We start from the raw sequence: 144,179 nt of genomic DNA, 5'->3' as shown, positions 1-144,179 counted from the left end.
GTTTTGTCGACTTGACCCCACATTACGGCATCGTACTCCAGTACACTGTGACACCAAGCCACAGCGGTTGGGTGGAAGATGGAGTGTCAGCAATGGGTACTACAGGGATGTTGCGGTGAGTAACTACGTAGAACTGCGTGTTTGCACCATTGAATTTAAGGCGCCGCTTGAAGGTCCCAGGTAAGCAGGGAGCCATAGGCGAGGTGATGCTGGAGACTGTTGGCATTAATACCACGGCGAAGCTCATCAGGCTACAGCGTGAGATGTACGTGGTAGTTCATTAGTGCGTGACCAGTGTGGAGCGTATACAGGATCGGTTTTAAGTCGAGGCCTGTGGCACACCAGCACAGATACGACAAACTGAGGACAAACCAACTTCAACTCACACATGTAAGGTCCTGTCACCTAGAAAGGTTAGCTCTATCCGCTCATGTGACACCTACACCACTTGCTCCAGTATTCTGAAAAAGCTTCCCTCATACCACACATTGTATCTGGATACATCGAGGATCACAGCCCCTAAGTACTCGCAGAGATCCAGAGCGTGAAAGGCCTACTCCACTAATAGCAGCAACTGATACTCAGATGGATGACTCTTCCGAGAATCGAACTGCTTCGCAGGTAGTTTCGTCCTGTAAGTGGCTTGGCGCCGTTTTCTCGTTGTATGGCGATAGTGTATCAATCAAAACAACGATTCAGTTCGTGCTATGTGCTGTCGTAAGGTAGAACATGCGTAAATCGTAATTAAAAGTAACACCAGAACTACAGAGCACAGGAAAAACGTATCTGTGAGGAGTGTTTCGAAGATCACGCGTAGGTGAGTTAGCAGAGCGTGATGTCGTTCTAAATCTCCCGCGTTCAAACTCCATTGACGACAACTGTTTTTAACTGTTCACGCGTGAAACTGTTACATGAAAGAACATTTCTCTCTCATGTAAAAGGACTTTCCGGAGTTTAGAGCAATGTTCTTTAGGCAGTCTGCCTTCGCTTCCTTTGTTGAAAGTAGCAAACCTATACAAATGTACTCTGTAGATCTGCTACTTTCAGCAAACGAAACGAAAGCAGACTGCCGAAAGAACATTGCTTCAGATTCCTAAAAGTCCTTTTACATATGAGGAAAATGTTCTCCCACATAACACTTTCACGCGTCAATAGTAAAAAGAAAGTTGTCGTCACTGGGGTTTGAACCTGGGACATTTGGAAGGTGGGACATTCGGAAGTAAGACACCACACTCTACCAACTCACCTACGCGTCGTCTTCGAAACAACTCCTCACAGATACGTTTTCCTGTGCTCTGTAGCTCTGGTGTCACTTTTAATTACAGTTTGCGCATGTTCTACTGGATGACAGCACATAGCAAGAACTAAATCGGTGTTCTCTTTGATATTCTGTCGACATGCAACGATTGGCACCGATCTGAGTGTCTGACATCTGGAGATTTGGGTGTAATATTACTGATCACTAACTCTGCGCAAGTCACAGATATTTATCGTTCTTCGGTATAGCCACTATGTCTGCATTTTCGCATGCTGAGGGATAGTGACTGACCCTTAAGGCCTCGTTGAATATGCTGACCAGTTGAGAGCCGGCAGCTGCTGCTATCTGCTTCAATAGGGCATTATTGACATCGTGGAACCCTCTAGTGTTTCTGATTTTGAGGTTGTGGACCTCTTCAGCTATTCTTTCTTCTCGTTCCCTTTATATCTCTCTGGAAGATACGAGGGAGCTGCTTAGCCACTAATGTGTTATTCTCTACAATGATTCCCCATTCGTCTAAGTTACGCTTATACACTAAGGTGACAAAAGGCATAGGATAGGGAAGTTCACATATGCAGATGGAGGTAGCATCCCGTACACAAGATATAAAATGGCAGAGCAATGGCGGAGCTCTCATTTGCACTCAAGTGATTCATGTGAAAAGTTTTACGACGTGATTATGTCCGCACGACCGGAATTAACAGCAGGATAATGTACGACCGCATGTTGCAGGTCCTGTACGGTCCTTTCAGGATACAGAAAACGTTCAACTGCTGCCCTGGCCAGCACATTCTCCAGATTTCTCACCAACTGAAAACGTCTGGTTAATGGTGGACGAGCAACTGGCTCGTCACAATACGCCAGTCACTACTCTTGATGAACTGTGGTATCCTGTTGAAGCTGCATGGGCAGCTGTACCTGTACACGTCATCCAAGTTCTGCTTGACTCAATGCCCAGGCGTATCAAGCCCGTTATTACGGGCAGAGATGGTTGTTCTGGGTACTCATTTCTCAGGATCTATGCACCCAAACTGCGTGAAAATGTAATCACATGTCAGTTGTAGTATAATATATTTGTCCAATGAATATCCGTTTATCATCTGCATTTCTTCTTGGCGTAGCAATTTTAATGGCCAGTAGTGTATTTCTGTAACGGACTTCCAACGTCTAGTTGCTTCATTATGCCGCGCAAAAGGAGCCCCGACATGATATTTTGAGGTACCCATGACTTTTGTCTCCTCAGTTTATACTTCCCATACCGCGTCACGTGCCCTTAGTGCCACCAGGCTACAGTCAAACTCACGGTGCGCAGTGCTCATGATGTTTTGGTTGACCAGTGTAAATACCTGTATATGTGTTTTACCTTTTTCTTCTTAAACTGTGGTACCACGAAATGTCTGTTACCCTTGTAAAAATGACCCAGGAATGAATAATGTACTACTACAGCCACTAGTAGCAGAACTGCTGGTACTACTTCACGGTGAGGAGACGTCGGTAAGTAGTTCTAGAGAGGCCACAAGAAGGTTTTGTAAGAGCATTACTATTAACTATACACAAATTGCACCAGAAATAAATTGTTTATGATGTACAGCACCCACACATAAATTACGTTCGGGTCTCGTTATTTAAAAGTACCGTTACCAGTTTTGAATTTTTCACAATTCATCAAACGGTTTTTTTTCATGCTTTCTTCAGAACCACTTATATGTTGGTTTGATGAAAGCATGAAAAACACCGTCTGATGATGAACTGCGAAAAATTCGAAACCTGTAACAGTGCTTTTTAAATAAAGTAACCTTTGCTGTTCACCACCAAAATATTATTTCATATAACAGCCGAATACTCCAATCATGTCTTTATTTGATAAAATCGCATGTACCAGAAATACTTACGTAAGCTTTGAGAGGAGATTTTTCACACTAAAGGAAGAAAAAAATCCATACAAAATTATCTCGAAAATAATGAAGGTTTCTATCAGCAGTTATGAAGATAAAACCCTACGACTCAAATTTGTAAACATCAATTCAAAATTTTTTTTAGAAGGGGTGATGTTGATGAGAAAAGTACTGACGTACTCACAGTATCTTCCATGGTGGTGGGTTGCTTCACCATTTGTTTTCATTTGAGATTAGTTTGTCTCGAATGTTTCACGTGCTACGTGATAAGTGTTTTGCTTAACCATGGCAGCACTGGTGTGTCATGTGGGACCAAAACGTCTGCATCTTGAGATTTTCCAATTTTCCATTGATTAAGTTGTTCTTTATTCCGTTAACAATAAGATCAAAGGCAAAAACAGAGGCAACTACTACTCTTGTTTGAATGACACACTAATTTTAACTAGTTAAAAATATTAAAAACATACATAATATTCGGTTGAACTCTTATTTCCTACCAGCTTATTGGGATACTGATTGAAATAATTTTCCCAAATAACGTCAAGTTTTCCATTTCCTACGCTTATTCGAAAATGACTATCAATTGGCTAAACGTACAGCTAGTCTGTCTGCCGCCTCGTGGAAGAAATGAGTTAAATTTCTGGCACTAAGAAAGATATTTTCCTAGCGGGAGAATACGAATGGGATCACTTAAGAGTAAAAAAACATCCAACTACGTCATAGACAAAAGATATACAGTGGTTGGTTTGTATCGTGTAGCTCTTCGGATCGCAGGCTTCAAGATATTTTTTTTTCCTTTTTACATTTACACAATGCCGAAATAAGAGCACAAGATCGTGACCAATTGAGGAACAAAGTTGTAAACAAATGTAGCAATTCAGAGGCAAGTAATATTGTCCAGATAGAAAACTACGTTTCTCATTGTGACTGACCATCGTTTATATGCTTATGTGGATAGCATTTATTCCAGGACCAAGAAACTTATCAGCAGAGTAACCATAACACATTAAGCATTAATAGCATATGAAACTTCCTGGCAGATTAAAACTGTGTACCGGACCGAGACTACCCAAGCACGACTCACGCCCCGTCCTCACAGCTTTTCTTCTGCCAGTACCTCGTCTGGTAGAGAGCTTGCCCGCGAAAGGCAAAGGTCCCGAGTTCGAGTCTCGGTACGGCACACAGTTTTAATCTGCCAGGAAGTTTCATATCAGCGCACACCCCGATGCAGAGCGAAGATCTTATTCTGGATTAATACGATATGTTTACAGAAAATTTTACTTTCTCTCCTCAGTAATTATGTCGAATATTTTGGCAGATACAGAACATGTTGCAACTTGTATTTATCTAAGTTTTGACTAAGAAGTCATCTAAGTACATCAATATAGCGAAAAGTTTTCAAAAGAAGCTTTCAAAAATGATACAAGAGTTTGTCTAGAGATATTGCATGCCCCGTCCTTTTCTAAGTTATCAGTAATAGAAAAAAACTCCAGTAAACTAACTCATACACAGGAAGGGTAAGAAAATGGAAAATAGTAAATATGTAATAATCAAACATAATGCAATATTGTTCACATTATAAATTATACGCAAGTGTGTTTTAATATCCACAGCTCAATTTAAAACAGTGAGAACTCGAAGAAAACAAAACACATTTCATCAAATACGATTGGAGATTCACTATAATCTGAGATTAAGTTTTACAGACAGTTCATGACTTTTTCAATGTTTTTGACGACGTTCAAGAAATTAATCAGAAATACTGATAATAATAATGAAATATGACGACTTTTGGTAAGTAATTTCAGATGAGCTGCATAAAGCCATATGTAAGGTTGGATGTCAGTGACCCCTATGGTGGGTGGTGGAGCTGGGAGACTAGTGAGCAGGAAGACCTGCAGTTCACCATCCTAGGTGAGACTGCAGCAGCGTGGTGGGTAAGTATTAGGTGTGTGCCCGACATCTTGTCATGAAAACAGCATTTACATTTTATTCCATGACAAAGTACATCAATGACGGTGCTAGACAATGGTCGATTACATTTTATTCCATGACAAAGTATATCAATAGTGGTGCTAGACAATGGTCCAATTCCTGGCTGGGCTTGGTTGGTGAAACATGCTTGGGTCAGCGGGTGATCTCTTCTTACAGTGAACAAGTGGCGACTGGTTGAGGCTATATGGTAAGACCTCCAGTGATGTGGTGCTGACTCAGGCTCTTAAGAAGCAGTTGCATCGACAGCTATGAATAAACAGTCTAATGCAGGGCACACCAGAGCATATAAAATGAAACTGTGCACCCCAGCGCTAATGGCGGTAGCTCACAGCAGTGATGTGTGGCCACACAGACGATAGAGTTTGCCTGCACAAGCGACGTTGGTGGGGTGGCAAGTTGGCCCAGACACAAACCATGGACCACAAGGGTAGGCGGCCGGCAGTAGATGGAAGTTACGCAGCAGGTGGCCTGTAGGTTAGAAGGCGCCAAAACAGCAGCATGCACACTTATTGTTGGCAGCTGGCCCACAGCTAGTGAAGACAGTGTCTGGGATCAGCAGCTTGTTGACCCATGTCTAACTGCAAACTGGTGCAGGCCTCCCCTCGTAGCTGGCTGCTGGCAGCGACTGATACTGCCTGTTTAAAATGTGCAGTATGTATTAGAACTCGGTTCATTATTGTTTCCGAAACAGTGGTACTGTCCCGAAGTCAGAACAGACCCAAGGTACAAGGCATGGTGTTTGAGCAAACATTATATCACTGCTGCAGCTTTTTCATCGTGTCAGTAGTTTCACGGTCATCGCTTTGCCATATCGATGTAGCAAGTTCGCCTTGTAGGAACAGTTCTTGTAGGGCAACATAATCTGCTTACATCTTATGCAAAGACAAGTAACCGACCGCAGGTTATCAGTGCCGGTAGGTTCTCACATAAAGATCTTATCTCGAGGTCAGTTCTACTGTCATGTTACACACTTGTCTTATTTATAGTCAAGTTCACTTCTCACTCCCTCCCTCCCAGGGAACTGATCAAGGTCACTCAGAGGAACCCCTGTTCTACCCACAATGCTTACATCGCAAAGCTGTTGACAACGCCAGAATAAACAGCACTATATTCTACTCTACAGAAACCTCCAGAAATGTCGCAGGTTGGGGATGGAACTTGTTACAATCACGAGCAGCATCTCATGCAACCATCTGTACCCTGCAGGCGTAGGATGTAAATAAATAAATAAATAAAAAAACACAGTTTTAGAGATTAGACAGTACAAATTATTGAAAATCAACCATTTTATGAAAGACATATATAATCACATATGTGCGCACCATACTTTTTCCTGAGTCTCCGCATACCTGGACAACTACGATCTTCAAGGTTCCTTAGCGACACACTTTTGAAAACCTCACGAAACCACAAGCCTTTTCACGCCTTTGATTTACACTATGGCATCATTATGATCGTAGATTTGGAGTTATGTTGCCATTTCTTCATACTACAATCCGTCATCGTTCCACTGCTTTCCATGGTGATAGCGAGTGAACCAAGGAGGTGTCCGTCAAGTCTTGGTACTCTGTACTGCACTAAAATGTTAGGGTGAAGCGGCAGTAGTGGATAATATCATCAATATTCATCTAGTGTTGGCGAATACAACGAATGCAACGTCTTTAAACACAAATAGACTAGACTCATCATAAAAAAAGCCTTGCAATACGTGATGTTGTTTGCACTTTCAGGTGGCGACGTGGAATGCCTCTGGTGTGAAGCAGCACCACCACATTTATACTAATCACTGTACAATTTCTGTGACAAGCGAGTAATTAATAACATGATCATGCAACAATAATGCATACATCACAGTTCTTGATGGGAAACGCAGTTGTAGATTATATTATGGGTAATGTACTGAATTCAGGGACAGCTCTGGACTCGTTAGGTTACAGCTGTCGAATATGCTGGAATCATTCACCACATTCCCTCTCCTGTCTGTCTGCTGCGGCAGAAAAATGAAATGAGGCGTTTCTTGTCGAAGATCTGTCTTTATTGACCAGCCATGTCTTGAAGTCATTGGTAGAAGTAGGTACTCCATGATCGGAAACTTAATGGCAGGTGAACTCCATAATTTAGCACCTATAAAAGTTTTGGATGGTCTTCATCTGATTCCGATATGTGCAGTACTTTCAACACCAAGTTATGCAAAACAATTTTATTTTCTGCTGCTTGCATTTCTTAAATGTACACATTATTATCCGCAGCACTCTGAACGGGAATCGGTTCTTGTTTGGCGTTCCTAATGATGTGTTAATTTTCCGCAAACAACCCTATAAACATTTTGAGAGGGATACAAATACTAAAGCGATTACTTATCTATCTATCAATGTACCATCCTGCATTTTGTGGAATATTCAGGTCCAAATTTGATGTAGATACATAAGTTTTGAATGTTCAAGTGATGGCAATATTTCTTGTGCAGTCAACTTCGATGGAATGAACTTTGTATCATATTTCTTGAAACAGAAATGTGAGCGCCTTATCTCCAAGTCGCAATGTTTCTGTTGGATACTTTCCATCACTCTTCATAAATGTGCCTTCCACTTACAGGAAACTGCTGCTTTGCATTGTTAAATCATCTCTCTGTTGAATAAGAATTCTTATCTCATCATTATTATTGAACATCACTTAAGTAAAAGGCTTATGGGAGATGTATTTCTAATTAGTGGTTCATTTGTCGTATTGAACGTTAATTTTTATATCGAGTGACGTCATTGCGAGGTTTCAATTCTATCGACTTGAGGAACTCGCACTTGTGATATGTATTCACATTATCCTTCCCTTGCAAAGTGGAGTACTGACTGATGTGTAGGTTGGTTTTATGCTTTACGTCCATAGTGCTGCTTTAAATGAAGATGTACCACGATTTTCTCTTCTCTAAAATCAACCACATTCCTGTTCTGGTCAACTAGTTCAACTCGGAGAGTCTAATGTCTAAAGAGTCATTGGGAGTTCATTCAGGTGGCTAGGCACTCAAGAGAGTTTGTATTTTATTCTCACTGTAGGGAAAAATCTGTAGATAATATGTATTAATTGGCCATTGAGGTCTGAAATCGTTGTGACATTACTCTCAACACAGGTTGTACTAGTAGGTAAAATATTCACTTGTTGGATATCTGTAGATAATATGTATTAATTGGCCATTGAGGTATGAAATCGTTGTGACATTACTCTCAACACAGGTTGTACTGATAGGTAAAATATCCCCATGTTGATCTGACTTTAAAACGTGGCGCACCATTCCACAATGGCAGTTTTTGACAGAAATGCTGCAACATATACATTCTTCATTCTCCCATGAGTATCTACCAGTGTTTTTTAATTGACAATCAAGAAGAGAACAACAGCATGTTGGTCCCGTTTGGACACATTTGATAACACATACTCCGCATTTCTGTATTTACAGTACGAAAGTTTGAAAGAATCAAATGCCACATAAACCCCTTGCCTATATGTCAATGCTCATATACCATCATCCGAATCAATTTGTGCCGCATATACGCTGCAGCAATGGCTGCAGACGGAAACTTCTTAGTTTCCCCTTATACCAAAATGTGAGCTTTCAGCCAGATGTTTTGAGATGATAGAATGCTGAGCCATTTCACTGAAACCTTGTTCCTGTGACACCTTATGACATGCTCTATGAGAAACACATGTTGTTCAGAGCTTTTCTGTAATTCGTCTGTGTAAAATCTTCTGGCAACTTCTTCACTTTTGCTGTCTTTTGAGATGTAAGTTCTTGGGCATTTTGACTCTACAAATATCTCTGTTCAACATTTCGGAAGGGAAAACTTCTCAAATTCCCTTTCACATCTCTAAATCTGCGCCAAATCACCTACATTAGATTTCTTCATGCATGGGTCCACCATCTCAGTACAACTTTATGCTGTATTTAGAACCACACTGTGATGTATATCAAAAATCTCATCTTAATCATATGGCGTTTAACTCGATTATACCCCCCCCCCCATCCCCAGTAATTTGTGGGGACACTCCACAATACTCACTTTAATGTGAGAGAATATTGGGTAGCAGGTTATTTCATATTGTTCCATTACCAACCTGAAACACTTACTGTAAGATTTACCTCCACTGTCGGTTTGCGGGTTGTCAGGACACTTATTCATCCCAGCCTGTAGCAGTTGTTCAGGCACCTGTGCAACTTCTTCCCCAGTCTTTTTCTTCGTAGATAGAGCCCAGACGAAACTGGACTACATATCTATGATTATTAAAATATATTTGAGACCTTTATCCAATTGTGAATATTGCCTTATATCCATGGTATTGGCTTATGATAAATAATTTAATCCCCATATTATGACTCTTCTGTGCAAACATGTTTTGTGAGCAGGCCTGTGGAGTTCACATGCCACCGTCTCCATAATTCTTATCCAATGATATGTCTCTCTTGATGCCTGAAATTATTTATACTATTTCGTTTATGTGAGCTGTATTCCCTGTGGTGACTGATGCTGTCAGAAGTTTCAGTTATTCAGATTTTGTTGTCATCATAATACATACACCCCAGAGTAATTTGTTCACCTTTTTATGCTGTATGTCAATGTCTTCATCTTTACTATGTACACTGCTTAACAATAATCTACTAATGTTAATGTATTTCCTACAATTTGTGATTTTTAATCGTCCTTTTGCAGTATTGTCTCATCTATGTGCATTACTCATACGTAATATTTTAGCATATGATCTCTGTTTTGGCAAATACTTTCTGGGTTTCGAAGTTTTTACAAATATTAACTACACTAAACTGGCTGTTTGCTCAAATTCTCTTCGTCCAACATGTATAGCATCCTTCACTAAGTGCATAGGTAACTTTAAAGCGTGATCTTGACTGATCGCATATGTCATATTTAATTCACTAGCACTGTGATGGTTGATGAAATCAGTGATAGTACAGCCTTCTTCTTCTTCTTCTTTTTCTTCTACCACCATCTGATGCTGTCTCATGTGTGAGAGCTATCTAATACTTTCTGTTACAGCTATAAAAATTTAAGTGATTGACTTTACAGTCCAGCTGTCCCTGTTCTAATAGTCATAGTTTTCAATGAATAGCGTCCTATGCCTCTATAAAATAAATAAATGTCGTGTGACTAGGAGCTCCCACTGGGTAGACCGTTCGCCGGGTGCAAGTATTTCGATTTGACGCCACTTCGACGGATGGGGATGAAATGATGATGATTAGGACAACACAACAGCCATTCTCTGAGCGGAGAAAATCTCCGACCCAGCCGGGAATCGAACCCGGGCCCTTAAGATTGACGTTCTGTCGCGCTGACCACTCTTTCTTTCTTTCTTTTTGTAATCTCATTTTGTTCGTTATTGTTCGTTCCAATTGATCGTGGCGGACGTCACCTGACGCCCATTGAAGTTCTTTATTGATCCATTCCCTCAGTTTTTTTTGTTACAGGGGGCAGCTAACCTCTGCCCGAACACGCTGAGCCACCGTGCCGGCATCACTCAGCTACCAGGGGCGGGCTAATGCCTCTATGACTTTGAGTTTAGTCGACATGTTATCAAATACTGATCACACTTAGAGATTGTACACATGTTATATAATCTATACACAGTTTTCTCAATCTCCTCAATCTGTCCATTTATGACAGTGAGTTACGTCATCAGAGTTTCGCTGTCCTCTTCCACAGATTTTCGTTCTGCGATATTTACAGGAGTAGACTTTTTCTCTCTTCCAACTCCTTTTTTTTTGGAATTTTACAGTTACTGCGAGAGTCTCATTCATCTTTATATTTGTCACCTTGATTTATGACTGTATTCTATCATTTAACTGCCATACCTGAGGTTCTCCTTTCGCAGCTGCCGTTTTGATAATGTTGTCCAATTTCGTTCACCTTGTGGTGCCTGTTTGCTCACGTTGCTACTTTGACACTGCCCTCCAGTCCAGTTAATCTAGCATTGACTTTCTCAGTTTTACTGTTTGACTTATGCTTCATCCCATCGTAATGACTGCAGTGCATACGTGTGAGTTTATCTATACCCTAAAATATACTGACACAGTTTCATATTGGTACACTACCATTAATGCAGTATTCTCTACAACAGCCTTCATTCAGTATTCTCGTTTTATCGATAACGAGAAAGCCATGCTACTAGTTATTTCAGCAGTCCTCGTGTATGGCACCAGTTTCATTGAAAGGTGTATCAATTCCTACATACACTTGGTAAATGTGCTTTAGATTCATACTGTCCTCTTTGAAAGCGGTGATACGGTTAGCATTATCCCTGGCCAGCTGCATCGGAATCCTTGAGTATGACTCGCTCAAATAAAAGACATTGACTCCTATATGGCAGCCAAAGCAGATGTATTTCTGGATCTCATCCTAGTTTTCCACTGCAACATAGTCAGATATGAATACTCTGTATGGTTTTACTTTTTCTGGTGGTGGAATATCGCTGCTTTCCTTGAACGTCTGATATGTTAATCCATCAAAACTATAAAATATCCCGCAATTGCTGAAATTTTTGCTGAAACAAGATTTTTGAAGAAACATACACATTCATGAAGCAGATTCGCTCATTACCAGTTAGAAAACGATTTGCCTTCCCGCGGTCTGATAGTCCAGTAATTAAAATACGTATGTAATGGGGAAGTTATGATTCTATCTTCTCTTCTTCTATTCGTTTCCAGCACCATGGTACGATCAGTCAGTTATTACAAGACTCTTGTGACAAGGGTGCTTCATCCACTTGATTATGACGATTATTGCATGCTCATTTAGCATATATGGTACTTTGTGGACAACAACAGCTCTTTACCTTTTTTATTTACAAATACTTTCATATTGCAGAGTTTGTGATCAGCCTTAAATTAGATCATATTTCTGTGCCTATATCTGGCACATTTGGCTCATATATTTCTACTTCTATACAAGCAGAACATGAATCACAGACTTTAGCGGTGATTTACTGCGATGGGTGCAGAGTCCGGTGAGCACACTCCAATAGTTTACTCCACAATGTCTTGTAGAATCAATTGACGTGCGATTCCCATCTCAGTCAGCAGTCTACAGCATAATTTGCAGCATAACTTATGTACGTTAAATTGTTAAACATCTGTCACTCTTCATATATGTACTCATCGCTGTTAAATACGTATTTTAATTGTTCCAAGGAAGTCTCCTGGTACGACCACATGACCTCCCAGTATTACTGAAGGAGAGTGAATGTTCCTGTGGAAAAAAGTAGAATTGCACGTTGATGAATCATATAGTGAAACCTCTTCATCTGTAGATAATATCCCTGAAATATCACTAAATTGTGGATTTTCGAATACAGCTTTCAGACAGAACTCCTTGCCCGACAGCCGGCGACCACTTCAAAGTAACTGCTATGCACCTCAAAATCTTCACCCTTCGCCCATTCTCTCACGACTGGTTGAACTATTTATCGATCACTGCTAATATACATTATTTGCAACAGTGTATGCAACTTAAGAAAAAGTTATCATACTATGAAAGACTAATACACTGACCTTTACTGCCAGTTAACCATCAGAATGAATAAGCCATGATCCTCTGTTTAGTGGCGGTGCTCTTTGTTAACTAGTGTTAAGACTGCGTGTATAGTGCAAGTTATGTCCACTGATGTGCCAGATTTTACCTCGCTGTTGAGGGATATCATTGACTACACAGCTTTGGTATATTCAAGAAAACGACTTAACCCAGATGTTCTAGATATTCCTGAATGTGTTACGATGCTTCAGTTGAAAGGTATGACTTCCAAGAAGAAGACGATTATGTTATAGTCTGTTACATGTTAGAGCAGTTGAAATCATGGAATATTTCTTAATTGCGTTTGAACATTTATAGGAGACTTACTGAAGGACACAGCAGTTTGAATGCTGTGGAGTATTGTTTGCTTCCCACACAGCTTATACCTTTGCTGTGTGATATTTCACACAGGTTTCACTTTCTGCCTTAAGCGACGTGCCTCCTTCTGTGTATTAACTTTGCTATAAATATTACGATGGGAATGCACAATGCCAGATTAATGGGCCTCCTCCAGTTAAACTTCACTGTTTATTTATGAACCTCCAGCATAATGCAGGAAAAATGGATCACCAGCATATTTTTACTAGAACTTTTATTTGTTATTCTGCCAAGATTTCAATGAGAAATATCCTTTATTGTCAGTGACCAACTTCACACATGACGTCCAGTATCAAAATGTCACCTACCCATCATAAGTACTGAAACGTAATACAAGCAGCAGTCAGCAGTCTTGAGTAACATATACAACTGTACCAGGACAACTAGTGCTGTTTGGCAGGAAGCACTGTTAATATTCTGTAGACGATTTTGTACACGTTACTCATGATTGTCAAGTGTAGCTATTTGCTAATGCATGGATGTATTACATTTCAGTGGTTGCAATGGAAGTGATGGTTTGGTAATGGATGCCATGTCCGGAACTAGTCACTGAAAATTAAGAATCTTTCTCACTGAAGTCGGCCGGTGTGGCCGAGCGGTTCTAGGCGCTTCAGTCTGGAACCGCGCGACCGCTACGAACGCAGGTTCGAATCCTGCGTCGGACATGGATGTGTCTGATGTCCTTAGGTTAGTTAGGTTTAAGTAGTTCTAAGTTCTAGGGGACTGATGACCTCAGATATTAAGTCCCATAGTGCTCAGCGCCATTTGAGCCATTTTTTTTCTCACTGAAAATTCGCCAGAATCACAAGTAAAGGTTTTAAACTCTAATGTGTTGGTTGTAAAAAGGAAAATAACGGATTTCTTTACTGAATGCATTCTTTTAAAAATATGTGTAGATACTGAAGCTTGGCAAGTATATGGCAATGTTGAGAAATCGAAAACGCTACGCACAAAGCCACAGTGTGTATATCTTTTCACAAACTCTTACTTTATACAGTCATCAAGAGGAGACAGCCGCTTGTCAGTCCATCTGCCTGTTACAGGTCTCTACACCCTCTGGGTGGTGGCTGTTTTTCAGGCGCTCCAGTAACCTGCTAGCCAGCATCTCTCTCTCGAAACATGCTCGTGTTGCACAAGCATCCACATGTGCTCTACAAGGTTGGATGCAGCGTCGATGGTAGTGGTGGTGGCGGCAGTCGTAACGGTGGTTGCATCGAGGGTGACAGCGCCTGGAGCGGCTGTATGAGCACTGACTCTCGGTAACATTCTATTTTCTTTATAGGTAGTTGAATAGCACACGCGTGTGTGAAATAACAGGAACTTAAGTATATCGCAATGGATTGGTTTTATAGTTATATAACTTTGCCCACAGAGTCAATAAACTCGTAACACCCCCTCTTACGTATGGGCTCCAGCGGCAAGTTCTGTCTGTGGCAGTTGAAAATGCACGATACATATTATCTAAATTCACAACACTTGTGCGTTTAAAGTACATGTTCATGCTCCATGAAGTTAATTCTAGTACTACTTTGGCATACATATCAACTGTGGAGACTTTATGTCCGAACATTTGAATGTCTGTAGGAGTATGGGATGGATCGTATTCGATCATCATCTTATTCTTTATACATCCCATCATACTGCACAGATCTTCCTAATCGCACCTATGTATTGAACTTAGGCATCGACACAATTTGCAATTTTAAGTTCAGTCACCATACCAAAGTCACAGTCTGGTGACAGACCCATACTTACACATTTAGATCCATTCACAGTCATACTATAAGTGGGGCGAACAGTAGTACCCTTGAAGGATTTTCCAAGAGCTCTGTAAGCTGTGGTAGTTCCAACAGTGTCATTTTTTGCGGCAGTGTAGTATAGTTCAATGACATCTGGTCGAATAAATCAGAAAGACCATCTATGGTCTTTTGCTAGAGCGGCTCGGATGGTAGTATATGAGCGTCCTTGTCCAACAGCTCTACTACTGCGAGATCAGGGGCGAACTGCACTGCTGGAGAAAAAGATAAGTATAATTGAATGTTATCATTGCGGTCTTCAGTCCCCCACACTTCCCTCAAATACCAAATTGGTGATCCCTTGATATCTCAGAATGTGTCCTGTCAACCAATCACTTCTTTTGGTCAAGAAGTGCCACATATTTCTTGTCTTTGCAGTTCTGCTCAGTACTTCCTCATTAGTTACGTGATCAACACATCTAGTCTTCAGCATTCTTCTGTAGCACCACATTGCGAAAGCTACTTATTGTGAAACGTATTTCTTAATAGCAATATCAATAATTACATTATTAATAGATAGTTACTTTCAAATCTAACAGTTTTGTTTTTCTTATATCTGGGGCGCTGGATGATCCCTGCTGGCACTTCATCCTTTCGTTATGAGGATCAGACGTCGAATGAGAAGGGCTCAATCATCTGGATTCATAATATAATAAGAAGGAGTGGAGGGGAGAACTCGATTCCTGTTAGTCCTGTCTTCCCGATGGTCCAGCAGGGAGGGGAGATCAGTTCCGTAAAGAAGAGGAAGGGTTGTGTAAAAATGAATATAACTGACACAAGCGTGTAACCTGATACCGGAAGTAACCCTGAGATAACATCATTATCTGAGCTTGTATCAGTACTGATAACCTACTACTAGCTCCTGTAATTTAGCCTCTTAAGCAGCCCGCTATGACGACTCTTGCTCAGCCAATCACGAGATTTTTTCTTTTTTTTTGCTGGGAGAGGCAAATCTCAATTACAACACATATGAAAAAACTGTCAATGAACTATTGAAATTAGAAGACTTTCTGATCCATCATCGCATAAACTAGATATACAGGGTGTTCGAAATTTCCCGTTACATACTTCTAGAACTTGTACAGAGGAGTGAGTACGTAATAATTTTGGACAGGAACCAATGTCCTGAAATGTACCGTTTCCGTGCTACAGCCGTTTGAAAACATGTTTGGTAGGTAGGTATGCAAGGGGTAGTCATTGTGGGGCGGGGGGAGGGAGGTTGGTCACGTCAGAGAGCCTGATGTCATTTGACGTGTATCCTCTCCCTCACCTGGTTCGAGCCTCATTCAAGTGTCTGTGAGAGTCAGAGCAACATGGATGTGTGCACGTTTGCAGTATACACTGATATGATCTTTTGAATGGTGAAACTCATGGTAATGGAAGAGTTGCTCGTCGCCTTTATCAAAATCGTTCTCCACAAAGTCCGACTACATCGCATATCATTTACGCCACAATCACGCAACGGCTTCGAGAAAGGGTACCTCCACTGTCAGCGGGCGTGACTGTGGTGATCCAAGAAGACTTTCCGTACCGGAAGTGGTTCAAATGGTTCAAATGGCTCTGAGCAGTATGGGACTTTACATCTGAGGTCATCAGTCCCCTAGAACTTAGAACTACGTAAACCTAACTAACCTAATGACATCACACACACCCATGCCCGAGGCAGGATTCGAACCTGCGACCGTAGCGGTCGCGCGGCTCCAGATTGAAGCGCCTAGAACCGCTCGGCCACTCCGGCCGGCACCGGAAGTGGAAGAGGCTGTACTGGACCACGTTGAAGAGAGTCCGTCAACGAGCACACGAGCAATTTCTTTGGTTGTTAATGAGTGGAACTGTAAAACAGGTGATGTACTGGGCCACGACGTATCAGTTACTTGTAAAAGTGGTCACGTTACCACCATGTTTTCAGATGGCTGTAGCACGGAAACGGTAAATTCCGGACTTGGGTTCAAGTTCACAATATTATCTACTCATTCACCTCTACAGATCATAGAAGCTTGTAACGGGAATTTCTTAACACCCAGTAGAAGGGTAATGATGAACCCGACCATGTGGCTAATTTGGTATGGAATATACTGACTACAGAGAAATGTGTGGCATCCTGGAATAAAAGTGCTCAAGAAAAAAACGAAAAGTTAGTGAACTGGCAGTAGAAGGCTGTGTTTTTTTAACGTATAGAGTACACTTATTTTTTTCTGAAAAATCCACGTTTAGGTCACAGCATTTGATCTGACGTTGCTTCCTCCATCTAGTAGATAATACAGTTTTGGGAGGTCTACGAGGTAGCTATTTGTGGCTACTATAACCTCTCCCTTAAAACAAAGGATTTTCGAAACGCAATTGTCTTTAAATCCATAATATGCTAAAACAAATCGGTGTAAGCCAGATTTGGTGATTAGTATGAATGTGCTAATAATTCGTCTTGCAGATTCCTCAGATTTCCCATTGTCAGCTTTCACGGGCGAGTGCATTGTCTTCAAGAAAAATGATTTTATTGTTTTCTTAATGCAGGCCTCTTCTCGCATGTTTTTTCATCAAGTTGGTCCAAAAGACTTGCATAGTATTTATCAGTTATTATTCTAGCCTTCAAAATGTAATCGATGAGAATAACTCCTTTTACACCGAAAAAAATGTATTGGTCTTAGTACTTTCGATTGACGTAATCGTCTTCTACACTTCTAATGCAGTACTACTCTCACCAATTTGATTGCCGTATCGTTCTGGTATTAAATTAAAAACCCACATTTCGCCTACAGCAACTATTCTTTTTAAGTCAGTCTAAACGTTTGTAAGTAGGCTGTTAAGGTTACTATGTTGGTAACACCACGTAGTGCTCTGCATGAAAATCGCTGACTGGGCTGTGTGCAGTCTATGGCTGCTTGGACTCACAGTTGGAGGTGAGCGCCAACAGTGGTGGATGTGGAGAGAGAGATCCAGGTTTTGAGAGGTTGCTATAAGCGGACGATCTGGACGTGTGCCCGCCAGAAGAAGCAAATTTGTAAGGATGGATATCATGAATTGATATATATATGATGACTTTTGAACATTATTAAGGTAAATACATTATTTGTTGTCAATCAAAATCTTTCATTTGCTAACTATGCCTATCAGTAGTTAGTGCCTTCAGTAGTTAGAATATTTTATTTAGCTGGCAGTATTGGCGCTCGCTGTATTGCAGTAGTTCGAGTAACAAAGATTTTTGTGAGGTAAGTGATTCATGAAAGGTATAGGTTACTGTTAGTCAGGGCCATTCTTTTGTAGGGATGATTGAAAGTCAGACTGCGTTGCACTAAAATATTGTGTGTCAGTTTAGTGATGATCAGAATAAGCAAAGAGAGAACTGTCTGTGTACGATCAGTTTTGCTCAGCTGTTTGAAATTCAAATAACGTAGAAGTTTACTAGCACAGTCATTCATAATTTTTCAAAGGGGACGTTGCTGAGAAATTCGTTTTCACATTTGGCTCTAGTCAGAATTGTACAACTGCACAGAGCTTTCTCAAAGTTAATCATTCATGAGAAAGGTACCGTAATCTGTCTGCTAACGGTTAGCTATTTCATACAGTTTTAATCGCCGCTCCTCGTACGACACACTGCGCACTCTCTCGATATTCTCAGGGGTCCTTCACTGGGCTTATTTTCTAGAGAACTACGACCGTGTTAGAAATCAGTCGTACAGTCATTAAATAATGAAAAAGGTGAAACAGGCTCCTCATAACCCTTCACGATTGGTTAAATTTTCAGTGCCGATTAGCTGTCCTAAGTAAAGAAATTTATCAAGGTGCCATATTGTTATTTATTAATTTGTGAGAAATGACGTGACTCGTTCAAATTAAGAAACCGTCTAAAGAAAAGTATTTCGAGTTGAAGCTGACACTTGGCTTACGTTATCGTGCAAAGTATACCACTGATATGAGCGACATGTTTTTGCATGGTGAACTGGAGCTGTTAACTGGCATCGGTTCGGAACCAGATGTGACAAAGAATAGCAGTAGATTACCATCACGGTTGAGATAGTTTGGAAGGATGGGCGCCTGTGATTGGAAACAGATGAGACAGCAAAATTATACTCAGCAAAGTATCGAAGTTTTGGTTCTTACAACAATACAGTGGCGACAGTAAAGACAGAAAAATAATGAATTTCAAATTATGAGTATATACAAGGTGTATGAACTCCGCCGCTGCCGGTCCTAAGCCCGGAGTCTCATCTCACAAGTGATGAGGAAGGAGGAGGGGGAGGAGTAACACCTCGTAAAAAAAACCTGGATCCATCTGGCTCTGGATGGTAACATCTTGTGAGTGCCCCTACCTAGGGTTACAGGTGAAGCCCAAAATCCAGACGCGTCTGTGCAGTAGCCACCAGTACTCTGGTCAGAGTCTGTTGGCTCTGTGAGCTTGGCTGTGATTGAATCTCCTGGAACTTACAGCTCCAGTCTAAATTATGTGAGATTCTTCGTCATTTCACCACCAAAACCTCAACACAGACCAATAATAATGACAGAACAATGGGAAACAATTTTCTACCTTGGGCCCCATTCAGTAAGACTGGGTAAGTGATCTGATCATCAGGTTCCAGGGGATCAGGCATGTCATGAAGAGATGAATCGGAGCTTCTCAAAAGCCCAGGAGACAAAGAGAATATTGTACATGGGTACATTCAACACAAACACACTACTGAGGCCAGGTAAACTGAAACAAGTAACAAACACTATGGACAAATCCAGCATCAAAATTATGGCAATACAGGAAACACGATTCGCAGGTGAGAACCACTTTGATTCGGAAAGTTACAGAATATATAAGGGGAAACCAGCCATAACCATTCCAGGAAGTAATCTCAAACTCTTCGGAACAGGATTTGTTGTACATAAATTGATAATGGACTCTGTAATAGATTTTCCTCAAAATCAGAAAAAAAATTTCAGCACTCACGATACTATCTGGAAATAAGGCCTATACACTAATTAGTGCAAATGCCCCCACAAATAATTACAACAAAAAGAACTCAGAGATGATAGAGGAATTCTAGGAAGTTCTGAAAGAAACTACCAGAAAACTCCCCAAGAATCACGTAAAAGTGTTAATAGGGGATTTAAATACCCAGTTAGTCAAGGACAGAAAATTCCTAGACAGGACAGGGAAACACACACCCCTCATGAGAACAAACAAAAATGGAGAGAACTTGATAAATTTCTGCAGGAATTTTGAGCTGAAAATCATGTCAACCCGGTTCCAGAAACCACACAGAAAAGTAGTAACTTGGAAATCGCCCAACAATGCTGTAGGAGAATTTCAGATAGACCACATAGCAATGTCCATGAAAAACACTGCAGAAATGAAGAGTGTAAGGGCTAGGAAAAAAATTTTTGAGTCTCATCATCACCTTCTCCAAATCAAAGCAAAATTTATACTCAACAGACAAATCAAGAGAATCAACAGACCTTTCAGAACAGATCCAGAGTACCTGCAACTAAACAAGAAAGAAATAATAGAAGAAATTACGAAAATCAACAGCAAGAACTGAACAGAACTGTCGGAAAAAAATGAGAGAACTGATAAAATTGGGGCAACCACCGAGAAAAAGGAAACATCGATGGTGGAACATGACATGAGACAGATTCATAGAAAACAGAATACAAGCCTCAAAAAATTTAACGGCCATAGAAGACAAGAAAAATGGGAATAATTCAACAGGATACAGAAAAACACTTTAAATATAATTCACACAGAAAAAAGAGGTGACGAAAACAGCAAGATGAAGGAGAGAGGAGAGGACTTCACCAGAAACAACACACGGAATTTTTACAGCATATTCCAAGAAAATAGGACAGGATATCAACTTGTAAGCTGATGCTAAACCAGAACCAGGATTCATTATAGCCATTGACACAAAACGTCTTGCGATAAGCTCACGGTTGTCAGTTATAACCACATGACGGAATCGGATTGTGGAGCTGCTGCTGTGTATGACGTGTTTCTGTGCAACGCTGCTATTGTAGCAGTATGTTCAACATTCTCGTTAACTGCTTTATAGCTTACAGAGTTGGTAAATTCTCTACAAGTAATCCTAATACGTGTATATTATCGTTTTATTTAAAAAAAAAAAAAGAAAATTAACTGTTACAGCGTTCTTCCAACACTGGAATAGAGACCCTCCGTTTAATAGCTTGTTTGGCCAACTTTATTACATGGTAAAGTTACAGTTCTTGTTTTCACGAATTTTCTTAAATTTCATGGTACAAGGTCAGTATTAAGATGGTACTAGACGTCAATTATCTATCTGCACAGTTCTAGTAAATTTAGCAGTAGTTGTTCGTGGGCTGTAAGATGTTGATAATGACATCTCACATCAGATGTGTTAGATATTAAAGTGAATATGGTGGCCAGCATATGAACTGGAGTTCAACATAATTCTTCTCAAATTACTGTAGTATGATTGTTGTATTGTGTGACAATTGGTGTATATCACTGAAGAGGGTCAAACTCAGCTTGGAAATACCAGCAACGAAAGGATGCAACCGTTAGAAATAATACTGATGAAGTTCATAGATTTCACGGCGCCTTTTGAAACTAAAACTGGTGCCTTTGGGGCCCAGATGATATGATCCTTATATTTGTACTTCCACAGAGTACGCACCTAGAAAGTGTTGTTACTGAAGACAGAATATCCACACAGATAACCTATATCAGACACCGTTACCACACGATAAAATAAATTATTTTCGTTTAAGATGTTCCTAAGCTTTTCTGTCGTAAGCGACAGTCTCACTGTGTTATGAGATGCACCTACACTATGTGATCAAAAGTATCGGGACACGCCCCAAAACATACGTTTTTCACATTAGGTGCATTGTGCTGCCACCTACTGTCAGGTACTCCATATCAGCGACATCAGTAGTCATTAGACATCGTGAGAGAGCAGAAAGGGGCCCTCCACGGAACTCAGGGACTTCGAATGTAGTCAGATGATTGGGTGTCACTTGTGTCATACGTCTATACGCAAGATTTCCACTCTCCTAAACATCCCTAGTTCCACTGTTTCCGATGCGATAGTGAAGTGGAAACTTGAAGGGACACGTACAGTACAAAAGCGTATAATCGACCTCGTCTGTTGACTGACAGAGACCGCCGACAGTTAAAAAATGGTTCAAATGGCTCTGAGCACTGTGGGATTTAACATCTGAGGTCATCAGTACCATAGAACTTAGAACTACGTAAACCTAACTAACCTAAGGACATCACACACATCCATGCCCGAGGCAGGATTCTAACCTGTGACAGTAGGGGTCGCGCGGTTTCAGACTGAAGCGCCTAGAACCGCACGGCCACCACGGCCGGCGCCGGCAGTTGAAGATGGTCGTAATGTGTAATAGGCAGATATCTATCCAGACTGTCACACAGGAATTCCAAAATGCATCAGAATCCACTGCAAGTACTATGACAATTAGCCCGCCCGGTTAGTCGTGCGGTCTAACGCACTGTATTCCGGGCGTGAAGGCGTGCCGGTCCGCTGCACGAATCCGTCCGGTGGATTAGGTTCGAGGTCCGGTGTGCCGGCCAGTCTGTGGAAGGTTTTTAAGGCGGTTTTCCATCTGCCTCGGTAAATGCGGCCTGGTTCCCCTTATTCCGCCTCAGTTACGCTATGTCGGTGATTGTTGCGCAAACACTGTCTCCACGTACGCGTACATCATAATTACTCTACCACGCAAGCATTGGTGTTACACTCGTCTGGAATGACACGCTCTCTGGGATGTCCACCGCACAATAACCCTGGGTTCAGTGTGAGGCGGCGGTGGGGTGAGTGGACTGCTGTAGCCTGTTGTGGGGTTGTGTACCACTCAGGGCTACGCCGGAGACGAAGCCTCTCCGTCGTTCTAGGTCCCCAGTTCAATACACACATACATCCATACATACTTCTCACAGCAACATCCCCTGCAACACCCTTCAAGTTTTTTCGGCTGCTTCTGACCACTCTTTAGAATTACAGAAAATGTTTTATGCTCAAGTTCTAACAATATCAGCACTTGCAAAGTAGGTTAGAAATTAGATTAATAATGTTGCTCACGCAGCATGTGTTCTCTTTATCGGGCAACAACAAAGTTATTGACTGTGGATGGTATCGTCACAATGGAAATAATGAAGTTACTGTAAAAAGAGTCATTAATTTTGGCACTTATCTTGAATGGATTCCTATGTAGATTTCGTCGAAGTTGTTATGGCTCATCTTGTTGATTCTAGGGTGATTCCACTTTTACTTCTAGAAGGTCCAGATCTGTATTTTAGCAATTTTGAAGACCTAACAAATGCGTATTTCAGGAAATTCTTAATGATCAAACAACCTCAGATCAGAACAATGTTATGGTAGAAATAATTTTGACTTGGTATTCACGACTCACATCTTTATTAAACTTCTTGTAAATTCACATATACTTCTTCTTAATTGTCACATCATCAAGAAAACAGTTTTGTAACAATCTTCATATATTTAATTAACACTTTAATCAAACACAAGATTTGACAGTTCTTTTAAAAAAGCAAAATAACAACTTAACTTCTCCAAAGTGAAACGAATACTGCTCCGTGCGCATTCGCGCCAAAACGGTTACAAGTGAGTCAAAGATTATGACAGTCTCACAGAAATGAATACACACAACAATCATATCACTGAAATATATCGATACATCGGAGTACCTATTCATCAATAAAACCAAATGTGAACATTCTCACAAAAATATGTCTGTTACTTCGCAGAAAAGTAGTACGATATTACTGGTATCGAGAACTGGGGTTGGAGTGCCGTAATGGTCACGTAAATAAAGAACCATTACAACGTATTATGAAGTTTATGGAGAACGAAAATTGACACAAATTGCATTTGGCGGACCGCTTGAATCTGCGCACGCACCTGCCTGATTGGCTAACGTCAACGCTAATGAACTCGGAAACGGCGCAACGTACCGAATTTTTGCCTTAATAATTATATCTGAGCACAGCCTGTCCTGCAACATCCTTCAAGCTTTTCAGATTGTTTCTGACTACCCTGTAGAAGCAAAAAAGCTTCCAGTAAACATGGGTCCGCCAAAGAGCCTTTTGAGAGATAAATGCGAATGTGTGGTTAGAAGAAAAGAAAATGAATCCGAAAATTGTTGATTTGTAATTATATCAGATAACTTTTTTGCCATTTTTCCCCGTCTGTCTGTCTGATCGTCAGTTAAGAATACTTCTAAGTTAGTGCAATCGAAAGATGCGGAAATTTATGTCATATATTTTATTACTCACAAAATCACTCATCAAAACATATAAATGAACTATGTAAGTTCATAATTATGTTTGTGCTTAACCCTCAGAGCGGAAGTCCTGTTCGCACTTGTCCGTTTTTTTTTTTTTTTTTTTTTTTTTTTTTAATATACAGATAAGCTACGTACGAAACTAGCTACAGTGTTTCTTGGTTCTTCTGACACATGTGTGATTTGGCACTTAGAACGTTTGACATTTCCACTTTTCATTTCATAACGAAATCAGTGGCGGTTTTTGAATCACATGTTGTCCACTATCTCTGAAACGTCTCGTTTGCAGAGCCATGTTTACTGGAACGTTCCTGCTTATATCATCGTATCCTTTCACCCGTGTCAGTTTACACTGTTAAATATGATACACCGAGCATATTTGGAAAACAGATTTAAATGTAGGCCATAAAAGTCCATTTCAGTCAGCGATTGTATATGGTCTAACCAGGATTCATTTTTCAACCTTCATCTCGTGCATGCTCCATTGAGTTCTCCCATTCTTTCGCTATTGCCATGAATAATACGGCTGAATGTAAAAGAGGATAAATCAGAAGCGGAGGTCGAGCCCTGGGGTCCTGGGCAACGGAACTAGGTGGCGAAGACGGGGTGGTAAACAAAGTGGGCGTCCGTGATATATGCAGGTCGGCGCTCCCGCTGTCCATTAGGGGGAACACGCCCCTCTAAACGGAGCATTATCTTAACACTCCCGCTATTAACCCCTCCACAGCGCCTTCCGGAACCGTTCTTTAAAACCGAATTCGGGTCGAGGAAACTGCCGGCCGCGGATTCGCCTCTGGGTGCAGACTTTTGTGAATGAAAGGTTGGCGGGGCGACGGCGCGCCGGCCGCAGCCTGCGGTCGTCAGTTTCTCATCAGACCGAAATGATATCCGCAGCTTCGCGGGCCGTCATTTCCTGTCCTCGGTCGCCGTTTACTTCGGAAATTGTTTTGCGGTTTCGTCCTTCAGCTGCTCACGAAACTGAATGGTTCCGGCTTTCCATACGGCTGTCCTCGAGGTGCTTATTACGTGTAGCGCCGGCATCCAGCAGCTTGTGTCGCCGACATATGGCTAGCTCCTTCCTTTGTGCGGCAATGATGCCGTCTGACCCCAAAATTTTCGGTAAGCGCCAAGTTTACTGGGAAATTTTGAGACACATTATGTCATGGAGCACGCAAAAGTGTACTTTATGGAATCAATAGTTGTATACAGTTTCAATTTGAGGGAGGAGATTTGATGGGCTAGATTAAGTAGTTAAACGTAAACGAGGCCAACGTATTTTAATCGCCATTAATCCTAGTATAGTCTTTCGCTCAACAAGACAGCTTAATGTAGAACATAAGCTACATAAAATCTACCAGTCTACAAATGAGAGTATATGTATTTGCTGACAGATGATAGCCTACCCTTCTATAACTCTTCGAAGTCATCCCCTTGAGGAAAGAAGAAGCGTCTTGTCTTTTTCATTTTGTCTAAATAAATTGCTGTACGACTATCGATAGATTCATTAATTACCGTGAAAGGTTTGTTGCGTTTGACCCAGAGCCATGGAAATGGTCATCATTTTCATTTATGCGGAAGTTAGTCACCAACAGCGTACTCAGTTACTATCTGACGATGGCCTTGTAATCCGAAGGCAGTTTCGCGCGATAAGTACTGTAGATACGCTCTCTGAATGCCCAGTTACATGTGTATGGAATTATCTGCCTTGGTTTGTACAGCAATTCTTTTACTACAGCTTGTAATTTACAATATCTATTGTGTCTACTTGTTATTATTATTTCGTCAAGTCCAGTGCTTTTCAGAAGAGAACACAAAGGACTGAGAGTGTATGATTGAAAACCAATTAAGTGAAAGTTCCTGTTTCCGTTGGTGTGTGTGGTGGGTGTAAGATGGTAACCCACAATTGAAATGTATTGAAAGCACGTCTATAATCATTGTGTTGCTACTACCTGTTCTAATCTTGGTTGAAACAATGGAGAAACGGCGGCATATACGCGATCTTAGAGGAGCGGGTTGCAGGGGACTATGTGATACATCTAGATTCCTTGTTGAATATTGGTTCATAAAATTTTCCAATATGTTTGCAAGAGTCAGTAAGATTCTAGCCCTATAGGTCTGCCAGATGCATAGCATTTTTCTGATTGTTGTAAATCCATGTATTCGTATTGGTTTGTCTGTTTATCCGCAATGTGCCTTGCTAGTAATCCTGATAGCGGTCCCATATATTCGAGGAGCATTCTAATACAAGTCACATAATATTCTGTAAGCAAAATCCACCATAAAAAATTACAGCTCTTCAATATTGTACTTATCAGTCGAAGCCGCGACGTGTGTTACAACTGAACTCACGTTGGCATGCCACTCATTGAAAGATGAAAGCTATACCTATAGAAAAACATATCAGAATTTCCTCATAACCGCCGCATCAAAAATACGTTCTATTCCACTGTTTCTCCATCCCAAAAACGAAAGTCTCTTTTGGAAAAAAATATGCTAAAGTAAACTGTTTATGACATTAAAAGAAGCTTTCCATACGATTCGTGAAGTTCAAAGAAGGGCCCAATAGTACTAAGTTCTGTAATCTGTAGTCTTGAATTAAACCTTAAAACTGACGCTACTGTCATTCCTTCTATACATGAGTGGAAACAGAAAAAGATAGTTTGAGACCACTTCTGAAGGCGAAAGTAGAGTCTCGTCGAATAGGTGGTCATCAGTGAAGGAGCACTAGCGTGAGTTGGACAAAGACTGGACTGCCAGTCAACTTAGGGTGTGATTCATAAACCTTCGCGGCATTAGCCTCAAGCGATTTAGGAAATCAGGGGAAGAACTCAATCAGTTTCCCCGCAGGGGAATTTGAAATTCGCTTCTCCCGGAACGTTTCCATTTCTCTGTAGTTCTGATTATCGTGACTCTTTAGAAATGAGACCACTGTCACTTATACGTAAGTGTCATGGTGCCAAAGGTCTCCTAAGTGGATGCCTTTTTGTGTGATGTCAGGTAATGTGACAAAAGCTTAGAGGTACAAAACAATGCGTCAACATCATGGACACCTTTTCTGTCAGCGTGAGTCGACGGAGAAGCTTAAGACTCGGAATGCCAGTGATTATCTAGTTTCAAAAAGTACTGTACGAACGTGTCGACAGATGTCATTGATAACTTTCCAGACCTATGCTGTAGCTCAGTAACAGTTATCTGAAGGATCGCACTTAGAGTGATGCAAAATAACGCCGTCATTGTTCTGTGCAGCGGTGAAAAAATGTCTTTAGGGGTAAAGAGTCACAATACATGGTGTGTCACTCTGAAGTATCTGGATCTGGCAAAATGTGACAAAGATGAAAAGTATTTTTTAAAGTGATGCATCGTGCTTTACTACTCATTTCGCAGATAGAAATGTATGGATTTGTTGAACGGTCATTACAGATGCTAATATTGACCATGAATGAAGAAGTAATCGGCGCTGTTTTTTACAAAGGACCTGCCTCGATGTACGGATGAAGTGATACAGGGAAACCACAAAAGACCAGAATTTCGTCACCAAATGGGATTTTAAACACTGCTTCTTCCGAATACATGAACTAGCATTTCCCGAGTTGTAGGTCCAGTCCCAAGACTGTTTCTGTCCCTACCAAGAAGTATTGTTATCGCAACAGTTGTTGACAAGTGATTGAAATTTACAGGGGAGAATCATACAATACAACTCTTCTTCCTCCACGACAAAGTAGTCAAATAGATGAAATGGCTCCAAGCACTAAGGGACTTAACATGTGAGGTCATCAGCCCCTAGATTTAGAACTACTTAAACCTAACTAACCTAACGCCATCACACACATCCATTCCCGAGGCAGGATTCGAGACTAAGACCGTAGCACCAGCGCGGTTCCGGACTGAAGCGCCTAGAACCGCTCAGCCACATCAGCCGACTGACAAAGTAATCTCTTTGACACCAATACCCGGAGACTCTCTATGTTTGCTTCAATTGGTTCAAATGGCTCTGAGCACTATGCGACTTAACTTCTGAGGTCACTAGTCGCATAGAACTTAGAACTAATTAAACCTAACTAACCTAAGGACATCACACACATCCATGCCCGAGACAGGATTCGAACCTGCGACCGTATCGGTCGCGCGGTTGCAGACTGTAGCGCCTAGACCCGCTCTACCACTCCGGCCGGCTTAGACGACTACAGTTGTTGCAAATATTACGTAATTTCTTGCGCATACAAGAAAACAAATGGAAATTACCGCTCTAAAGGCAGTTCATATCGGATCCCTTTTCTCGGCGAAAAGTATTCCTACGTTATATAAACCCATTTATGATTCTATATTTTTGGAAACTGTGTTCGTAAAACTGTACCTGATTGATATTCCTTATTAAACTGAATTAATTTCCATAAATTACACCTTTGCATTTTGTATTCTTCTTATAGAACAATTTCAACTTGTTTTCCATTTTTTATTTTACCTTAAGAACTAATTTTGCCTGGCGGGGGTTCGAATGTCGTATATAGGAAAACTGGCGAAAGTATTGGATGTGAGGTCATAACAAAAACAAAACAAAAATATAGGAAGTCGAGAAGACACATCACATTCGGAGAGAATAATAGAGCTACATGTCCATATTACTCTTGTATAGGTTATAATGGAGTTTACTGACAAAATTGGTTACTTGAAATTTGAAGGACGCTTATAACACTTCAGTATAAGTTTTATGGAATTATTTAAGTCTATTTTTCTCAATCAATGCATTTTTGACTTGTGTCATTATTCTTGCCGGATGCGATATGGCTTAGGATTTTTCGTACAGGATAAAATCAAAGAAATAATTATGAAAAATCCGCCTATATTGCACAAACTACCTGGTGTTTACCTAGGTTTCAGCGTGGGTAACCACGCCTTCTTCGGAACAAATATTTGTTGTTAATTAAAGGATTTGTTTGTTAGTTAAAGGAAGTCTTCAGAACAAATATTTGTTCTGAAGAAGGCGTGGTTACCCACGCTGAAACCTAGCTAAACACCAGGTAGTTTGTGCAATCGAGGCCGATTTTTCAAAATTATTTCGATACGTACGATTGCTGACGCCCTGCAATGCTGAAAGTTCTTATAAAATCAAAGGCTGCTGTATCATTCTCGTAATACACTTGAGACTGAGCTGCGAGAAAACAGGGAATGTAATTTCTGGCGTAAGACGCCCGTCCTTTACGACGCCTGCGAGTTGTTTGGCCGGTTCGAGGTAAACTTCTTCAGTATAAGTTTTATGGAATTATTTTAGTCTATTTTTCTCAAGCAATGCATTTTTGAATTGTGTCACTGTTCTTGCCGGATGCGATATGGCTTAAGCCCGTCTCACACGGAGCAAGGTTCACTGCAAGTTTGCGAGATGGCGTGCATGCATGCCGACTTGCAGGGAAAGGAGCCGGCTATCTTCCATGCCGAAGCTCTCCCACGGTGCAAGATCGGCAGCTACTTGTGTTGTGATCGGCTGCATGTTGTATCGAACGAAGATGGCTGCTTCAGGTACAGATGTTCAGAGCAAACTGGTGTTATTAGCTGTTTTGGTGCTAAACGATGCAGAAATGCATGCTAATGAGAGAAGAAGAAAGAAAGAATGGACGAAAAACTGGATTAAGAGGAGAAACGCTGGAAAAGGCGTGCTCTCCGTGCTTCATAAAGAGTTGAGGTTAGTTCGCATAACATCTACTTTTCTTTGAAAAGTATCACCATTTCATTACCGTTTGACTTTATAAACATACCAATAATGACTGTTATATATGATGGCTCTGAGCACTATGGGACTTAACATCTATGGTCATCAGTCCCCTAGAACTTAGAACTACTTAAACCTAACTAACATAAGGACAACACACAACACCCAACACCCACCCATCACGAGGCAGAGAAAATCCCTGACCCCGCCGGGAATCGAACCCGGGAACCCGGGGGCGTGAAGCGAGAACGCTACCGCACGACCACTAGATGCGGGCTGTGTTGTTATATATAACTTTTCGATGATTTTACTTTGGCGTACTCCACTTTAAACTGACTACATAAATTGTGCATTTTGCTATAGCACTCCTTTCTCGTCGTATATGGTCGAACAAGACACACGGCACTTGCAACTCTTTCGACTGCTTCTGCGCGCAAGTGTTTATTATAATAGTTTGCGCTTTTCACGACGTACAGACACTGTTCTTCCCTATAACTACATATCACTGCTTCAATCGCTTCCTTGGACCACTGCGGCACCATTATTTAATAATTATAATAACTTCCTACCGCACTTCACAACAGCAGAAAAACGATTATCAACAAAGGTTTCCCGCTCGAGCTTTCCGCGTATGACGTCACAAACGAAACGCCTCGTGATTGGCCAACGCCGGTAGCACGCAGGGAACCTTGCAAGAAAAATAGCACCGGACCTATCCTGGAAATCTTACAAGGTTCCCAGCAAGGTAGCCCGCTAGCAGACGACAGAGCCCGCAAGGTAGCCGCCGCGAGAGCCAGCAAGGACACTTGCAGCGAATCTTGCTCCGTGTGAGACGGGCTTTAGGATTTTACGTACAGGACAGAATCACAGGCTGGTGTATCATTCTCGTAATACACTCCACTACCTGAGGCTGAGGTACGAGGAAACAGGGAATTTAATTTCTGGTGAATACCTAGATACATCCGATGTCTTGGCATAAGACGGCCGTCCTTTAGGTCGGCTGCGAGTTGTTTGGCCGGTGAGAGGTAAACAGAGGCGCGCGGCCAAGCTGCGGCTGGCGACAGAGGGACCAGACCGGCTGAATGGGCCCAGGTAGGCGCCGGCGCGGCCAGGTATCGCTAATGAAATACTAACGCCACCGCTGCTGCGCCCCGCACCCATTCATTCCCGCCGTCTCGCGCGCAAAAAAACAACTCGCCGCCCGGAGAAAAGAAGCAGGTTTTCTTCTAATCTAGAATCACTGGCAGGGGAGAGAGGGAGGCCATTAACCTGGTGAAATGCCCCATTACGTACAATTTAGTCTGTAATGTTGCGATGCTAATTGCCTCCGTAGGCGGCTTTAAGCAGGTAACCTACGTCCCAGAAATATAGGAAATATCAGGGACTTCCTCTCTGTGGGATCGGAAAAGGACACATGTGGTTGCTCACTTATATTTAAAGCAAAGGACAGGGCTTTTTGTGTCATTTGAGGGACGGCAAAGCTGGTGACATAAGAAAGTCGCCAACAGCTTTCCGCGTCTTCCACAGAGTCTATTTTACTATAATGGATTTCTCACATATTCAATAATGTTGTCAATACATTGACTTGACGTATTGTCAGTATCAGAAATATTGGCGCTACTGGTAGGGGTAACGAATATATGTTTTATAATCAAACTGACGAGTCCTCTCGAGTTGGACTGCTCCAGTTAAGGGTTATGTGGTAACCGCATATGTTTTCAGTTAGGCTGTGTGCATATCATTGCTCAGATGGAGGTTTCAACTAGTCTTTTAGCGCAAAACAGCTTTAATAGGCCTCTGCAGGAGTATTCACCATTCGAAAAAGGCTGATGGAGGATTCACTATGACACTGTTTTTTTGATTAATTTGAAAAAATGATATGAGTTTGCTGAATTACACAGCAGTGTGGAAAAACGCTTCCACTTGGAAAAAGCACGTAATTTGCACGCAGTGTCTAGTAACAGAGCTTCGAAACACATGTCAGGTTTATTAAATTATTACAATCGGCAAAAAACTTAAAAAAACGTAAAAAAATGTAATTGGAGGCCAAATATAACTGATTCACAGATTTCAATAACAGTTATACTAATTGTGTTTGCCGATATAACAGTACTGAACTTCAACCATTCATTATATTTCATTCATATTTGTTCCATACATTATGAATGCGACATTTCGTAATGATGTGGAACGTGTCAGTTTAACATAAGGATTCCATACATGACCTTTTTTTTTACAATTAATACTTCATATCTAAAAATTCGTCTACAGAGTAGAAGAAGTTGTCATTCATAAATTCTTTTAATTTGTCTTTAAATGCTAGTTGACTGTCTGTCAGACTTTTAATACTAGTTCGTAAATGACCAAAGACTTTTGTGGCAGCAAAATTCCCCCATTTTTGTACCAAAGTCAGATTTAACCCAGAATAGTGAAGCTCATCCTTCCTTCAAATGTTTTAATTATGCTGTTTCCATTATTTTTGAATTAAGTTGGGTTATTAATAACAAATTTCATAAGTGAATATATTTACTGTGACGGTAGTGTGAACATTTCTAGTTTTTTAAATAAATGTCTGAAAGGTGATCCTAGGCGGGCTCTAGCTGTTCTTCTGATGAAACGATTTTGTGCAATGAATACTTTTTCTCTTAATCATGAGTTACCCCAAAATACGATTCCAAATGAAAGCAATGAATAAAAATAATCGTAGTTGGCTAATTTACTGATATGTTTATCACTAAAATTTGCAATAAATCTGATAGCACAAGTAGCCATACTCAAACTTCTCAGCAGGTTATCAAGATGCACTCATCAATGCACACAGCTAGAAATTTTGAATGTTCTACCTTAGCAACAGACTTCTGTTCAAAGTCTATGTTTATCAATGGTGTTATGCCATTTACTGTACAGAACTGTGTATACTGTGTTTTCTCAAAATTTAGTGACAGTCCATTTGCAGATAACCACTTAATAATTTTGTGAAAGACATTAGTTACAATTTGTCAGCTAATTATTGTTTGTTGGGTGTGATTACTATACTTGTTTCATCAACAAATAGAACTTGCTTTGCATCTTCATGAATATAGAGGGGCAAGTCATTGATATTATATTAAGAACAATAGTGGACCTAAGACTGAACCCTGTGGGACACCATTCTTGACACCTTCCCAGTTAAATGACCCTACTAATTTATGCAGACTATTTGTCCCGTTCATTTAGACGTTCTGCATTCTTCCAGTTAACTATAAATTAAACCATTCGTGCACTGTTCCACTCATACCACAATACTTAAGCTTATCTAGAAGAATTTCATGAGTTATGTCAAAAGACTTTGATAAAAAATGGTTCAAATGACTCTAAGCACTATGGGACTTAACATCTGAGGTCATCAGTCCCCTAGACTTAGAACTACTTAAAGCTAACGGACCTAAGGGCATCACACACATCCAAGTCCGAGGCAGGATTCGAACCTGCGATCGTAGCAGCACCGCGGTTCCGAAGTGAAGCGCCAAGAACCGCTCGGTCACAGCGGCCGGCTAAAAGCCTTTGATAGATCACAAAAAATACCAGTGGCTGATATTCGGTTATTCAGAGCATTTAATATTGGTAAGTGGAAGCATATGTAGCATTTTCTGATGAAAAGCCTTTCTGAAAAGAAAACTGACATTTTGTTAATACTTCACTTTTACAAATATGTGAAGCTACTCTTGAATACGTTATTTTTCAAGAATTTTGACTAGGAAGTGATGCTGGTGGGTAGTTGTTGTCATCAGACCTATCCCCATTTTTATTCAATGGTTTAACAATAGCATATTTAAACCTATCTGTAAAAATACCCTGTTTCAATGAGCTACTATATAAGTGGCTGAGAATCCTGCTATCCACTGGGAACAAGTTTTTAGTGCTCTGTTGGAAATGCCATCAGTTGCATGCGTGCTTTTGCTTTTAAGTGAATTTATTATTTTCCTAATGTCAGTAGGAGTGGTGGTTTGAATTTAAATGTTATCAAACTGCATAGGTATTGCCTCTTCCATATAAAACCTTGAATTGCATACTTAAAATGCAAAAAAGAGCTACTCTTATGCGGGTTTGTCGTTGTACCAGCATACAACACATCAAAATACGTGAGTGTAGCTATTAAAGTGAACACACACATGTCGTGGTCAGCGTCTCGAAATCAAATGGAATGCTAAGTAATGAAGTTAAGTGATTATTTCATAACAAAAGGACAGGTAACGGAGGAAAATAAATTCCTTCAATAAACCAAAGTCATCCCCTACTTCTACGGTAGGACTAGGAAATAAACCGTCTAAGTCTCTTCCGCTGATTACCCTTGTCCGTAATAGTTGATAGTGATATGTATTTTCGAACTTGCTAGATCTGATGTTCTACATCTACATCTACATCTACATCCATACTCCGCAAGCCACCTGACGGTGTGTGGCGGAGGGTACCCTGAGTACCTCTATCGGTTCTCCCTTCTATTCCAGTCTCGTATTGTACGTGGAAAGAAGGATTGTCGGTATGCTTCTGTGTGGGCTCTAATCTCTCTGATTTTATCCTCATGGTCTCTTCGCGAGATATACGTAGGAGGGAGCAATATACTGCTTGACTCTTCGGTGAAGGTATGTTCTCGAAACTTTAACAAAAGCCCGTACCGAGCTACTAAATTGCTACAATCTTATTATGTTCAATCTTATTGCCTCAAGCACCCCCACCACTTGAGGAGCCTAACCTATCTTTCCCACATATGTTCCATTTGATTCTGAAAATTTCACTACTTCCAGCAGCGAATTTCATTCAGCGCTCAGTCCCTAGTGATACACCGGGCAGGCGCCAGCATTTAACAAGAATACAAATATCTTCATTCCTCATGCTTGTTATCTGACCGGTTATAATAGTTTATAAGATGCCGATTTTTGTCTCGGGATTTCTGAGCTTTGCAGAACCATAACAAAAACGACCTGTACGTATTTCACACGTGCTTTCTTAGCCGCATGAATAGTGAACGTCTGATCTATGCAGGGTACCATGTACCGCAGGTTGAGGAATCCATGGTCTAGCCTGTCAAAAACTTGACGGGACCTCTTGTTTAATCTTCCACTTCGCTCCGAACCAGAGACCTCTTATCAGATCCTGTTTCCTCTACGATGGTGGCCCTCACCATCTTCATTTAGCTCCAGTGCGCTATACCATTTAACAGCGCATTCTGCCTGGATGCGTTCATGATTGTAGCTTCCAAAACAAATAGCACTATCACGATAGTACAGATTCAGTCTAGGCTCGTTTGGAATAACTACATTTTTTCAATCAGCACTTCAGTGACGTCGTTTACGTACCCATTGCAGACTCAAGCGTGTATGCCTTACGGATAAATAAGCCGACCTACATGACCGTTTCGCACCTTCAGTGCAGACAATTACGCACATATTGTAGTGGTCCAGGGTCGACCAGCAAAGTGGTGGTCACATGGAATAACTCAGTATACACCAGTCACTATACAAGGCACACTTCGTTCTGCTGGTTCCTTATACTTATCGCTGTTGTAGCGTTTACGAGAAATTCTGGCCTTTCCATTCATTTTGCTTCTAATTATGACGGCTCTTCACCGACTGAAAATGGCTTACCATTAACCTACACGCGCACGCCTTCTCCCTTTAAAAAAAAAAAAAAAAAGGTTCAAATGCCTCTGAGCACTATGGGACTTCACATCTGAGGTCATGAGTCCCCTAGAACTTAGAACTACTTACACCTAACGAACCTAAGTAAGGACATCACACACATCCATGCCCGAGGCAGGATTCGAACCTGCGACCGTAGCGGTCGCGCGGTTCCAGACTGAAGCGCCTAGGACCGCTCGGCCACATATGCCGGCTCTCTCTTCAAGCTTAATCACTTGTTTCTGATTCACTCTTCTACACATCCCTCAATTTTGGAGACATTCGGGTTATTGTATCTGATTGTTTCAATTTTCATTATCCTTAGTGCATATTAGCTAAATAATCGGACGAGTTCTAGAATCAAATGCAGAAATAAACAAATAAAGAAATATATGTACTTTTGAGCACATAGGTGATGTCTAAATTTTCGTCGAACTGTATGTAAGCTGTTCCTTTAGACGTCAACCAGTGACTAGAGTTTTAGGGATTTAATAATTGTGTTTGCCGGCGACCGTTGTTAGACTTTCGTGTTCAAATGCATACCCAGTCCGTCAGGACCGCTGTCTATTTTCATGAAAGCCACGACATCTCGAACCACACGATAGAAAATAATTCTAAAGATCCTAGAATTTTGAAAAATGTCGTTGTTCACCACCATGAGGTGCTGATAAAAACTTGTTTATTACACAGACAGTTTTGATCCACAGACATTCATAAAGTATCTTGTGTCATAGAAGTATATAGAAGCTCATTAAATCTTTCCTGAATCTGCAGTTTGTGAATGGAGTGCCTATCAGTCGACGCGTATCAACTCAAGATAAAGTCTGTTATGAAAGCTAAATGTCCTTGGATACAGAATGACGAAACATACAGAGCAATTAAGATCGAAATTGCTATGTGAAGCACATAGAGACCTTGACTAATTTTTCTCATATGATATCCAGCGATACTCATCTGTTGCTTCATGTAATTGCGCAATAAGGGGAGTTTGAACTGGCCAACTGACTCGTAAACGATATTGCTTTCGCAGTGGTCTATCAGCTTACAGAGACACAAATGGTCTAAATGTATTTGTTTTTAGGATCTAGTCAGTATTTCGTGCCGTTATTCTCCATACTCCCTCTGTTTCGAAAATGGTAAATGTACCAAGGAATATGAAAAATGTTATTCTCGGTAAAGAAGCGACCAGTGCTGCTGCATACAACAATAATTTATTTGACTGTAGCACGATTATCCGACTATCGCTCGTAATCAGTGAACCTCATTATAGAGGCAAACAGAGTGCAGATATAATCACACGTAAGTTTTCGTACTTTAGCTTCCATAATGCATCACACCTACATATATATTCTTCACGATGTGATGCGCCTGTGCTCTCTACATACATAAGTTTAACTGTTTAGTTCTTCGATGATGGTGTGGTACAAATTAATAACGGGATTCTGAAGTACCATTACATCAGCTTGTTAAGTGGCACGTAATGTGTTGACCATACGTTTCAACGAGATGATGATATGACAGTTAGGGACACTAACTTGTAATTATTTTTGTACATCTATATTATTCCCTTTTGTATTTTTCGATAATTACGAAGTATTACACTTATCTGAAATTGTTTCTAAAATATGTTTGTCTTCGGGAAATACGGTTGCTGATTATGGGCGTTATAGCGATACCTTTCTAGAAATGAAATGAATCGTCATGTATAGCAGCTTCTATCGATACTCTATATAAAATAGTGTTTTTCAAACATATGAAGGCTAATTTACGTACAACCGTTTGCGTTAGGAAATACTGACATTACTCCTATTCTTACCTGATACAACTTTACCTTCATGCATTCTTCTGTACTTAGAAAAATTTTCGTAGATCACACTGCCGCATGACATACCATCTACGACAAGAAAGAAACCCACAGTGATTCCAGAAATTCCGTTACGAATTACCACCTTATCAAGGCTGCTGGCTTTTGAAAAACGACGAAGACTAGGGCATTGACAGTAAAGTCATCAAAACTCATTTTGAATAGCTATAATTGAAACCATCGATTATTACGTTCAAACACCATTTTTGATATCATTAGTCGGCTTTTAGTGTTAATTCCAAATGTAATTTGGGAAACCTCTACAACTTTTTCATTATTTGCTTTTACATTTCCATATTTTCTTAACTGCTCTTCACACCCATGTAAATGTAAATGAGTATTTTGTAACTCACACTAAAGTGTTTCGCAGAGGGATCATATAACAACTTTCAGACTATTTCTCGGCCTTCCTGCTATCAAATAACACATGGAAAAAATGAGCACTTAAATATCTCCGTCAGAGCTCTGATTTTGTTATGGTCATGATTTCTCCATTTGTGGGTGGAATTCAATATAATATTTTGACACTCGGTGAAAAAGTTGATGATTGAAATTTCGTGGAAAGATCTGGCCGCAACAAGAAAATACCTCTGTTTTAATAATTGCCATCCCCACTCGGTTATTGTAACCCCGGCATTCTCTTTCCTATTTGCTCCTTAATCTTATCTACTGAGAACGCCGTACTACGCAGCACCACCCAAAAGCGGGCGGACAAACGTATCTTTGGTAAATTTTGTTGCACCTGCTAAAGTGGTCTGCCAGTAAACATTAGCGTCCGTAAGGAGGAACAAGGGGGCACTTGCCACCCCCCCCCTCCCCCCCCCTCTCCCCCCACGCTCCTTCCCCGACATCTGGAGTATAAGTTTTTTAATTCATTACAGAATTCTTAGACATTTCTAAAAGTGATTCCGCTATACCTCTTTTTTAACCAACTGTAGCATTTTGTGGCTTGTGGCACCACACGTCTCGAAACTGACCCAGTCTTTTATATCGAAAATAGCAATTTTAGAGTCTTGCCCTCTCCATCCCCGCTCGGATACATTTACGCGGACGTCCATGCACTAAAACACAGCCTGCTCCTCTACAATCTCTATATAATGGTTCCAAGAGGCTTAGACATAGCTTTGGTAAAATGCGTCTAAATGAAAACGAAGTGCCTTAACAAAATACCTACGAGATGGCGGACAGATGAAAAACAACAGAGTTGCTAGCTATATAAACGGTGCAGGAATTTTGCACCATATCATTTGCTTAAATGTAAGGTAAGAACAATATAATAATGAATAAATACCTAATTATGTGTCCATTAGAATGTAAACACCACTTACACGATCAGAATGAACAAATTTAAATTAATCTGTTACATACGCTGTGATACGAATCTCTAAATCATGGACTTCACCCTTATTTTGGGTTCACTTCCGGTATATAACAAGTTACAGGCTGTATTTCCTATTTATCTGTGCTCAGCACACTGGACTCGCATTCGAGAGGACGACGGTTCAAACCCGCGTCCGGCCATCCTGATGTAGGTTTCCCGTGATTTCCCTAAATCGCTTCAGACAAATGCCGGGATGGTTCCTTTGAAAGGGAACGGTCGACTTCCTACCCTATGCTTCCCTAATCCGATGGGAGCCATGACCTCGCTGTTTGGTCCTCTCCCCTAAATCAACCAACCAATCCTGTTTATCTTTGGCAAACACTGTATATATAGGTGGTGACGTAAGTAATAGTACAACTCACACATCCTATAGTCCACGAGGATACTACTATTTGCTAACGAAAGTATTAATCGAAATATTTTCATACGTTCTCCATAAAACGCACATTCATTTTGTAAGTCATCTACTGTCATTTACAAACACGGAACGTAGTGTCCTCATGCGGTGATAGGTAAAAAGAAAAACTAGAAGAATGTGCAAATGTAGAAACAAATGTTTTAATAGGAGTAAGAAATACACTCCTGGAAATGGAAAAAAGAACACATTGACACCGGTGTGTCAGACCAACCATACTTGCTCCGGACACTGCGAGAGGGCTGTACAAGCAATGATCACAAGCACGGCACAGCGGACACACCAGGAACCGCGGTGTTGGCCGTCGAATGGCGCTAGCTGCGCAGCATTTGTGCACCGCCGCCGTCAATGTCAGCCAGTTTGCTGTGGCATACGGAGCTCCATCGCAGTCTTTAACACTGGTAGCATGCCGCGACAGCGTGGACGTGAACCGTATGTGCAGTTGACGGACTTTAAGCGAGGGCGTATAGTGGGCATGCGGGATGCCAGGTGGACGTACCACCGAATTGCTCAACACGTGGGGCGTGAGGTCTCCACAGTACATCGATGTTGTCGCCAGTGGTCGGCGGAAGGTGCACGTGCACGTCGACCTGAGACCGGACCGCAGCGACGCACGGATGCACGCCAAGACCGTAGGATCCTACGCAGTGCCGTAGGGGACCGCACCGCCACTTCCCTGCAAATTAGGGACACTGTTGCTCCTGGGGTATCGGCGAGGACCATTCGCAACCGTCTCCATGAAGCTGGGCTACGGTCCCGCACACCGTTAGGCCGTCTTCCGTTCACGCCCCAACATCGTGCAGCCCGCCTCCAGTGGTGTCGCGACAGGCGTGAATGGAGGGACGAATGGAGACGTGTCGTCTTCAGCGATGAGAGTCGCTTCTGCCTTGGTGCCAATGATGGTCGTATGCGTGTTTGGCGCCGTGCAGGTGAGCGCCACAATCAGGACTGCATACGACCGAGGAACACAGGGCCAACACCCGGCATCATGGTGTGGGGAGCGATCTCCTACACTGGCCGTACACCTCTGGTGATCGTCGAGGGGACACTGAATAGTGCACGGTACATCCAAACCGTCATCGAACCCATAGTTCTACCATTCCTAGACCGGCAAGGGAACTTGCTGTTCCAACAGGACAATGCACGTCCGCAAGTACCCGTGCCATCCTACGTGCTGTAGAAGGTGTAAGTCAGCTACCCTGGCCAGCAAGATCTCCGGATCAGTCCCCCATTGAGCATCTTTGGGACTGGATGAAGCGTCGTCTCACGCGGTCTGCACGTCCAGCACGAACGCTGGTCCAACTGAGGCGCCAGGTGGAAATGGCATGGCAAGCCGTTCCACAGGACTACATCCAGCATCTCTACGATCGTCTCCATGGGAGAATAGCAGCCTACATTGCTGCGAAAGGTGGATATACACTGTACTAGTGCCGACATTGTGCATGCTGTGTTGCCTGTGTCTATGTGCCTGTGGTTCTGTCAGTGTGATCATGTGATGTATCTGACCCCAGGAATGTGTCAATAAAGTTTCCCCTTCCCGGGACAATGAATTCACGGTGTTCTTATTTCAATTTCCAGGAGTGTACTAATATTACTGGCAGGTTAAGAAGCAACATTCTTTTGGGAATGCCACAGTAGTGGCGAGAAATGTTTATTTGAAAATGAAAGAAAATCTGTGTTTTTAATCAAGTGAATCCAAGATATTGGAATGAAATATTCTCTGCCCTTCTTCGTGTTTGTGGTTGAGGACAGCATCCTGCAATGCGGTCACTGGACTCAGTGTATGTCGTCGGACCCCCAGTATTTTTCGGACGATAAATAGCCCCCCTTATCCAGTTGGGGCCAACGAGAAAAACGTAGTCGGGAACGTTCGGCTCCGTGTGAGTTCACGGAAAATCAGTGTGTCAACGAATAGGTGCCCACTATAGGTCTTCAATTTGCCGTTTGCTATTGAGAGATTGCATGTGTTTAAAGGCGCAGTTAAGATTTACTGAACTCGTCTGTCACAGATACTCGCTCTCCACCGGTGACGACTGCTGGCACTCGCAAGACCTGGCGTGTCAAGTGCTCTGAAGTATCTGCAGCGGCCCGAATTTCCCGTGGGCATTGATCTGGTATATTATTTCGTTAACATTGTGAGATCACCATTGCCGCATCTTGATCAATATGAGAGCAAATAAAGCCTCTGTGAGGTGCGATAACGCTCTGTTAAACGTCTCTAGGCTCAACAACGAGTTTTTACGGTTCCCAAACTTTGAGTTCACGACTGCTGTCAAAGAAGAGTCATCAGATACGGTCGGTCGTGAAAATTCGATGGGAGAAATTAATCGAATTGTAGCCAAATGGCGTACTGAATTTTTCGGTAGCATGTCAGAAGAATATTGAATAGTAATCTACAAATAGGGAATCTCTTCCAAGAGTGAAGCGTTCCTGAAGGTTAAAGTTTTATTTTAATGTCATGGCATGATTTCGTTACCATAATTCAGTAATATCTTGGAACAAAGAAAAAATAATAGCGGCATCTCAGTCCATCGTGCTTTATGAACTCCATACAAATAATCATCATATAGTGGTAACTAAGAGACAACCTATAAACGGCACGGAAAGGAGTAATTATTTTATGAGCTTTCTTGGATGATTTAGATGTTTTCGGTCGTAGTTTTGTTCGGGCTTTCTTACCTTGCATTTTTCAATCGCGTGAGAATCCAAGGGTGAAAATTTGAGTTCTTGAGTTGTGAGGTCATCGTTTCCGCATATCGATTGATGTGGGAGCTAAAACAGGCCTTAATGAGGAGTCTGCACATATGGTCGGATGTGAAAGTCAGTCAGACGACGTATTCGAAAAGTAGCCAAGTAACATTCTAAATTTTACGGTCGTATGTAAGGATACTGAACAGCAATCCGCAAATGGAGAGATGTATATAAAGAAGAGTGTTCATTTTTTTGTTTGTTACCATGAAAATTTACAGTTTTATTCCAATCTTGATGAAATTTCGCACACTTTACCTTCAAGGTAAGAGAAGGATAACTGTATACATAATATTTCGTAGTCTGACGTTAAACATATATGTATAAATGTGATATATAAAGGGGAAAGATTGTTACCAGAAATCTCTAAAAGTTCTTGGTCGATTTGCTTCAAATTTCTACACGATCAGCTAAATGAACATTTGAGCTGATATATATATGAGAGAGAGAGAGAGAGAGAGAGAGAGAGAGAGAGAGAAACGTTGTAACCACAGCTAGTAATAAAATAACAGTGACATCGCAATCCATCGCACTTAATGAATTCCACTCAACCAGTAACCATATACAGGGTAAGTCAAGGGGAAAGGTGCAAACTTTGATGCGTGATAGTATTAGTGTTTCTGAACAAAAAACATCATTTGGACATATGCCCTTTTCCGAACTGTTTCTGAGATATAACACATTTAATGTACATTGTGTTTTATTTCCTATATTTTCAAACATAGTAATTGTTTACAATGTAACGCAGTACTGTACAGTACGTTGAGTCGTACAATTTGATAGGGACATTTGTGGTCTAATAAATAGGGAAACTACCTCTAATTGGCCTAGAAAATCTACCTAAGTTACAGCGCACGTGCGTTGGGCGAGATTTTGAATATTTGCGCGCTCTCTTAGCAAAAACTATGAGTCCTAGAGAACAAAAATTAAAAGGTCCTTTTTTGTAGGAAATCTGACATAGTTTAATCTTGTGCTGCGACACATTATCGTTGGAGGGAATGGCTTTCGAGTTACTCAAGATAAAATGTACAAAAGTGATATTAAAAGTGTTCTATCTCGGAAACTATTCAGAATAAGGCATATATCCATGTAAAGATTTTTGTTCAGAATTACTATCACCCCTCAAAGCATGTACCTTTCCTCCTGACGCGCCCTGTGTAATGGCATCATTGAGAAACAACCCAGAGCCTACAGGGAGAGGAGCATTATACGTCTTTTAGGAGTTACATGTCGTAGACGTAGTGCTCACGATTGGATTAAATGTGTTTCAAAATGTACCGATACTAACTTAATGTCTCCAAGTTCGTGTCGTAGAGATAAAGTACTGAAGTTTGTAATAATAATAATAACCTTGTGCACATACTCGGATGAATTACAATTGTTATGCCTTCTTGAATACGTACAGTGACGAAAATGGAATTAATAAGGATTGCAGTCCATGTATGAAGATTACACGAACGTTGCGGATCTTTTGTACACGTATACGGCTAAGCGGCCACCGAAATCTGGGTCTCATCGGAAATCTGTAAGGTCTAACATGACAACAGATCAACAGAGCAGCATAATGATCAGAGATGTACTAACAGCTCATAGTACTTTGGATATATTAGAAGGCAAGGAGAAAATAATGTGCACCAGAGATACGTTAGAAGGAACTCTGGAAATGAGAGGTTTACATTAGAATCTTCATACAACTTCGTCCAGCCCCGATAGATACGAATGAATTTACTGTTCTTAATCATTAAAACAAAAACTATGCTCTTTTTAGTAAAACACCACACAAGAACGAAAATAATCAGAAATAAGATAATAAAAGAACAGATGTGCCATTTTCATTATCTGGGATGTAACGTAACGTTTGAAGGAGAGAAAGACATAAACAGTAAAATTAACAGCCATTATAATGTGTTCATTAATATTAACACTAATCAGACACACATAGCCTGTAAACTGACTCGTTACACATAATTTCTACAAAAGAATCGTTAAAAAGATCTATGAAACATGTAAATAACTAACTATGTGGCGCGAAAAGAACATTAAATGGTAAAACGAGAAGAGAATCGCCAATGAAATGTTATAAAGTCTTAGCAGCACCCACAGTACTACATGGAGCGAAAGTTGTACATTAAGATCAAAAGACTTAAGATAATTTAAAACAGTAGAAATGAAGTACTTTAGATCTGTGAAAGGCTACACGAGAGAGAACAAAATAAGAAATGCAGAACTATTGAAAAACCTGGGGGTACAGTCATTAACTGGAAAAGTAATCGAAGGGAAGTAGGATTGGAGAAAGCATGTATTGCTAATGTCACCTCAGAGAATCCCTCGAAAAGCGGTGGAATACAATGTGGGGAAGCTGAGTAAGAGGTGGTGAGGCCGGAACAGCCCATAAGGCCTGATCCTGGGTTGGCAGAAGAAGAACAGTACACCGCAGATGTGCTGGAGACTGGGCGAAAGCCGATCAGTGTTAGGTTGCGAAACTGTCACAAGCATGCGGATGGGCCACGTCCTCCTTACTTACTGACGCACAGCACGCATCTATCGCCACGTGTAAGGCTCCGTTATCTTATCTCTGGGCGAGATGCCGGCTGCGATGAGCTGCTTCAGAAGCCGAGACGCCGTCCCTGGAAGATGCAGCGCTCACTCGCGGCCCTCATTGCTTTCGCCGCACTCGCCACAGCACAGGTAACTGCTCCACGACGCCTTGTGTCCAAAACTCTCTGCAGACGCGGTCTGCCTAAACAACCCTATACCGCATCTGTTCTATATTTTAGTGATCGTAACAGTGTTGTGATATTTTCCGGTAAGAATACAACTGACTTGTATGGATATAATTCAAACGTTTTGGGAAAAAAGCAACTAATCTGTGTACAACAATCTCACGGTGGGAATGAAGTGCGTGACACCACCCCGTGTTATCTCAAATTGTGCACATTTTAAAAATATAATAACTGTGAAAGTCACAGTGTAAAGATAACTGGAATTGTTTGTTGGATAGGAGTGGACAATCACTGTGTGCCGTTCAACGGTGCACACAAGTAGAAAGACGTCAACGCCTCCCCCATCCCTGGTAAAGGCAGAAGAACGGATATCGCCACAGAGATGTAGAGATGCTCTAATTATTTAAGTCATGAGCGGTCACTAACGTACAAACGCAGAAATCATCAGAATGAAACGAATTGTATGGATTCTAAAACACTAATAATTTTGAACAAATTATCAGGTATAATAAAGTGAATTTCTGTCTTGTTCAGCTAACATTAAATGAGGAAATTGAAAACACGAAAAAACTGACCTGTGAGAACGTAGTGCTTGATATGTTTTTATAGTGTTGAGTAATTCTTTGTTATTTATTCAAATAATAATCGTATTTTTTGTCTGGGTCTTTGCAGTGTATATCGACTGCTAACCAGAATAAACAATACACAAAATAATACTGTCAATTTATGAAGAGTGGAATTATTCCATTGGAATTTCCATCATACGTTTAGCTTGCAGTATGTAAAACAAAATTCTTCAAGGAAGATATTAAGCTTTAGAACTACATAACACTTTGCTTAAGAAAAAACTATAACATAGCTGCAAAATTTGTCAAGGCCTTAATTTTTTCTCCATTTAGTAGCTCTTGCCGTTCCGGCTACTGTTACCAAAGCGATATTATTCTTCAAACACCTCATGTCATTACAGCTGCGTGATTCTAGAACAACAATTTTCCAGTTTTTCGCACACAAATTGAAACTAGGTCACTGGTATTCTAATGCAACTAGACAACCAATACTTCCCACCATAAATTTAATTGGTGTTTTTACCGCAGGCTGCGGTATAGAAGACCAGTGCTTCATGTATCGCTCTCCCCTCTAATATCTGATGCAACTCGCCTTCCATACGCCATACATGTTCCTACTTCAGAGCTATCGATGCCATACTCCATAATTTATTTTATGTAATGGTAACGTCTGTATGTATGTATCGTAGGAATTATTTAATTTCTACTTATCCTGAAGGACTAAGTAGAGGAACCCACAATGACTACACCATTTCTCTTAATCTCTATTGCTTTTTCAATAAATATTTTTCATTTGATAAAGGTGTACAAAATACTTTACATTTATAGATGAATAAACTAACAGAGCTTGTAAAAACAATAATAAACTTGCAGCGAGACAAAACAACAAATACACTGTCTTGTGCATTTGTTAAGGGATATTCAAGATTCATGAAAAAAAAATATCCCACCCTGACGAAAAAGTACAGACAAATCACTAAAAATGCTACACAGAATCACTTAACATCCATAACCAGTCACTTCGGGACACCTTGGTATACCCACAAAAGTCCGTGTTTGTGTATGTATTTCGTACACAGTATTCTAGTCATAAGGAGCAGTGTCAGAGAAATCACATCTGAACGACAGATTCAGCATAGTTCTCACAATAAATGTTCCATTTACGACGTGCGTAAACGTGCTGTTTAGCAGATTTTCTACTATACAGTAAAGGATAAAATGAGATATTACCTAGGATTCTTAGTTCAACATAACTAGACCCCAAAATTGGTGAATAAATTCTAAGAAATGTTATTTCGTGCAAGGGATTCACTATTTAAAGATGCCAGATTAAACAAATAATCACCTAGAAACGACAAAACATAGTTGCCAACGGGGCATAGTAAATAAGATTCTTACGAAAAAATGTAGGATCTGAGTTCACATGGCGAGTGATTTATTTATACGAGACGTGTTCACACACAAAGCAAATGTTTGTTACGGAGTGTGTAAGGATTACCGTTCTGAACAAAACTGCGGATCAGCCTTCAGTTGTTGCTTCACGTTTAGCGCTCTGCCAGAAAGAAAATCACAACATACACTGTTGCTGCTTCGTAATTACGATTACTACGACCGTACTTGCAACCCTGACTGAGGTTAAGTTCACTTTGTCAGGTAACGCGATGTGCGTTTCTATCATGAAAACCGCTTGTTCATAAAAAAAAAAACCACATACACAAAACGCTGATTACATTTTTTGTGGTATCAAAGCACACGTATGAGAGAAAATCCATAAGTATTAAACAGTTCATAGTGAACTGTCATTTTCCATTGAGAAATTAAAAAAACGAATAAATAAAAGACCGACGCTATTGTTTATTTTCGCGTTCACAATATGAGACTGCAGTAACAGTATGTGTAACTGTACATCAGCTCTCACAAAGAAGCATATAGCTGAAAATGTAATATTCTTTAGTCGGCGGCTCGAGATATTCAGAAGCGCTTCATGAATCATACACGTGGTTTTTGTATTTATTTTTTATTTCTTGATCATCAATCTTCTGACTGGCCTGGCGCGGCCCGCCATGATTTCGTCTCCTGTGCCAATCTTTTCATCTCAGAGTAGCACTTGCAACCTACGTCTTCAATTGTTTGCTGGATGTATTCCAATCTTTGTCCTTCCCTAGAGTTTTTATCCTCTATGGCTCCCTCTAGTACAATGGAGCATTTTCCCTGATGTCGTAAAACGTGTCCTATAGCCCTGTTCCTTCCTCGTGGCAGTGTTTTCCATATATTCCTTTCCTCGCCTTTTCTGCGGAGAACCTCGTCATTCCTTACCTTTCAGTCCACCTACACGTGGCACGCCCAATATAAAATGGAGCTATAGCCTCACAAAGCAAACTTTGTCACGTGCTATGTTGCGCTCACAAAAGATTAACCTAGGAAATACTCTGCACACTGCTTTCCCAGTAGTCCTAAAACGCACTGCACTTCTCTCAGGGTATACTTCGTTTATCCGACTATAGAATTTTCTTACACGGTTGCACTAAACTTCTCAGTAAAAATTTAATTTCGTGGTATATTATTTCGCGGTATTATAAAAATTAAAAATTTATCTGTCCACATCAGCACTCTCCCGGACTTGCGTAGCACCTCGCCTCAGCCGAATGGAAGCAGTGATGGTAAGGTCCTCACGCACAAGAGATAAGGTAGGCTACAAGTACACCGAGATTTATTTGTAAATGCAGGTGCTTCAATTCAGAAAATGGAATACTGGGTCGAGCATGTTGGAGCACTGGTTACCGCACTGAACTCGTATTCGGAACGAATGGTGTTCAAATACCCGTCTTCTCATCCATTCTTGAGTTTTCGGTAATTTACTTAAGTAGTTGAAGGCGAATTTCGGGATCATTCCAGTGAAAAGTAAATAAACAAATACAGCTGATTTCCTTTCTTACTCGAGCTTTCTTACTCCAATCCGTTCTGGCTGACGCCACGTTAAATCCTAATCGTCGTTCGACCTTCCTCATTAAAGTGGCCCCACATCACATACTGAACAAATTCAGAGACAATCTGCTACGATTGTAATGGTTGGTAGATGTGGACGCAGTAGAATTGTTTATTGTTACCTCTGTGGAATCATCACTTACTGTTTACACCACGTGTAGAAAGTGAAGTATGTTAGTACTCATAACATCAACAGTTTCTGTGAAACTAGAATAAGGCGTTGGAAGTGTCATGCATTTACATACCTTATCGTATCGAGATCTTTAGTGTGATATGTCTAGCCTATTTCTCTTACAGCACAAAGCATTTCGCTTCATGTAGGTACAAATACTGTAAATCTGAGTTATGTAAAACCACAATTTTTTTTTGTGCTACTACTAACGCTTTCTTACCTTCGTTTTCAGCAAACACTTATCTATAATTATTGTGTGGTGTGATATGCAGCCAATGAAGTCTTGTTTTGCCTTAATATTGTTTATCTCTCCTTCCCTCTCTCTCTATGTGTGCGTGCATGAGTGTGGTGGTGTGGGGGTGGTCGCGGTAAAAGGCCGAGGAGGAGGGAAGGAGGGAGAGAGAGAGAGAGAGAGAGAGAGAGAGAGAGAGAGAGAGAGAGAGAGACTTTTCTTGCACCAATTGTGTGAATGAGCCGGGAATGTAGAATTTGTCATCTAAATGATTAGAGACGAGTCCGCATTAGTGTTTAACGTTACGTCGACGACAAGGTTATTAGAGATGGAGCATCAGTGCGGATTGAAGTGGGACGGTGATCGAAATAAGTCGTTCTCTTTTGGAAGCACCCACCTGGATTTTGTCCTAAGTTTTTTAGAAAAACCAGTGTAAACATAAATTTGGGTAGATGGTCGAGGTTTTGAACCATTATTGTCTTGAACAGTCACAATGCCTTAACAACTTCACCAAGTCTTTCGGTTGCGATACCAGAGAAATTTTGCTGGGGAGAAACATTGTGCCTCTGCGAACGAAAGAAAGGTACTACGTTTAACTAAAAAATATGCACGTTTTAAACTAAATAACGCAAGAATGGTATGAAGTATGTTGAATTGCTTTATTCTTAGTTTGTGATGAGGTTTACTGGTACCTTAGACAGTCGCGTATCTACTCAATGGATTGTGTCTCATTTTTAAAGAGCCATGGAAGAAATTGGTCGTTGCCCTCAATCTCCACAAGATACTGTAGATCGCTCAGGATAACGTGAATTAAAATTAGTACCGGTCCGAAATTCGAAGCAGTTGCTACGATGTTTTTACTGTAAATTATGTGTGGCAGCTTAGTGCCCATTTTCACAATTGTACAGGTTAACATACCTTAGTCATAACTCAGTAGTATACAGTATAGCATGGGAAAACGGAAAACGGAATGTCAAGTATACGTTAAATTACAGTACTATAGCTTTTGTTGCTCCCACTTCTTTCTGTTGGCCGGCCGATGTGGCCGTGCGGTTCTGGGCGCTTCAGACCGTTACGGTCGCGGGTTCGAATCGTGCCTCGGGCATGGATGTGTGTGATGTCCTTAGGTTAGTTAGGTTTAAGTAGTTCTAAGTTCTAGGGGACTGATGACCACAGATGTTAAGTCCCATAGTGCTCAGAGCCATTTGAACCATTTTTCTTTCTGTTGTTGCTGAACACCCGTTCGACAGCGAAGGTACTGGTCATACGATAACGGCTTAGTGTTTACACGGGTATGCCAAGGATATGGCCTGAAATGACACCGGGATAAGTTCAGATGAGAACTGGCACATTGCTTTATAACCATGCTCCCCATAATCGAGCCTTTTATTAGCCACCACGATCAGGAAAGCTGTAGACTCACAGACTCCAAACTAAAGGTCGGATATGTTCTTCTGCTTAAAAAATGCTTTCATATTATAGAATATCTTTTCAATCCAAAATTCATCTTGGACAGTTTAGCAGAGCTTTCAGTTTGATATTCCAGTTTCTTGCTCCTATGCTTCTCGTGATACGTTTGTGGCATCGTAAGTTTCTAACACCATATTAATCGACAACTTATTTCGTAAGCCACAGTTTTCAGGTAGAAAGATTCTTCTGTTCTATAAACTAATTAAAAAACACATGATCTAGCAGAAGCATGTGGTCACATGAGTTTTTGAAAATGATCAAAATCTGGAAAAATGGTGCATAATAATTAGATGAAGGTCCGAAGTACATTCATCGCAAGTGGTCAAGATGTGGAAACAAGTCTGAAATTAGAGATCTGAAAAACAATCAAAGTCGCGCGATTCAGAAACGTTCCTTGTATGTCATAATACATAATTATGAGAAACTATGCTTATTATATGGAAGAACTTATCACTCACCCAACAGCTACTAAACAAATACCTGTGAAGCAACTGAAAGTTATATAGGACTGGAAAATTGTACATGTGAACCCTGTTTCTTAGGGGTTAAAGGACAAATACACATAATTGCAAAGCTACAAGAAGTGAATTTATTGTAGGGCTATGGAGCACACGCTATGGTCTCGTGTATTACGCTCACTGGAGACCGAACAACAGTTCTGTAGGAATCAACACAGATTATACAAGCACCTATTATATGTTCACTGCATGTAAAATGTTCTGGATTCAGAAAAAGAATTTTGATACCGTGCTTCTTGATCTTAGCGAAAAACATTCGTTGTCACGAAAACAGTTGTTGCCGTGTGACAGTAATAAATACACAGCTGAAATGGCGGTTTCTATGCGATTAGACATATAATTCTTCTAGTGCAGAATAATATTGGAAGCGGAAGTAATGTCGGAGGTACTACAAGCAAGTCGGCTGTTCCCGGCGGAGGTTGGAGTCCTCCCTCGGGCATTGGTGTGTGTGTTTGGGTTAGGTTGAGTAGTGTGTTAGGTTAGGTAGTGTGTAAGCTTGGGGACTGATGACCTTAGCAGTTAAGTCCCGTAAGATTTCACACACATATGCATTTTTACGAGCAAGTGTGAGGGGACTATTACCATGTACAGACTATAGCTGCACATAACGATGCAAAAGGAATCACAGTCTCAATTTAACTGTAACGAATAGTTTAATATTCGGTCACAGAAACATTGTCTTGTGACATTAATGTGACCATCGCCTGAGTTCAACGTCAAAGCGCAATAACCACTCTAAAACAGCAGGTGGCAGCATTAGCAGTCGAGGGTATATAAAGCGTGTTTAGGGGACGCCGAAAAAAAATTGCAGTCGTTGTGGTAATGAGGGAACGGATCAACTTCTCTGACATCCAAAAGGGCATGATCATTGGTTTTCTGGCCAAGGGTGGAAGAACTTCAGAAACGAATGAGTCTGTAAATTGTTCGCGTGGCGCCGTGGTTGAAGTTTTCCGTGCATGGCCAACTGGCGCTATCCAAAACGGCCGTCGAGGCAAGGGTGGTGCAGCACAGGCCATAGATGACAGGGTTGAACGACGGCTGCGGAGATGTGTACGAGCGAATACATGTGAAACTGTTTAGTAACTGACCGCCCAGATGAACCAAGGGACTAGCAACAGTGTCTTTTCAACAACCGTTCAGCGAAAGTTGTTGCGTATGGGTCTCCACATTAGGCGCCTGGTTCATGCACCCATGCTGACTGCTGTTCAACACTGGACTCGCATTCGGGAGGACGACGGTTCAATACCGCGCCCGGCCATCCTGATGTTTTCCGTGATTTCCCTAAATCGCTCCAGGCAAATGTCGGGATAGTTCCTTTCAAAGGGCACGGCCGACTTCCTTCCCCCGTCCTTCCCTAATCCGATGAGACCGATGACATCGCTGTCTGGTCTCCTTCCCCAAATAACTCAACTGCTGTTCATCGGAGACAAACGCTGCTATTCGCACGCCGATACAGCCACTGGACGTCAACTGAGGGGTGACAGGTGGCCTTTTCAGGTGAATCAAGCCTTATACTCCATCGGGCAGCTGGCGGTTGGAGCGTACGGCGTGAACTGTCTGAAAACAGACACCTTGCAACAATCGTCGAATCGTTATGGTCTGGGAAATGATTTAGTGGCATTCCCTGGGTGATATCATCATTCTGGTAGGCAAAATGGATCAACGCAAGCATGCATCTATCCTCTGGAGCCATGTCGACCCCTACATGTAGTTTATTTTCCTCGGCACGATGGTATCCACCAGGAGGACAATGCAACGTGTCACACGGCTCACAGTGTATGTGCGTGGTTCGAAGAGCACCAAGATGAGTAGGAACACCAAAACTTCTGTAAATCTATATAGCAAATCAGAAAATCAAAAATATTGTTTATCCACTCACCTTCCGCAAAATTTTATCAATTTGCTCCAATAAAAATACTGGATTTCTACAACGAATTATAGTTTATAGCGTCCATACAAGCAATAATTTTCTTTATATATGTAGAGATAAATAAATATACACAGGCAGGACAACGTCTACAGTTTTCTCTGGTTGTTCATAAAAACGTGGCCGTAACAAAGTGAGGCTGACGTAAGAGAAGAAGAATTATTAAAGGACAGTTGTGTGAACCACCACGGGCTGATTTATTCATGGTGAGAATGTCAAAGAAATTCTCGAGAAATTTCAATTGTAAACGTTAGTAGAAAGTCGCTGTACGTCACAGGAAAATATTCCAAAAACATACATGTTAAGTGACCTATTAATTAGTTTCACATGCATCTTTTATAATGATTATGCCAATGAATTCAGGGAAATCTCGATTTACTTTTCGCTTGTGCGTAAAGGGAGTATGAGAGAAGAAAAATGATGATATTACACAGTGTACTTCCCGCCACACATGGCACATCAAATTGTGAATTTGGGATGTAAGTTCGAGTTTATCTATCAGCTTCTCCATAGAACTTTACAGCTTTGAGAGGTCTGGAACATTGGTCACTCGACCTCGTTAGGCGCTCTGAAGCTCTAACTTAGCACAATGATCCAACAGGTGAATACAGATTTTATGATATGTTCTTAGCAAATGACTATGAAGCAGCATTTTGTCGATCGAAATGAATCATCGGGATTTATCACTCTGTGTGCGTTTGTGATGTGTGTGTGTGTGTGTGTGTGTGTGTGTGTGTGTGTGTGTGTGTCTAAGTGAGAAGGAGAGAGAGAGAGAGAGAGAGAGAGAGAGAGAGAGAGAGAGAGAGAGAGAGAGAGAGAGAAACACCATATTGATATCCAACAGCGACATAAATCATGGAACTCACGCATGAAATCACTGCAAGTACAGAACTGATGTGTACAGTATTTACTAAACCTAGAATTTGTACGTAACTCGTTTTTGTTACAGTCCAGCCTTTACACAAGGTAGCCACCAGCAACGTTCGAACGATAATATGAATCCCCTTCCTCCCACAGCACTTAAGCAGCCCGCTTCCTAAGCTTCACTCTGTCTCCTTCCTTCACTTCAGTTCCATATTATATTACATTATGCTTTACTGTATTTGTTACTTTAAACTTAAATAATAAATGTAAGATTACTTTACACTATAAAGAAATATAGAGGGTAAGTGCTTACGACAGTAACTAGTCTGTTGTAAGTGTGAATTTTAGTGACGTGATCTGTTAATAAAAATGACAAATTTCAAGTGTGAGTGTGATTGCGTAAGATTTTCACCTATGAATACGACAAATATCTCGTGCCAGAAGAAAAATGGGACTTAACATCTGAGGTCATCATTCCCCTAGACTTAGAACGATTTAAACCTAACTAACCTAAGGCCATCACACACATCCATGCCCGAGGCAGGATTCGAACCTGCGATCGTAGCAGCAGCGCGGTTCCGGACTGAAGTGCATAGAACCGCTCGGTCACAGCGGCTGGCAAAAATGCAATCACCTTACATTAATTATTTATAAACCAAATGTCATCTGAGGCCCTCCTGTCGTCAAACTAAAAACTGTGTAATTAATTTGTTTGTAGGTGGCGAACTGATGCACATATAATTCTCAAAAACATAAATATAGACTTTGAAAGTAGTACTCATAAACGGACAGAACGTAAATTTAAAAATAACATATAGCGATGAAGGTAGTGTATTAATATTTTTGTACTTTTGTCCAAGCTATACTGGCGCTTTTTCTCTTTGTTTGGTAGGAAAACAGACCAGCAATTCATCAAAATGCGTACAGTCTAAATATTTATGTTTATGAAAAATTTAGCTTATGTTATTCTTCCGTTTTTTATTGTTGCAAGCGATGGGTCTACTAATAGCTAAAGATGAAGTTCCTCTCATTATGAACTCATATTTAACGTTTATCTACACCCCGAAGACCAATCGAGCCGCAACAGAATTATAGGGTATAAGATGTCCATTAAGGCGTCTAAAGTTACCATGCCTGCCCAGGTTGAAATTGACTGTTTTGTGACGCAAGAGAACATTTTTGTTCGGCATTCGTCGCAAAGCGTCGGCTCATGCCAATGCACAGAGTGTAGTGGTATTCCGTGGAAGCGTCCACGACTGCTGTCGATGGTCTACATGTCAATGCAATATTTCACATGGTGGCAAGAGGAGCAGGTAGATTACGTCAGGAAAGCTTGCGCTATGCCGCCATCGCCAGAGTTCCAACCGCATAGTGACAGCTACTTGTCTTCAGTTTTGGAGTGGTAGCCTGAACACTGCTTTGAAAACCACGACAATATATAAGGTGAAGATTCCAATTTTTCCCGGAGCAGGACTCGTAATTCTACACTGAATGAAATGGAAAATACAATGCTATCAGCAGTTTGATCGGACGCTACCAGACTGATGCTTCCATGGCTATGGGAGATGTTGAATAAATTTTCATCATTACGCGAGCTTTTTATTAGTACAGAAAAAGGCTGTTCCACAGATGAAAAATGATGTGATTACATGATGAGAACTGAATGTATGGAATGTAACTGGAAATTCGTAGATAGTGATAGAAACACTACGTGTCGAAAGGACGTGAATGAGCAGCTTATCGCCAGGTTTTGGACTTAGAAATAAGTAGAATCATTGGCATGAGCGACATGGGAGCGTCATACCAACAGATCGTGCAGAGTGTAGGGTTCAGTGCAATGACTGCAGAACGGGTGATTACGAGACGTGACAAGAACAACACTGTAGCAAGAAGAATAGACAAAGATCCTTCCAGAAACACTACACCACAGGAAGATCGTAGTATTTTTCGATGGACCCTGACGAACAATAGAAAAGCTTCTGCAATTTGGTCAGAGATTACAAGAAGTATTACCACGGTGGGAACACATTATTGTAGTTCGGATTATTATCTCGAGTTGACTGACACCATACCACGTACAGAATACCAGCAAGATGCAGAACTTGAGACAACTAGGACACAAAGTGACATTCTATGGCGTTAAGCGATGAGAATCGCTTTTTTAAATGCCCGTCGGATACAACGTCAGTGTGTCTGCATACGACCTTCGGGAGGTCACAGAATCAGCATTTCTCGATACACATAAACCTTCAACTACTCAAGTCGTGTTGTGGGCAAATTTTGAATGTGGTAAGTGCACTGATTTGGCAATTATTGAAAAGAGGCTGAATCAGCAGCAGAATGGCAAACCCTGTTGTCATACCCTTCATGATAAAGGTACCAAACGTCGTATTTCATCGAGACAATGCACTATCTCACACTGCAGATTACACCACAAACGCCGTGAGGGATGTACGGGTCTTTAACTGTCCTGTCCCCATATAGAGCATGTCTAGGATGGAATGGGAAGACGTATTCTTCCGTACCAGCCTCCAGCCAGCAATCTTCATGGACCGATTCAACACGTGTTTGAAACATGGTGCGAAATTCTTCAAGATGACATTCGGTAGCTGTTTAATTCCAGGCCGCAACGGATTCCAGAGCGTTTTCGTGTCTGGGGAGCCACAGGTAGAACTGATGTCAACATCAGTTTCGAATGGAGTTAAAGTTCCATCATTTGATGAACATCTCTAGAAATTCTGATGTAGGAGGGGCGTTCAGTAAGTAATGCAACATTTTTTTTTCTCGGCTAAATACCGTTGAAAAAAATGCAGAATTTGCTGTTGGTCATCGTGGAATATTCCCGCTTTAGCCCCTACAGTTTTTTGAAATTCCGATAGGTGGTGGCCCTCTACGTAGCCTTCAAAATTGCGGCCGTAACGGAGGTGCATTCCAAGCAGACAGCTGTCGTTGCGTTTCTTATGGCGGAAAGTCAGAGCATCGCAGATGTTCATAGGCGCTTACAGAATGTCTACTGAGACCTTGAAGTCAACAATCAGCACTGTGAGTCGTTGGGTGAGACATCTGTCATCATCGTAACAAGGTCGTGCAGACCCGTTCGATATCCCGTCTGCCGGCCGGTAGCACGCAGGGGTGATTCCTTCAATGTTGGAACGTGCGGACTCTCTCATTCGTGGTGATCGACGGATCACAAACATAAAACTTGCTGCTCAATTGGACGTCTCTGTTGGTAGTGGTGGCACATTCGTCCACCAGCTGGGATACTCAAAGCTATGTGCCCGCTGGTTTCGTCACCGCCTAATACAACACCACAAAGGGCAACGAATGACCACTTGTGTTGAATTGCTTTCGCCTTACGAGGCAGATCGTGGCAATTTTATGTCAAATATCGTCACAGGTGATGAAACATAGGTTCATCTCTTCGAACCGTAAACAAAACGGCAATCCATGGAGTACCATGATACCAGTTCTCTTCCGGAGAAAAAGCTCGAAACCTCACCCTCAGCCAGCAATGTCACGGCGACGGTCTTCTGGGACTCTGAAGGGGTTATTCTGTTTTATGTCCTCAGTCATGGTGCAAAGATCAAGTCTGAAGTATATTGCCCTACCTAGGAAATTGAGCGTGTTCAGCGTGTTCTTCGCTACAAAAATGCAAATGAATGTCCCCTTCCCCATGACAACTCACGGCCTCACACAAGTCTGCGTACTTGAGAGGAGCTCACAAAACTTCATTGGACCGTTCTTCCCCATCTAACCTACAGCCCGGATCTCGCACCTTGTGATTTCCATCTATTTGGGCCAATGAAGGATGCAGTCCGCGGGAAGCAGTACGTGTATGTTGGGGAGGTTACTGATGCAGCAAGATGTTGACTCAAACGTCGACCACTAAATGGTACAATGCCAGCATGTAGGTCCTCCCAGTAAGGTGCGTAAGGCTGTAATATTGAACGGAGATTATGTTGGAAATTATGGTTTTGTAGCCAAAAGGGTGGGAAACAACATGATATATTGGAATCCTGAATAATACCAACCTGCTTTCAGCAAAAAAGTGTTGCATTACTTGTTGAACGCCCCTCGCCCAATAGACTTGTGATTCGTGATGAAACCTTTACATATTTCGTGGTGAAAAACTTCCCATTTCCGTAAGTGTATGTGGATGGTGTTTTAAAACAAACAAAGAGTAGTTATACGTATATCAGCGTTCATGGAAGCTCTGTGTAAAAAAGGAATGGAGATGTTTTTCTGTTATCACTGTATTTTGTTCTCAGTACTACCCTTGTAAAATTCGGAACAGATAACAGGTGTATTGCAGCTATATTGGCTGACAGCATTCCTTTCTTTGTCCGCATAAAGATGTTAAATTAATATTGATACTTCATGTCAATGTTGCAGAACCCAGAATGCAACCCACTGGGTGACATGAGGGGGTGCAGTTCGCCGGAACGCTGCGAGGAAGTGTTCGTAGCGGGCCCGATCGGAGAAAAGATAACGCGGGTCAACGCTTCCTGCCACAACATGCTGGACGTCGCCGAGAACCGATCCCGAGACGCGAAGATGGTAACTCAGCATCGCAGTAGCCTGCAGCAGTTACGCTGCTGTTTTCCTTTGTAATTTAGTTTGTGAGAAGACTGCAGTTCTGACACCCTTAGAGGCCTTTCAGACCTTCTTGGCTCCACTGATGATTTCCAGTTTTTATGAAATCCTTATGTGTGTTAGGCTGCGTCATCGTGAAATCTTCTTCAGGGCAACTAACCATGGCACCTCCCATGAATTTAACACGTCTTTAATTCTTACTGCTGTTTTCAAGCTAAGGGAATTGTCCTAAAGATTCTGGATCTTAAAAAAGTAAATTATTTTGTAGCGAAACGTGCTGGAAACATGTTGGGAGATACAGGGGGTGAATCTTTTATGGATTTTACCGGCTAGGGAAGAGTGTTGTACCGTCCTAGAGGAGAGAGTACGTAGTATAACATGACGTTTTCTGTTCGGTACTTCAATCTAGTGACTGAGTTTATAATCGCACGAAGGAATGCGTATTAGATGCCGCCAAAACCAGTTTCCTACATCTTCTACTGTTTTTAGCGTTGCTAGAAATGAGGTTGTGTTTGTACAGCATTTTTAAATATTTTGAGCTCTACATATTTAAGCGCTGCATAATTACCTAAAGCTATTTAGAATATATTGTTAAGTTTTCAGTTACAGAATTTTATCATGTACATTTCTGTATATTCTTAAAACTTGTCATACATGGTCCAGTCACATTAATGTGACCACCGCCAGTGCTCTAAGTCAGTGTGCAATAGCCACCCTCAGACGGCATGTGTCAACACAAGCCGTGGGGGTATATAAAGCGTGTCTAGGGGTCGCACGAAAGAATGCAGTCGTTATCTTAAAGCTGAAACGGAGCGACTTATCTGACGTCGAAAAGGGCTTGATCATTGGGTTTCGGGCCAAGACTCGCAGCGTTTACGAAACGGCTAAGTTTCTAAACTATTCGTGTGCCGCAATTGTTAAGCACAAAATGGTGCTATTCAAAACCAGCACCAAGGCAACTGTGGTGCAGCACAGGCCACAAATGACACGGGTGAAGAACGGCTGCGGAGACATTTACGGGCGGATGGATATGCAACTCTTGAACAACTGACCACCAACATGAACAAAAGGGCTATCAACAGTGTCTTGTCAACCACTGTTCAGCGAACTTTGGGCCTCCACAGCAGGCGCCTAGTCCATGAACTCATGCTGACTACTGTTCATTGGCGACGAGGGGCTGGACTTTGCACGCCAATACCTCAGCTGGACATCCATTGAGTCGCGACAGGTGGTCTTTTCAGATGAATGGCGTTTGATGCCCCATCACACAGCTGGCCGTTGGTGTGTATGGCCACTCAACAATAGTAGGAAGAGGCCAGGCCCGAGGAGAGTGCGATGCGGTCTGGAGAATGCTTTTGTGGAATTCCCTGGATGATCTTGTCATTCTGGAAAACACAAAGGACCAACAAAAGTATCCTTGGGAACCATGTTCACTCCTACATGCAGTTTTTCCTCGGCACGATGGTATCTACCAGCAGGACATCGCAACGTGTCACACAACTGGCAGTGTTCGTACCAGGTTCGAAGACCACCACGATGAGTTTGCCGTACTCCCTTTGCCACGAAAGTCCCTGGATTTGAACAAAATCGAGAATATGTGGGAGCGGTTCGATCGGGCTGTTCGCGCCATGGATCCCCCAACCGAGAAACATGGCGCAGCTGGCCACGGCATTGGAGTCAGCATGACTCCACATCCTTGTCGGTACTTTTAAAGACTTCACTGATTCTCTTCTCGCACGTCTCATTGCCGTCCGTGCTGCGAAAGGTGGTTATTCGGGTTTTTGACAGGTGATCATATTAATGTTACTGGACAATGTATAACGTATGGACAGTTAAACCACAGTTCGGTTGTCATGCACCATTTTGTACTTTGAAACAAAAGTGAGGGGCAGTCCGTGGTGGTGTTCTTGCTTCTCGGCAACGTCCCAGCTTATTCTGTGCTTCTTTTACCTATCAAATTTAGCCTTACTCTCCCTATTCTCGTGAAATTATACCCAGGGACATCTGCCTCTTTCCTCGGATGAAGAAACTATTGCGTAATAGACATTTCCAGAATGCGAGTGAAGGGACTTTCGAAGTGGAACTCCTGAAAAGCGAATATGCAGTCCTCCGCAACCAAGGTCTTCGTCAAGTGTTCCACCGTTAGGAAAAATCTGTCGTACTGAAGGGTGAATATGTAGAGAAAGACTAAGGTCCCATATGCACATTTGTGTAATCACTGTGTTCGTAGTTGCTTTCCAATTATTAAAGACATTAAAATTCGTCTGTAGAACTACTATAATATGCGTATTTATATCACCGTATGCATTTCGTTTTACTGATATAAGACTACGTCAGTCGTAAAGAATCATATTTACAATTTTGATTTGCTTTGAAGAGTTAAAAACAATTCATTAAAAAAGTAAAATAAAATACTGAGGTGTAATTTTTTACTTACTTTACTTAGTGTTCGAGTTTCGTTTACACCAGGAATTATCGGTTACTTGTACATTTTTGATGCATTCCTTCGTTTGGCACTGATGTTTTATGCATAATCTACGTTTCTTTGCAGCACTACACATTTACTGAAATACGACACGATGTATCACCAGTAGTGTATGTCTGAAAACTCCTGGACAAACATACTCATTTGCGTACCTTTTTTTTGTAGTGTTGCCAACTTGGCAACTAGTTTTGGTTTTTAGTTTATCTAAAAATGTTCTTTTCATCTATGGTTTGTCATATATGCATTATGTCGCTTTAATGATGTTGATGTGTTTTATTTAACATCTAAGTGAAATGACAGAGCAGTGTGGGAGACCTAAATGAGTGTAGGTGGAAAGGGGAGAGGGATGGGAGGGCAAAGATGAGTAAAAGTAGTGAAAGTAGGGGAAGAAAGAGTAAGTTCGTAATGAGATCGAGGAAAGAGGGGAGGAAGTAGAGGTGAAATGGAGAGGAAGGTAGGAAGGAATCACTTGCTCGCTTCCGTCTTTATATGCAGGCAAGTCACAAGTATTTCTGTACTGATTTTGTCTGGTTATGAATAATAGATATACTGATTCATAAGGAAGGTTTTGTATATAATTTATAAATATTTCGTACACACTGTCTGAATGGAAGTGACGCCAGTACAACCTGGCGAACAGCCGTCATAATTCGAGTGAGTTGGTGTGTTTTTTTGAGAAGCTTGGTGTAATTCCCACCTAATGTGTTGGAGCGTGTGGGTGTGGGAACGAATCCTGGCTGGGTCACTTTCTTTCACCCTGCCTTTTACCCTGATGTTGATATACAGATTTAGAAATATGACGAGAATTTCAGACTGCCACTTTCTGCTTTCCTCAGATTAGCAACAGCAGTTCGCCCTTTTAATTCACTGTAAATTCTTTCAACAACGGACACTGAATTACTCACCTTTGAAGTATCATAATAAATATGACCAATAACGAACAGATAACGAGACATCAACAGGCTGTGACGTGAGACTTACAATTTGAAACAACCAAATGTATTTTACCAATAGTTTCCCTACGATCATTTGAGAACAATTATATCGCGAAAAAAATGCGAAACCAAAATACGAGTGTGTAGTGTTTTATTTTTTGAGCAAAAATTACAACGTTTTCTGAAAAACTAAATTAGCAACTTTGCTTCGTCCACATACGTTCATGAGCAGAGCAGCTAACTGTCTCCTTCCTGCCTTCCTTGGATCAAACCTAGAGGTGGACCCAATTCTTTGCGTAGCACGGTGAAGAAATCTGCTGTAAAGAGGCCACGGGAAAGAATTACGTTGATTAGTCTCATCAGTGCGCCACAGTGCTTAATAAGCTTTAGAAGAAGAGTGCTATCACACTAGCTAAACATGTCCATCATGAGTGTATTTTATAATTTTTCTTTTATTTGTGCCACCTTAACCAGCCTCAAATACATATTGATTCACTCACATGCACAACACACATGATTTGCAGACAACAAGTACTGGTGGAAATGAATCTGTGAGGACGGGTCGTGAGTTGTGGTTGGGTAGCTCAGATGGTGCCGGCACGGTAGCTCAGCGTGTTCGGTTCAAATGGCTCTGAGCACTGTGCTTCTGAAGTCATCAGTAGACTAGAACTTAGAACTAATTAAACCTAACTAACCTAGGGACATCACACACATCCATGCCCGAGGCAGGATTCGAACCTGCGACCGTAGAGCGTGTTCGGTCAGAAGGTTGGTTGCCCCCTTTAGTAAAGGAATCAAAGATCAACTTTAACGGATGTCATGTGACGTCCGCCCGCCGGCAGACAGTTTTAATCTGCAAGGAAGTTTCATATAAGCGCACACTCAGCTGCAGAGTGAAAATTTCATTCTTGAATAAGTAAACTGGTTGCAAACATACGCTGATCAAAAGAATTAAGGGAACACGTGAATTAACTTCCGGTATGTTTAATCTATTTTTTTGAGACAGGCGGCATGTGCAGTCTTATTGCATAGCTTGAGACCTTCGCTTTCAATTTATGCAACAATTAAAATCATTCGTCATCTATTGGCTGTGTCATGCGTTACAGTGTCAGGGGCCCACAGAAGGAAGTGTGGCCGAGCGGTTCTAGGCGCTTAAGACTGGAACCGCGCGACCGCTACGGTCGCAGGTTCGAATGCTGCCTCGGGCATGAATGTGTGTTATGTCCTTAGGTTAGTTACGTTTAAGTAATTCTAAGTTCTAGGGGACTGATTACCTCAGCAATTAAGTCCCATAGTGCTCAGAGCCATTTGAACCATTTTTGAGTATCAGTGTCCCACTGCTTTCTACTAAGGTACAAAGATGTCAGTAGTTTTTTGCGGACGTTCTGTTCAACTAAACATATGGAAAGCGACATGTTAATGCAATCCAAGTTGCAAGGGCAGCCTGTTTCATAAAAATGGATGGCCTTTCCTTCTTGTTGCAGCAGATGCCAATGTCTCTCCATCTGTCGTCCATAGGTTGTGGATACACTACAGGTAGGCAGGTCAGTACACAAGGCGATATGAACAAGGTCGCCAACGCAGTACAACCCCACGTGAAGACTTATATCCGGCCATCTCTGCGTTTCGGCGTCGCACGGACGCCGCCACAGCACTGCAAGACGATCTCAGAAGGGCCACTGGAGCCACTGCATCTGATCAGACGGAAGTACCCTTCTTGAAACGACAACATCTTGCAGGTCGCTATCGGTTCTGCCGTTCATTTCAACTAACAACTTAGTCACTGTCGAAACGTTTTACTCACAGTCGAGTCCAGATGTTCTCTGACTCTAGGTGATGGCCATATTCGTGTGTGGAGACCCGTACCTTCTAGATGTTCAGGAAATCGACAGATTTCGAAGGTTCTGTAATGGTGAGGTGAGGCTTTAGTGTTCACAGTCATACGGATCTTGTCTTTGTTCACGGTTGCTGTAGTGCCAGGCAGTACATCGAACAGATACTGTTGGACCATGCGCTGGATTCTGCATACGGTGGTGGCTCTTAGTCTCTTCTAATGCTAGGGACCACATGGAGAGCGTTAGCACTGATATCTTGCGAAGCCTGGACATTGAAGTAATGGAATAGTGGGCGGTGAGTCCCGGTCTAAGCCCCATCGTGCATTTGTGGGACATGCTTGACAGACATGTTTGTGGTCGTCGTGTCCCACCACAGACTCTCCAAGAACTCTCATCGGATCTCACTGAAGAGTGCGATCGTGTTCCACACAGTGACCTCCGTAGACTTATAAAGAGCATGCCACGTAGCTGTCAAGCAGTGATAAACACTCACTGCGGGCATACAGGTTATTGAAGCTCTCAAAGTCCAAGTCCAACGAAAAAGCACCCAGGGTGACGAGATGAAAGATTGTTTCCACTTTGTTTTCTACACCTGTCGGACATTTCAATTCCTTTTATGTAAAAGATCGAGGATGTAATGGTGTTTTGTTGCGTAATTAATTTGAAAGATAAAGGTATAATGTAGTAACCGACCCAGTCGTCAATCATTGCGCAGTGGAGTATGAGAGACGCCCAGTCATGTTGCCCTAACTCTTCTGAGTAGGGCATTAGTGAAACCACGATGTCTTCTCATCACCGCCATAAGATGTCACTCCAAACGGCAATTCAATGCGGGACATACACTGAAGACCGAAAGAAACAGGTACACTAACCTAATGTCGTGAAGGGCCCCGCGAGCACACAGAAGTGCTGCAACACGACGTGGCATGGACTCAACTAATCCCTGGAGTAGTGCTAGAGGGAAATGACACCATGAATCCTGCAGGGCTGACCATAAATCCGTAAGAGTACGAGGAGTGTAGATGTCTCCTGGAAAGCACGTTGCAAGTCATTCAAGATATGCTCAATAATGTTCATATCTGTGGAGTCTGGTGGCCAGCGGAAATGTTAAAACTCATAAGAGTGTTCCTGAACCACTCTGTAGCAATTCTGGACGTGTGGGGTATCGCATTGTCCTGTTGGAATTTTCCAAGTCCGTCGGAATGCACAACTAGACTGGATGCTTACGTACGAGTCACCAGTCAGAGTCGTATCTAGACGTACTAGGGGTCCCATATCACTCCAACGGCACACGTGCCACACCATTACAGAGCATCCACCAGCTTGAACAATCCCCTGCTGACATACAGGGCCCACGGATTCATGAGGTTGTCTCCATACCCGTAAACGCCCATCCGCTCGATATAATTTGAAAGGAGACTCGTCCGAACAGGCAACATGTTTCCTGTCATCAACAGTCCAATGTCGGTGTTGATGGACCCAGGCGAGGCGTAAAGCTTTGTGTCGTGCAGTCACCAAGGGTACACGAGTTGGTCTTCGGCTCCGAAATCCCATTTCGGTGATGTTTCGTTGAATGGTTCGCACACTGACACTTATTGTGGGCTCAGCATTAAAATCTGCAGTAGTTCGCTAAAGGGTTGCACTTCTGTCACTTTGAACGATTCTCTTCAATCGTCGCTGGTCCCGTTCTTGCAGGAACTCTTTCCGGCCGCACAAATGTCGGAGATGTTTTACCGGATTCATGATATTCGCGGTATATTCGTGAAATGATCATGCGGGAAAATCCCCACTTCATCGCTACCTCTGAGATACTGAGACCCATCGCTCCTACGTCAATCATAACACCACGTTCAAACTCACTTAAATCTTGATAGCCTGCCATTTTAGCAGCAGTAACCGATCTAACAACTGTGCGAGACACTTTTCGTCTTACATGGGCGCTGCCGACTGCAGCGTTATATTCTGCCTGTTTACATATATCCGTATTTGAATACGCATACCTATACCAGTTTCTTTGGCGCTTCAGTGTGTGACACCCATACCTCCAGACAACTTTCCTACCATGCGCTGCTTACAATGCGTAAATGAAAGTGATCATATTCAGTGTCTGGCTTCCAACGTTAATGTGGTCGGTAAGAAGTCGTTAATTGTGTGTTATTGTTTTGTGAATGTGGTAGTTTTTTTTGAAAAATAAGGAGATTGCAGGTTTTACTGATTTTTCATGCTACTAATATCCGGTTCTATTGTGCGTGTACTGTGTTAATGCTGTTTAAGGTGGTCTGCAAATTTTGAGTGGGTTGTACTTGATAATTAAATGTTTATGACTGCTGCTCCTGTGTGAACTTTCTCGTCTTTTTTATGTCGTGTATGCTCTGATGTGGAGGGTGTTCGTATTATTTTGTGCAACCACTATACGCGAACATTTTCTGAAGTATTATTTCTGTTTCCCCCATATCAGAAACAACGTAGGGACATTTAAGAGACCCCTGTAACTGATCTGCTACGCCTGAGTCTGGACGCGTGTGTTGCAGCAAGCGGCGATGACGAGCAAGGAGATGTGGAAGCGCATGGTGGAGCTGTACCCGCAGGTGTGCCGGCTGCGGCAGAACACGACGGAGATGCAGGAGGCGGCGAGGCGAGTGCTGGACACCAAGGGAGACACTATAGCTCCTGCTGTCGCCAGCGCCTGCCGAGAAGTGCTCGAATTCCCTGCCGGCACCTATGACGTGCTGGCGGAGCGAGTGCTCACCTGCTTCAGGTAGGACGCCAGGCAAAATACTGTCCTACAAAAGCGATATGTTTCACAATTAAATGCCAGGTGGTGGCGGTGGTGGAAGTTATAGTAATGGTTGTAGCAGTAGCAGCAGAGGTGACGGTGGTGGTGGTGTTGCTGGTGGTGGTAGTGGTAGTGGTGACTTGTACGAAAGCAAGATGGTGATGGTTTTTTTCATATAAAATGTATCAGGTAGCGGTAGAAAGTTTTAGAAATATGTTATATCACATAGTCTATAGAAATATTTATGTTTTGAAATGCCCCATATTATTCAGAAGATAGTAACATCATATCATGGAGTAAGACCAGATCGTTGAACGTGAGATCAAAATCATGCAAAAGATTTTCATGTCGCCAGCCTAACAACAGTGTAGTTTCGAAGGAAGTTTATAACGTTCTTTCTACCCATCATCTACAACTGAAGTGTGGCGTTCCTACGAAAAATAATCATTTGTGGACTTTGGTCCACGCCCCTCCTCCCAGCAATTGATCGAATCGCCTGCCACCTGAAGTGGGGGGAGGGGGATATGATAACTATGTAACTAGACGTCGTGTCCTGGTAGCTCCAGTCGATATTTTCGGATGCCATACAACATCTAAAGTGGGAGAATTCTTATCAAATTTGCGATACGCACTATCGCAAGTGGTGCTTGAGTGGAAGCCGCTGTACTGTTTGACAAAATTGTCCTCAGCTTTATTTCCACTGCCTCTTTGATCACAGAGTCCCGGAGCTATACGAGGGCGTGCTGAAAACTAATGCCTCATAATTTCTTACGTGAAAACTTTTAGAGCTTTTTAAATAAAACAGTCCTTGTGCATCTTTATTCATCATATCTACATCTTTCTTTGTCAACATAGTCAGTCTGATGACGATCACATTTCTCCCGACGAGAGACTAGCTTGTTAATACTGTCTGTAGCCTGATTGACTTCGTTGACGAAGCCGCAGCCTCACCTCTGCTTGCGCCGCTTCATCACTATCAAAGTGAATCCCTTGAAGGTCTTGTTTAAGTTCTGGAAACAGATGAAAATCGATTGAGGCCAAGGCATCGGATTGTTGCAGATGTCGCAGCGCTCGTGAGTAGTCTAACATTGTCATGCTGAAGGAGAAGGTACTCCATATGTGGACGAACTTTTCGAATTCGACACTCGATTACAGCACGACATAGTTACTTTACACACCGCTATTTTACAGGACACAATTCGGAGCTCTTTAGCAACAGAGGGCGTAAAGTTCGATAAGATATGGGCGTCGACTTTGCGTCAACGATGGGATATTACATTACCTTCAATCGAGACTAATGGCATTAGTCAGAGATTACAGTCATCTCCACGTGACGTATGGTGGTGTCCGCTGTGCGCTCTATGTAAACGGGACCTCCACGGCCTGGCAGACAGTCGTTGACTCACCACGGAAGATATTACCCACATTTGGCAACGAAACATTAGGAAGAAGAAGTTTTACAAATCGACAACGGCCTCTCAGCCCGGAAGTTTTAACTAATGAAGACGCCGACCGTAAAAACCTACACGTTAGTACTGAAATCAGTTTTAACAAATGCTACATCAGCTAAGAACTGAGGCACTCCTTTAGGCAACAATCCGTATTTTAGACAAATTCCGTGCACATATCGTCAGGAATGCGTAAGTTCAAAAAATGGCTCTGAGCACTATGGGACTTAACATCTATGGTCATGAGTCCCCTAGAACTTAGAACTACTTAAACCTAAATAACCTAAGGACACCACACAACACCCAGTCATCACGGAATGTGTAAGTCTTCTTCGCGGAACGCCAGATACTACTGTGTCTCTGACCTGCACAGTCGATGGATTGTCATTCGAGGTCTGCCGCCAATCACTACTGATGCTTTTCGAAGTCACTTACTAATCAAACGGATGAACATTCATTAGGAAAATATCCACATCCTCTTTGAATCTGCGTCCACCACGATTACAGGCTCTGGCTATAACACGTGGTCATTGGACATCTTGTCGGCTCAAAGTCACAGAACATTTTCAGGCTTGTGGCATGAATCTTTTGTTTATTGTCATGTACCTAATTTAAAGTACGCGTTCTGACAAAACTGCAGGACGAAGAAGGGAAATAACACTAAAAAAACTATCAGTAGTACCGTTAACATATTATGTCTATGTTAACATTCAACGCTTGTAAAGTAATGGCAGTAACCTACAGACACTGAAATGTTATAGTTCACAACAGCCATGCCGGTCATCGGACACTTAGTACGGCGCCTTAGTCACATGATTCACCTTTCAGAAGCATATATTTTCACCCACGGAAAGCATTTTGAACGTAGATTGTAAATTAATGCATTTACATTCAGTGTTTGGCATTGTAGTGAGCTATGCTGTTGTGGTTGTAACAATATTGAGATTTTAATTGTGTCATATCTTTCTGTGCTTTTTGTGCCATGAATGGAGAGCGACAGATACACTGAAGAGCCAAAGAACCCCCCCCCCCCCCCCAGTCCTCCGTCCCCCGTCCCAACAAACTATAATATGGTCGCCCTTGGAGCCACGCATAGCCTTCACGAGATGTGAGATAAGCATAAACCACTCTATTTCCAAAAATGTTGCCATATTGTGCATTTTATTAGTGCGTTTTTCCCAGACGATAAACATATGACATTTGCGTCAATTTCGAGACACCCTGTACGCGGTAGTAATATAATAATAATAATAATAATAATAATAATACATGAACTTGAAGGTGGAGCTGATGGAGACAGCCGGCCGTGGTGGTCTCGCGGTTCTAGGCGCGCAGTCCGGAACCGTGCGACTGCTACGGTCGCAGGTTCGAATCCTGCCTCGGGCATGGATGTGTGTGATGTCCTTAGGTTAGTTAGGTTTAAGTAGTTGTAAGTTCTAGGGGACTAATGATCACAGCAGTTGAGTCCCATAGTGCTTAGAGCTATTTGAACCATTTGATGGAGACAGACCGACAAGCTGCTGCAAATACTTTCGGTATTTTGCATTGTAGTGAGCTGTTTTAGCATTTGTAATCTACCAAAATATGTGCAAAAGCAATAGCTTCGTAACAATTACTTTGTGTGTGAATAGCATGGCGCAAAACCCATGTTTTAACACCACACGCTAGAAACTGAATAGGAACTGTTAAAACAATAACAGTAACGTTTTATATTTATAAATTAACACTCATTTTCGGTGCAGTAACTTCAAGTAACTCAACACTAACTGCTTCATGTTTTTTGTTTTATGTCTGTGTGGAGCAAGACACGCATAGTTAATGCCAAAAATCGAAGTCAAATAACAAGTTTCTCAAGCCAGCTGCCTCCCACTCACACACTCCGTGACTTCTGCCACTGACACATTTTTGTTTTCCCAATGGTCAGTCGATAAGCTTTCATTTTTATAAAACTGATTACATTTCGTATTGTTAGTTCATAAAACGTTTTTCAAACTACATCTTATTACATTTTATTTGACTTGTTCTTTCACCTTGTTTACTGTCACAAAATAGGCATGTTTTGCCCACATTCAGAGTTACATATCGTTTCGGTTATTAATGGTTGGTTGATTGTTTGACTTGAGAAATGGACCAAACAGTGAGGTCATTGGGTTCATCGGATTAAGGAAGGATGGCGAAGAAAATCGGCCGTGCCCTTTCAAAGGAACTATCTCGGCATTTGCGTGAAGCGAATTAGGGAAATCACAGAAAACCGAAATCAGAATGGCCGGACACGGGTTTGAACCATCGTCCTCCCGAATGCGAGTCCAGTGTGCTATAATCACTGCGCCACCTCACTCGGTGATTAATAATGTCGTGTTTAGTTTTATATGACTAATATTCAACTTCAACAGTCACCTACATGAATGCAATGATTTGACATGGAGATAAATTAATAATCAATGTTAGTTTTTATAAAACAGCTAAACTTTTTACAAAATTTTTAAATTTACATTTTGGAAACAATGTAGTACTCCATATCCGTATTTTTTTGTCTGTCATTTTTAACTGTTGCATTTACGAAAAAAATTCGGGGAGACTGATAAATATATACTCAAAACCACACAATAGTCAAAGCCCGAAAAGACAAGCTATAAATCCAAGCTGTAAATCGAAAATTATGCAACAGTAATTTAGGTTATCGATATCTAAATTAAGAAATAGCTGGAGTACTTTTATTTCACTGTTTTATTTCGGCTGCAAATAATACTGAAATTTGAGTTTTGTTTTATATTTATTGTTCACTGTTATAGCACCATTTCATGAGTAGTAGAATACAGAATAATTGTAAGTAGTCTTCCATAAATCGAAAAATACGCTACAATAATTTAGGATACAGGTATCTATATTAAAACGCAGCTGAGACTGTTTTATTTCACAATTCTGTTGTGGCTGCAGTAATAATGAAATTTGAATTGTGTCTTTGCTATATTGTTCACGAATAAACTGTGGTGAACAGTAAACTAAAGTTCACTGTCAGCACCACTTCATATGTACTGAAAGGCATAATCATTGGGAGTAGTCTTCTTTCCATGAGCATTTACCCCATCCTGTACGGGCTCTATTGTACTCAAGCTTTGATAAATGTATTTTTATTTAACTTTGCTGTCCGAATGCCCTTCCAGTTACGGCAAGCATCAGTTAACTAAGGAGAGGAATTCGGATGCGTTACCGGCCTGTTAATTATTTAAACTTTATTCTGTGTATGGTGTTACTTGTATTTTAAATGTTTGTGTATCGCATTTTCTGAGGCGGAAGGTGGGAGTCATCCAAGCATTTGCCTAAATGAACGTGGGAAACAGCGCTCAGGCTAGTCGTTGCTCTTACAGTAAGTTCCTGCCTCCTGCTTTCGCAGAAATGGTAGACAAACTTTAATCTTATAATCTTATTTATGAATTCTTCCGTCTCTTCTTCCATATTGAGGGTTGAATAACACTTAGACGATTTTTCGTTCTACTGATTTTTATTTGTATCAACTAGTTTTCAGTTTATTAGGCCATCTTCAGATAACTACTGGCTATTATTTACAAGGAGCTTGTGTTCTTACGAACCAAACATTTTGGACTAAAATACAACGCACTTACATACGATTTTTAGTTGTGGTATTATCTTTGGAATTGTCAAACGGGGCTTTTGACTTTTTGTTCTGTAAAACTGTTCTTAAACATAAAACATCACATTTTATGGTTTGTCAGTACCATGTATAACAACAATTAGAATTATTTAGGATACACATTATTACAAATTTACAATTTTTTGGTATTTGTTGTGAACAGTTGCACTTTTACAGGACTTGGTTAAGTTTTTAATTTCTTCATTAAAGGTACTGCTCTCGTAAAAAATAAATAATTCTAATTGTTGTCATACATGGTCCTGACAAACCACAAAATGTGATTTTTTATGTTAAAGAACAGTTTTACAGAACAAAAAGTCAAAAGACCCGTTTGACAATTCCAAAGACAATACCACATCTAAAGATCGTATGTAAGTGCGTTTTATCTTAGTCCAATAGGTTTGGTTCGTAAGAACACAAGCTCCTTGTAAACAACAGCTAGTAGTTATCTGAAGATGGCCTAATAAGACGAAAACTAGTTCATAAAAATAAAAATCAGTAGAACAAAAAACCGCCTAAGTGTTATTCAACCCTCAATAATTAATCTTTTAAAGCAAGTGAAACATTGCACGTTACTCTGACGTCAGAGGGAAACTGCCGTATAGTCTTACACACTGCATATACACGCGTACCTTAAGCCACGACAAACTGCAACAGAGACATCATTATGTCAGCAGTACTGTACCAATTCTTACGCAAAGTGTTTGTTGCTCGTTTTTATCGGCATTGTTGCTGAAATAGCACTGATTACCTTTCGCATTTTCTACAATAACGCAATATTCCAAACCAATGCATAATTTACGAATAAAAACTAGTCTTTTTTTTTAAACGTATGTTTAAAAACGAAACATTTTAGCACTGCTGCTACGGCTAATTGATATTTCGTTTTCTTTTTACGCGGTTGTTAGTAAAAAGAAGCACCTATTATAAGTGAGCCCAAACAAATACCGAAACATACCGGTTATTCAGAAATAAAATCCCGGTATCAGTTTTAACCGAACGGTTTTTCCCATGTGATTCTTCAATTTCTCCAGGCGTATTTTATGGCGAAATAAATCTCGGGTGAGGAGCCTGGTATGAGTGTGCATAGGACACAATATTTCGCAATAGACGACGTTGTCATCATCAGGTGCGCTGATGTATTAACCGGCGGTGGGCGGACGCAATGTATATATAGGACAGACCCTCCTGAACGAGAAGACCTAGCACGCAGCGCCCAGACGGCGGGAAAACGGACGCTGTACCTGGACCGCGCGCGGGGCGCGGACCGCACCGACTCATAGGAAGCGCCTGAGGGAGGAGCGGGAGGGGGATCTTCCTATATATACATGGCGCCGGCCCACCTGATGATGGAAACATGGTCGATTGCCGAAATATTGTGTCCTATGCACACTCATACCAGGCTGTTCACCTGAGATTTATTTCGTCCGTTTTTCCCATTTTTCCCATTCCTACTTCCTGTCTCGCAAGTTAACACGGCGCGTGTTACGCAATACGAGCAGGTAATAATAATAATGAGTAGTAGAAAAAATAATAATGTTGCAGGAACTTCACGGTGGAGGTGATGGAATCGGCGAGGCGCCTGGAGGAGCAGCTGATCTCGGGCAGCATGGAGCGCATCGAACAGACGGCGCAGTTACTGGAGGAGTGCATCCCGGACGTGGAGTCGTGCGATCTGCCCGAGGAGGACGTGACGGCGATGGTGGAGTGCGTGGCCCGCCGGGAGGCGGAGAAGTCGCTGGACGAGCGCGAGAAGGAGCTGGGCATCTTCGCCACGCACCTCGTCACCTTCGCCGGCGCCAACTACACCATGCTGGTGCAGCGCATGAGCCGCTGCTTCGCGTACACCTTGGACTCGTACTCAAACGCGACCGAGGCCTTGTGGGACAATAACAGCCAGTGCACTGGCGTGCCGCGCGTCAAGGACGAGCTGTAGGGACTCGAGCGTCGAGCGAATGTGTGCGAGTCCTTAAAGGACTATTCTTGGGCGCGAGAGAGGGAGAGAGAAGGAAATGTTGAAGAGAAGTCGAGAGGCAGGGAGTAGTTGAGTATATGAGCTCGCGCCATACAAAGAATGAATGAGAGGACATTTTCGTGAGGAGACTTCATGTCATGACAGTACTTGAGTGTCACAAAGGAGATAAACTATTACGTTTTTTTGTAATAACAAAAATATACTGGTCTTCCATGATCTACTGTAGTACGTAATTTGTGAGCTAAAGCACATTACATTTTTAATTCTTAAGATTTTCCTTAGACGGCCGGTGTGGCCGAGCAGTTCTAGGCACTTCAGTCTGGAACCGCGCGCCCGCTACGGTCGCAGGTTCGAATCCTGCCTCGGGCATGGACGTGTGATGCCCTTAGGTTCAAATAGTTCTAAGTTCTAGGGGACTGATGACCTCAGATGTTAAGTCCCATAGTGCTTAGAGCCTTTTGAACCATTTTTGATTTTCCTTGTCTTTAGAGGAAGCCCTGTCTTCTTGTTCGCAAAGGAAGCGGCGAAAACGCTGTATAGTTAGTTTCATGCTCCATAGACAGTTCGAACGACTATTTATCGAAATGATGTGGGATGAGTCAGGAATGCATCGCTACTTTTAATGCAAATAAACATATTATTTTTCAGTCCTAGTTCTGCAGCTATGCTTAAAACTAGTTTTTGTATCAGGCTACCAGTTTTAAATAACAATGCGTCTGTGAAATGGAAGTAGTGGTTCAGAAGAAATTATTTTACCTTTGTTGGTGTGGAAGTTTTCTGAGTATCGTACCGCGTCGCAGCGTAAAAAAATATACCGGAGAAACCAACGTTCCGGTCACAACAGTGGCCTTCTTCAGGGTCTACTGATGTACTTGAGCTGTGCAGAGTCGCTTATATTTTGTCACTGCTGCTCACTATGCGTGAGTTACGTCATAATTTTAAAAGATCGTTGTTATTGTTGATCACCTGAGGCGAAAGGAATGGGAACTTCCTTACAATAGGTTGCAACCCCGGAGGAAGTGGGAATTTGGTCTTGTCTGTTGCTTCTTTCATTGTTTGTGTGTGTGTGAAATCTTATAGGACTTAACTGCTAAGGTCATCAGTTCCTAAGCGTACACACTACTTAACCTAAATTGTCCTAAAGACAAACACACACACCCATTCCCGAGGGAGGACTCGAACCTCCGCCGGGACCAGCCGCTCAGTCCATGACTGCAGAGCCCGAGACCGCTCGGCTAATCCCGCGCGGCTTCTTTCATTGTTTGCTATGACTGATGTTCATCGGCGAATTAGGCGTGGGCTCCTGGTTTCCTCCTGCTCGACGAAGTCCATGCGGCGGCAATTATTCATCGGTAGCGTTCGCGTCTCGCGTTGTTGGTGTGGCCCTTAGAGGCTGACAGCCAGGATGCATCAAGCCTGAATCCATCGTCTCTGATCATGTTGTAAGGGTGTTTTATTGTTTCTAGGGTTTCTCTGTTCTTGCGTTTTGTCGAAGCCGGCTACTTAACCAGTGCGCGAGTTTCGTTAAATCTGATTTCCTTGCTACAGCTTTTCCGGCGCTCCGCCACAGCAGACTCGTAGTGCTGCCCAGGACGAATATAACGCAAACTCCCCATTCTCCCCACCGCTGCAGCCTGTTATAATAACGTCCCCGCTCCTTCCCCCCACAACTGAAAAGTCATGCTCAGTGAACAGCACTAAATGTCGTGTGACTAGGACCCCCCGTCGGGTAGACCGTTCGGCGGGTGCAAGTCTTTTGACTTGACTTCACTTCGGCGACTTTCGTGTCGATGGGGATGAAATGACGATGATTAGGACAACACAACATCCAGTCCCTGAACGGAGAAAATCTCCGACCCAGCCGGGAATCGAACCCGGCTCCTTAGGATTGACGTTCTGTCGCGCTGACCACTTTTTTTTAAAAAAAAAATCTTATTTTGTTCGTTTTATGTGCTCTGGGCGGACGTCGCAAGACACCAGTTTCAGTTCGTCGTTGATCCATTAACTCAGTTTTTTATTACAGAGGGTAGCTAGCCCTCTGACCGAACATGCTGAGCTACCGTGCAGGCGACCACTCAGCTACCGGGACGGACAGTGAACATCACTGGCAAAATATAGGCGACTCCACACAGCTAAAGCATATCAGAAGACCCAGAAGAAGGTCACTGTAACCATGGGCGAAACATTGGTTTCTCGAGTTTAATTTTTGACATTATGATGCGGCACTATTCTCAGACAACTTTTATGTCAACTGTCCCTAGCCGCGGAATCCTACGAAATTATATTTCAGGTTTGATTTACAACGTGCTTTGCCACCTGTCAAACATTTTATGTTACTGATCAAATTTTTTGTTGACACATAAAGAACTCATTTCGAAGCCACTGACAACTTTAAGAATGAGTAATGGTCATTTTTCATGTAGTGTTGTAGGTATGTGCGTTAGTATTCTTCTCAAATTGAGATGGATTATTTACGACGAATTTCATTTCTGAATGTACAGGGTAATTCACAGTTCCTGTTACAGGCTTCTGTTAGTCGTAGAGGGAAGGGACTTAGTAGATAAACTTCTGATGAGAACTCATGTTCGGAAATGTACCGTGTCGAAGTAAAATAAGATTGAATATCGAAATACTTTTAAATCTGCTTCACGGTACGCACATAGCGAGACAGCTCTGACCTGCGTCCTTTACGAGAGTTGCTCCACGTGGCGACGTTGGTGTTCGTTGCACGAGCTGTCTCTGCTACGGGACTCATGCTTTCAAGTACACTGGACTGAGGAGATCTGGAAAACAATCTCGATACATGCATTGTGCAGCTCTACCATTACGTAACGTACAGTGAAACGGGAGATTTTAAACTGATCCGTATCCAAACGGTACATTTCCGTACAAGAGTAAACTTAATCTAGTACTAAAAAGAATTAAAAATACAACAAAAAAGGAGCCTGTATGTATTGTGAAAGTGCAATTAAAATGCTCAACTGCTTAAAGAGATATCTATCTGAAACGTGACTACAGTTAACATTACATTTTTTATTCTTACCGCTCGCAACTTCTGTGTCACTATTAAAAATCTTCAACGTAAATCAAATTGTATTTAACTATTTCTGTAATGTAACATGCTCTTTATCCTCGGTAAACATTGGTGTGTGATTCCAAATATAATAAGTAAAGACTGCCTAAATGTGGTATGACACACTTAATGGTGTAAAGCAGGACGTAACTCTGTACATCCTTGGTTGTGGTTTTATTTGCGAAAGGATCAGTAACTGCATAAGTAGGTGAGTGCAGTAAATCGTACAACGAATTCTTCCATATGCGCCACCTCAAACTTTCCTTCTACAAGGTGTCAAAATTGTACCTACTGGTCCTTTCATATGAGCAAAACTGTGTGCAACAAAAGGAAAGATTGCAAAGATTGAGATTCAGACACAATATAAGAAAAATGTTTTCACGAGATAGTATGAATTTCAGTATCGCTATGTCATTTATAAAGTATGTTTCACTTTCACTAGCCAGATTAGACAGTTCTTGAGACTGTGGTCTTGTGCCCGGAGTAACGAAACTCAAATTCTCGTCCGACCATCCTGCTTTGAATTGTCTGTCCACTTCCTGAACAATTTCATGCAAATACAAGAACGATTCCTACAAAAAGACCACGTCCAATACTCACCTCATTCATTTTTACAACTCACCACTCTAAGCCTCGATGCAGATCGGACGTTACATTTTAATTATACGTAGTTGCTAGTTTAGCATATTATTCGACATAGTCTTTACATAATTTACCATCTAGGTCCTGACTTTTTCAATATTTAAAATACGTATGTGAACTTTATCTTCTATTGTTAATAAATTATTATCATAATTATCACTTGTCCGTCTTCTACATTTCAAGTATTACGTCATTTCCTCTAACGGTGCCCATCTCTTCCTTGTTCTTATTGGACTTCTTCTGCATACTGGTTTATATTTTCCGAATTTTTAAGATAATCTGACTTTGTAAAGTAGTACACTATCTAAATGATTACTTCACTGCCTACTGTTGTCTTCAATTGAATTTCTTACGTTAAATATATTTAGTTAATTCCTAACGTCGCTGTTTCTTAATCTGTCTGCTTTGGTACAGTGTTTCACAGCCCTAAGGAACCTCGTTTCCGCTGCCTGGATCTTATTTTCCGGTCGTTTGCAAATGACCCACGATTTGATTCCTTAGAGTAGTGTGGCGGCGGCTGTTTCTTTATAAAATGTCATCCATGTTAATTTTTGTGTCTTGTTTCTAGAGTTGTTGCTCCACGTAAGTTTCCAAATTTTGCTACTTTCTTGTCTGTATTTTTGTGTGATATCACATCACAGATTATTAAAATGGCTGATCTGTTCTACTTCTGAATTTTTACCACTATTTATTCTTATGGGGTCCTTGCAGTTAGCGTACTTTTCTTTTTTGCAGGTCATTCTTCTTCTCTATTGCAATTGTCACAAAGTCTGTATACGAGTATAAACTCAATTCAGAGCAGTCTCCTTGGCTTCACTTCACACAGTATTTTTTGTGTGTTTATTAAGTGGAATGTGTACCCTCTTTTCTCCTTTCTGCTCCCCTGTTTGCCTCCATTAACTTTACAGAGAGGTTTTTATCCAATTCAACATATCCTAAGTGTTTCTCTCAATTAACTTCTGCGTGTTTTTGAATGGCCAGTTTCATTACAAATTATTCGTGAGTTGTCGAGCTTCCTTTATGAAAACCGATTTATTCTTCACGTAATAAACTCTCTAATATTACAGTTAATCTGTTGTCCAACTTAGCCAGTGACAGTTTAATACTATAATTTCTTCAAATATTTCTGATGTGCAACGTCATAATGTCAAGGATCTGTCGCTAGACCTTTCGATTTCATGCTTTAGCGACATTATTGTCCTGCTTCGACAGGTAGCCCTATATTTACCAAACGTTAGTAAAACGAACATTATGTGAACTATTATGCCAACATTTCAATTATGCCAACATTTCATTTGCAAACCTGTTGCAAATTAACTAGGTTCACGTCTCCCTCAGCAGTTTGGTCCCGTAAGACCTTACCACAAATTTCCATTTTATGGAATGCAGCATGCCCTCCTACTCTCCTGCTGTGCAGAGATGGGAGACTGCGACTTCTATGTCCTACACCAACTCATGGCTGGCTTTCAGCTCTGAACAAGCTTATAACACTCTGTTCCTTCTAGCCTCAAGCTGTGCTCACCACTGGATACCTCCAGTTCCGACCCCCACTGCTATTGGCAACCAATGTTGTGGATGTATGGTAGACAATATGTGGGGTGACGAATGCCGCAAACATCATTGGCCACTTGAGGCCTCGCACTCAGGGGGTTCCTTGTAAGTTAACTTCCTTGTCATGACCCAGCTAAAGTAAGCTCCCAGGGCTGCAAAAGATAACAAGTTCCCATCACTATACTAAAGGGAAAGGGGAGGAAGAAGAAGTAATTAGCTGTACAGTCGTTGGCAGTAGCGAATACTATCTGCACTTTTCATGCATCGCTGAAGAATCGAATATACTGACTATTGCAATGTGCATATTACATTATAAAATAGGTTACGTGACAGTTTTGTCATAATCTGCCACGTAACAATGGCCCTACAGTGACAGAGCATATGCCAACTATAAACATTCTGGTCACACATAAGACATCATTTCTGGACCTTTAGAGTACTATACATTTTTAATCCTAATAGATTGTTGCTACTTTGCTATTCTACAAATCTTCAGAGCATTAGTTTAATTGATCTGGCTGTCTTTATTTCTACAAAAGTTAGTGTATTTTATAAAGTATTTTTTTGCCTTCTCACTTTCCTGCTTGTTGAAAATCCATAAAAGACAGCGTATTATAGAAGTATAGTACCACCATTACTTAACTGCTGCCGGCCGAAGTGGCCATGCGGTTCTAAGCACTGCGGTCTGGAACTGCGAGACAGCTACGGTCGCAGGTTAGAGTCCTGCCTCGGGTATGGATGTGTGTGATGTCCTTAGGTTAGTTAGGTTTAACTAGTTCTAAGTTCTAGGGGACTAGTGACCTCAGCAGTGCTCAGAGCCATTTGAACCATTTGAACTTAACTGCTTTCGTTATTGATGTAAAGAAAATCATAGGAATATCGATAATTCTCTTTTGCCTGACAAGAACCATGTTAATCACTTTCTTTCAACCGACTGGTAACAGGGCAAAGCACTCACAGTTCCTGTAAGGAGCTAAAGGTGCTGACAGATCTCTGTGAAACATTCTTGGTATTATAAGCTTTCAAGGCATCTGGTTCACGTTTCTGCACTGATCATCCAGAAAATTATGACCAGCTACTATCTATATAAACCCGTCCAGGCGATATCACCGCCACCTGGGGGTGCAATGACTGGTAGTTAAACACAGGCGTGGTGCAAGTAGTATCAGTGAGCGTGCAGCCCGTCTGTAGAATGGGGAAGGCTCGCGATCTGTCTGAGTTTGAGCGAGGGTAGACCGTGAGGGCCCGGAGGCTCGGCACGAACATTTCAGAGACTACACGATTTATCGGGCGTTCGAGGAGTGCTATGGTGACTGTCTTCAAACCGTGGCAAAACCAAGGTGAAAGCACGGCATTGGCAACTAGGACCTAAATGGGCACATGACCATCGACACTGGTCGTTGGGGCAGTGGCAGAGCGTTGCGTGGTCTGAAGAATTCCATTACTTTCATCACACCGATGGGAGGGCGTGAATCCGTCGTCTTCCAAGGGAAAAGCTCATTGACACCTCTACTGCACAAGGGAGACGAGCTGGCAGCGGCTCCATTATGCTCTGGAGAACATTCACGTGGACATCCACGGCTCCAGTGGCGCTCGTGCAAGGCACCACGACGGCCAAGAAGTATTGTACACTGGTAGCAGACCACGTACACCACCTCATGACGAACATGTTTCCCGACGGCAGTGGCGTTTTTCAGCAAGATGGGCCTGCCGGAGTGGCCGAGCGGTTCTAGGCTCTACAGTCTGGAACTGCGCGACCACTACGGTCGCAGGTTCGAATCCTGCCTCGGGCATGGATGTGTGTGATGTCCTTACGTTAGTTAGGTTTAATTAGTTCTAAGTTCTAGGGGACTGATGACCTCAGAAGTTAAGTTCAAAATGGTTCTGAGCACTATGGGACTTAAACCTAACTAACCTAAGGACATCGCACAACACCCAGCCATCACGAGGCAGAGAAAATCCCTGACCCCACCGGGAATTGAACCCGGGAACCCGTGTGTGGGAAGCGAGAACGCTACCGAACGACTACGAGATGCGGGCAGAAGTTAAGTCCCATAGTGCTCAGAGCCAATTGAACCATTTGAACCAGCAAGATGATGCGCCCCGCCACAACGCCAGCAGTGTGAGGGAGTGGTTCAAGAAACACAGTGGCGGGTTCTATGTGATGTGCTGGCCCCACAGCTCGCCAGATCTGAACCCTATCGAAGCAGCTGGGGTGTGACTGAAAGTGACGTAAAAGTTCATCGCCGGCTCCCCAGGATTTATGGGAATTAGGTGACCTGTGTACGCAGATATGGTGCCAACAGCCTCCAGTGACCTACCAAAGCTTCACTACTTCCATGCCACGACCCGTCGCCGCTGTTATCCGTGCCAAAGGTGAACATATCGGTTATTAGGTAGGTGGTCATAGTGTTCTGGCTGATCAGTGTATAGCGCTAAGAAAAGAATGCCGGCCGCGGTGGCCGAGCGGTTCTAGGCGCTCATTCCGAAACCGCGCGACTGCTACGGTCGCAGGTTCGAGTCCTGCCTCGGGCATGGATGTGTGCAATGTACTTAGGTTAGTTAGGTTTAAGTAGTTCCGAGTTCTAGGGCACTAATGACCACAGATGTTAAGTCCCATAGTGCTCAGAGGCAATTGAACCATTTGAACGAAAAGAAGTTCGTCCGATGGAGGAATTACTTACTCATTTGCACAACCCATGTCCGTTAGTACTTTAGAGGAAAATTTTGGGATTTAATCCAAAATGCTGTTACGTAGATTTGAGAAGAGACGTCATGTTAAAATCTTCTTGTACCTTGCCGAACAAATAACAATTACAAAAAAATGGTTCAAATGGCTCTTAGCACTATGGGACTAAACTGCTGTGGTCATCAGTCCCCTAGAACTTAGAACTACTTAAACCTGACTAACCTAAGGACATCACACACATCAATGCCCGAGGCAGGATTCGAACCTGCGACAATAGCAGTCGCACGGTTTCGGACTGCGCGCCTAGAACCGCGACACCACAACAATTAGAAAAATTCTTTCTGTCTGACAGGTTCTTGCTACGCAATGTAGTTTTGTGGACGTTCAGATTAACTAACAACGATGTGTATAGAATTTATTGGTATCTCTTAGTTTCTCAGAAATGCCGAGAACACAGATTTCAAATTAGTGGACGGTGATGGAATCACTCACAGACTGCAACAAGTCAATTATTTTAGAGATCGAAGTTGAAAATACAGTATATAGTCCAGTTATAGAACGAGAAGAAAACAAAGCTTCAGAGATTTATAGTTCAATATTTGTGATAGTTAACTTGTATACTGCGAGAAAATATTATGTTACCTATGCCGCATGGACTTGTCTATTTATGATAAACGAAACCACTGCAAATTATTTGTATGTCGTTGTACAGCACCTACATTTCTTATTAGCTGAGGAAGTAAAAACTGAACAATTTAAGTGTTACGTTGACACACAATCTTCTGATAATGACAGTAAACTGCGCTTAACTACATTCTGTGACTTGAATGTATGCAGAGTGATGTGTGATGTTTTTCATGGCTGTCTTATCTTTCACGATTTTTCGTTGTTTACACACACTGGTCAAAAAACCTGGGGAATCAGTCAAGATACCTTGATGCAACTGGAGGAGAACATTCTGACCAGGGAAGCTTGGAGTAAACCAACGCAGCATTGCCGCAAAAGTTCAAAATTCCCTTCCTCTCACCTGAATAGATCAACTATGGACCTATGGAGCAATGTTTAAATGTTAGGGACGTCAGTACTGGTGCTAATGTTTAATTATAATTAATAAATCCTTGTTTTGTTCTTTTTTTGGTTCGCTAAAAATAGTTGCACATAACTAATGATCAAATATAAATCTTGAGAGATAGTAGGTATCGGCTTTTTTTAAATATCTGCGCTCTACTTTCAAATTGTGGAAAGGACTCTGTGGATTTCATATCTCGTGTTTGCTAAAATACGCTTTGTATTATGAATCATATCTTCTGAGCTTAAAAAGTAAATTTGTGTGTATGATCGATTTTTAACACACAAAGTAAAATGTGTTTTAATCTCCTAAAGGTACTACCGTCTCAATTAAGAAAACTCGAATATTTTATTTTCGTCTTTTAGAGACGCGCAGTAAAAGTGCCATGACTGAATGGCATCCTAAAAATAGAATTTGTTATATTCCTATTTGATTTGAAATTTGGGAGCTATAGTATACTTGCAGCGTCGCTGACTTATTTATATATTGTGGAAACGTGGTTGCACCTTGAGTAAATACAAATCTGAACCATATCCTCCCGAATGCGAATCCAGTGCGCTAATCAAAAGTCGGAGGACACTGTGAATATTGGCATACCGAAGTGGGTGCAACGGCATTAGAAAGATTCAGATCCATGTCCCGCCATCCATAATTAGATTTTCGTTTATTTTCCTAAATGGCACCAGTGGCCTAAATGGCAATGGGTCCTTTAACATGGCTGTGGGCAGTTTTCCCATTCCACTGTCCAGGTGAGTTAGTGTTCCATCTGCAGTGACCTCAAGTCGACGGGACATTACTTTTAGCGTCTTTCCTTCTGAACTGAGCAGTACTTTTTTCCTTGTTGGTATCGGTTTAGTGTCGAGCCTAAAAATCTACACATTTTTACTATATGTACAGAACATGAAATCGGAGCAAGTCCAAATTTTTGGCAAGACTCGTCTTAATATCATGTGGGATGGATCAGCATTGGTGACCGTGCGAAACATGTATTTTAAAGATTCCATGGAGAGAGCGGACCCTTCGTGTTCTGCCGTATGTTGCTCTGTTTGGCAACTTTTTGTATTTTTTGTTTCGTTTTCTCGTCCTAATTGAACTGAGTTGGTCGGAGACGTGCAGGGAGGTGAGCATATCATACCACTGTTACGCCATCGTCACTACACTCCACAGACTGGGATTGAATCCTACTGAATACTTGTGAAATTGTTTTATGAGCCTTATGTCTGCTTCTCCTATAACTGTTATAGGCTTAGAGAGTGCACCTCTTACGAACTTCTCATCAGAAAATAATCAAAAGGGAACGACAATGAGTTGCTACTTCGCAGTAGATGTGCAACATAAATGAGTAAAATGATTGTAGTTAGTTGTTATTCACTCTCTTATGAGCTACGCTACTTTTGTTAAATTTATCGTCTTGTGTGTGAACCATACAGACTAGAGATAAAGTGAACTACAGGACTGTATCATAGTACACCTTAGTACATTTGAAAGTAAAACTTTCTATGAATTAATTTTCTCTTTGTAAACGTACTTTCTTAATGTATTCTATCCACAGTCACCTTTAAGTGCTGAAAGTTAGGGCGCTTGCAAATCGTTTTCGGAAGCAATCTTGCTCAACTATTTTGTTGTCCGCAATGGTTTATAACGGTTCCTGCTAGAAACGTGAAGTAACGAACTGAGAATTATTCAATACTCGGAATGCCGCGTCCGTATGGGGAACATTGTCACGGTCCCATATAACTCTTTGAATTTACAGCTTCCTTCTACATATATTCGTAAATAATTTAAATCTGCCTCTAAAGGACGAAATCAAGTAAATAGAATCGACCTGTATATTTTCATTTTGTCAAATAATATTCACTTAGTGGACAATTGATTTGGTAATAGTACTGAGGGTTACCGGCATGGTCAGTTAACTTGTTCAGTATAGATTAGTCTAACTAGTACCTCTCCTATAGAAAAGATCCAACGAAGAGCAGTACGTATCGTTACACGTTTATTTAGTAAGCGTGAAAGTGTCAGGGATGCACTTATTCAAACGTTACAAGAGAGCCGTTTTACATCACATTGTGGTTTACTGTTAAAATTTCGCCGGCCGGGGTGGCCTAGCGGTTCTAGGGTTCTAGGCGCTACAGTCTGGAACCGCCCGATCGCTAAGGTCGCAGGTTCGAATCCTGCCTCGGGTATGGATGTGTGTGATGTCCTTAGGTTAGTTAGATTGAAGTAGTTTTAAGTTCTAGGGGACTGATGACCTCAGAAGATAAGCCCCATAGTGCTCAGAGCCATTTTAACCATATTTTTTGTTAAAATTTCGACAGCGTGCGTTCCTAGAAGAGCCAACCAGTATACTGCTCCCTCCTACGTATCCCTCGCGAAAAGACCATGAACGTAAAATTAGAGACTTTAGAGCTCACACGGAGGCTTACCAGCAATCGTTCGTCCCGGAGACCATTCGCGACTGGAACAGAAAAGGAGGTAAGCAACAGTAGCACGATCAGAGCGTGAAACATGTCAGTCGCACAACAGTTTTCCAAATGTTACTGCGCCATCAGATAGACCACCAGTGTATCTACATGTTATTTCCTGCTGTTTACCTGCTACGGTCGCAGGTTCGAATCCTGCCTCGGGCATGGATGTGTGTGATGTCCTTAGGTTAGTTAGGTTTAAGTAGTTCTAAGTTCTAGGGGACTGATGACCACAGCAGTTGAGTCCCATAGTGCTCAGAGCCATTTGAACCATTTTTGAACCTGCTGTTTACCTAGTAAAAAAATTGTAGACAGTACGTTCTTATATGTATTACTTCTAGATCTACGACCATCTTCCATTGCTAAAATATGGCAGAGTGGATGAAACGGAAACTATAAATCCTCCTAGCAGTCACTTAGGTAAAAAGGAAAACTATCTCAGATGTCAAAAAGCTCCCTAATTTCAGCACTTGGTACAACCAAAGTTATCATTGCTTCTAAATCAAGAAATTGTACTTACATAAGGTAAGCATTTAAACCCATCTGTAACACGCTGAGCTGAGTACACTTAACCGTAGACTGGAAAAGGGCGAAAATGAAGAGACGTCAGCAATCCATCAGCATTATGGTCACAGACGCCAGAATAAAAGCATAAAATCTTCTGCGTCTGTGTTTGATACTCGCGATTTCTCACTTTAGTGGCTCGCTGAGTGTTCACGTATTTTTGTTGTGAGGTGCAGGGATAACGTATACTCTGGTGTTATGGGAAACGTCACATTATGTTAATAGTGGACCGCCGTTATTTGGATGACCGTGATTAATATTTTTCAATGAATTGTTTTGTTTGTGTTGTTGTGGAAGTTTATAGTAATGAAAGGAAGGTAGAGGAAGGAAACTGATGCCTACTCTCGAATAGGACCAGTCGGGTCACGGAGCTGAACATTCCCATCCAACAGACGAATCCTCATCATCAGTGTGTTATTTGACAAAGTAAACAGAATTCCCAACTATAGCGGAAAATTAGTTGACTATGTCAGTAGGAATAATCCTATTCTAGCACATAACAGAGCATACTGTACAAAAATGGAAAGTTTTAGCGGAAAATATTGTCTTAAAATTAACACCATTCAATAAATTGGAAATGAGTATCTTAAAGCTGAGTAAATTGGTAGTGAGAAAATTACGGAAGGAGGAATAGGATGCTGATGGGAACCGGAGTTTGAGTATATAGCTTTCGAAAACAAGCATAAATGTATTGTTAGGGGGAAATTTGAGAAGTAAAAAGAAGAATGACAACTTAACACCATTTATCTCACCGCAGATCTGAACTACAAGGTTAGTAATGAAACTGAAAATGTCTGTTTAGATGATTTCACTTTAATAGGTAAAATGTTAAGCAAATGGTTGTACCCAAACGGTGAACCACTGTTATGAACAAATGATGCGCTGGACTACAAATGCCCTAGCCATTTGTGTAAACGATACATGGATTCACACGTACTATATTGTGAACAAACGGAAGGTGGAAGCGTATCAAGAATTATGTCAAGCAAAAGTACCGATCAGACTTTAATTTCTGCTGAGCATTTAGCGTAGAGCGTGACAGGGATCTATTTGTAATTAAACAAAATTGAAAAAGAAAAGCTGTCAATTGTTTTGTGGAATGGTTCGTATAAAAGTAAGAAATAAAATATTTGACGCGCCACATTTTCTGTACATGATTTCGAGTATCATTTAAAGGCATGTCAAATGTTTCTCTAATCTATTTTATTTCTTACTTTTAAGCAAGTCATTTTACAAAATATTTGACTCTCTTTATTGCCGGCAGCGGTGGTCTCGCGGTTCTAGGCGCGCAGTCCGGAACCGTGCGTCTGCTACGGTCGCAGGTTCGAATCCTGCCTCGGGCATGGATGTGTGTGATGACCTTATGTTAGTTAGGTTTAATTAGTTCTAAGTTCTAGGGGACTGATGACCACAGCAGTTGAGTCCCATAGTGCTCAGAGCCATTTGAACTCTCTTTATTTTTAACTTTTGTTCAGAAACCAGCAAACAATATATCTCAGTATTGGTCGATATTCTATTATTAAGTGCATGTCCATCAAGAAAATCAGAGAAGCTTCCGTTTATACTGTAATTTGATATTTAATTTATTTTTTCACCATGAAAGAAAAAAATCCGCAATTTCAGCTGCAGTGTAACTTTTTATTCGCAAAGTAGCTAGTTCCTGAAGAGATGAACTTCTTGAATATTCATTTACAAAGCTCGCAGCAGCTGTTCGTAAAATATTTCAATTTTCCCTTGTATCGCGTATTAAATTTTTCTTAATTTCTATGGTTCTTTCAAGAAATTAAATCTTTTATTTGCAGAGCTACCTCTCACGCTAATCATTGTGATATCCCAAATGTTCATTTGTTGATTGGTTGTTTTGGGGGGAGGAGACCAGACAGCGAGGTCATCGGTCTCATCGGATTAGGGAAGGATGGGGAAGGAAGTCGCCCGTGCCCTTTGAGAGGAACCATCCCGGCATTTGCTTGGAGCGATTTGGGGTGTTCATTTGTCTTCCTTCGTTAGGCTATGAAAATTCCTACAAAAATCCATTGTGTGATTGCTAGAGGGTCTCGTTTTCACATCGCTTAAAAATTTGATAAAAAAGTCAGACTGTATGCAGTTGGTGTCTCCGTTTTCTTCCGACCCTGAGGCGTTAACACGACGGTGCTGCCATTCTGGCTCCTCTTTCCGGCTAATAAAACGTCCTTGCTCCTTCGAAACATTGCAACGACATTTTGTATTTAACACAGAGCATTGGCATATGCAATCGTTTCCCCTTCTCTCGGAAGCTAATTTCTGACGGTAAAAAATTCTTGCAACACCAGGATTCGAACGAGGTACCTCCGCGGGGGTTAACACAACACTGACGTCGTTTCAGCCACTGTTAGCAGGGAGGCTTGCGGTATCTTGAATAGAGCACGGGTGACGTGTCGCTGTGCGCCGGAGCCACGACATACAGCTGGCGGCAGATAGCGGGACTTGATGGCAAGCGATTAGTAGCACTCTCGCCGTGCCAGCGTTCTCCTATCAGCACATGTTACGTGGACTTCTGGAGCAGAGCCTGCGTCTTATCTGCTCGCGCTTCTCTTTACGGGCGTCTTCGGTCGGCGTAGTGTACACGGCATGTTTGTAAAGGTGTTCGCTCTCGTCCTCATCTCTGCGCTGCTCGTTACTTCGCAGGTAAGTTCTCTCGAATAACATGTCAACATTCCATTTGACCTTTCCGCTGTATCTATGGAGCGTCACGACAGTAGCAGAAAACATATATTACGGGGTATGAGGTTAAGCGTGATTTTCCTCAGCATTATAAGCTACAATTACAGCAAGTACCTATTTTCAGTTTGTATCGAACATTCAATGCAAAGGTGAAATGGTAACTAAAATGTTGCTGGTACTGAGGAGACAAAAATAACTACTTGCATGATGGACCAGCGTGTTGTTGCTGTTGTTCATGCTACTGCGTAAAAGGAACGATTTTTTTCTTAACCATAATTATCTCACCAGTGATTAGTCACAACTATATACACGCGCTGTTATTTGGAGCTCAGGGTGATTTGTCAGCATGATATATCACGATCTACACATTGGACCCGTAGAACCTTGTATTTTCTGTGTGTTTCACCCATATAAAAAATAATATAACACAAGGAAGCCCTTATGTTCGCATGATACTTCATTTTCACCACAAGTTAAAATCTATCATCTCGATGTCTATTTAAACTGTAGTGAGATAATTAGCTACAATACAAAAAAACGTAATTATGTGAAATTTTCGTGTTTGTTCGCCTAAAGGATAGTTTGAAGTTTTTGATTACCAGTTGATAGCTACGATGACTGTTTTATTCGACTACGTTCTAATCGGTACAATAGATGGATGGTACTCATTCTGCGGCCAGTAAGTTTTTGGAGACGTATGTGGGTTACGTCCGAATGAAAAAGCTTTCTTCAGTCTTAATAACGTACAAAATACTCATTTATGTGATCACAGTTAAGTGTGAATGTGATACTGATAATAGTAATACTTATCTGAAGCTTTTAATGCACATCAGTGAGTCTCCAAAGTAAATTATTCCCGAGCGGTTCCAATCAATTTTTAAAGAAATGTTTAGTGAAAGTGCCGTACAATAACAAGAGGAAGATAATTCTCGTAACAAAGAGAGAGAAACGTGTAGTACCCTGTCCGATGACAAGATTAGTGACGAACCTCCGAAACCGTCAATCGTATAAATGTTTCCCGGGTTCGATTCCCGGAGGGGTCAGGGATTTTCTCTACCTCATGATGGCTGGGTGTTGTGTGATGTCCTTAGGTTAGTTAGGTTTAAGTAGATCTAAGTTCTAGGGGACTGATGACCACAGATGGTAAGTCCCATAGTGCTCAGAGCCATTTGAACCATTTTTTGTACAAATGTTTTGGTGTAATACTAACAAGCGATATGAAATGGGAGGAATCAAAAAATCGTTGTTACGGAGGTGAATGGAAGATTTAGATTTGTTGTAAGTTTTCTGGTGGAGAGTTGGACGAATGTGTTAAGAAATCACATAAAAGACGTTAGAAGTTATGAAGTGGCTTAGTAGCCCTAAATTGAACGAGTTCAGTTGGCCGTTGTAGCCCACTCGAAAGTTTAACAGAAATGCCCATGTAATTTAAAGGTGAATCCTTGGAAGAAACACTACGCTTCACTCGAGAAACTCGGTTGTGCATAGAGTAAACTACGGAAATTCTACCTCTAAAACTGTATACCTCAAGTAGAAACCTTAATAATCTGAGAGATTAAGGCTTATCCAAAGGAGTGTAGGCAGTCATTTTTCTGTCGTTGAATGTGCGAATGTGATAGGACTTACTGCTGGTAAGAAATGTCCTCTGCTTCACACAGTCCAGTTGGTTGTTGAATATGTTCGTAGATGTACATATTCAGTGCAATATTTATGAATAAATCTTAACTGCTAATACCGGAGGGTCGACATATTTATTCCTTCCTGTTGGCTCTTGAAGTATAGTTACTGCAGCACAAGTTTCAGAAGCAACGACTACACAGTCCTGTTATAGTTGACCTTACCTGATGCACTGTTGAACTTCTAAATCATAGTGATTACTTTTGACTGTTTAAAATTGCCCGTTCGGCCATGCAGTGGGAGGGGGGTGGAGGGAACTTTCAAAAAGCTTCGAAAGAGACCTCCAACGCTGGTAAATACTGAAGAAATTCTTTGCATTTCGGATCTATGTTAAATGTCCTGCATAATATAGTCCATACTTGATTTAATCTAGTTGTCAGGAAGACAACCTTCAGTTCAAACACATCGCCCTTCTTGAAATATTAGAGGAAAGCATCAGCGGATATACCGTTGCCCTAGATTCGCTAGGCACATGCTTTATCGTATGACCTCCTAGAATTTTGATCGAAAGTAGCAAGGTTTGCGCAAAACGGAGGAAAACAAATGCTACATAACAGTGAAACTTTAATGAACTTTAGCTGTGAGCATAGCACTGAATGTCCCCTAAATTCATGGTACCTCTAAAGCTATATTTAGCAATTTTTTTACAAATAATTATTAATGTTATAATTCGTCATAGGATACTTAATACGTTTGGCGTGTAAACTGTAGATTTACGTCAGAGACCTCGTGAAAACTTGCACGGAATGACAGTACGTCGCATGTGGAGGCCCTCGATATAAGGAAATGTTTCCACAGCTGTTCCTTGTTTGCTTCGGCTGTGCGGCGCTCACATGAGTGCCGCAGTTCAGCTACAGGGAACTATTTGAGTGTAAAACGGCACTAGTCATCAGTAACAGTGTGTCACGGTAGGCATAGTGCATTACAGGTACGAATTCCTAATATGTGAACACTAGCTGATATAACAGCCAGAAACTGTTAGTGAGGGTGCTAGACAAGTACACTTTGAGAACGACTGTTACCCCCTTTACGTAACTGAGGCCGCTAAGACACAATTGTGACGGCGCTCGAGTCGGAAGTAACTGGTTCGAATCTTCATATCAGAAGGATTTTTCAAGGTCAATATTTGATCTGAGTTAAATACAGATGGTGTCGTAGCGTTCTTGATCAGACTTTCCAGATACGTCCCGCATTAAGTTCTAAATCACTCTGTAGCGCCTGTGGAGTGAGGGCCTGTGGTATTTTGTAGGTGATCCGTTCATCAGAGGTGGCCTTGAAGCGCGTTGGTCCCCTCAGTGGCGTTACTACTGACCAAAACATGAAACAGGAAGAACTGTAATGTTGTGCAAGGCTTTGCCTCATTTTGAGAAAACATACATGTTCTGCAGTGTGCAGAGCAGCGGGATTGAGAGAAAGGTAAGGGCTAGTAGGTATTTGGATGGTAGCTAATGCAGTCCCTGATGTTGAGGTTTTGTTGAACCTTTATGTAGCTTACATGTTTCATCTAAGGGCTACTGGTGGAAAATCTCCTTCATGCAGTGATAACAGTGATTGTGCAGCAGAATTTGGTTGGCTGCAGCCATGGCATTTCCATTTTGAACAGTGTGATTAGTGAGTTTCTTGGTGTATTCCTTGAACTGTGTATTTGCTGTGCAAATGTGACAGATAATACAGTGTGATAGTTTAAATGGGATGGTGAGCTTAATGATGGTCTAGTGTGCTATGAGAATGTATTGCATGTTGAATACTGAAGAGAGGGAACCAATGCTTGTGGGGTAAATTTTGTGGCTGTATCTGTGAATATAAATCAAAGAATGCAATGAAAAACACAGTGGTAGAGCAAGTGTAGGTGAGAATTTTAGCAGGAGCCGTGCATTTTTTGAGAGCAGAAGCAGTTGGCTTGTGATGATTCATTCTTTCTGTCTGTCTTCATTTGAGAATATGACTCTTCCTATATGCAAGGTGAGCAAAATTTGCTGCCTACTATAGCAGAAATGGACCCATAGAAAATGGCTTATTGTTTGGATCTGTTACGAAAAAAAACAACGCAGCGCATTATTTAGCGCACTGAACTCGTATTCGGGTGGATGGCGGTTCAAAATCCCGTTCAGCCGTCCACAATTACATTTTTCGTGGTTTCCCTAAATCACTGAAGGCAGACCTGAGACGGACACGGCCTATCTCCTCACTCAATCTGAGCTTGTGCTTCATCTGTGATAATTCGTTGTCGACGGGACATTTAACGTTAATCTTCCTTCCTTAGAGAGTAGTAAGCTAACTGCTGGCGCCGCGTTTCACACACGTCTCATCTATAATTATCGGCAAAGGGAACACTCCACGCTCATTCATCGTCACCTACACTAAAGAAAGCCTTTCCGATTTAGGATGCCGAACCCTGGAGGATATCGTCTGCAACAGTGTCATTTGCATTTACTGTGTTTGGCGCAGTAGCTACAACGTCCGCTTTTATGTAGGGAGGCGTAATGTTCAGTAATAAAAAATTGATAAGTTACTATATGTGTGTTAGCGATTTTATGTAACGTGCTCAGATTTACAAAATGGCACATGAAATGATGATTCTGTACTGATACTGCAGAAATAATACGTCTACGAGTATCGATTTTCTGTGTGAGCTGGGTGAGTAGATCGTGGATATCTATGGTACTACAGTACCTATAAAGAGATACGCAATACACATGGCAATATGCAGACCAATTTCTTACAGATTCCTACAAATGTATCAGCTCTCACATTGTTGTTGTTGTTGTTTTTGTTGTGGTCTTCAGTCCTGAGACTGGTTTGATGCAGCTCTCCATGCTACTCTATCCTGTGCAAGCTCCTTCATCTCGCCGTACCTACTGCAACCTACAGCCTTCTGAATCTGCTTAGTGTATTCATCTCTTGGTCTCCCTCTACGTTTTTTACCCTCCATGCTGCCCTCCAATGCTAAATTTGTGATCCCTTGATGCATCAGGACATGTCCTACCAACCGATTCCTTCCTCTAGTCAAGTTGTGCCACAAACTTCTCTTCTCCCCAATCCTATTCAATACCTCCTCATTAGTTACGTGATCTACCCACCTAATCTTCAACATTCTTCTGTAGCACCACATTTCGAAAGCTTCTATTCTCTTCTTGTCCAAACTATTTATCGTCCATGTTTCACTTCCATACATGGCTACACTCCATACAAATACTTTCAGAAACGACTTCCTGACACTTAAATCTATACTCGATGTTAACAAATTTCTCTTTTTCAGAAACGCTTTCCTTGCCATTGGCAGTCTACATTTATATCTTCTCTACTTCGACCATCATCAGTTATTTTGCTTCCCAAATAGCAAAACTCCTTTAGTACTTTAAGTGCTTCATTTCCTAATCTAATTCCCTCAGCACCACTCGACTTAATTCCATTATCTTCGTTTTGCTTTTGTTGTTCATCTTATATCCTCCTATCAAGGCACTGTCCATTCCGTTTAACTGCTCTTTCAAGTCCTTTGCTGTCTCTGACAGAATTACAGTGTCATTGGCGAACCTCAAAGTTTTATTTCTTTTCCATGGATTTTAATACCTACTCTGAATTTTTCTTTTCTTTCCTTTACTGCTTGCTCAGTATACAGATTGAATAGCATCGGGGAGAGGCTACAACCCTATGTCACTCCCTTCCCAACCACAGCTTCCCTTTCATGCCCCTCGACTCTTACAACTGCTATCTGGTTTCTGTACAAATTGTAAATATCCTTTCGCTCTCTGTATTTTACCCCTGCCACCTTTAGAATTTGAAAGAGAGTGTTCCAGTCAAGCTCTTACATTAGCATTATCAATTTCAAAGTACAGGTACAGACTATCCTGCCATATATAGAAAAACATATTTTAATAGTTATTCATCGTAACACCGCCAACAGTACAACACGACTAGAGCGTGGAACAGGCACTAATCTGATAACAGTTTTTCGAATGTTGCTGCACCATCATATACACTATCATTATATCCAGGTGTCATCCGGTAGAAAATTTGTAGACGGTACAGTCGCATATTACTCCATCACGATTGTTTGTAAGCAAAGAATGGTACCCATATTTGTGGACAAACGACTTTCTGTAGTGGTACTTGAAAAATTACCATAAATGGCAATTTTCCGCCAGTGCACGGGCATGACTTGCTTTGAAAATCATTAGGCATGCCACAGCATGCGCTAGATAGTATGTTCCAAAACGCCACACATAAGAAGCAGATTTTTCGGGGGATCATATCTAGGGTTCTGCTGGTGACAGAAAGGGAAGGTCAAGTGTTCTGGATAGCTTTGGGCTAGAGACAATTTGTATACACAACGGAAAGATCATCTTACTGTAAGTGTCCTACAGTACACTGTTGACTTTTGAATATTACATACTACCTTCAGCTTAGGCAAATTTTGCATTAGATGTAATCTATAATGTGCCTTAAGGGGCTTATCGAGGAACCATTTAGTTCATGGGTACCAAAACCGACCCGTGGATTCGAAGACGGCGACGCACAGCAACTGTCTGAATTTTTACGACAATGATAGCGAACAAACTTGAAAATTTACCTGATAGCCCAGTCAACGAAGACCAAAAAAGATCAAATTGGCGAAAACCTCGTGCAGTGGCAAATTTTTGTACATTTGTGGGAGGGAGTGTTACATACAGCATACTAAATATCCCGACCTGTGGGGTGTGAGCATGAGGTGGGAGGGGGGCACTTAAAGGTTAACTTTTTTATGTTTTTCTTTAGTAATTAGAAAATCGCAGCTTCTAGAGAAAATGTTTTCCAGTAGTGACTTCAGGAAGGCATTTGATACCGTCCCGCACTGTCGTTTAGTGAGAAAAATACACTAAAAAACGAAGGATTTATCCGAGTGGATGGCACGGAAATTGGTAGACGTGATTTACATGTGCAGGCAAACAAACGATTACTGTTTCAGAAAAATTGGATGATTTATTCAGGAGAAAAAGCTTCACAAATTGAGCAAGTCAATAACGTGTTGGTCCACCTCTGGCCCTTACGCAAGCTGGTTAATTGACATGGTTACTGGATGTCCTACTGCGGCAGTAAGACAGGAGACAGTGACGGTTAAAAGTTGCGCTGAATTAGTGAGTGACAATGGGCAAATGGGAGTGGATGAGTCTGAGTGATTTAAGAGTGCAGCGTTGGGCTAGTGGATGCGAGCGAGTTAACAGTTTGGGGAGATGGTGGGAGTATCTCCTGTCTCACAGCTAGCCTCCTTCGTTCTGTCCTACTACTACACTCTGTCACTATTTCCCACTTGGTCTCTCTTACTGCTTCTATCTCATTCATTCCTTCCCACTGTTTCTGTCTCTTGTCAGTGTCACTACCTCTCTTCTTCGTTCTCATTGTCGTAGACTCCATCTCTCATTATCATTAGCTCTCACTCTACTCTACTTTCTCACTCTCATTATTCCTTTGCCATTAGCACTGTCACCTTCCCTCTTTTCCCAGCACTGTTCTGTCACGGTGAACTATGTTCCACTGTCACTACGCCCCTTTCTTTCTATCACACTGCCATTGTCTCCTTCGCTCTTCCTATGCCACAACCACTGCCTACTGTCTTCTAGTGTTTATTACTTTTCCTTCTCTTTCCCATTGCCACTGTCTTCTTCTCTCTCAGCATAAAAAGCGCCAAATACCATAATTTCAGGAAAAATTTTTAAATGTGCTGAGGACGGTAGAATGAGGCAGCTGATACCCCATTTTTCATTCGGTCTTTTAAAACAGGTGCATATAAGCATTTTTTGTGCTCCGATAGGACCATCTTTCCTCTGGTGAAAATATTGCACAAAAAGTATGGTGTAGGGCGATGACTCGTATTCGAAACAGTTGGGATTTTCCTCGGGATGTATGCATGTATTTTCTTGATACCTGTCTTTGGGATTGTACCACTTTTCGCAAACTCTTCAAATTGGGGTTAGCAATCTCTGTATTGTTCAGTGTCTGTATTGTGTAATGCAATGTCCTTCAGCCATTCATGCATGTATGTCTGAAGGAACACACTGCCGACGATCTACAGTCATATTAAATTAAAGAAATTTAATCGTAAATTGCTAAAACGATTCTACACCAGCTGTACAGATGATTAGCGACGTATGAAAAACTGTACCAGAGCGGAACTAGAGCCCGGATTCTCCCTTTAACGCGAGTTGTCAACTTAACCACTTTGGCTATCCATGTTCGCTTCCGGCACTGACGCAAAGTTCCGTTTGCCGCTGTGTCTATGTACCATACTGGCACGTATTCTGCTGATTCCCGCACAGGGAGAAACATTGTTACTCTCATTGTTTTGCCTTGCCGCAGTCTGAAATACAGGTTGATAATGTCTGTATTGAAGTTAAAATCTTCTGGGCTATTAGGCCACGTCATGTTTCTTCTAAAATGATCGGCGTTTCGACCCCTCTGCTGGGATCTTCTTCAGGATCTTCTGGTGTCCATTACCACTAGAACAGCTAGTGTTCTAGAAGTAGTGGACACCAGAAGATCCTGAGGAAGATCCCAGCAGAGGGGTTGAAACGTCGTTCATTTTAGAAGAAACATGACGCGGCCTGATAACCCAGAAGATTTTAACTGCAGTGACAACGGCCACGAAAGCCTGCAGACTTACATAATGTCTGTATTGTTCACTGTCTGTATAGTCTAAAGTAACGTCCTTCAGACGTGAAATATGGGTCGCTCTGCGAAGCGTGCACGGATAGCCAAAGTGTTTTAGGTGACCGCTCGCATCGCATTAAGCGGGAGGTCCGGGTCTCACTCCATCTCCAACACAGATATGCATCTGTCGCTAATCATTTGTACAGCTGGTGTATAATAATATTTGCAGTTTGGGAATACATTTCGTTATTGAAATTCAGTTACAGATCCTGCAGAAGACACATCGCACAGGAATTTTTTGTTGACTCCCTGTAGCACGAAACGAAACCGTAAGAGCTGTATGATAAACATATTCAATCACTGATGATAAAATGATGTTACAAATCGTCTTAGAAGAACAGCTACGTTATGTATGTTTCATTTTTGCGGTTTAGGATTTCGTAACAGCAATGCTGTCAAATATTTCGATGTTTTTAAGTGTATGTAGCCAGATAACAAAAATAATACACATCTTTTACTGACGCACCCATCGACATATCAACAGAGAAGTCAGCAGGACGAATCTTTATTCTTTAGGCTCAAGGTTTACCTGTTATGGAGTTGGTGACAGAGACATACAAATATTAGTACAGCATGTTATCCTAATGAGAGGAGCCATCGACTGTGCCGCCTGTTTCTTAAATAAAAAAATACTTTATAAGGAATAGGAATGTTGGACACGTGTGCTTGAGAGAAAAGCCATTCATGTTGCACCTACGGGTCATATGTAGATCTGAATGATGGATCACTACACTTTTCTGGTTTTTTAACCTACAGTTTAAAGTACATAACGCATCCTGAGATTTCGTGGGATTTGTTGAATATTCAAAGACAATTGCATTGGATTTAAATAGTGCTCTTTAGTGCAAAGCAAATTTTAAAGTTATTTGCACGTAAAGTAGCTTAAGTTCTATTTTCCTTTCTTTATGTTGCTTCATGTAGGCTATGCCGTGTATGCAGTTTAATTAACGTAGACAGATATATGAGTTTCGGAAGCAGCCATACGACATGAATCAATGCAAATGTTTGCCTCTATGGACTGAAGGGGACTGTACTTAATGTAACGAGTTTCTGCGTCATTAAATCTTTGTCTCATTTTTCCTTTCAGGATGTGGAGACTGAATCTGAAGAAGGAGAGCAGACAAAAAATAAGATATCAAAAGAGGTTATACTGCAGAAGATAAATGAAGAGAAACGTTTCTTGATCAATAACTTTGAACATGTCCGCGCCATGACGGAGAGCTTCGTGGAACAGATGAAAGAGTCCGTTCAAGTCTCGTTGCTGAAGGAACTTAATCAACTGGTAAGCAACAGACCTTCTGCAAGTCTAATGCAACTGATAGATAAGTCACTCTTGTCTTTCAAATTAAGTCACTATGTGACAAATTGTGGCACATATCCTTCCTAACGGGAGTATCTTTGAAGAAACGCCAATTTCTTCAAATGCTGTGTACGTCGGATGTCTATCGTAGGAATATACGCCATTTTTTGTGTTTATATAGTTTTTCACATCATTATTTTTTGATGTGTCGGTGCAGTCAGTACAGGACTATTCGTGGGGTCTCTCATACCACGTCCAATGTCAACTATAGCTGATTTTTAATTTTGTTTTAATCTTACGATGGTGCGATAGTCTGACACAGCCAATACGTGCCACAACCAAAATAAAGCTTTCGATAATGCTCTATCAAGCCCAATTTGAGTACCTGGTTCTACGTGAATAGACATCAACCGTGGGACGGATAACTCTGTGTTTGCATTTTTCCACAATAAGTAGCTACGTTGACGGCTTAATCTATAGTGCTAACGATTCTTGTTTTATACGCAATACATAATTACGCAGCATAGTCTCCTTTCATTTACGTGTCCTTCTAAATAAGCGTCATACATTGAGCAACCAGTAATGGGTTCGAATACCAATATCTGAAGGAATTCTTTGCTCCTGAAATGCTTATGGCAACACATTTTACCCTCCTACATTATTTACTATTTTAGTTCCGTAAATACCCGAAACACAAAAAGTACTGCAACGCTAGAGGACAGTACCGATTTGCAGAATGACCTGCAGAGGACTGATGAATGGCTGCTGACAATGATCATCAGTAAATGTAACATATTGCGCAAAGATAGGAAAAGGAAGCTACTGATGTACAACTACACTGTTGATGAGAAACTGCTGGAGATAGTATCTACAGCAAAATATCTCGGAATAACTATCCAGAGTAACCTTAATTGGAGTGGCCACGTGAAACGAATGGTGGGAAAAGCAGATGCCAGACGAAATTCATAGGAGGAACCTTAAGGAAATGTAACTCATCCACGAAAGAAATGTCCTACAAGGCAATTGTTGGACCCATTCTTGAGTATTGTTCATCAATATAGGACCCTTACCAGGTAGGACTGATAGAAGAGATAGAGAAGATCCAAAGAATAGTGGCGAGTTTCGTCACGGGATAGTTTGGTCGGCGCGAGAGCGTTACAATGGTGCTCAACTCCAGTGGGAGACGCTACGAGAGATGAGTTATGCATCACGAATAGGTTTATATTGAAATTTCAAGAGAGTACTTTTCCGGGAACAGTCGGACAACATATAACTTCCTCCATCATGCATCTCGCAAAATGACCACGACAAGAAAATTCGAGAAATTAAAGATAATAGACATGTTTACCGACAATCATTTTTCCGACGCGCCATTCTCGAGTGCAACAGGGAATGGGGTATCAGTTAGTGATACCAGAAGAACCCTTCACCACACACCATCAGTTGGCTTGCGGAGTATGAATGTGTTTGATTTGTTCACTGGTTTGGATTATTCTCCGAATAGCTACTGCAACGTAAATCCATTTTAAACACTTTACTGTATTCATCACTTGGCCTCCCTCTACAATTTTACACCCGTCTCTCTCTCTCTCTCTCTCTCTCTCTCTCTCTCTCTCTCTCTCTCTCTCTCTCTCTCTTCCCTTCATTACTAAATTGACGATTCCATCCTGTCTAACGATGTGTCCTATCAAACAATCCCTTTTTTACTCAAGTAGTGTGTTAAATTTATTTTCTTCCTCTTTTCGATTCAGTACCACATTTCAAAAGGTTCTGTTCTCTTCTTGTCTGACCTGCTTATAGCCCACGTTTCACTTCGGTACATGCCAACACAAATTCAGCTTCAGAAATGCTTTTCGTGCTATAGTCAGTCTGCGTTTTATATCTTCTCTACCTCGTCCATCATCAATTATTTTGCTGTCCATATAGTAAATCTCATCTGTTACTCCAGCATCGCCTGACTAAATTTGATTACATTCCACTAGCCTTGTTTTACTTTTGTTGTTTGTCTTACAACCTTTCTTCAAGACATCCATTCCATAGAGCTGCCCTTCCAAGTCTTTTGCTCTTCTGAGACAATTACAGTATCATTGCAATCTTCAAAGTTTTTGTTTTTTCTCCCTGAACTTTCATCCCTTCTCCATATTCGTCTTTGGTTTCGTTCAGTGCTTGCTGAAAGTACAGATTGAATAACATTGGGGATGGGTTACAACACTGTCTCACTCCCTTCTCAATCACTGCTATCTTTCCATTTGCTCTGACTCTTATAACTGCAGTCTGGTTACTTGTAAAGATAACCCTTTGCTCCGAATACTTGATCTCTGCTACCTCCAGAATCAAGAAGTGTATTCTAGTCAACACTGTCAAAACCATTCTCTAAATGTACAAATTTTGTAAACGTAAATGTGCTTTTTTCACGCTACCTTCTAGGATAAACCTTAGGTTCAGTATTGCCTCGGATGTTCCTACATTTCTCCAGAACCCAAACTGATCTTCCCCGAGATCGGCCTGCATTACTTTTTCCATTCTTATTTAAATATTCTACATCTATACACATACTCCGCAAACCATCGTATTTGCATGGCTTATGATACTTTGTTCTGTCCTGTTCTACTAGTAAATGGTGCAGGGTCAAAACGATTGTAAGTGTGTCTCCGTACGAGTCCTAATTTCTCTTAACTTGTCTTCGCAGTCCCTAGGCGAAATGTACGTTGGAGGCAGTAGAATCGTTCTGCAGTCAGCGTGTTTCACGAAAAGAATTCATGATTTCTGAGGTAATTTGTCTGTCTCACATATCTTGCACACCAAGTGGAATAGCTCAGGATATTCCATGTGACATAAAATTCATCTTGCCGTATCACCATATCCTCTTCGCTTTCTATAATATTACCTTCAAGTTCATTTCCTCAGTATAGTCCTTCTATATACTCCTTCCAGCCTCCACCTTTCAGCTTTCCCTTCTTCCCTAAGTACTGATTTTCCATCTGATCTCTTGATATTCATACAGCTGCTTCCCTTTTCTCCAAAGGCTTGGTCGATTGTTTGATTTGCGGGAAGGGGTCAAAAAGAGAGGTACCATCAGATTAGGGAAGGATGGGGAAGGAAATCGACCGTGCCCTTTCAAAGGAACCATCCCGGCATTTACCTGAACCTCCAAAGGTCTGCCTAATAATTCTACAGGCGGTATCTATCTTTCCTCTAGTTATATATGCTTCTATAGCCTTGCTTGTCCTCGAACCATTCGTGCTTAGCTATTTTGCACTTTGTCAGTCTCATTTTTTTGACGTCTGTGATACTGTTCACCTGCTTCATTTACCACATTTTTATATTTTCTCCTGTTATCAATTAAATTCAACATCTCCTCTGATTCTGTGATCTCCAAGGGTTTCTACTAGGTCTTGTCATTTTACCTATGTGATCCTCTGCCTCTTTCAGTATTTCATCTCTCAAAGCCACCAATCCAGTTACTGTTGTATTTATTTCCACTGATTCAGACAATCATTGCCTAATGCCACTGTGGCATCCTCAACAGCTTATGATTCTTTTAGTTTATCTAGCCCCCATGTCCTTAATAATGTTCAGTACATAAAACAAAAAAAAAAAAAATTGCGAGAAGTCGAACATTCTGAATAGTTAGCCCATTGGATTCTCATGCGAGTGGTTGATGGATCAAATCTCACTCTGCCCATACACTTCGGTTATTCCGAGGTTTGCCTAGATCATCAGGCAAAGCAAATACCGGGATGGTTTCTTAGAAACGACACTCACGATTTCTGTCCCCATCGCTTGCAAAGTTCGTCTTCGTCCTCTGTCCCTCAAAATCTTGTCGGGACGCTGCTCTCCCAATCCTCCTCCCTCCTACTCTTGTACAAAGAGTTTTCTGCTACGAATTTATGATATAAATTCTATTCTATTCTATCGCTTGAGACTTGTCCCACAGTAACGCAGGGTCAGCCATCGTTAATCCGGATTTGGATACAAATTCCACGTCTTACTTTAAAATCAGCAACACCTGACTCTCTTCGTTTTGTAAACAAAAACCTGCGTTTCTTGCTAAAATGTATTTTATTTATTCCAGACACGTTTCGCCCTTTACTTTAAGGTATCTTCAGTCGAATCTAGAATGATACAGTTTTGTATTGACATGCGGTATCTGTGGATTATTATTCATGTTTTACGTAATAAGTGGTTACCTATAGTTTTCCGCGTTTTTAGTTGGCATCTGCGTTTCCTCTCATCTGGTCAGACGCTGGAGATCGCTTTGTAACTTTACTTACGAAACATAAGCAGGTTCTTACGTTAAGAACTTTTTTCTTTGCAATTTTCATATTTTTTGCCCTCATTGCTGTGGAGCACTATTAGTGGCCGGATGCCCTTCCTGCCGCCACCCCGTACACCCTGGGACGGAATTAGTGTACCCCAACTGAGTGCGTCGAATGTAATCCATGGAATAGTGCGAAAGTGTTGAAATGCCCGCGAGCCGTGTAACTGAGGCGGAACATGGTGACCAACCCGGTATTCATTTAGCGGGATGTGGAAAACCGCCTAAAAACCACACCCAGGCTCGCCGGTACATCGGCCCTCGTAGTTAATCCGCAGGGCGGATTCGATCCGGGGCCGGAGCGCCTACCCGAGTCCTGGAAGCAGCGCGTTAGCGCTTCTCGGCTACCCTGGCGGGTCGAAATTATGATATGTAATAATCAGGGAATATTCACCTATTTCTGTGAAATACGTTTCTTTGATTTTCTATCCAAATAGGTTTGTTTTTCTGTGCCTCCGTCACTGGCTTTATTTTAAGTCTTAAGAGTTAAATAAAAAACTGAGCAACAACATATACTATTGTTTGCAAAATAGAATTATACATATGTTATTATTAATGTAATTATTGTTTTGCTTTTTCCCATAATAGCTATTTGCATTTGGTTGTACAACATTCATTCATGAGTAATCGGCAGCCGGTTATCTGTAATGGTATGATTGGATAGATGCAAATTAAGAAAATTGTTTTGTACAATGTGTTTCGCGTGAGAAACTATACGAAAAAATTATCACTGCGAAAATTTTGTTTGAAATGCTGGGTTTGAAGATGCGAAGAGTTCCAGACGGCAAGATTGTAGCTGGACCCTTCTGCAGTATTATTAAGGGAAGCTATAATGGTTGTACCTCGCCTCTAATGGTACCACCATCGTCGATACGTAAAGCATCAACGAACCCACCGTCACATCAAACCATTTATCGATTTGTCTAGGGAGCAAAGTTGCCATTAGTATGGCAAATTAATGACATTTCATGGGAGACTGTATAAGATTATGCAGAAATGGACCGGTTGGTGGAAAGCAGAACTATTAAGAAAAAATTGAAAGTATTTTGAATGAAACAGGTGGTGTATGATTGATCAATAGGATTATTCAATTAATTAAAGAATTAAAATGGAACTTAACTTCCTGGATAAAAAATTAATTGTATTCTGATTCATGAGAAAATGCAATAAGCTTTGAGAATATGTAAAAACAATTGCTTAGTCAAAGCGAGCTGCATTTTCCAAAAGCTGGGAAAAACTGAGCCTGAAGTGGATATTATCAGGAGGATGAGAAAATAACACACTCGGTGTAATACATTCTTTTGAATCATGAACAGACTGTATACGAAAGAACATGTCAAGGGCACAGTCTGTACTTGGCCGAATAATTTGTGGATAATGAACTTGGCACATACGCTCCAAAGTGAACTGATAGTGAGAGGAAAGTTAGCTCTTTATATGGAGACTAACAGTCAAGCTCCTATAATGGACTAATCATTATTACGAAATTTTATGTCTTCAGTGTTATCTGAAATTCGGACTGATGGGATGAAGTACGTGCATCATTATAGGTTTCATAGCGTGATGTTGCATGGTCGTTTCGTAAGTAACTGTTATTAGAAAATTCGCTATTTTAATTACTATAATAACCCTGTTTTAGTTACCTGATCGCTATTGTACAAAATTTTTGAAAGCCACGAAGAATGTTACTGTTACTATCCAGACGGGCAATCGAAACACAGTGTTCTCGATTGTAAGTTTTATTGCTGCGCAGAATCTTTCGCTGTTCTGATAAGGATAGGTAAGCAATAGAAAATTTACATTTCAATCATCGCTTCATTTCTTACACGACTTATCCATTTTAAGATTAGAGGAGCGGTTGTGAAGATAATGATCAACATTATTTAGCATACAATACACAAATGTGGGAAATGTAATCCACAGCCATGCGTTTCTGGAGTCAAGCTCCCATTATCTGGCTGCATGCCGTCATGTTTCCATACATACGTACTTAAAAAGCACCAATTAGTCATACAATAAATGAATAATAAAAGTATTTGGATATAAATTCCACGTCTTACTTTAAAATGAGCAACACCTGACTCTCTTCGTTTTGTAAACAAAAACCTGCGTTTCTTGCTAAAATGTATTTTATTTATTCCAGACATAAGCAGGTTCTCACGTTACGAACTTTTTTATTCTCAAGTTTCATATCTTTTTCCCTCATTGCTGTGGAGCACTATTAGTCTTCTGTTACTAGTTGTAGATATTTTACCAACAACTGTGATTTAAGGTCGTAACTACTGTGTGCTTATTTTATGTCTCATCCCGTTTGGTTTGTTTACAAACAAGTTGCCTATCTAACGAAATATATTCGGAGAACTAACATCTATACATTTCCTCTCTCTCTCTCTCTCTCTCTCTCTCTCTCTCTCTCTCTCTGTGTGTGTGTGTGTGTGTGTGTGTGTGTGTGTGTGTGCATGCATGCATGCATGTGTATCAGTGGTCATTCACGATGAGTTGTCGAGAGTTGAATATGATTGTACTGTCTGTCAGAGTGGTTGAAAGTTTTGGTGTTCAGCTGATCTGAGATATGGCTTAAACGTTTTGTGGAGGGGTTTATGGACAAGTGAGTGGAAAGAGGCTGGGTGGTATTATTACGATAATAATTCTTTGTTGTAGTGTCACTTTATTATTTTACCTATTATTGCAAACAATATTATGTGTACTTGATCATTAAACAGGGTTTCCTTTTCTGCTTTGGTTTTCTGCATGTGGCATTTTTCTTTCAGGGTTAGGAGTTTTTTTTAAATTGTGGATTCTAATTATTATCATCTCTTCTTCTCTAGAGGCTGGTTTTTGATTGTGTTCTTTTACGTGTTCTACAACTGTGGAGTGGTTTGTCCCATCCTTCCACACTTCCATGTGTTTTCTGTATCTGACACCAAATGTGCTACCTGTTTGTCCTCTGTATCTGCCATCACAGACGTTACACTGTAATTGATGTATACATGTTTTCTGGCATACATCTATTCCTTTTGTTAGCTTTGGGATGTATTTTCAAATATAACTATCTGTTTGTATGTTATGTTTACGCCTTGTCTTTTGAAAATGTTGGTGTTTTTATGTGTGGGTTGGTATTTGTACGTCATTGTTTACCATCATACGTTTTCTCTTATATTTTCCTGATTATTCTGTGTAGTTTTTATTGCACTGAATGTTTGTGATTGTGTTTGGTCCTGTTGTATTGTTGTCTGTGGTTTGTGGTATATGGTTTTATTGTATTTTTAATTATGTTGTTTACATTTGTAACCATTGATTTTGGTTATTAGCATTATTATGTCATATTCTTTTTGGTAGTTTTCTTTGTTGAGTGGCACTGTGTTGAGTCTATGGAGCATGTGTCGAACTGATGCTTGCTCTTGTATGTGTGGGTGGTTTGATGGCTGGGGAATGGTAATGTCAGTCATTGCGAGTTCACGGTAAGTTTCAAACGTATATTTATTGTTTTGTTCTTTGAAAGTTAATTTGGATATTCTGTTCTCTTTCAATTATGAATTTTATATTTTTATGTATTTTGTTGCTCTCAGTTTGTAATTTTCCTATTTTTGTGGTTTGTGGTTCATCTATTAAGCAGAGGATGTCATACATACACGTGAACCAATGTAATATGTTGTATTATTTTGCTACTATTTTTTTGAAAATGATATGTTTAATGTAGTTCATAAAGGTATTTGCTAAGGCTCCTGCAACTGGGAAACCCACTGGTAATTCATCTTCTTGCAAATAAAATTCATTACTGAATTGGAAGTAATTTTGTTCTGTTATGAGCTATATTAATGTGAGTATTTCATTAATCTGTTCATTGAGTTGACTATGTGTTTACAAATTTTTGTCTATGATGTCTATTGTTTATGCTACTGGTATGTTGGAATACATGCTTTCTACATCAGGTGATATGAGTATTGCTGTGTCTTGGGTTTTTATATCTTTTATTTGTTGCATTAGCTGTGCGACGTTTTTAATGGTTCTGTCTTCTTGTACTTAAAATTTTTCAGACATTAAGTTTAAGATGTATCCTGAGAGCCTGTAAGTGGGAGATTTGTGAAATCTAGTATCAGCCTCGCAGGGAAATCCAGATTTTAAATGTTTGGTTGGCTTCTGAGGACAGGAACAGTGAGATTAATTTGTGTCAGATTTCCTTCATTCGTATTATTCAGTATGGTATCTATATTTTTCAGAACGTTTTTTATTTTTGCCTGGAATCTGTTTGGTGGGTTTGATTTTAATTTTGTAACGTTAGTTTTTGAGATAAATTCTTGTGGTTTTTCAATGTATTGTTATTTGTCTATATGTACTACTGTTTTCCGCTAGTCTACTTTCCAAATGGTGACATATTCATTTTGAAGTTTTTTCCTAAATTTTCTGAGTGTTACAGATTCTGTGTTTGTGTTGTTTTTGTGACGTTATGTTTTTGTGTTGGCTGTGATATTATGGATTTCTTCATTTACTAGTTGTTTAGTTAATACGAAGGTACTACTGTTGTTTCTCACCTATGTTCCCTTGTCAACACACTTTTTGCTTCTATAATGAAATTCCTTATCTAATCTTCAGCTATTTCTGAACTTCCATTGTATTTTAATCCTTTCTCCAACAGATGTCTTTCTTTCCTGTTTATTTGTGTATCTGTAAGGCTTACTAATCTTCGGTAGAATTTGTGTTTATTCGTTTTGTGGTTGTGTTTAGGGTTATTGTGCTGTGTCTGGAGTTTCTTGAGTTAACTAATCTATCTTCGGTTAACTGTTTCCATTCTTTGTACAGCAATGTTTGTGTGACTTTCGTGTAGATCAGATTGGAGAAAACAGCCATATTGTTATTGGTGTTTCCAAGTTGCAAATGTGTCTTATGTAACTCGTAATTTAGCTCTTATTTTGTAGAGTATATGAATTTGATTTCGATTATCATCCGCAATTTCTGGGTAGCACGCATTACTTTTTAAGTGTTGGGTGAACGGTTTCACTTACTAATAGTAACGTCCATTCTCCAGTATGCTCCTTTCTTGTAGTGATAACATCCGCCACATCTGCTTCAAACCATAATAGCTGTCTTACAATGTACTGGCTAATTCTGAAAACAATCCAGCTCACGGTAAGGTAGCTATTGTGTTTTGAAACAGATGTGGCCGGTAGTATCACTACAGGAAAGGTGCACCCTGTTGAATGGAGAACTCCGATGGTGCCCCATATGTCGTCTACTGGAGACAATCTGGTGATCCAGCAGATCTGGGCCATATGTCGACACTCTGTAGAGCCTGTTGAGTTACAACATAGGTACTTGGACGAGCGTTATCTTGTAGGAAAACACCCCTTGGAATTCCGTTCATGAATGGCAGCACAACAGGTCGAATCACTAAACAGACATACAAGTTTGCAGTCGGGGTGCTTGAGATAACCACAAGAGTGCTGCTACTGTCATACGAAATCTCACCCCTGACCATAACTCCAGGTGTAGGTCTAGTGTGTCTAACACGAAGACAGGTTGGTTGCAGGTCTCCTTGAAACCAACACACAACCATCACTGGCACTGAGGCAGTACCAGCTTTCATCAGGAAACGCAAACATCCAGTGAGCTCTCGCTTGACGCCACTGAATTCGCAAATGGTGGTGAGGAATGTACGCTAAAGGGCGCCTGGATCGAAGCTGTCCTGGAAGTAATCGATTTCTAACAGTTCGTTGCGTCACTGTGGTTCCAACTGCTGCTCTACAATGCGCCAGAGCCATACGCCTAACACGATGGTCTTCTGCGTCGGTAGTGCCACGTGGACGTCTGGAGCCCCGTCTTCTTGCGGCCTTACATTTTCGTGAAGACGGCTGCCGGCAGTCATATATAGTGGAACCATTACTGTCAAATTTTTCTGCAGTATCGAAGACGGAACATCCAGCTTCTCGTAGCCCTATTACATTGCCTTGTTCAAACACAGTGAGGCGCTGATGAGGGCGTCTTTGTTGCCAGATATAGAAACACGCCACCAATTTTCGTTCGTTTCACACAACTCCTTCTTGGTGTTGAGATTTTAGAGATTTTAGAGTTTTGTGTATCCACCTAAATACACCCCACACAGACAGTCTCTTCAGAACGCGCAACTTTCACTGATGGTAGATATATGGTAACGAGTTCTGGTTTCTCGGAAGATCAAAACACATTTGCTGTCATTGTTCCCTATAAAAGAGATCTCTTTCTTGAAAGGAAACTGCCTTACATTGACCACAAGTCAAGGTGACATGCCACTTGTAATGCTTCTCTTAGATTCGGGTGGTGTGCGGTAGTCATGTAGCTAGGCACCTTGGATACAGCCACATGCATTAAACCTTTTGTGTGCGGTGCTCAACGCTGTCACACCCTTTGTGATTATACAAAATGTAGACTGTAGTTGTGCTGAAGTCGGTGTCCTTCCATCATAACGCTTAAGAGCAAACATGGTTCATCACCGCATATCTTTGGCTGTGCATCATTAAATCTGTGATCGGAAGTTGCTGTCAAAATCTGTGAACGAACGTTCAACTATTCAGCAGCTTATGTATTGAATTAGACCACCCTGAAAACTACGAAACAACCGTCCAAGCTGTTAGTTTGGCAAATGATTCATTATAGCCATTCACACAAAACGTCTTGCGATAAGCTCACGGTTGTCTGTTATGTATACATGACGAAATCGGATTATGGAGATGCTGCTACGTATGACGTATTTCCGTGCAACGCTGCTGTTGTAACAGTATGTTCACATTCTCGTTAACTGCTTTACAACTTAAAGAGTTGGTAAATTCTCTATATGTAGTCCTAATACGTGTATATTATGTTTTTCTTTTTTTAAAAAAAGAAAATTAACTGTTGGAGCGTTCGTCCAGTACTGTAATAGAGACCCTCCATTTAATAACTTGTTTGACCAGCTTTATTACATGGTAAAGCTACAGTTATTATTTTTAGGAATTTCTTAAATTTCATGACACAATGTCAGTATTAAGATAGCACTAGACGTCAAATATCTATTTGCACAGTTCTCGTAAATTTAGCTGTAGTTGTTCGTGGGCTGTGAGATGTTGATAATGACATCTCACATCAGATATGTTAGATATTAAGTGAATCTGGTGGCCAGCATGTGAACTGGAATTGAACATAATTCTTCTCAAATTACTGTTGTACGACTGTTATATTGTGTAGACAATTGCTGTATATCAATGGAGAGAGTCAAAATGAGGTAGGAAATACCAGCAACGAAAGGATGCAACCGTTAGAAATAATACTGGTGTAGATCATAGAATTCACAACGCCTTTTGAAACTAAAACTAGTGCTTTTGCGAATCCAGATGATTATGATCCTTACATTTGTACGTTCCACAATGCACGTGCCTAGAAATTGTTGTTATTGAAGACAGAATATCCACACAGAATAACCTATATCAGGTAACCACTTCATAAAATACACTATTTTAGTTGAAGATGTTGCTATGCTTTTCAGACAAAAGCGACAGTGTCACTGTGTTATGAAATGCACCTGTACTATGTGATCAAAAGTATCCGGACCCCCCTCCCCCCCCCCCCAAAAAAACATCGTTTTTCATATTAAGTGCATTGTGATGCCACCTACTGCCAGGTACTCCATATTCAGCGACCTCAGTAGTCATTAGACATCGTGAGATAGCAGAATGGGGCGCTCCGCGGAACTCACGGACTTCGAATGTAGTCAGATGATTGGGTGTCATTTGTGTCATACGTCTCTATACGAGATTTCCACATTCCTAAACATCTCTAGTTGCACTGTTACCGATGTGATAATGACGTGGAAACGTGAAGTGACACGTACAGCACAGAAGCGAACAATCGATCTCGTCTGTTGACTGACAGAGACCGCCGACAGTTGAAGAGGGTCGTAATGTGTAATATGCAGACATCTATCCAGACTATCACACAGGAATTCCAAACTGCACCAGGATCCATTGCAAGTATTGTGACAGTTAGCCCGCCCGGTTAGTCGTTCGGTCTAACGCACTGTTTTCTGGGCGTGAAGGCGTGCCAGTCCCCGGCACGAATCCGCCCGGTGAATTAGGGTAAGGTCCGGTGTGCGACCAGTCTGTGGATGGCTTTTAAGGCGGTTTTCCATCTGCCTCGGTGAATGTGGCCTGGTTCCCCCTATTCCGCGTCAGTTGCACTATGTCGGCGATTGCTGCGCAAACAGTTTCTCCACGTACGCGTACACCATAATTACTCGACCACGCAAACATTGGGGTTACACTCGTCTGGTGTGAAACGTTCCCGAGAGGGATCCACTGGGGGCTGAACCGCACAATACCCCTGGCTGCTATGAGGTGAGTTGACTACTGTATCCTGTTGTGCTGTTGTGTACCACTGCGAGCTACGGCGAGGACGAAACTTGGATTTCAAGGTCGAGCGGCTGCTCGTAAGCCACACACCAGGCCGGTAAATGCCAAACGACGCTTCGCTTGGTGTAAGGAGCATAAACAATGGACGATTGAACAGTGGAAAAACGTTGTGTGGAATGTCGAATCACGGTACACAATGTGGCGATCCGATGGCAGGGTGTGGGTATGGCGAATGCCCGGTGAGAATCATCTGCCAGCGCGTGTAATGCCAACAGTAAAATTCGGAGGCGGTGGTGTTGTGGTGTGGTCGTTCAACACGATCGAGCACCTGTTCATAATGCACGGCCTCTGGCGGAGTGGTTACACGACAATAACATCCCTGTAATGGACTGGCCTGCACAGAGTCCTGACCTGAATCGAATAGAACACATTTGAGATATTTTGGAACGCCGACTTCGTGCCAGGCCTCACCGACCGACATCGATACCTGTCGTCTGTGCAGCACTCCGTGAAGAATGGGCTGCCATTCCCCAAGAAACCTTCCAGCACCTGATCGGACGTACGCCTGCCAGAGTGGAAGCTGTTATGAAGGCTAAGGGTGGGCCAACACCATATTGAATTTCAGCCTGTTGTCCGAACAATTTTGGTCACATAGGGTACCTGCCGTCAAGCTCCAGTTATACGAGTAACAAATTGCGGCGAACAGCGTGCTCCAGAGCGCTTGCTTTCATAAGCATTCGGTTTCACTGGCAGGTGCTCCAGTGACTACCACCTACACTGCTCTACAAACGAGTAAACCTCCGCTACCATATTGCTGAATAAGGCATATCCCCCGTATTTTGTAGTCTATTAGTTGTTCCATCATTATGTATCGTATTTCAGTAGATAATAATGATGGCACCTGTAGACAATCAGAAAATCTCGCCGTCTGGCCTTACTTGTCAGCTCATCCAGTATAACATGCCAATCGTTAGGGACCCTTAAACCTAGAACTATTTTCCATTTTCTGCACGCCGAGTCAGAACGATTTCTGTATAATCCTGACATCTACAGGATGGGTCCTCGTCCGGACTGACCAGAGCCGAGAAGTGCCAAGAGGCGAATGGTGATCACTTTCAGCATCTACTATAGTAAGGTTAGTCACGTATTTCCTTTCGTCTGATGTGTTATTTTTACCCTGGAACTCTGTTCTCTCGGCCACTCTTATTTGCCCCACTCTGTATTATGTTTCTATTAGACTGTGTCCAGCAATACTCAGTTCCACCGTTGACAGATATTCATCATGTTTTGGACAAGCGTTATTGTTTCTGACTCATACAGTAGAATATCAGTAACTTCTCATCTAGAATATTCTCAACATTCAAAATGTGTAAATAAATTGCCTCGGGCAGCTACACTTATTCTTACCACGTGTCAGTCTACAAGTGTGAAAATACGTCTAAAGCAGTGTCACGGTTGATACTCTTTGATAAAAATAGTGTAGATTTTCCGGGGGTCGCTGGATATTTCGGGACCTCACTGAATAACTTGGCGGAATGATAAGTCACACACAGATTATTTTTGGCTAAGAGACGTATTCCTCTTAAAGACTACAGCATCTGTCCAGACCAGCCCCAGCGCAATGGAAGAGAGAGTAATTTTATTATGATCACAGACACGATCACCCAATAAAACTGTGAGTGAATTGAGACCAAACAGAGCCCAGTCGGTCAATTGATGAACAAGTCGTGAGTCTTAAATACTCAATTATTACTATTACGCTGCAGAGCTATTGTCTACATGGAGGATCATCGGTTGCAGGGGACAGGATAATTTTGGCATTCCCCGTTTATTTAATATAGGGGACACTCAAGATGGCGAAACCTAGCTCGTTGCCCTGGCCGTTATTTCGAATGTTCCTTGAAGCCACATGGTGGCGGAGACCTGAAGATTCTCCTGCCATCTGGGAATCCGCGCCTTTTCGGAACACCCAACTTGAAGGCAAGAACTCGGTCGTTCCAGACGGCCAGGACAGCGGAAACGTTAACAAATCCAACTATTGTTAGGGTGGCCAAAATGATCTTTTCGTATACTGCGAATGTGCAATGCAGCTCGTCGAACGAGTCTTCAAATAACTCGGAGAGCAGCTCACTACGGCTTTCCGTTGCAGTTACTAACAGTGTCGACGTAGCGAGGTTCATCGCGCAGCAGTTACCGCCATTTTGTGTCAAGTGTTATGTTCCATTTCTTTGAGAGCAGCCTTGTGTTACGCAGGTTGATTGTGTTGTTTGCATTTACGAAGCTGGCTGCAAGTACAACTGTTGCGTCTGTGCTGTCGTATATCTGCGCCGCCAGGTACCGGCGCTGCAAATTGACATTTATCGTGGTTAGATCTATTGTCCGACTGCTGTTACTGTGACCGCATTCTTGACCCATAGCTTGCTTCTTTGTTATAATGATTCATGTTAATTCACTTTGCGCTCTCTGTAGGGAATGGTCTTTACAATGAAGGCATTATTATTTGTGTGAACTTTTATTCTTTTGACTTCTCCTACAGCAAGTCCATTGCTCGTCTAGTGGCTGCTTTATTGTGAGTGATACGTTAGGAAACTTGTGACAGGGGTACCTCTCATTTATGTATACATTCCTGAATAGATGCATTGCTAGATGATACTGAATTTCATTGGGTTCTAGCTTCCGTGTTGTCCCTTTAATCAATGTTTTTCTATGCGGTGAAATACTTGCTGTAACAAAGTCCGACGTCTGCGACAGGAGATCACCAGTCGTGTGGTTTGCTACTGAACAATGATAGTTGGTACAATTAATTCAGATACTTAAGAGGAGAGATAACAGAGACCCCATCCATAGCTACAACCCACACGGTACAAATAAAAAAAATGTTACAAATTAAATTTACTCAACTCATACTATAATAGATTTGAATGTTCAGAATGGTTAAAATGGCTCTGAGCACTATGGTACTTTACGTGTGAGGTCATCAGTCCCCTAGACTTAGAATTACTTAAACCTAACTAACCTAAAGACGTCACAAACATCCAAGCCCGAGGCAGGATTCGAACCTGCGACCGTAGCGGTAGCGCGGTTCCAGACTGAAGCGCCTAGAACCGCTCGGCCACACAAGCCGGCAGATTTGAATGTTTTCAGACACTCTGTTCTGAGCCTCCTTATAAGCTTGGTACCTTCGCGTAAATGATACTGCCTCACCCTCTGTAGCTGGCACATGTGTGCATTATTCTCTTCCATAATTTCCAAGCGGCTACCTAATCTACGCCTTACTACGGGCCACAGAATTCGTACAGACGGTAAAAACTCTGTGAGCATCCTATTCTCACTACTCAGAGTCGAACCCGTGTTCCGAATCTTGATATCTCGAGAGTATCGTTAATTGCGCTTCACCACATAATAACACATGTTCAAGTCGGTGAGCTCGAACAATCTGTAGCCTATGCTCGATCTAAAAGGTCAAACGAAAAGAACTCGTAAGACAAAAGGATCAAAACAGTTAAAAGTTAATGTGTTCCATTGCACGAACAACTTGCTTCTCTCCTATATATTCTCGTAAGTGACGAGCTAGAAAGGATATGTTCATTGATAAAAATAATTCTTCATGTGTACCCTATCGCCCTTAACGCTTGTAGGTGAGGTCGAAGACACCCTGCAGGAGCCGACAGACATTTTTCGAGTATAGTGGTGTACATAAATTAACGCCAACCAATTCGTGGACGACATGGTGAAACGCTACTGGAGGTAGCGATTCTCGAGACCAAGACGTTTTCAATTCCTGGAATTAAAACGCGGGGAGCTATTGGAAAGGGCAACAGGACTGATTTCTTATTTTAGTAAATATAGCAAACACCCACTTCGATACATATTTTTATTTAAGATAATACATGTTTCGGGCTTTCACGCATCTTCCATTATCATAATTCATAAACTATCGCTCAAAGGTTTTCGAACGCCCTGAGAGGAAGACAAAAAAGGTAGTTTCCTCAATGTCATGCTCAACATAACGTTTAAGAGAAATGTTCCACGTTTTTAAAAATGGAATCGTTCAAAACATAACTTTCCGTCGGTATGCTGTTCAGGTTCCAAGCATAGCATGCCACTAATTTTGTATTTTGGTGGCATAATATAATTTTTCCTCACTAGGAGGCGTTGATGGGACGTCAACAAATCTGTAAACAGGGTTACAGGTTAGAAAGAGGTATGTAGTTATGCACGAGATATAAAAGAATGAACTTGTGTGAGTGCTCAGTGTAAACATCGAAAATTTGGCGAAGAAAGGAGATTCCAACAGAGGAACGTTCTGCAATTGTGTCTTCACGTTGAGCCGGTCTTACTATGAGACAAACAGCACGTCAAGAACGTATTTCGTCCATTATACCTCGCAGAGGCATGCGGATACGGGCCAGAATATGGGCCGACCTCGAAAGAGTAGGCCAAATGTCACATCAAAAAGTGATTACAAATATATAGTAGTCACAACTAAACGTAATCACTTCAAAACAGTGCCAGGTTTGGAAGCACAATTCAAACATAATAAGGAAAAGCCGGTGAGTGTAAGTATAGTGAAAAGACGTTTTCAGGCAGTGAACCTTAACGGGCGTATGGCGGATAAGAAACCATTACTGACGCTATTAATAGGCAGATGAGGCTACACTGGGCAAGATGATATGTAAATTTGGGCAGTAAATTAGTGGAAAAAGGTATTTTTCGTTGACGAAACCAAATTTGAGGTCTCTGGCTCATCCAAATTTGAGGTCTTTGGCACAAAGCTACGCAAGTTTGTTCGGCTTTTGGCAGGATAACGAATGTTACACCAATGTGTATCTCCAACATTACAGCATGGAGGGGTTTCCCTCATGGTCTGGGGACGTTTTGGAAGTGGTAAGACTGTTGATGTTGAGCAAATAAGCGGAACAATAAAGAAAGAGGATTACCATCGCATTCTACAGTACCATGCAAATCCTCGTGGAAGACGTTTGATTAGCAAGAGATTCGTCCTAAAGCAAGATAACGATCCTAACCACATTAAAAAACTGTATAAAGCGTATTTGGCAACTTTAGAAAAGAATAAGGAACTGAAAAATATGATACAGTCGCCTCATCCTATTGAAATGCTTTGGGATCACTTTGATAGAATAGTTAAACCAAGACCTATTGCCAACGTTCATCACCTCTCGACCACACTACAAGACAAATGGTGGTATATCACCCAGGGAACTCTGTTGATGTCGACAGCGAGAATGCCTCGCGTATGCAGAGTATTGATTAAAGCCAAAGGAGACTACTTTGAGGAAAGTAAAATTTGACTGCATGTATTTGGTTTCAATAAAAGATTATTCCAAAATTGACTTATGAGTATTTCTAACATTTCTGGTTTCATTTGAATTTGCATTTTTCCCTCAAATTCACTAATGGTTAAAGACTTTTGAGAGATAGTCTATTTGAGTCTTCAGTCAGTACATGGTTCAAACAACAGCAAACTGGACGCTGCAACTGCCTTGTGCAAAATAAAAACTTTATTTAACTACTACACTTTGCGAGTGGTATATTTACGATGTATTGCTGTACTTACTTTCTACTCTGCATTTTGTTGTTCAATATAAAATATACTATATTTTTCTTTTTTATGGTATAATATATAACGCACTCTTTTAATAACCATATAAAATTCTTAGCACATTCATGTTAAACAGTGTCAGATCTTTTTGGTCATACGGAAACCGTAAGCAAGATATAACTTTGACCATAGCTGACCTGTAAGTAAAATGTAGTCTTTGACCATAGGTGTATTTTCGGATGTAAACAAAGAATGGCGAATACAAGACTGTTTTAGTCCTAAACGGAAGTACAAAAGAGTTTGTGCCACATCCATAAGGGTGAGGATCGGAATAACAACAGGCAGAGAAGAATGTAAGTACACCTCGACAGCAATACATCGTAAATAAACTACTCGCGAAGCGTAGCAGGTAAGCCAAGTTGTTATTTTGCACAGGGCAGTTATAGCGTCCAATTTGCTGTAGATGTTATAACTACGTTCTGCACGAAGACTCAAATCTACACTCCTGGAAATGGAAAAAAGAACACATTGACACCGGTGTGTTAGACCCACCATACTTGCTCCGGACACTGCGAGAGGGCTGTACAAGCAATGATCACACGCACGGCACAGCGGACACACCAGGAACCGCGGTGTTGGCCGTCGAATGGCGCTAGCTGCGCAGCATTTGTGCACCGCCGCCGTCAGTGTCAGCCAGTTTGCCGTGGCATACGGAGCTCCATCGCAGTCTTTAACACTGGTAGCATGCCGCGACAGCGTGGACGTGAACCGTATGTGCAGTTGACGGACTTTGAGCGAGGGCGTATAGTGGGCATGCGGGAGGCCGGGTGCACGTACCGCCGAATTGCTCAACACGTGGGGCGTGAGGTCTCCACAGTACATCGATGTTGTCGCCAGTGGTCGGTGGAAGGTGCACGTGCCCGTCGACCTGGGACCGGACCGCAGCGACGCACGGATGCACGCCATGACCGTAGGATCCTACACAGTGCCGTAGGGGACCGCACCGCCACTTCCCAGCAAATTAGGGACACTGTTGCTCCTGGGGTATTGGCGAGGACCATTCGCAACCATCTCCATGAAGCTGGGCTACGGTCCCGCACACCGTTAGGCCGTCTTCCGCTCACGCCCCAACATCGTGCAGCCCGCCTCCAGTGGTGTCGCGACAGGCGTGAATGGAGGGACGAATGGAGACGTGTCGTCTTCAGCGATGAGAGTCGCTTCTGCCTTGGTGCCAATGATGGTCTTATGCGTGTTTGGCGCCGTGCAGGTGAGCGACACAATCAGGACTGCATACGACCAAGGCACACAGGGCCAACACCCGGCATCATGGTGTGGGGAGCGATCTCCTACACTGGCCGTACACCTCTGGTGATCGTCGAGGGGACACTGAATAGTGCATGGTACATCCAAACCGTCATCGAACCCATCGTTCCACCATTCCTAGACCGGCAAGGGAACTTGCTGTTCCAACAGGACAATGCACGTCCGCATGTATCCCGTGCCACCCAACGTGCTCTAGAAGGTGTAAGTCAACTACCCTGGCCAGCAAGATCTCCGTCCGGATCTGTCCCCCATTGAGCATGTTTGGGACTGGTTGAAGCGTCGTCTCACGCGGTCTGCACGTCCAGCACGAACGCTGGTCCAACTGAGGCGCCAGGTGGAAATGGCATGGCAAGCCGTTCCACAGGACTACATCCAGCATCTCTACGATCGTCTCCATGGGAGAATAGCAGCCTGCATTGCTGCGAAAGGTGGATATACACTGTACTAGTGCCGACATTGTGCATGCTCTGCTACCTGTGTCTATGTGCCTGTGGTTCTGTCAGTGTGATCATGTGATGTATCTGACCTCAGGAATGTGTCAATAAAGTTTCCCCTTCCTGGGACAATGAATTCACGGTGTTGTTATTTCAATTTCCAGGAGTGTATATTACGCTAACTGAAGAGATGTGAAAGCCCGAAACTCTATTAACTCAAATAAGAATACATAACAATATGGCGGCAGCTGTATTTATTTAAGTAATATATTACACAGCCACGGAGCTTAGCTGAGACTAAAATGGATAAATTCTTGAGAACTGTCTTGGTAGTTGTTGATGGGATATTGAATACTCCTTGGTATGTAGCAAGAATCCACTTCATGACCAGGGTACTAAACGACATTTTCCGGAAAGATTAAGCAAAACCCAACATTGCAGTTCACACCATAAACGCCTTGTGGAATGTACGGATCCTCGACTGGCCTTGCCTTTCCATTCATTTGTCACTCACAGAGCATGTCTGGAATACCACCTTTCAGCCAGCAGTCTTCGTGAGGTGAAGTGGGACTGACATGGCTCTGAGCACTATGGGACTCAACATCTGAGGTTATCAGTCCCCTAGAACGTAGAACTACTTAAACCTAAATAACCTAAGGACATCACACACATCCATGCTCGAGGCAGGATTCGAACCCAAGATAATATTCGGAAGCTGTTCGAGTCCCTGGATCAACCAGTACATGAGTGTATTCGTTTCTGTTGGTGGCCACAACCCATGCTGATGTTGACGATAGATATAAATTCAGAATATAACGGAAATTTAACCGTTTAATACTCGTTACGTGATTAAAATTACCGCATAGTTTAACAAATATGGGACTAGTGCTTTACGGTGTAACATTTTTTTCCTGTCAATGTAGATTTGTATTTTGAAAACGTCTAGATATACAGTGAGAACCAAAATTCACGCACGCGGTTGCAACAGAGCGATTCCTAGTACAGAACAGTGCAGAAAGGACGCTAACAAAATTTCGTCCCGTCCATGTTTTCGGTAGAAAAGTCTAAAGGCAATTTAACAACATTATAACCTCATGTACGGCGAGTATCTTCATTCAGTTCAAATGGCTCTGAGCACTATGGGACTTAACATCTATGGTCATCAGTCCCCTAGAACTTAGAACTACTTAAACCTAACTAACCAAAGGACAACACACAACACCCAGCCATTACGAGGCAGAGAAAATCCCTGACCCCGCCGGGAATCGAACCCGGGAACCCGGGTGCGGGAAGCGAGAACGCTACCGCACGACCACGAAATGCGGGCCTTCATTCAGTTCAGTTTGGTTGTGTTGCACTGTTAATGCAATGGGTACTGTTTCCCGACGGAATTCTAAGAGTTCGAGAATTCGATTCCAGGTGTAAGTAGATTTTTTCCTAATTTTAAACTGCCGCACGACTTGCTATACAACTACAGCAATCGCTACACGAAACAGTATCGGTTACTTAATACTAACACAATAATGCGAGTACAATGCTTTTTATTATTCCACTTTTAAAGATATGTTTTGCCTTTAAACGTTTACTGTGTTCTAGTCCTTGCATTGCACCTTCCATGTCTTCCACCCGTACTGAATATAGTACGTTCGTTTAAGCTGTCCGCATAGATTTTATAGTTGTGATTATCCTTCGACAGGTAATTTATTAATAATTAACTATGAATGTCTCTGTCACGTTCAGCCAATAATTATAGTGTAGTTCATCATTATTTGGCAGAACAAAGTTAGAAAAAGAACTGAATATTGACCTGGAATCGAGCTCTCGAACTTCAGTATTATAAAGCAAAACTAGCCACTGCACGAACGAGGCAGGACAGCTTCAGAATATTGAATGAAGACACTTGTCACACTTGCGATTGCCTTTCTTTGACGTCCATTTTCTATCGAAAGTATGCAAGGAATGAAATTTCAACATTTTAAAGAACATAGTTCTGATATAGAGAAACAGCGATCTGTAATTATTACAAATAAATTGGAGGCAGTCTTGATCGCTTAACTTTTTTAATGGTGGCCGGTTTCGTACACAAACCACAAACAAAAGGATTGCCACCGCCTCCAGCCGACATTCTTGGTCCGAAGATGATCTGATAAAAAAATCGAAACCGGCCACCATTAGAAAAGTTAAGCGATCAAGACTGCCTCCAGTTTATTTACAATGAAATTTCGTTTAAGACATTTTGGTATTGCTATTATACAACGAGTCGTGCTGAGAAGTTAGAGTGCCCGAATGTGTTCGCCCTTAATATATATATATATATATATATATATATATAGAGAGAGAGAGAGAGAGAGAGAGAGAGAGAGAGAGAAAGAGAGAGAATATGCTTGAACAACGAATGAGACACATGTGTTGGGGCCGCAGCTGTACAAGACGCAGGAGCTGGCGGAGGACACGCTGATCGAGGCGGAGGACGCGGGCGTGCTGGCGTACGAGTGCGTCACCAAGCTGGAGGAGAAGGCGCGCGCGCTGTCCCCCGACGGCGTGGAGCGCATGCGGCTCTGCGTCGAGGACGAGGCGCAGGAAGGCTTCCGCCTGAGAGAGGACGTGCGCGTCGCCGTCGACACTGTAGCGCCGCTGCTGCTCAACCTGCAACGCAAGCTGCTCGACTGCATCGAGGAGTACGTACGCATGCCTGTGGCTTTGTGCAATATAGCGGAGGCGGTCTGTGTATCGCGAGTGAGCGATTTTTATTTTCCTTCTTTCATTTTGCTGTAGAAGAACAAGCGAACTTGTGGAAAGCCCAACGTCCTTCGAAGCCTTGTAATAATTAACGGATTCTCGGCTAAGTGTAATTTCTTGGACGCATTTGGATCATTTTTATTAATTACTAGCTCAGCACCTGTCTTTGCCCAGGTATATACTTATTCCAGTCTTCTGTTAGTCCATCTCCTCCTGCCCTCGCTCTCTGTCCACCTGCTGCTCCACACTTCCACCCCATCACCATGTTAAAACCCCTACCCCCACCTCCAAAGGAGACTGCTGATTCGTACATCCACAGCATTCCTTTCCTGAGAATATGTAATACGTGCACCAAGTTTGGTTGAAATCGATGCATAGTGTAGGAGATATGATACATATACAGGATGAACGTTAATAAAGCCAACAAACTGCAGCCGGCGGCGGTGGCCGAGCGGTTCTACGCGCTTCAGTCCGGAACCGCGAGACTGCTATGATCACAGGTTCGAATCCTGCCTCGGGCAGGGATGTGTCTGATATTCTTAGGTTAGTTTAAGTAGTTCTAAATTCTAGGGGACTGATGACCTCAGTGCTCAGAGCCACTTGAACCATTTGACAAACTGCAGGGACAGATTCCTGACTGGAAACGGCAGAAAAAAATTCCTATGAACATGTGTCTGGAAATGGACGGTGTGCGTGCATTGACAGCAAATCGTCCTGTAACACAGTACAGAGCTGTATCGCATCCACGTCGCAACAAATGTTCAGAGTGGCCTTCATGGGATTGTAGGTGATAGCGATTGTAGCGGTTGCCATGCAGGATGCACATAATTTTAGTTTGGCTTACACCATGTTGATGGGCCACTTGCCTGGAGCTTGTACTAGGGTTTGTCTCATGATCAGGTAGAACCTGGTCGTCCAAATCTGGTCTACGCACAGTCCGCTGCCTCCTGCACTTTCGTTTATCTGAAAGGATCCATTATCGCAGAAATGTGGTATAGCCGACCTGCCTATCTTCCGTTTCCATCTGCTTGGTTGTATACAAACACCATCTCGGCTTGTTCCTGGCATGAATGCCGGACTATCCTGCTGCTTACAGTACACTGCGTCAATCACACAGCCAGCAACACACAAGGAACAGTCGGCACATGGTCAGAGGAACTGTCATTCGCCAGTGCCATCTACCGTGGCAATGATGTATTTCCGGACACATGTTTGTAGGACCTTTTTTCCTCCATTCAATTAGGTTCAAATGGCTCTGAGCACTATGGGACTTAACATTTATGATCATCAGCCCCTAGAACTTAGAACTACTTAAACCTAACAAACCTATGGACATCACACAACACCCAGCCATCACGAGGCAGAGAAAATCCCTGACCCGGGAATCGAACCCGGGAACCCGGGCGTGGGATTTCAATTACGAAACCATCCGTGCAGTTTGTCGGTTTTATTTATGTTCACCTTGTATACATACATACAATTTTATGATATATACGGATTTTGTTTCGTATTTCGCATGTATTTAGGGTAGGATAAGTATCACAGCTGTGGAAGTTCCATTAACGGTGATGACAGACTCCCCTAAAATATCAGTAATCATACGGTATCCATTTACATATATGTGGTGTCTGTTCTTTCAGACATGTCCGAAAGAATAGCCGCTATTTTGATTATGCAGAAATACTGAATCAAGACACAAATATATTAAAGATATTAGCTGCCAGTATCATTGGGGATAGCTGAAAATTTGTGCCGAAGCTTCAAAGAACACACACACACACACACACACTGAGCAGGGGCTCTACATCAGTAGTGTGTGGTGTAAGTTGAGAATATGGCTCTGACGGGAGATGGCTAGGGTAGTCCGTGTGGGTGTTCTGACTACTGTGTGCAGATGGCGTAGTGGTCAGTGCATCTACTTAATAAGCAGGAAACGTGGGTTCGATTCTAGCACAAATTTTTAAGTTGCCCCATAGATATAAATCAGTGCCCAGTGGCAGCAAATGTCTTTAATTCGCTTGTGTCTTGTTCCTTGTGTTTGGATCTTGACGATCTGGATTCTTCTGCACTGATTAACTTCAGCTCCTTCTTCACAAGTGCGGATCCAAGGGGTGAGGGGTTGTTATTAAGTTTATGATACACTTTAAGATAGTGGCTGTAATGCTTCATGTGTTCTACATGCTCTCCGCTTACAATGCAATAGCGTGAAACAGTATGGAAAGTCCTTCTTTGGGATGCTGTTAAACGCACGTGTCACTTTGGCTTGAATGCTGGTTATGCGGTTGACAGACTACGGCTGAATGTCCACTACTTAACACTGCCGCTCACTTACGCACATTGTTGTTTACAATTGTTAGTACAAACTTCCAAATATTCAAATGTGTGTGAAATCTTATGGGACTTAACTGCTAAGGTCATCAGTCCCTAAGCTTACACACTACTTGACTTAAATTATCCTTTGAACAAACACAGACACCCATGCCCAAGGGAGGACTCGAACCTCCGCCGGGACCAGCCGCACAGTCCATGACTGCAGCGCCCTAGACCGCTCGGCTAATCCCGCGCGGCTACAAACTTCCACCATAGCAGCAGCACTCACACCGGTTATATGTCATGAAAGAAGTAAGCCTGGCAACTTTTTGGATGGACTGTCTATATTAATTTACAAAATTTTCAATCACCTTTTGGAGACTACAGTGTCATGAGAACTAACTCTTGCAAATGGCAAGGGATTATAAATACACTCCTGGAAATTGAAATAAGAACACCGTGAATTCATTGTCCCAGGAAGGGGAAACTTTATTGACACATTCCTGGGGTCAGATACATCACATGATCACACTGACAGAACCACAGGCACATAGACACAGGCAACAGAGCATGCACAATGTCGACACTAGTACAGTGTATATCCACCTTTCGCACCAATGCAGGCTGCTATTCTCCCATGGAGACGATCGTAGAGATGCTGGCTGTAGTCCTGTGGAACGGCTTGCCATGCCATTTCCACCTGGCGCCTCAGTTGGAACAGCGTTCGTGCTGGACGTGCAGACCGCGTGAGACGACGCTTCATCCAGTCCCAAACATGCTCAATGGGGGACAGATCCGGAGATCTTGCTGGCCAGGGTAGTTGATTTACACCTTCTAGAGCACGTTGGGTGGCACGGGATACATGCGGACGTGCATTGTCCTGTTGGAACAGCAAGTTCCCTTGCCGGTCTAGGAATGGTAGAACGATGGGTTCGATGACGGTTTGGATGTACCGTGCACTATTCACTGTCCCCTCGACGATCACCAGAGGTGTACGGCCAGTGTAGGAGATCGCTCCCCACACCATGATGCCGGGTGTTGGCCCTGTGTGCCTCGGTCGTATGCAGTCCTGATTGTGGCGCTCACCTGCACGGCGCCAAACACGCATACGACCATCATTGGCACCAAGGCAGAAGCGACTCTCATCGCTGAAGACGACACGTCTCCATTCGTCCCTCCATTCACGCCTAACGGTCGCAGGTTCGAATCCTGCCTCGGGCATGGATGTGTGTGATGTCCTTAGGTTAGATAGGTTTAAATAGTTCTAAGTTCTAGGGGACTGATGACCTCAGAAGTTAAGTCCCATATTGCTCAGAGCCATTTGAACCAATCGTTGAAAAACTTAGCGTCCTCCGTAGCCGGCGTAGCTCTGTGATGGGACCGCGGGAAGACAGTCGAATTTATATCGATGCGGCAAGTTTTCACCACGGGGGGCGCGCGGTGCAGCAGAATCGAACGCGCTCAAGTAGCTGCGGCCTTAAATACTAGATCTCAGTGCGTTTTCGCCAGTGTCACCTGAAGATGGCCAGAGGACACTGTGCGGCAATATTGTGGCACGAAGTTACAAACATCTGGCAGTTCGCCCGAAATTTTGTGGAAAAATGCAGTGATTGCTTCGTTTATCGTTGTCATTGCTCTGCTTCGTATCAACACCACTATCACTGTAGTGCCGTTGCGAGTTAATCGTCGACTAAGCAGTTCAGCTACGCTCCTCTGTTGCCATTAGCAGTGAATATTATGTTTGCATGATAGACAATATGTGGGACATCGTAGGCCGTAACGTCCCTGCCTTGTGCAACCGCGCACTCGAGTAGTTCCATGTCAGTATGGTTGGCTCATTGTTTGTTTTCGATTTTCTGTACAAGTGACTCCGCTTTGTTCGCCATATTTCGACATCTGGATTAGTTCTCTTCTTAAAGTGCTCTGATGTGTGGTCTAACATGTGCCACTTCAAGTTAGCATTTCAAAGATCTAGTGCACATACATGGTCTGCAAAACCTTCATGCAGTGCGTAGTGTAGGCCGCCCTGAATCACAGATAATTATTCCCTCTTTATTCTAGTCTCAAATGGAGCGATTTAATAACGGCTATATGCTTCTGTACGAGTTCTGATTTTTCCTATATTCTGTCCTAACGTGAGATGTGAATCATTCCACTGTCTATCGCAGATGTAAGTTCTGTAAACTTTTGCATTACTGTTTTGCAAAAAGAATGTCCACACATCTCCGAATTGCTTCTATATCTTGCTTTCGTCCGTTTATCGTGGTGCCCAGTTCATCACGTCATATTTACAAGGCAGTATGTGTAGAAGTTGTTGTCCTGATCGTCACATTTTCCACGAACTCTCGTTGCAAACGAACATTAACAACAATTAACACAGCATTGCCAGAAGTGTATATGGGCCGTAGCTATTAGTGAGGTCATGTTCGTTGTGGGGCAGTTTTAATTTATTCAAGATGGTGGCCCTCCACCCACGCCTGCCTCTACCCCATGGTGTAGGTGTGGCAACATCACACTGATGAGGTCATGAAATGACGTCGTGAGTTTTTCCTGCTTCCCACCTCCCCCCCCCCCCCCCATCATTTTCCCAACCCACCCTACTCCCACCCCCCCCTCCACTTCCCCACCTGGGAAAAGGGGGAAAAATCACTATCTGTCCTGAGCTGAGGAATATGAAGGACATAGGATATTTTTTTGCTAATTTTGGGTGTTAGCCTGTTGGAAAACTACATTGCATTGCAGAGGACATGATAACACTAATAGCAATAACAATAATAATGATAATAATACATTCATTATTTTAAAAATTCTGTTTGCATATCGCTAGTGTCGAAGGATGTAAGGTACTCTCTTTATTTAATGTAGGTGAGAAATGAAGGTCACTATATATTCAACTACCTAGTTTCCACTACTTTCCAAAGTTATCATCTTCCTATAAACCGCTCCCCCCCCCCCTTCCAAATCCAAAAGTCACACACATCTATCACTGTAAATTGCATACTCCTTCAGAATGTTTGACTGGGTAGAGAATATGACAGCAAATATTCTTGTACAAAAACAGAGCCCCGGAAACAACACATACGCCGGGAATGTCTCCGATCCCATAACTTTTATTAATTTTTGCGTATACATTTCCACACAAAAACAATTATTTCTTTATTTTTGTTTGGTGCTGTTTTAATAACATCCAATTCAATTTGTAACTTTTAATTTAAGTCTACATCTGAAATATAAATTTCATATCCAACCAGTAATTTGAAAAGTAGAAAGACGATATGTTCTCGAATTCTAATACAGATCTAGTGTTTTCTCTGTAAACTATCTCCTTTATGGCCTTAACAGTTATTTCTGTTCCTTCTTGCAGTTCTTCTAGCCGAGAGCATTCTAGAATTTCAATTTTTCCTCTTGGTTCCTACATAACACATTTGTTAAAACACTCCACGTAGCTCTGGGTGTATGTTGACAAATCATCAGCTCCACATTCTTGCGGAATTTCCGTATAGAACTTTAATTCACAATTTTGCGAACTAATTACCATTAAATGTTACTCTATCAGTTTTAAACTCTCCAAAAAGTTGCTCTGCTGCTAAGTGTGCAACATTGAGTCCACAACATTTAGAAACAATTTGACCATCCTTTTTAAGCAGATTCAGATGGGAATGAAGCTTTATAAACATATTTTTCGAGTGTCCTTTAATATAGTAAACGTTTTCGTTACTGACATTTTCGGCCAGTACTCCAACATATGACCACTTACCACTGCTATTTACAGTAAATGCTAATATCTTGTATTTTACACTTGTGCCCATACTTTTCCAAATGCTGTGTTTAAAGTAATATGTTAGTCTTGCCTTTACATCTGCCATTGCTTCATCTTTTTCCATTAGCAGTCTGTATCCGTCCTTTGTGGTAGTCGTTTTCGTCATATACTTCAATTTTCATTTTTTGCCTGAACCTCTTCTGTTTCCAATTTTCTTTCTCCTACACTCAATAGTTACCTGCACCTGAAGAAGTAATTTCTGTAATAGGGAATGGCTTAAGTCTATTTGACACAATGATTATTTCTCTTACGACTTGTGGTATGACATTAGTTACAGGAAACACTGTCAATTCGTAAATAGCTATATCTGATGGTATTCTGGAGAACAATGCCTTGGATTGTTTCTCCTGATTAAATATAGCGTTTCCGTACAATAATTATATCGTCTTTGTTGGGGCCTGTGTTAAGAATCTTTACGTAGTTTACAGGTAGATAATTAAAATTGTATGCAGACAGAACATAATTTATATGATTTTCTCGGTCTTGAAATCCTGGGAGGTTTATTTGTACACTACTCAATTTTCGGGTGTTCTTGTTATCCCAGCAGACAAGCTGCAGAACGTTGTTATACACCACACTTCAACTGTTTTGTAAGTTACTAGTTAGCCATCACCAAATGAATGTGACTGGCACAGAGTACAATGGAGACAAAGAAATTACTGTTTGTTAGAGTTTAAAATACTTTAACAAGCTTCAACAGGGTCAAACACACGATCCAGTCTGTAGTTGTACAATATAGCCTCCAGTCTGTTAATACCATGCTCTTTACCCATAGAGGACGTAGACGTTTCTCGTAGTTGAATGTCTGGACAGTTTATAAAATCTATGAAATGGTGACGAGTAACTTTGTTCACACCTGGTCTTGTGATTTGACGTATAAAGTTATTATACATATTTAGTGTACAATTAGAGACCATCCACATTAAGCAGTCTATTCTAGCTGTCTTATAATTGTCCACAATCATGTTCTTGCTTCACTGGTCATCTTATTCCATACGGAATTTGTGGTTCGATGTAAAGTAGTCGCAAATCTCGATTTTATTAAAAATACTGGCAAAGTCTTGCGCTATGTTGGAATCTAGAAGGTAGTCGATTACACGTAGCGGCTAGAATATTCGAGGCAGCGCTTTCATTAGAACATTCATTTTAACATCAGCTAATTCCACTTCGTAAAGATTGATAAAGAATGAACAATCTTTACCTTTTGTATTTGGCAGGTCTGAAAAATCCGATCCGTCGAAGAGCGAAATAGAACACATAACGAAGTGCGTGAAGTCGGAAGAGGTGTCGGCGGCGTCCAAGGAGAAGGAAGTGGCGGACAAAAAGCTGGAGAAGCAACTGCAGCGAGCCCGCGAGAAGCAGAAGCGGGGTAACCGCTGCCTGGCCGATGTCATGGACCAGATGCGCCTCGAGTACGACGCAGTCCGCGAGGAGATCCGCGCCTGCGCGCAACCCGCGCCTAAGGAGGAGCTCTGACCCGCAGATGCTCCGTCTATATTATGCTCTCTCTGATTTACAATAAATCCAAACATTTTACATTAAAATTTTTGCGTCATCGATATGCTGATTAATAAAGTGTGAAATTTTTTGTAGTTTCTTTGCTACATTCTATTGCATTTTGTCACGTGCGAGTGCCTGAAGAATTTTATTCTAGATCAGCGCGTTATATACGTTGCTCAGCCAGAACATTACGGCCACTGACCTACTATCGATATAAACCCGAGCCGGCCGGAGTGGCCGTGCGGTTCTGGGCGCTACAGTCTGGAACCGAGCGACCGCTACGGTCACAGGTTCGAATCCTGCCTCTGGCATGGATGTGTGTGATGTCCTTAGGTTAGTTAGGTTTAATTAGTTCTAAGTTCTAGGCGACTGATGACCTCAGAAGTTAAGTCGCATAGTGCTCAGTGCCATTTGAACCATTTTTTTATGAACCCGACCAGGCGATGGCAGAGTCACCAGGCGAGAAATGACTGCTAGACAGACACAAACATTCAGTATCAGTGAGGGTGGTAACCATGTGTAGAGTTGGGAGGTGGAACTATTTGTCTGAGTTTGATCGAGGGGATTTTGTGATGGCCCAGAGGCTCGGCACGAGTATTTCGGAAATCGCACGACTTGTCGGGAGTTCGAGAAGTGCTGTGATGAGCGTCTTCAACACGTGGCGAGACCAAGGTGAAACCACATCTCCAAGTTGTGGGATTGGGCGGTCAACCATCATTACACATGTCGAACGTCGTAGGCTGGGCAGAGTGGTAAAACATGGCAGGAACCAAACTGTGGCGGAACTAACATCATACTTTAATGCTGGGCAGAGTACACATTTGTCTGAACGCACAGTGCACCGAACACCACGACATCGACAGCTAAGACTTAGTCGAGCACGCGACCATCGGTACTGGACGTTGGGGCAGTGCCAGAGCGTTGCATAGTGTAATGAATCCTGATACCTTCTTTATGATGCCGATGGGAGGGCGCGAATCCGTCGTCTTCCAGCCGAACGACTCCTTGGTACCTGTACTGCGGGACAGAAACAAGCTGGCGGCGGCTCCATTATACTCTGAGGAACGTTCATGTGGGTATTCATTGATCCAGTGGAGCTGGTGCAAGGCACCATGGCGGCCAAGAAGTATCGTACGCTGGTTGCAACCACGTACACCCCTTCATGACGACCATGTTTCCCGACGGCTGTGGCGTTTTTCAGCAAGGTGATGGGCCACTCCACAAGGCTAGGGTTCGAGGAACACAGTGTCAAGTTGCTATCGATGTGTTGGCCCCAAACTTGCCAGTTCTGAACCCGATCGAACACATCTGGGATGTTCTTGAACGTGGGGTCAGAGCTCTTCCCTCCTTCCCCAGAATGGACGGGAATTAGGTATCCTGTGTGAGCAGATGTGGTGTCAACTCCCTTCAGTGTCCTATCAAGGCGTCATTGCTTCCATACCATTATGCGTCGCAATGGTTATCCTAGCCTATTAGCTAGGTAGTCGTAATGTTCTGGCTGACCTGTGTTCTTCATATTCTTGTCAATATACCGGTAGCCCCCTGATGTAAAATAGATAAATATATATCCATCCTGAAATACTGATTGCAAGATTAAACACGATTTTGTTACATTCAGATATACATGAATGAGCTGCCACTTGAATTTGATAATATGCAAATTATACCCCTTTTGCAAATGATAGTAATGAAATGTAGTCGCAGTTAACTTACTGTATTAAAATAAATTAGTTGGAGGACTGACTTGAAAAGTCGTCGCAATAGGTATATAGAAAATTAATTCAAAAGCAATATGTATGGATACATTCACGTTTATTATCGTCGTTCACAGATCAACAATAAAAATATAATCTCAAGCCTGATTTGAGTGGGCATAGACAAGTCGCAGTAATTGGGTAGTAGGACGGCGGAGGGGCAGCGGTGACCGACAAAGGTAGACAGGAAACAGATAATACTACTGTCTTTACACAAAATGGAGGAAATATCTACTTTAAGGTTACCCATTAAGGATGGTTAAGAACATGTGACTGTTTATTCATTTTAAATGCTGAAAACTGCAATCAGTCAGATTTTTCTAATAGTTATTTACTCCATGAACCGGTTTTCGAACCTTTTCATGAAAACCAGTAACTTTTTAAAAATAGTTATTTAGCCTATGAAGCGGTTTTCGAAACTTTTATTGGCCATGAATTCTTCATAAGTCATCGGTTTAGTCGTACATTTTCAAAAAATTGTTCAAATGGATCTGAGCACTATGGGACTAACATCTGAGGTCATCAGTCCCCTAGACTTAGAACTACTTAAACCCAACGAACCTAAGCACATCACACACATCCATGCCCGAGGCAGGATTCGAACCTGCGACAGTAGCGGTCGTGCGGTTCCAGACTGAAGCGCCTAGAACCGCTCGGACACATCGGCCGGCTCATTATCAAAACAGGAGAATAACTCGATTACAGCACTCGAACTCGTACGAGAAACTGGAAGAAATCAGAATGAAGAAGACACTAACTTGTTATCATTCGAGTGTTGGTAGAAGCATCACTACTCACTTTTGCACAAATGCAGACAAAATCGATTCATGTAGCACTTCCGTATTTATTAGCAGGAATAGAAGTTGAACTCTGCAGTATACTTTCCAAAGAGTAGATAAGCAATACAAATTTTTTACTTCCATGTGTTCTTTTTTGCAATTATTAAAAATCATCATCGAAAGAGAGCAGTGTGTGCCACACTGACAATGCTATGCTGATCAACAAACATTATCACGTCTTCAGCTCATTAGCACATTCTAGTGGTAGATTCTTTTCAGGTACTTTCATAAAGGAACACTGCCAATGTGCACTGCATATTCTTGTGTTAAACTCCTGGGACGATGAAAACATAGTTCAAATTATACTTTGGACATCTGCAAAACACCGCAGTAAGGGATTATAAAGACATGTTAGTTCAATTTTGTGCGAGCAAAAAAGAATATTGAGATGAAAGTTTAAACGTAAAGCACAATTGCACAAAATCAACAAAGGTGGCACTGCAGTCATTGTATGAGTTACGGTTGCTAGTTGCCAAAAATAAATCACCTTATACTGTAGCTGAATCTCTTGTTATTCCTGGTTCTTTGATTACAGCGAATAAAATGCTACACAAAAATCCAGCTTAAAATAATCAAAACAATTACGAATTCTGACACAGATTTAAGACGTAGAGTTCAAGGCAAGGGCCAATGTATTGCTGACAAATCAGTGAAAATATTGAAATCGACAAAAGATTAGCGATTCAAATCGATTAAATTGTGATGTTTCTGAGGATGCTGAGCTACTTGTATACACTCATGTTCAGAAACAACAGAACACTTTGAACGACTAGAGATAGGACATTCATATTCACAAGACATATACGTTAGTATGTTCTGCGGATATGATTAGCATTTGAACCATGTCGGCACACGGGGACAAGGTCGACATCGATATCGCGGGGCAACACCACCTACTGGTAAAATGTGTCTGCGGCTCTCGTTGTCGCTATAAACCGAAGATAATGGATCAGTGTGAATTGAGTAGACTTGCAGGACGGCTCACAGACATATGCGTGAACCGTACCGTCAAATCAGTGAGTTTCAAAGAGGGCGCGTTAGTGAAATGAGAGGGTGTGATGCATCTATACGGGAAATTGCTGCTCCTGTAGGACCAAGTGTTTCGGCACTGCAGCGGGTGTGTGCAGAATATGTGACTGAAGGCCGTAGAACATGACGAGATACCCAGGTCGTACCACCCAGTCCGCCTTCAAGAAGATCGACACCTCATCCCAGTGGTATTGCACGGCAGATCTGCGTCGTCGTCGGCTCTGGCACAATAGTGGTAACAGTGCAACACATCTTGCACTGTCAAGGGTGACAGCCCGTCACTGTTTATTACGGCCTGGGTTACATGTGCGTCGTCCACTTCCCCGCTATTATTGACGAATGTGCAGAAACATGCTAAACGGCAATAATGTGAAGAACGATGTTAGTGAGGATAGGGGTGGCATCAGATACTGTTATCGGACGAATCCAGGTTCTGTTTGAAAACGATGGCTGTATTTTGGTTCACCGCAGACAGGGGGAGCGGCATTACAGTGCTGCATTCGCCCAAGACATACAGCGCCAACTCAAGGCCTTATGGTGTGGGGTGCTATTGGGTACAACCATAAATCACAGTTGATGCGTGTCCAGGCCACTGTGACTAGTGTGACCTGGCGCCATTTTTCAGCTGGGCAATGCACGACTACATGTTGCTGCACAAACACGTGCCTTTTTGGTGTCCCTGTCCCGCCAGATCAGCTGACTGCTCGCCAATCGAAAACGTGTTGGATATAGTGAAACAAAAGGTGAAGTGCTGTAATACAACGCCAACCATCCCATGTGAGCTTTGGAACCAGGTGAATGCAGCATAGATGGCTATACCACAGGAAGCCATTCGCGTCTTATGCACGTTGATGCTGTCACACATGAAAAAACCTTGTGGGGGACCATGGCAGACCCTGTGCCTACTAGGCAACAGGACACATTCTGAAGCGAGGTGAATGGGATGCTAATCCTTTCTGCAGAACATACCAGTGTGCATGTCCTGTGAATACGAACGTCCTAATGTCTAGTCTTTCAAGATGTCCTGTTTTTTTCTGAACATGAGTGTACGTTCGGCATTTTCACGTTGGAAAAGGTGCTATTGCTGATGAAATTGTAGGATTTAAAGAATTACCAGAACATACAGCGCGAAAGGATATTTTTTTAAAATCTTGATAATCTTATACAATTAAAATTAAATTTGCTGTGGAACTTGCGTGTATGTTTGTCCACAGATGTCCACAGGTAAAAGAAAGGGGTCCTGTTACTCGTATTGGTGAAATTTCACAAAAAGTGTGAGCAGATGGGAGCTCCGTAAACTCAACTGTTTTTGCACACTGAGGTGCGCAAGTTATCACGGGGACGCGTATTGACTCGTCATTTTAACTAAAAACAAAATGAGATAAAATGTTTCTTACATAAGTAAAATCCGATTTGGTGAAGCATTTTGAAGATGAAGAGTGGATATGCCACTTATTTGGGAGATACATTCAACAAATTTAACGATCCAAATCTGCAACTCCAAGGTTTTCACAGAAATATTTTTAAAGCTCGTGGAAAAATAAAGAGGTTTTATAAGGAAGTTTTATTTAGATTGATTGCGTCACTAAAAGGACTATTGCAGTTTTCCAACTGTGTTGGGACGTAGTGAATAAAATGAAGTTAGTATTATTGGTGGACGTTAGAAAATAATCAAATTCTATGCACAAAAACTCAGGTTACAGTCTTTAAAATACTTTGCAAACAATGAGATAGACAATAATACACAATACGGATTACAGATCCGTTTTGCACCACCGCCATCAATTCCTCTGATCGTCCGGTAAAATAAAAGAAAGTCTTTTGGAAACGTATGTTGAAAATAAAAACTGAAAACGTGTCAGTTTGTCATTTATGGTGATACGAATCCAAACAGTACTCTGAACTGCCATTAACGCCCTCTTCCATTCCCCTCTACCAATTTGAGTGAGCAGTGTCTCTTTGGACTGAAAGCAATCAAAGCGAAACAAAGAAATTGCTTTATACTTGCATTAACATGGATTCAGCCACAAACAGAGGAGACGGTGTCCAGAAAACAAGTTCAGCCATTTTAGTAATGGCTCAAAAACATATTCAAAGTCACATAATTTTTGTGTGTGTTATGTATAATGTAATTCCTGTATTTGTTTTATGCATTTATAACATAATATTCCTTTTTGTAGTATTTAATAAGTTAATTTTACAATGTATTTTAGATATGGTTGTGCATAATTTGAATGAAGGATAACTCTAGGGATATACTTAGTGCCTATACCTAGGGGTAAAGGATGGAATGGAAAATTGTCTTTGGGGTAAGTGGAGGAAAACAGGTTGAATATCACTATTGTATACTTAATTACTTTTGCATACATTATAGGAGTGACAGTGAGCAATGTGCTACAAATATTTACTATCAAAAACAGTATTGATCACAATTTATTATTGTGACCGGTTTCGACCACTACTGTGGTCATCTTCAGACCAATGAGTAAGAACCTCCTTCTGCATCACTACTTCAGCAGAAGGAGGTTCTTACTCATTGGTCTGAAGATGACCACAGCAGTGGTCGAAACCGGTCACCATAATAAATAAATTGTGATCAAGACTGTTTTTGATAGTAACGATTGTATACGACCTGTTATGACAAGAAATGTAATTCATCCGACTGGATGACACATATCCATTGAACCTCAATCCTATCCCGATCATCTCATGCTCACTGTATCACTCCAGACATAACAGACGATGTCGTTGTATCAACATGGAAATACATAGGGGTTATCTGCTGCGGAGCTCAATGTTCAACAACCTATGCTGGACAGCGTGCTTTGAAACACTTGTACCTGAACCAGCGTAGTACCCTGTCGTCAGATCAGCCACGTATCAGCGCTCATCCTGCTTTACAGATGAGGCAAGCCTACGGCCTCCATGTTTTTTGATGAGATATGAACGTTGTCTGTATCCAGCCCGCTCTAACTTTGCACTTGACGATGCGCTTTAAGTTTTCAGCGTAACGGTTTAACAAATGAAGAACGAGAGGTGCCAGACGCTAAGTGTGGGTCGCACACCTATCGCATTCCCGGCTTCGTTCTGCGTGTACGTAAACATGGTCTGTGTTTGATTTCTACCATTCGCTTGAGATGGACTGTACTATTTCGCTGTGATTTAGAAGTTCCGACAGTTGGGATATGTCACCGAAAAGACTTCGTTCGCTCAGAGTATTTTGTCTCTAGGTGTGGCGCTAAACATCCAGTCACTGGAGTTACTACGGAGAACTCGTGAATTTTACGAGTGGGAGAAAGAATACGTAAGTATTCATGGACAGCTATCAGTTCGTGCCGAAGAAGTTATGGAATGAACATCATAAACTCTTGGATTAGTGTAAGAACAGTAGTAAGTCAGAGAGTGTTATTACAAAAGTTAAAAGATGTAGACGAGAGACGTAACTATTCCGAGCCATCTGTTTCAAATAACATATATTTAGCGATCCCTGAAAAAAATGAAAGGCAGCCTCCTTCTGTCACTGACTCAAATTCTTTTCAGACTGGTAGTATTCACAGGCATGTTTCAGCTTACTACAGCAGGAAAGAGTATCCTGTATCCTACTATAGTGAAGTTACTAGTGTCGTTAGAAGAAAGTGAAGGGTGGGAAAACGTGACTAAAAATTGTGCTGAAAATATGTGTTGCCGTTACAAAACGGTAGACGCAGCATTTTCTTGCACAAAACTGTGGGCAAAGACGTTCATTTCATAACGTGGAACTAGGCTAACACGGGGAAGCTGTCAGTAAATGCTGGACGGGTTAAACTGCAAGCAATAGCGGTCTTTAACCAACGGGAAGAGGAGCTATTCGTAGATTAATTGTTGTCCACGCAGGCTCTTTCAGTGGTTTTGTCCCTGATGCACTTCTAGTTTTTCGGCCCAAGAACCAGTTGATTACCATGAGGACATGGACACCATGCAGTTTGTTTAGTGGTTCAGGAACCTTTTAAACCAGTTTCCTGCCCCTACACAAATGTAATGGATTGTGCCTCATATCATTCAGAGATAATGACAAACGCCCGAATCACAAACGAACGGAAGGATGTTATAATGCAGCGGTTACAAGCGCCAAATATTACTGCTGATATAAGTATGATGAAGCTGCTTTTATACTCTAGTGTTAAAAGAAAATAAGTCTACGCCGCCTACACATGTAATAAATGAAATCGCAAAGGAGCAGCATCATACTGTAACAAGACTGCCACCATATCACTGCCATTTCAACCCCACTGATTTGGAGTGATCTTGAAGACGACCATAAAAGTCCTTTACGCGGGTGGAAAGATTGTTGGGTGACGTTCTTGCGACTGTGGTTGCAGCCTCGTGGAGGAAAAAGATCGAACACGTCGAAAAACGTATTCGGGCAGCACAGACAATGGAAGGTGTCATCAGTGATCATGAACAGCTAATGATTTGTCTTGGCGATGACGACAATGAAGACGGTTTTGACGTTGATTGCGACAGGAGTGACGACAGGGAGCAGGATGGAATTGCACCGCTGTCGCCGTAAACTGGTGAATGAGAAGCTACGAATATCGGTTATTTATTGCTTCACTGTCGTTATAAGACGATGAGAAGTTTCAATATCGACTATTATTTCGTTTCTAAACTATGTACCCTATTGAACTGAAGACATCGGCCATCGTCAAATCCTTATTCTGTGTATCTCTCTCCTACATTATCGAAAATGCCCGCTTTGTTACACTTATATCTCCATTATTATGTGGTTGTTTATTTGCTAGTATTGTAGTATCAGTTCAAAAACGAATTCTTATATACATTGTTTACTGCTCAATAACTTACATTTACGAGAGGGAACGGAACACCGTATCGACTGTTACGTGTATAGAGGCTGCTGTTGCAACATTGGTATTGGAGTATAACCCATCTAACTAGAAGTAACGCGAACTGTCAGGTGCAACATTTCTTCGGCGTAAGTTGTACTCGTGATTTCACCGTTCTACAATCACACTCCGTGGATAATCACGGGAGAAGCGCGCGAACTGTTGACCAGTGTCGCAGTTTCCGAGATGATCGTTCCCAGGTGCCAGGCCACAATAATTCACCCGCTACAATAAATTTATGTATTCCCGTCAGCTATCACAAAACGATTGGTCCTTAGACAACCGGTTTCGGTCAGCAATTATCACCTTCACATCTGCAGCGAAAATGGGAAACGATGTACAACTACTGGACAGATATTTTAAAACAATAAAATACGCCATAACGGAAAGTGATTGCTTTCGTGGATTTGGAAACATACCCAGACGTGGCATATCCTAATACAATAAAGCCACAGTGACATCGTCACTAAATATGCACAAAATGAGCTTAGCATCGTGTCAAATATTTAAAATACAGTCTACACTAGGCTTCAGCGCCGGCAGATTCATCTTGTCAATAGCGTTACTCTTCATAACACAGTGCAGAATTGTAGCCACAACATAACGGTAGTGCCGTAAGCTAGTTAGATGTCGCTACCTTAAGTCTATACATATTTCACTGTTAGAAAATTGTACGGAATGCAGTAAATGAAGATTCCAATAGATAAAGTCTATAGTGGGCTTTCCAAACGTACAAGTTATTACAGTGATAAAAATAAATTGAGCGTATGGCATCGTTGGCCGGGAGTCCCCGTCCGAGAAAGTTCGGCCGACGAGTGCAAATCTTATTTCAGGCGACGCCACTTTGGACGACTTCCGCGCCTGTGATGGGGATGAAATGATGATGAGGACAACACACACTCAGTCCAAGAGCGGAGAAAATCTCCCACCCCGCCGGGAATCGAACCCGGACCCGGATTGCATGGGAGGAAAGCACGTTACTACCCAGCTAAGCAGGCAGAGATTACAGTGATGAAATGGAATAACTAAAAGCAGAGATAAAGTTAAACTTAAACATGTTGAAAGGAAATGGTTAAGTGATAGCGTTTGATTCTGAGACACTGCTGTGTGAAATGAAAAGAAATGCGTGGCGAAGAAATTCTGGTCGTATGTAAAGTACACAAGCGGCAAGACGCAGTCAATACCTTCACTGCGCAGTGCCGATGGTACTGTTATCGACGACTGTGCCGCTAAAGCGGAGTTTTGAACGCAGTTATCCGAAATTCCTTCACCAGGGAAGACGAATGGAATATTCCAGAATTTGAAACACGAACATCTGCTAGCATGAGTTTCTTAGAAGTAGATACCTTAGGGGTTGCGAAGCAACTCAAATCGCTTGATACGGGCAAGTCTTCAGGTCCAGATTGTATACCGATTAGGTTCCTTTCAGATTACGCTGACACTATAGCTCCCTACTTAGCACTCATATACAACCGCTCGCTCACCGATAGATCTGTACCTACAGATTGGAAAATTGCGCAGGTCGCACAAGTGTTCAAGAGTAATCCATTTAACTACAGACCTATATCATTGACGTCGGTTTGCAGTAGGGTTTTGGAGCATATACTGTATTCAAACATTATGAATCACCTCGAAGGGAACGATCTATTGATACGTAATCAGCATGGCTTCAGAAAACATCGCTCTTGTGCAACGCAGCTAGCTCTTTATTCGCACGAAGTAATGGCCGCTATCGACAGGGGATATCAAGTTGATTCCGTATTTCTAGATTTCCGGAAAGCTTTTGACACCGTTCCTCACAAGCGACTTCTAATCAAGCTGCAGAGCTATGGGGTATCGTCTCAGTTGTGCGACTGGATTCGTGATTTCCTGTCAGGAAGGTCGCAGTTCGTAGTAATAGACGGCAAATCATCGAGTAAAACTGAAGTGATATCAGGTGTTCCCCAGGGAAGCGTCCTGGGACCTCTACTGTTCCTGATCTATATAAATGACCTGGGTGACAATCTGAGCAGTTCTCTTAGACTGTTCGCAGATGATGCTGTAATTTACCGTCTAGTAAGGTCATCCGAAGACCAGTATCAGCTGCAAAGCGATTTGGAAAAGATTGCTGTATGGTGTGTCAGGTGGCAGTTGACGCTAAATAACGAAAAGTGTGAGATGATCCACATGAGTTCCAAAAGAAATCCGTTGGAATTCGATTACTCGATAAATAGTACAATTCTCAAGGCTGTCAAGTCAACTATGTACCTGGGTGTTAAAATTACGAACAACTTCAGTTGGAAGGACCACATAGATAATATTGTCGGGAAGGCGAGCCAAAGGATGCGTTTCATTGGCAGGACACTTAGAAGATGCAACAAGTCCACTAAAGAGACAGCTTACACTACACTCGTTCGTCCTCTGTTAGAATATTGCTGCGCGGTGTGGGATCCTTACCAGGTGGGATTGACGGAGGACATCGAGAGGGTGCAAAAAAGGGCAGCTCGTTTTGTATTATCGCGTTATAGGGGAGAGAGTGTGGCAGATATGATACACGAGTTGGGATGGAAGTCATTACAGCATAGACGTTTTTCGTCGCGGCGAGACCCTCTTTACGAAATTTCAGTCACCAACTTTCTCTTCCGAATGCGAAAATATTTTGTTGAGCCCAACCTACATAGGTAGGAATGATCATCAAAATAAAATAAGAGAAATCAGAGCTCGAACAGAAAGGTTTAGGTGTTCGTTTTTCCCGCTCGCTGTTCGGGAGTGGAATAGTAGAGAGATAGTATGATTGTGGTTCGATGAACCCTCTGCCAAGCACTTAAATGTGAATTGCAGAGTAGTCATGTAGATGTAGATGTAGATGAAGGCCTCCCGGTGGGTAGACCTGGTCGCTTCGTGCAGGTCTTTTGAGGTGACTCCACTTCGGCGGCTTGCGCGACGATGACGATGAAATAATGCTGGTGAAGACGACACAGAAACCCAGTACCTGAGAGAAAAAAAGTCTCCAACCCAGCCGGGAATCGAACCCGGCCCACATTTCAGTCATAGTTGTCGACATCGTGGTGTTAACATTGGCACATGCAAGGGTCGTCAGCTGCGGAGGCCCATCGCTAGGAGTGTTCGGTCCACCATGTGTTCAAACACACTTGTACTCTGCCTAGCATTAAAGTCTGATGTCAGTTTCGCAACTGTTTGCCACCTGTCCAGTTTTATCTGTCTCCCCAGCCTACGACGTCCAAAATCTGTGATAAGGGGTGGCCGTCCAACCCCACGACGTCTGGACGTGGTTCCACCTTGGTTTCGCCACATGTTGAAGACACTCACCACAGAACTCCTCGAACACTCGACAAGTTTCCGAAAAGTTCGTGCCAGACCTTTGGGTCCTCACAGTCTACCTTCGGTCCAAATGAGATAGGTCGCGCGCCTTCCCCGTTCTGCACACGGACATCACGCTCACTGATACTGCACTGAAGCGCCAAAGAAACTGGTATAGGCATGCATATTCAAATAGATAGATATGTAATTAGGCAGAATACGGCGCTAAGGTCGGCAACGCCTATATAAGACAACAAGCGTCTGGCACAGTTGTTAGATTGGTTACTACTGCTACAATGGCAGGTTATCAAGATTTAAGTGAGTTTGAATGTGGTGTTATAGTCGGCGCACGACCGGTGGGACACAGGATCTCCGAGGTAGCGATGAGGTGAGGATTTTCCCGTACGACCATTTCACGAGTGTGCCATGAATATCAGGAATCCGGTGAAACATCAAATTTCTGACATCGCTACGGACGGTAAAAGATCCTGCAAGAACGGGAACAACGCCGACTGAAGAGAATCTTTAAACGTGACAGAAGTGCAGCCCTTCCGCAAATTGCTGTAGATTTCAATGCTGGGCCATCAACAAGTGTCAGATTGCGAACCATTCAACGGAACATCATTGATATGGGCTTTCGGAGCCGAAGGCCCGCTACTATACCCTTGATGACGTCTCGCCTGAACCCTTCAACACCGACATTGTATTGCTGATGACTGGAAACAGGTTGTCTGGTCGGATAAGTCTCGTTTCGAATTGTATCGAGCGGATGGACGTGATGTGTATGAAGATAACCTCATGAATCCATGGAACCTGCATGTCAGCTGGTGACTCTTCAAGCTGGTGGAGGCTCTTTATAGGTATAGGGTGTGTGCCGTTGGAGTGATATGGGACTCCTGATACGTCTAGATACGTCTCTGACAGGTGACACGTAAGTAAGCATCCTTTCTGATCATCTGCTTCCACTCATGTCCATTGTGCGTTACCACGGGTTTGGGCAATTCGAGCAGCACTATGCGACATTCCACACGTCCAGAATTGCTACAGAGTGGTTCCAGGAGCAGTCTTCAGAGTTTAAACACTTCCACTGGCCATCAAACCCTCCATCCCCCCCTCCCCCCCCCCCCCCCGCCCCCCCCCCCACACTAGTACGTAATTGAGAATATCAGGTACGCATTGTAACGTGCTGCTCAGAAGAGATTTCCTACCCCTCGTACTCTTACGGATTTGTGGACAGCCCTGTTGGATTCATGGTGTCAATCTCCTCCACAGACATTAGTCGAGTCCATGGCACGTCATGGTGCTGCACTTCCGCGTGCTCGCGTTTTCCCTACGCGATATTAGGGAGCTGTACAAGTATCTTTGGCTCTTCAGTGTAAATGCACTGTCCATGTGTATGACTAGCAGTCATTCCTCGCCAGGTGACGCTGCTATTGCCTGGACGGGCTTATGTCGATATTAGGTAGGTGGCCATGATGTTGTGGCTGTTCAGTGTTTCTTCTTTGCCGCTTCACGTGCCCGGAAAGCCACCAGCTGACATGCGATCTCGCGGTTGGCAGTGCCGATAATGTTTTGCCACATCAGAGTATCATGTAAAAATCAGTGATCACTGAACGGTTACTGTTTTAGAAGAATGTCCGCTAAAAAAATTGGGATATGGTGCACAATATTCCAACCGCTGGATTCATGCCCTATGGTAGTGAGATTCGAATATTCGTCCGGCCACAAAGAATGGGATTTAGATGGTTCCGTAGATCATCTAAGTTGAACTTCAAAATGATATCTGTGAAAAGGAGACGGCCGATATCCCTCCCTATCCATTTCCACTCCGAGCCAGTTTCCGATGTGACGTTAAACGCTAATTTTCCTCTCCTTCTCCGTGGACGGAAGGACCACTGCAAAAAGATGTTCAGGAGTTTCAGCTCTTTTGCTGGAATTCAGTTTACGTTATTAAACGTAAAGAGGAAAAGTAGTCCCTTTTACATCGCTTAAAACTTTGTGAACAAGTGGTTTCTGCATAAAAAACCGCATTTTATTTATTGAAGTTCTAGTGCCTTTCACATGAAACCACCGATCAAATTGCAAGACAGAGACAGCTTAGTGGTACACTGAGGTACTTCTAGGAACTTAGTACATAGCAGCTGTCACTTTTAGCAATGAAAGCAACAGTCGGTGCGGAGATTATGTTAAGCGATTCTAGGAAATTGAGATATCTGTTTTTATTTTCTTTTTATTGCATAGTGATATTGTTGAGGAGATCATTGACAGTGAAGGTAATTATATCTGAAGTTATTGCAACGTAAATTTGAGTTTGCACTACCACTGTTACGAATGTTTCGAAATGATACCTGTGAAGCAGTATGCGCTTTTGAAATAAAGTTATTAAATTTTAGGCCCATTTTTCTTATTATTTAGGACTGCTGTTTGTTGTAGGCACTACGAGTTCACGAAAGTTTTGAGTCTGGGATTTCGTGTAGGAAGAAATACGAAATTGCTTTCATATATATATCTCATGAAATGATAGGTGTTTGAAAACTGAACTTCCCACAACTTTAAAACAATTGATTGTTTATTATTTTCCTATTTGTTCTCGTATTACTATAACAATAAAGGTAATTTTTTAAAAATAAAAGAAGTCTCAGTTGCAAAATTGTTTTTATTAATACCAGTAACACCTTTCGCCCTTGTGAAGTATCATCAGATTATGAAAAAAATGCAGCAAAGGGATTTCATTCGCCAGCTGGCACAGCAGGGCATAAAATAAGAATAAAAATCATCTGGGTAAGGCATCTGCTCGTCAAAAGTCTTATCGGAACGTAAAAGAATCTTTTGCGTTTATTCAAAAATAAATCCTAGTTGGCTCCTGTACTAGACAGCCAGTGTTGGGATTAAATAAAGTACTATAGAAAGGGTAATTGTGTGAAAAACTTTAACATTATAGTCCAGGGGGAAACCACCTCTTTAAAATAATTGATTGTTTACTTTTTGACAATTTCTTCTTGAATTCGTTGCTTTCTATGACGTTATAGGGCAATTTAAAGTTAATTTTCTTATTGTTGGAACTCGAAGGGTTGAAATAGACGTCGACTCGGCGTGTAGTCTACAAACTCTACACTCACACTCTTCAGATTCTTAAAGCTTTTTTTTCTGCATTTCTTTCGCAGTGACTGTAACAAGAACCTATGTCATATTTTGTTTGTCAGCGAAAAAAGGAAGGAAAACTATACTATAATTCATTACTGTGTTCAAAATTTTTAGCCGAATGCTGCACTTTAGCTTCTTTTCTTTCTACAACCATTTGTAATGAATAAAGGCCTAAAACAGGTAATAAAAAACTTACATTAAACCGTTTTCGAGCACAACGCTGAAAGGAGCGAGAAGAGAGGTGGAGGGGGCAGAGGGAGCGAGGACTTCATTCGGGACCTATAATTCGTCCTAATTTTGCAAACAATAGCAAAGTAAATTGTTATTTAGCGTACACAAAGCGCAGAAAAATGATGTTTCCTCCTTTCTGTGGGCTCCTTAATGAATGGGCTGGTAAACGACAAGTAGCTGGGAATATACGTGAGCTTTCAGTCTGCGGGCTTCCTGCGGCGCGTGCATTTGTCACGCGCAAACAAAGCGTTCCAGCTGACTCTCCGCCATTGTTGCACTGCGGGGCCCATTAACAGTATTGTCGGCACATAGCAACCTGTTTAGCACATTCGTCGTGCTCTTTCGTTGCTCTAGATTCCTGAAAACGCCGCCTGGATACTGCATTTACAACAGGACAATTATCTTTTAGGTTACTATTGGGTTATGAATTAGCAAATCCGTACTTCCTATCCTGATCATAAGATATTCGTTATCACGTGTTCTGTCCTAGGTTCATCAGTCTCTGTGAGCCCCACATTCCCCACTATTTCTTCAACTCTTTGTTTTCCGAGTATAACGAATTTACCAAACGTCATCCACAAGCTGGTATCTTCTCCATTCCTTAACGTTCCACGCATTAACGGTTTCTATAGAGCTTACATTATTATGCTGTCTGTCCTATTAGAATGCTCTTTTCCTACTCCTGCTTATCCTTGGTAATATATTTCTTTCATTGATGCTTTTTAATAGTTCCATTTTTCATATTTTGTCCCTCAGATTCACTCTCTCTGTCTCCTTACAGGTCCATCCACTTTTCGAAAACGTCTGAACGCTTCTCTTCGCGTATTTATAGTGTCTGTTTTTCAGTAGCATATAAACTGTACTCCAGATGAAACGCTGAAATAACCGTTTCCTTAAATACCTATACAAGGTCCTAAATTTTTTTCATTAAAATTTTTCATTTGCCGCTGCCACTCCTGTTTTCACTTGGTCACTGTCTATTGTGCACAGAAATACTAAAAAAGTCTTCCTGTATTTTCATTTCATTCCTAGTTCTTACGTACAGAATGTTTCACAGTTCATGCTACACACTCATTGAGGTTGTAGAGGGGACTTAGTAGATCGAGTTTTACGTAGCAACACTT

The 144,179-nt window shown here is 41.8% G+C and overlaps 2 protein-coding genes across 2 annotated transcripts; both read left to right on the top strand.

Annotated features, from left to right (window-relative positions):
- The first annotated feature begins 44,558 nt into the window (after positions 1–44,558).
- Positions 44,559–76,186, top strand: LOC126298451 (uncharacterized). The gene is made up of 4 exons (XM_049989781.1): positions 44,559–44,632; positions 57,794–57,958; positions 65,781–66,007; positions 72,671–76,186. Exons 1-4 carry the CDS (start codon positions 44,579–44,581, stop codon positions 73,059–73,061), a joined length of 837 nt encoding a protein of 278 aa, XP_049845738.1. The 5' UTR covers positions 44,559–44,578; the 3' UTR covers positions 73,062–76,186.
- Positions 76,187–87,538: 11,352 nt separating this feature from the next.
- Positions 87,539–127,967, top strand: LOC126298505 (uncharacterized). The gene is made up of 4 exons (XM_049989841.1): positions 87,539–87,814; positions 97,299–97,493; positions 119,928–120,184; positions 127,593–127,967. The coding sequence occupies exons 1-4, from the start codon at positions 87,758–87,760 to the stop codon at positions 127,849–127,851; spliced, it is 768 nt and encodes a 255-aa protein (XP_049845798.1). The 5' UTR covers positions 87,539–87,757; the 3' UTR covers positions 127,852–127,967.
- Positions 127,968–144,179: the final 16,212 nt, after the last annotated feature.

Source organism: Schistocerca gregaria, chromosome X (assembly GCF_023897955.1).
Source record: "Schistocerca gregaria isolate iqSchGreg1 chromosome X, iqSchGreg1.2, whole genome shotgun sequence".
Classification (NCBI taxonomy): domain Eukaryota; kingdom Metazoa; phylum Arthropoda; class Insecta; order Orthoptera; family Acrididae; genus Schistocerca; species Schistocerca gregaria.
Note: the sequence above shows the minus strand (reverse complement) of the source record. Positions and strands in the feature narration are given on the sequence as shown.

Bases quoted from the DNA above. Each gene is read 5' to 3' on its own strand.
- LOC126298451 (XM_049989781.1), top strand. From the start codon at position 44,579: ATGCAGCGCTCACTCGCGGCCCTCATTGCTTTCGCCGCACTCGCCACA. The intron at 44,633-57,793 runs GTAACTGCTCCA...TCAATGTTGCAG, and splicing joins CCGCACTCGCCACAGCACAG to AACCCAGAATGCAACCCACT. The intron at 66,008-72,670 runs GTAGGACGCCAG...ATAATGTTGCAG, and splicing joins CGAGTGCTCACCTGCTTCAG to GAACTTCACGGTGGAGGTGA.
- LOC126298505 (XM_049989841.1), top strand. From the start codon at position 87,758: ATGTTTGTAAAGGTGTTCGCTCTCGTCCTCATCTCTGCGCTGCTCGTT. The intron at 87,815-97,298 runs GTAAGTTCTCTC...TTTTCCTTTCAG, and splicing joins CGCTGCTCGTTACTTCGCAG to GATGTGGAGACTGAATCTGA. The intron at 120,185-127,592 runs GTACGTACGCAT...TGTATTTGGCAG, and splicing joins CTGCTCGACTGCATCGAGGA to GTCTGAAAAATCCGATCCGT.